General features: G+C 46.4%; 3 protein-coding genes and 1 non-coding gene across 7 annotated transcripts in view; 3 read left to right on the forward strand and 1 right to left on the reverse strand.

The window, feature by feature from the left end:
• Positions 1-13,044: 13,044 nt before the first annotated feature.
• LOC119052522 (small nucleolar RNA U13) lies at positions 13,045-13,148 on the forward strand. Its single transcript, XR_005083123.2, has one exon. It is a non-coding gene; the product is annotated as a small nucleolar RNA U13 (small nucleolar RNA).
• Positions 13,149-29,592: 16,444 nt separating this feature from the next.
• DLGAP3 (DLG associated protein 3) lies at positions 29,593-84,758 on the forward strand. The gene is made up of 12 exons (XM_037149847.2): positions 29,593-29,651; positions 49,374-49,456; positions 50,919-52,076; positions 56,196-56,401; positions 56,705-56,777; positions 67,263-67,476; positions 67,741-68,054; positions 68,418-68,503; positions 81,284-81,768; positions 82,717-82,808; positions 83,072-83,215; positions 83,905-84,758. Exons 3-12 carry the CDS (start codon positions 50,970-50,972, stop codon positions 84,118-84,120), a joined length of 2,937 nt encoding a protein of 978 aa, XP_037005742.1. The 5' UTR covers positions 29,593-29,651; positions 49,374-49,456; positions 50,919-50,969; the 3' UTR covers positions 84,121-84,758.
• A 6,333-nt stretch (positions 84,759-91,091) lies between these two features.
• On the forward strand, positions 91,092-94,352 carry SMIM12 (small integral membrane protein 12). 4 transcript variants are annotated; one of them, XM_037149766.2, is made up of 2 exons: positions 91,092-91,136; positions 93,406-94,352. In XM_037149766.2, the coding sequence occupies exon 2, from the start codon at positions 93,411-93,413 to the stop codon at positions 93,687-93,689; it is 279 nt and encodes a 92-aa protein (XP_037005661.1). In that variant the 5' UTR covers positions 91,092-91,136; positions 93,406-93,410; the 3' UTR covers positions 93,690-94,352. The 4 variants fall into 4 exon arrangements, with proteins under 4 accessions (XP_037005661.1, XP_037005660.1, XP_037005659.2 ...); XM_037149765.2 differs by having other exon boundaries at positions 91,093-91,196; XM_037149764.2 differs by lacking the exon at positions 91,092-91,136 and adding an exon at positions 91,216-91,556.
• Positions 94,353-141,050: 46,698 nt separating this feature from the next.
• The window catches only part of GJA4 (gap junction protein alpha 4), a 2,690-nt gene continuing 872 nt past the window's right edge, over positions 141,051-142,868 (reverse strand). Inside the window, exon 2 of the mRNA XM_037149775.2 lies at positions 141,051-142,591. Coding sequence (XP_037005670.1) covers positions 141,579-142,574 — 996 coding nt within the window. The 5' untranslated portion in view covers positions 142,575-142,591 and the 3' untranslated portion in view covers positions 141,051-141,578. The remainder of the gene's footprint in view (positions 142,592-142,868) is intronic.

Genomic DNA, 142,868 nt, shown 5'->3' on the forward strand with positions numbered 1-142,868 from the left:
GACTCCCTGTGGCCTCATCCATCCCTGCGGTCTTGTACTATCTTGCTTTAGATGTGACTTTTCCCTTAGTAAAGTAGTCAGTTTCCTTTGGGAAATGTGTAACTTAGCCTTCTGTGTCTGACCTGGAGAAAAAAGAACTTGAGAGGCGATTGCCTCTGGGAGGTCAGACACTGCAGAAGGAAAGCCTCTGTCTAGAGTTGTAATGCTATAGTGTTTGAGAACAACCCCCCCACACACACCCATCACTCAGGAGATCAGGGGTGAGGACCCAGAGGCAAAGACCCTGAGGGATGAGAGAGGGCAGGAAGCATTTACTGTTACTCTTCTTGGATTCTTGGTCCCCTTACTTATTAAAAACCTTCAATAATTTGACATAAGACCCTGCCTAATCCACAATGGAGAAAAGGGAGCCCAAGTTGGTCCTTGATTAACTGTTAGACACCCCTTTTTTTCATTCAGGAAAAACTCATCTGCCAACTATTTTTGGCAATCATTTAATATGCCTAGACTCCCTCTACTCATTCAGGGCCAGGAATGCCCAATCCCTGGCCCAACCCACCTAGGCCACACCCTATGGCAACTGGGTCCAATTGTGGTGCAGGTAAGCTGCTCCTGATGCAGAAAGAACAAAGCTCTCCTTCTGGACTGCACTCTACTTTTTCTTCAACTCAATCCCAGTCCAGATCTCTGAACCCAGTCCAATCCTGTTCCTGCCCTTGGGCAGGACCGGTCCAGATCCTGGGCTCTGCAGAATGTTGCCTGGGGTTCCTCATTCTTTGTTTTCCTGTCTGCTCCAGCTGAGTCTTCACCTCCAGACCAGGCCCCACTTGCTCCCACAGCCTCAATTGAGCAGCCTGTCGGACTTCAGTTTGATTCTCTTTCTGTCTTCAGGCCTCTCTCTCTGCAGCTGATTATTTGCCTTGATGTCTTTTTCTCTCTCTTCCAGCCCTAGGAGAATCGTGTTTCCCCCTGTTGTTGCAGCTATACGACACTGACCCTGAAACCACTTTCTTGGACTACATTCCAGCTACAGAAACTGTGACCCAGAACAATCACTTTGAGGACTCCCCCAGGCCTGTCCTTTTTACTCATGCCACTACCCAGCCCTCATAGAGAGATATTGCCATCAGATCATTCTTCCTCACCCCTAATTCTCAGCTCCAGTCTAGTTTGGAAATATACTCATGGCTGGGGTGCTGGGCGCAGGCTGGCCCCTAGCATTTGTGGGATCCTGGGCAAGAGTCACATGGAGGCCTACACATTATATTTCTAAATATTTAAATGTTTTAAATCAAGCAAATACATTGTTAAATAAAATATATTCCATCCCCCATTCCATTCCATTGTTAAATAAAATATATTTCATTCCATCCATACCCTGACAGAATAGAAACATATGTATAAAGTTGTGGTTTTCAAGGACTGACAGTCAGCAAATTATCAAAGATGACTGAATTTAACTTTACATATTATGTTTATACATTGCATTTGGGTCATGTGTAATAAATTATTATCACAAAAATATAAAATATTTTTGTTTAACCAAACAAATCACCATCATTTATAATGTGATTTTTTAAAAACGATTTGTTCAAGACATTTCTATATTTATATAGGATTTCACAAGTTCTTTTTTTCAGAATTTTCAGTGATGGACTATTATTTTAAAAAACAAAATGACAACTTGTTGCTAAATTTGTTCACGTGTCTCTTCAATCAAGAGTATACCTCAATCACATCAAAGTTATAACTAAACTACAGAACAGTCACTATTGAGAACTGCCTGGAATCTGGTTGAATAGAAATCCTACAACCAGGGAATTAAAGAAGAAGCCACACTGAGACTGGTAGGAGAGGCAAAGATGTGGAATGGGATGGTGCCATACCCATGTGTGGCAGATAAAAATTGGGAGGAATATCTTGGCTTCAGATGTTCCCTGTGAGGAGTGAGGGGTCCCAGGTCCACATCAGGCCCCCAGCCTAGGGTTCCAGTGCCAGGAAGAGAAGTCCCATGACTTTGACTGTAAAAACCAGTGGAGATTAAGGCTGAGGAAGAAAGAGGGCATGCAGGGGCTTTCTGAGGCTCACTTTTTCTGAACTATAGCACTGGACCACCAGCTTGAAAGGCACCAGAGACATATAGGGAAGAATTATGTTGTCTGGCATCAGGGTGAGAGCTGGGAGGGGAGGAGACAGCTTTTTCCCAGACAGAAGTGCTGGTAGAGACCATTGTTCTTTTGATGAGCCTTCCCCACCAAAGAGCTGGCAGATCTTAGACTATCAACCCCAGACTATCAATGCTCACATTGTTTGCCTGCTCAGGTGATTCTCTGAAGCCCTATTTCACCTAATTTTTAGGCCCATCTGAGCTGTTTCCTTGGCTTTTTCATATGAATGGCTTGTCTTAGCTCACACTTCAAGATTACCCTAAAATCTTTCAAACAAGCAGCCTCTGCAAACCCCATACTTCTTGCTAAGTGACATCAGGTCTAGCACTAGCAGCAGCCTACCCTGGTTCACAGCTTGGCCTTGCCTGGGCACCTCCACGCCCATCACAAGAAGCAGCCATCCACAGATTGCACTGTAGCTCATGTCAGTTGACCCACTGAAGGACAGAGGCAGTGGATGACCTTTACCTGCAGCTCCTGGGAGGCCCCAGAACCAATGTACCCAAATGGACAGCTTTAGACTACATTGAAGCATCACCACCCAACCACCTCCACAAGTGACACACTCAAATGGTGGACTCAGCTGGTATCAGAGCCCCATGGAAGTAAGTTCTGCTCTGTGGGGTGAGTCCCTGCACAGCTGATCCTCCATGATGGTTGGAGGTGAGTGGTTACAGCCATTCCTTATAGCCAATGGGTCTAGGGGTAAATCCCTCCCATTGACAAGTCAAGAGAAATCAAGGCTCAGGTACAAGAGGAAGGTGTACACAGTGCACATGGGGGTTGCAGTTCAAGTGTCCAGCTTTGGTGAGCAGGGAGGCTGTGCCACTGGACCTTACAGGACACCTACTGCATAAAGCCACTCTACCACGCTCAGGAGAGCATCTCTACCTAATACATATAAACAAACACAGGGAGGCTGCCAAAACAAGGAGACAAAAAGCATTTCCCAAATGAAAGGACAGAACAAAACTCTAGAAAAAGAACTAAGCAAAATGGAGACAAGCAATCTACTAGATGCAGTATTTAAAACACTGGTTATAGGATGCTTGATGAACTTAGTGAGTACTTCAAAGCATAATAAAAAGACTAGTAAGAAATGAAGAATACACAAACTGAAATGAAGAATAATTTATGGGAATCAGCAGTAGAGTAGATGAAGTCAAGAATCAGATCAGTGATTTGGAATATAAGGAAGCAAAAAACATTCAATCAGAGCAGCAAAAGGAAAAAAGAATTCACACAATGAGGATAGTATAAGGAGCTTCTGGGACAACTCTGAGTGTACCAACATTCATATCATGGGGGAGTTGGAAGGAGAATAGAGACAGCAAGAAATTGAAAACCTATCTGAAAAATGACTGAAAAGTCCCCTAACTTGGTAAAGGAAAGAGACATACAAGTTCAGGAAGCACAAAGAGTCCCAAAGAAGATGAACCCAAAGAAGCCCATACCAAGACACATCATAATTAAAATGCAAAATGGTAAAGACAAAAAACAGAATCATAAAAGCAGCAAGAGAAAAGCTGCTAACTAGTTACCTATAAGGGAGCTCCCATAAGATTGTCAGCTAATATCTTAACAGAAACTTTGTGGGCCAGAAGGAATCGGTAAGAAATATTTCAGGTGATGAAAAGCAAGGACTTCTAACTATGATTACTTTATTAAGATGTTTAGGACACAAAGTCCAGCTAGAGAAATGCAGCTTTATGCAAAACACAGCTGATATTTCCCTCAATAAAATTTCCAGATCTTGAAGCTGGGCGGGGATAAAGAGGAACCAGTAAAAAAGATTAAAATGTCAAGTGCAGAACATCCAGAGGGTGGAACTGAATCTCCTCCAGATCTTTCAAGACTAGCCAGAAAACAGAAATGAATGGGAGGAAGACTGGATCAAAGTAACACTTTGTCTCCAGCTTTGTCTCACTTCACCCCTGATTGAATTGAGGTCACTAGTCCCTTACCCTATCTGCCTAACAGAAGAAAGGTGGACCTTCCTCTAGTAGGAGATATCATACAGAGCCTCCAAATGTTCTTTAAATACAATGTCTGGCATACATCAAAATGCTACTACACATGCAAAAAGGCAGGAAAATGTCACTGATCAGTAATAGAATAAACAGACAATAGAAATGGACTTATAAATGACCCAGATGTTGGAATAATAAGACAAAGACTCATATAATTTTAATGAATTAAAATGATCCAGAAAATAGAGGAAAATATGAACAAAATAAATAAAAATATTCTATTTTCAATATAGAAATCACAAAAAGACATGAAATGATTGATTTGAGAATTACAGAGAAGGCAACCCTGACAGGACTTGGGATGCTTGTATAGCAGAATAAGCCAATAAGCAGCATTCACACATATAAGTCCCCCTTGTCAAACACCTACATATAAAAGTAAAACAAATTAATTGACCTCTTGCTAGAAGCAAAACTATCAATAAACATGAGTAATTAATGCCACAGGGTAAATTTTTAGCGTGGAAATTTTTCTGGGAAGAAAGAATCATTAGCATTTCAATACTAATGGAAACAAAATAAGAAAAGTCTGTTATCAAATAGTTTATTGGCCTCAGGCACTCAGGAGGATGAGCGGTCAAATAACCTTCTCAGTGGCAGCCTGCCAGGCTTCTGTCCTGAGGCCTTAGAGGGGAGCAGAGGTGGGGGTGGTTACACTTGCAGATTCAAAGAACAGCAGCAGTTTTCATAGAGAAGGAAATAAGCCAGAGGAGCAAACTATTTTTGTAAAAATGTCAGCTGAGAAAAAACTTTATATCAGTATGTTTTTACTGAAAACGCACAGTGTAATATTCAAATTTTTCAAATTCTTTTGCTTGGATTGTTAAATTCTGCTTGGAAATTAAGGCATGACAGAAACTTGGAATTCAGAAGGGCAAAAACATGGAGCCTGGGTGAGAGATATCTAGGATGAAATCCCGTTTTCACCGAGTTCCAGACACAGGACCTTGGCAGAGTACAGCCCCTGCACATACTCAGCTTTACCCAGCTGTAAAGGATGAGACAAGTGTTTTTACAGTGGCCATTTCTAGCACTTTCTCCCTCTTCGTGTAAAGTCAGGTTTCCCTCTAGTATCCTTTTTCTTGTTCCTTAAAAATTCCTTTATCTCTTTAAGTGCAAGTCTGGTGATTATGAATTGCCTTAGCTTTTTTTTTGGTCTAAAAAAATCTGTAGTTTCTTTTTATTTTCATAACAGATTTATTGAAGTATAATTTACCTACCATAAAATCCAGCCAATTGCCTTAATTTTTAGAGAATATTTTTCTGCTTGTAATATTCTAGGTTGGCAGGGTATTTTTTTCCCTTTAGAGCTTTCAAGATGTTTTGCCATTACATTCTGACTTGCATGGTTTCTGACAAGAAATTTGCTTCCCTTTTAATTTTTGCTTCTCTGATTGTACTGTGTGTTTTTCATTTGCTGCTTATAACATTTTTCTTATATTGTTGTTTTCAGAAATTGCATTGAATGTGCCATTGTGTGCCTTTTTGTTTTTCTTTTCTACTGCTGGGAGTTCTTTCAGCCTTTTGGTTCAATGACTTTATAGTTGTCATCAAGTTTTGGTCATTGTTTCTTAAAATAGTTTTCTATTCTCCTATTTTTCTGAGATTTCAATTACAAGCATATTCAACTACTTGAAATTGTTCCATCGAGTGTGTTCATTTTCTGTGTCTTTTCCCTTCTCTGTGTCCTTCACTTTATATCATTTTTATTATGTTTCCAACTTCACTGATTATTTTCTAGTGTCTAATTTGCTATTAATCACATCCAGTGACTTTCATGTTGTATTTTTCATGTCTAGAAATTCCATTTAATTATTTTTATATCTCATATTTCTCTTATGTTTATAGTTTTCTTCAAAATCTTGAATATATTCAACATATACCTAATTCCATCATTTTTCTCATTCTTGATTTTTGTTTTTATTTATTAATTTTTCTTTTGATTATGTGTCACACTTTTCTTCTTTTTTTCATGTCTAGTATTTTTGGATTGGATGGTGGGCATTGTAAAAGTTATGTTATTGAGTTTTGGTGCCTTCCCTCTTGGAACTTCGGGCTTTGTCCTATGAGGCAGCTAAGTTACCTTCAGCTTATATTTAACCTTTTGAGGACTGGTTTTAAGTTCTGTTGGGGCTGGTAGGAGTAATTTAGCCCTACTGCTAATGCATGGTCCTCCTGAGGTCTTCAGAAAATGTCATGGGTGTTCATGAGTACTCTTTACTCTGGTTGGCCAAAGCTCTTTTGTCTCCTATCTTGTATGAGGTCTGATAATTTTTCAGTTTACAACCCCTTACATGATTTTATTGCCCTGTCTTGTGGTATTCACCCTTTTTATATGTGGCTTAGATGTCAGAATGCACTAATGGAGACCCATATTTATAGGATGTTTTTATTTTCTACAAAGTTCTTCTTATTTGTAACTTGGCCCTGCTACTTGAAGCTACCTCAGGCTCATTGACTCCAGCTTCTTTTCTCCTCAACTAAACAAGATGTCCTACTCCGCTTGGGATCTTCTACTCTGCACAATGGCCCATACTATATCTCCAGACAGATCGCTGAGGAATTCATAGGGCTCATTGTCTTTGTTTTCCTTCTCTTGGGTTCATAGTTCTGCATTATTTGTCTACTGTATGAAAATACTTTTTTCATGTTTTTTAAATTTCCTAGTTATTTTGGTGGAAAGTTAAGCATTGGCCTAGTACACCATTATTTCCACAGGCAGAAGTCAAGACAGATGCTGCCTTAAGATGGTATGTAATTGGTCCAAGAATAGACAAACAGACCAATAGAACAAATTAGAGGAGAAGAAACAGGTCCATACATGTGCAGTTTTCGGACTTATAACTTAAGTTCTACTGAAATTCAGTGGGGGTAAAGAAAGATCTTTGAAATATTGGATATAGAAAAAAATTAACCTTGGCCCCTACCTCACACTGTACCTAAACATTATCTGGAAATGGAGCATAGACATACATGTGAAAGGTAAAATGATAAAGCTCCTAAAAGAAATCAAGGGTGAAAATATCATTATAATTTTCAGGTACAAAAAATTTCTTAAACAAGACATAAGAAAAAGAAACCATGAAAGAAAGGCTGGTAATTTTTCATGAAAATTATAATAAATGATAAAATTAAGAGAGTGTAAAGGTGAACCACAGACTTATAGATGAGTTTGCCATATATATTTAAAAAAACAATTCACAACTGGAATATGTAATGGACCCCTTGAAATCAATAATAAAAAAGTAACCAATAACCCAAGTCTTAAAAAGAAAAGTATTGAGCCCTGGCTGTTGTAGCTCAGTGGACTGAATGCAGGCCTGTGGACAAAACAACCACAATTTGATTCCCAGTCAGGACACATGCCTGGGTTGCAGGCCAGTTCCCAGCAGGGGACACACAAGAGGCAACAATACATTGATGTTTCTCTCCTTCTCTCCTTCCCTTCCCCTCTAAAGATAAATAAATAAAATCTTTAAAAAAATAAAAAATAATTTAAAAAAAAGTGAAAAGTATTGAATAGGCTATTTACAAAAGAAGATACCCAAGTGGCTAATACACATTTGTAAAAGAGTTCAATGTCACTTTCAGGTAAAGTCAAATTAAGATCAGAAAGAATGAGATACCACCTCATACACATCTAGTTTTAGAATGGCTAGAACTTGAAAAAGTAACAAGTTCAAGAGTTGGTGAAGATATAGAGAAACTAAAAGTCTTGTACATTGCTTATGGGAGTATAAATTTACACAAATATTTAGAAAATAATTTTTCAGCATATGCTAAAGCTAAATAAACATATGCTGTATGATTGGGCAGCTTAGCTCCTGGGATATGCCCAAGAGAAACAAATGCATATGTCCAGTAAAAGACACGCATGAGCATAGCTATAACAGCATTTTCCATAATAGTTCCACACTGGAGGCAAACCAAATGTTATCAACAGTAGAGTGGATAACAAATTATAGTATGGTCATATCTGGAATACTAAACAAAAGTTAAAAGTAATTTACTGCATGCAATAACATGGGTGAATCTATAGTTCTGAAATTGAGCAAAAGACCCAGACACAAAACATTACACTATGTATGACTGTGTTTTTATATAAAGTGCAGGCAAAACTACTCTATGGCGATAGACTTCAGAATATCTCTCGGGAGGTATTAGGTGGAATAGTGCATCAGGGAGCCTTTATGGGGTATTGTAAATGTCTATGTCTTCATCTCAATGGCAATTACACATGTAACAATCCATGGATCTATACACTTTGGATTTGTGCAACTTGCTGTATATAAATTATATCCAAATAAAAAAGAAAATCTTGTACTTATAACAATATGTATAAAACTAACGACGTGATCATTATTTTTGACTTCCATATTTTCTGCTGGTAATTCACAATATATAAATAAAATTTGTTGTTTGGAGGGACTGTTAGGAAGGTGGCAGAGGAGAAAGCACCAGGAATCAGTCTCCCCACCTAGACAATTACAGTGGCAGAGTCTGTCCGCTGCAACTGTTTTGGAACTCTGAAGTCTGTTGAAAGTTTGCAACTTCCAGGAAAAGCTTGGACAGTAAATTGCTGTTAATTTTGGTGTATTTCAGCTCTTAGGACAATAGCAGTGACCTAATTCCCACCTCTCCACCATGTGGCAGACAGCTGTGCATGTGCTCCTGGAGCGGCTTATACACTGTGTTGTGGGAGACGGGGTGGGCAACAGTGATCCCGTCCTCCAAATAGAGGGGGTCTTGATATGGTTGCTGCTTCTGATCACAGAGGTGCAGACAAAAAGATGAGAATACATTGTCATTCCACTGCCTCAATTGTTGAAAGATGTACCCCTTCTGGCTAATGTGACTTGCAGGGGATTAAAGGGCCAGCACCATTTCCACTCATCATTTGTATGCTTTTATCTTTTGGGGAACCAAATATTAAAAACTAGGACACTTCAAAACAACTGTGTATATGGAGAAAATTAGAAAGTGGCCATCATTGCCCTGGGAAAGTCTCAGAAAACACCTAAGAAGACATTAAATTTGCACTTCATTCTGATCCTTGTCACAAATACAGCCTAAAACAAACACAACACTCCCGTGATGAACAAAACAATAACAAAAATGAGGAAACCCTAGGGAAGGGGAATAATCTGATTTCCACAGTAATCACATTATTAGATTTAAATGTCCACTGTTTAACAAAACACCCAAAAGCATAGAAAGAAACAGGAAAGGCGTGTCTCAGTCAAAGACAAAAAAAATAAGCCACCAGAAACTGTCCCTGAGAAAGACCTAGTAACAGACATATTAGACAAAGACTTTAAAACAACTGTCTTAACTATGCTCAAAGAACTAAAGAAATATGTGGCGGAAATCATGAAAATAATATATGAACAAATTGAAAACATGCATAAAGAGATAGAAAACCCAAAAGAAACTAAAAATATATTCTGGAGATAAAAAGTGCGATACCTGAAATTAAAAATTCACTAGAAAAATTTAAAGGCAAATGTGAGCAGATAGAAGAATCAAGATAGGACAATAGAACTTCAAGATAGGACAATAGAAAATATTGCAGTTGAGGAACAGAAAAAAAGATGAAAGAAATGTGAACAGAGTCTCAGAGATTTGTGGAACCCCATCAAGCGAACCAACATATGCATTATAGGGAACTGTTCCGTATGGCGTGGGGAATGTAGCCCAGCTCCTGACTCGGAACACCTACAGGGAGTGAGGTCAGCACACAGGAGCCATGCCCACAGATATGTTCTCATGTGGGCAATCAGGCTTGCATTGTACCTAGGCTGCTTTGAGGCTTGCTTTTGCTAAACTCCCTCACCCCAAATTGAGTCAGAAAATGTTTACTGCATATCTCTAGAGTAACTTCCTAAAGTCTGTGCTAAGCCTCCTAAGTATGGAGTATAACTAGTTCAACCACTTTTCCCCTTGATATGCAACATCCTTCTCTTTGAAGTAATCCTTCTATTTGGCAACATTCTTTCCTTTGTTATCTGTAAAAGATAATCACCTACATAGAACCTGTGCATAGTAAATGAGGACCATCCTCTATGTAATGTACCCAGAAAAGCAATAAAAGCCTGTCTAGGCAGGGGTCAGGGCCCTCTCTCTCACTTAGAGGCCATGCCATCCTTTTTCTCCACAGGACTTCTGTAGTTCGTGCAAATTTGTCTGTTGCAGCCACAACACATGGACCCCAAGGGCCAGGGCCCGCATCATGCATTATGGGAGTCCCAGAAGGAGCAGAGAGAGAAAGGAAAAGAGAGAATATAGGAAGAAATACTGACTTAAAACTTTTCAAACTTTATGAAAGAAAGAAACAAACATCCAAGAACCTCAAAAATCTAAGTAAGATGAACTTAAAGAGACCCATACTGAGAAACATTATGATCATTCAAAAAACAAAGATAGTATCTTGAAAGCAGCAAGAGAGAAGCACATCATTCCGTACAAGGATTGTCAATATGATTTTCAACAGATTTCTCATCAGAAGATTTGGAGGCCAGATAAGGGTACATTCAAAGAGCTAAAAGAAAATACTGTCAACCAAGAACTCTATATTGAAAAAATTGTCCACAAAAGTAAGAAAAAGGTTAAGACATTGTCAGATAAACAAAAGCTAAGGGTGCTGGTAACCACTATACCTGCCCTACAAGAAATGCTTAAGGGAGCGCTGCAAAGAGAAATGAAAGAACACTGAACAGAAACCTCAAGTTGAATGGAGAACTAGATACCAGTAAAGGTAGATACATGGATAATTATAAGAGCCAGTATTATTGTAATAATGGTTTGTAACTGGACTTTTTGTTTTTTTTATATCATTTAAGAGACTCATGCATTTAAAGATGAAAAAAGAAAAACCAATTGTCAGTGTAAATGCTGGGATTACTGTACCTTTGGTTTGTGATTCCAAATCTTATTTTGTACATAATTTACAATAAAAATGCATTTGTCATTTATATTTTTGGACACACAGTTTCTAAAAATGTAGTTTGATGACATCAGCAACTGAAAGGGATGGGGACAAAGCTGTAAAGGAACAGATTTTTTGTGTGTTATTGAAGTTCTGTTGGTATAAATACAAATTAGCATGTTATAACTTTAGGATGTTAAATGTAAACCCCATGGTAACCACAAAAAAATAGCTCCAGAATACACAGAAAAGGAAATAAAAAAGAAATCTAAGCATTTGCTTAAAAAATCAACTAGATACGAAACAAGACAGAAAAGTCCCTTGTTAGCAGTAATTGTTTTAATTGTTCGTAGATTAACCTTTCCAGTCACAACACCAAGCCTGGTAGAATGGTTAAAAACACGTGCCCAACTGCATGCTGTCTCGAAGAGACTCACCAGAGATCCCCACACAAACAGGTAGGAAGAGAAAGGATGGACAAGATTTTCCATGCAAGGGGGGCCAAAGGAGCAGGAGTGGTTCTATGAATATCAGACAGAACAGACTTTAAATAAAAAAGTTTGCAAGAGACAAAGAAGGACATAGATTAATAAATGGTTTAAAGGTTTTATTTAATAATTGCTTTAATATAACAGTAAGATATACCATTATATATTTTATGTACCTAATAACAATCAAAATATATGAAGCAAAAGCTGACAGAATTGAAGGGAGAAATAGTCCCACAATAATATCTAAAGACTTCAATACCCCTCTCTCAATAATGGATAGAACAACCAGATAAAAAATAGTTAAGGACATAGAAGACAACACAATAAACCGATAAACCACCTAGAATAAAAGACATGTACATAGCACTCCCCAACAACAACATACACATTCTTCTCAAGTGAACACGGGACATTTTCCAGGATAGACCATATATTAGGCCACAAATGAAGTCTCAGTAGATTTAAATGACTATATAGCAACCAAGTATCTCTGACCCCAGCTGGGTAAGGTTACAAAGGTAGAGGTGGAAAATTAACAAAATTGTGAAAATTGAATGACACACTTTTAAGCAACCAATGGATCAAAGAAGAAATCACAAGAGAAATTAGAAAATATTTAGAGATGACTGAAAATAAAATATAACAAAACTTATGAGACTTAGTAAAAGCAGTGTAAAGGGGAAAATTTATAGCTACAAATGTTTACGTTAAAAAACAAGAAAGATCTCAAAGCAACAACCTAACTTTACAACTCAAGGAACTAAGAAAGGAAGGACAAACTAAGCCCAAAGCAAAAAGAAAGAAGAAAATAATAAAGATTTGGGAAAAGACAAATAAAATAGAGAATAGAAAACAGTAGAGGAAAAATGAACAAAACTAAAAATTCTTCAAAAAAACTTAACAAAATCCACAATCTCTAGCTACATACACTAAGAGAAAAGGAAACTTATATTACTAAAATCAGAAATGATGCTCATCATCACTAATCATTAGAAAAACACAAATGAAAATTATAGTGAGATACCACCTCACACCCATTAAGACAGCTACTATTAAAAAAAAGACAAATGTTGACAAGGATATGGTAAAATTGGAATCCTTGTCTGTCACACCTTGGTGCTCATTGGCGTCAGAACTCATCAAACCCTGTACTGGTCACATTCCGATGATAAAAAATGTTTCAGCACTGGGCACTTGCTTGGGACTCCTTGGTTTTGGCACTCATCATGAGTTCTGGAATGAATTAATGACGAATACTGAGGTACCACTATACACTGTTGGTGGGAATATAAAATGGTACAGCTGGTGTGAAAAATACTATGTTGTTCCTTAAAAATTAAAAATAGAAGTTCCATATTATTCAGTGATTCATCTGCTGTGTATATACTCAAAAGAATTGAACCAGAGTCTTGAAAAGATATCCATACATGATCCTTTTGTAGCTCATAAGCGTGATGATCGGGTGTTCACACTTTTGTGTGACATGTGCCTCCCACAAACCTTGTTACGACATCAGCACATTACCCGTCTGACATGAAAAAAAAGATACCCATACACTTGTGTTCATAGAAGTATTATTCATTATCACCAAAACATGGAAGTAACTCATGTGTCCATTTACCAAATGAATAGCTAAGCAAAATGTGGTATATACATATAACAGAATATTATTCACCTTTTTTAAAAAAGAAAATTCTGCAATGTGTTACAGTACGAATTAAACTCAAGGATATTTTGCTAAGTGAAGTAAGTCACAAAAAGGCAATGCAGTTCTACTTGTGTGAGGTACCTAGAGCAGTCGAAATGACAGGGACAAAAGTATGGTGGTGGCCGCCAGGCTCTGGGCGAGGGGAAACGAGGAGCTACTGTTTAGCAGGTGTAGAGTTTAAGCTTTACAAGATGACAGGAATTATGGGGACAGAAGGTGGTGGCACAGTAAGGTGACTATGTGTAATAGCACTGAAGTGTACACTTAAAAGTGGTTAAGATGGTAAATTTTATGTTCTGTATATTTTACTACAATAAAATAGGGAAATAAAAGCTTTTGGTTCAAAACAACTCTTGTTCCTGAATGGAGTAATATTTCCTTTTTGAAATTTTATCAATATATATAATTTCTTGTTACTATATTGCCCATTAAATTACTAGTCTTACTTTAAACTCTCCATCTCAGACAGTGATTACTTATTTTATCATTATTTTTAAATCCATCTTACATGTTTGCCCATTCTATCATCAAATTTCAAAATCAGTTCTACAGAAAATACTTATTTCTTTCTGGAAATATTGTGGTTTTGTTGGTTAAATATCAAAAGATAATATTCTTTTAAGAATATCATGCTGATGTTCTATATCAAACTTTACATTTATTTAGTACAATCAATGGTACTATTGTTTTTTAGCCCTTTTAAAAAACAATTTTATTTATTTATTGTTAGAAAGAGGGGAGAGGAGGGAGAAAGAGGAACATAAATATGTGGTTGCCTCTCATGTGGCCCCACTGGAGACCACATGAGAGGACCTGGCCCACAACCTAGGCGTGTGACCTGACTGGGAATTGAACAAGCAACTCTTTGGTTTGCAGGCTGGCTACTCAATCCACTGAGTCACACCAGCCAGGGCACTAAAAATGTCTTTTAAAAGCTGTTTTCAAAGGCCATAAATGTTGGGTACAAACTAGGGCTCAGGTATTTTCGAGAGAAATTGGGCAAATCCTCCTCCATTCGTTTCTGTTGAGACATTTTCATCTATACTGATTTACTTAAGGTTTGAGGAAGCTCTGAAGAGAAGCCCTGAATTTTTCCTGACATATACAAACACAGCCGATGGACAGGGGTGACTACAACAGAAGCCTAATGATAAGTAAGTAGAGCAGAAGCCATTGAGGAAGAACTCCCAATAATTGGAAACGTTTTTGAGTATATGATCCAGCTGTAACAATAGATCCTAAGTAATGGAGAAGAGCGCTGGTTCCACGTACAAAACAGTGGCTGATACTAGGGGAAATTCCAACCCCGCCCCCTGGTGGCAGATGTGCACCCTGGCAGACATGGGTTATGAATGAGAAGTGGGAGAGGCGGAGATTACTGCTCTCTAAAACACCATGGGGCTGTATCATTTCCGCTAAACGTTCTTCAGGAGAGTCTCTTTTCTTACTTCCAAGAGGTGAAGACATGGACTTTCTGCCTTGAGTGCAATGTAGTGTCCCTTTCGTGGCCTTCAGTTTACAGCTGAATTTCAGCTCCACCAGAACGTGGCATGGCTGAGCCCTACTTCACTGGTTCCTAGGGGTGGTGGTAGTGATAACATCAATAGGAATGGAGTCTCAGCAGGAGGATGACTCTTGTGGAGTCATGAGGGCCTGAGGTTATGGAGTCCCTGCCTGGATGTCCATGGTAATGAGAAAAAGAATGATATAACTAACAGTTCAAGCAATTTCACTTCAGGACCTCTCCAACTGAGCATGCCATAGAAAAAGCATTTGCTCTATTTCACAAGAGATAACTTTAATCTCAAGCATCAAGCCAAAGCAGCAGCATTTCAATTTCACTAACAATGGTACATGGCAGTGATGGGAATCAGCTGCCAGTGTGGAGTGGCGCTTCCTCGAGCTGTTGGGTCCTGTGCCTGCCGATTCCTGGCTTGGCTGGCCGTGGCCTGCAGCCTCCGCATTTTGCTTGCTTGCAAAAATTCTGGGTTTTAAGTTACCAAGATTTAGTTGTGAATGGTAGTAGATGACACATGTATTCACATGCTGGCAAAGTTTGAGATTGCTGATGATCTTTCTGAGGTTGTGAGTGTGTAATCTAGTTTATATCCGTCCTATTGTCAGGGTGCTGTTTCTCAAAACAAATCTGATCATGTCAGTCACGCTTAAATTGAAACTCTTCCCTGACTCCACATCGCTTGGGGATCCACCTCCTCCACCAGGCTCACCAGACCCTGTGTCATTGATGTCATCATCTCCTGCCCCTCCCCCCACCGTCTAATTATCCTGAAATGGGACTTGGATTCTCACTTGCAGTGAGTGTCTCTTATTTCAGTGTTTCTACAGCTATATGTTTTATGCTCTATTTTTATTCTTTTATTGATTACTCTAGAAATTTTAACATATATCCCTAACTTATCAAAGTTTGAAGTTAATTAATCATTTATCCTCCTTCCACTCTCCCCAATACAAGGATCTTAGTTTAATTCTGTTCTTTCCTTTCCTTTCCTTTCCAGAGGTATATGCTACTGTGGTCATGTTTTAATTCTGTCTTTGAAAAACCCAGCAGACCTTATTACTGTTTTATTCAGTCAAGGTTTGTTTGTAAGTACCCATGTACTTAGCATTTTGTTTGTCCTTCATTACTTCTTGCATGCTAAACCTTCCACCTAAGATCATTTCTTACATGAGATCCTATTTTTCTAAAGAACTTCCTTTATAATTTAATTTAGTGATGGTCCGCTAATGGCAATCTTTCCATTTTTTTCTTTCTGGAAGATCTTGATTTCATCATGACCCTTGGAAAGTCTTTTTTAACTGGGTGTAGATTTCTAGGCTGGCCATTCTGTTTCCTCAGCACACTGAGCAGGCCGCCCCCGTCCCCTGGGCATCTGTGGTTGCTCTGTGTAGTCAGTTGTCAGTGTATCTCTTGGTCTTTGACAGCAACCTGCCTTTCCTCTGGCTGCTGGCTCCTTTTAAATTCTTTTTATCTTTGATTTTGCAGTTTTAATATGATGTTGTAGGTGTGGATTTCTTTCTACTTATCCCACTTAAAGTTTGTTGATAATCTGTAGCTTGATATCTTTACCAGGTCTGGAATATCATTAGCCACTATCTCTCCACATACTGCCTCTGTCCCATTTTCCCTTTTTTTTGGGGGGGTGGGGGTGGGGGTGCTTCTGATTGGATGTGTGTTAGGCTATCCCGTGTCACCCCCCTTCATGTTTCTTATCCTCTCGGAGCTTTAACTCTCTATGATGCTTTTCACATATATTTTTCCAGCTGTATCTTTCTGTTCACTGAAGCTATTAGTACCTGCATCCATTTGACTCCTAAACCCATTTACTGAGTTTCTAATTATAGTTACTATATTTTTCATTTCTAGAAGTTATATTTAGTTCCTTTCCTTATTGGCTTGGTCATTCTTTAAAATCTCTTATTCTTTGCTCATATTTCAAAATTGTCTTTTATTTTTTAATGAATCTGAGATAGAACTGGATGAATCATAATCCTTGCTTCATGGTCATTGTCATCATGAGACTAGACCTCTCTCTTATTTGTGTATAAACATATGTATGTATGTATGTACATACGTATGTATTTATAAAAGAATCTGCCCTGGCTGGTGTGGCTCAGTGGATTGAATGCCAGTCTGTGAACCAAAGGGTCACCAGATTGATCCCCAGTCAGGGCACATACTTGGGTTGTGGGCCAGGTCCCCAACAAGTGGCACACGAGAGGCAACCACACACTTATCTTTCTCTCCCTCTCTCTCCCTCACCCTCTCTAAATAAATAAATACATTTTAAAAATAAAAGAGAATCTAATGAATACCTATAATCCCACCACCTAACCCAAAAGCTAGAAGGGCTGTGCGGCCCTCCCACTCTGCTTCCGCTTGCCAGATTTGTATCATTCCCTTTCTTTTTTGTTTTTATAGTTTTATCAAATACATATGGGACCTAAATATAATGTTCAGTTTTAGTTATTTTTGAACTTTCTGAAAAGAGTTTTATGGTGCATATAATCTTCTGCGACTTTAAGAAAATCTGATTTCCTATTAATAAAGATTTAGACACATTTTTGCATGCTCTATACAATATTCCATTGCATGACTATTCCATGATTATTTACCCATTCTTCTGTTAATGGGCATTTTGGTTGTTTCTAGTTATTTTTCCCCTCAACTGCAAACAGTCTTCCTATGCCTATTATTGTATCTGTCTCTTGATTCCATTGGATACATAACTAGGGGTGAACTGCTGGGTTGTAGGGTGTGTAGGGTCGGCCAATACACACCAGTAGAGCTGCTGGCATCCAGTCTGGTTGGTCAGGCATCTGACTGGTTGGTACTCATGTGGTATTGGTTGTTATTACTTTGAATATTATCCTTCAGAGCCTATGAATAACAAACTTTGTAAACTAATGCCAAATTATTAAAAATGGCTATTCTAATTTATATCTGTGCCAGAAATATATGAGATCTTGTTGATACACATTTTCTACAACATTGGGAATTGTCAGATATCTTAATTTTTGCCAATCAAATGGGTGTTAAATTTATGTCTCATTCTGGTCTTGATTTGCATTTTTAGTTTGCTAATGAGTGTGAGCATCTCTTTAAGTGTATTTTACTTCTGGGTACGTCTGTGAAGATGTTTCTGGATCAGATTAACATTTGAGTAAAGCAAATTACCCTCCCTAACGTGAGTGGGCATCATCAAATGCTTTGAGGCCTAAATAATGAAAAGGCTGAGTAAGAAAGAATTCTCTCTCTCTTCGTCTTTGAGCTGGGATATGCGTCTTTTGCCTTTGGACTCGGACTCTGACTGGAACTTATACCATGTGTTCCCCTGGTTCTCAAGCCTTTGGACTTGGACTACAACTACATGTAGTTGGGCCTTTAGCTTGCCTACTGCAGATCTTGGGACTTCTCAGCTTCCATAATTACATGAGCCAATTCCTTATAGTAAATCCATACATATATTTAATAAATATATAAAGTACGTTATTATAATTGTATATCTTCACAGTTATAGAATTACATTTATTAAAATGCGTAATTTATTAATCATAAAATTTACATGCATTTATGTATTTAAACTATGTATTCATATATTTTGTAAAGAGTTTTTAAAAAATATTTTATTTATTTATTTTAAACATAGAGGAAGGGAGGGGGAAAGAGTGGGAAAGAAACATCAATATGTGGTTGCCTCTCTCGCATCCTCTGATGGGGACCTGACCTGGCCCACAACCTAGGCACGTGCTCCAACTGGGAATTGAACCAGTGACCCTTTGGTTTTCAGGCCGGCACTCAAGCCACAGAGCCACACCAGCCAGGGTAATAGTCACATATTTAAATCTATATATTTATGTATATTCAATAAATATAAGTTGTACAAAATAAATGTGCGTGTACATAGATATAGATATATATTTACACACATAAATATATTTCCTGTTGGTTCTGTTTCTTTGACGGGCCCTAACACAACTTCTATTAGGAGTTTTAGATTAGATATTTAAGTTTTAAAAATAATTAGAGTTGAATTTTGTGTATTATGTGAAGTAGGCATTTAATGAATAATTTTTTTTAATGAATAATTTTTATAAATAAATAATTTCCCCTCCTTTTCTACTTATCTGCCATGCCGCCTGTGTTATACGTCTAAGTTCCACGTGTAACTGTTTTTGAGCTCTAGAGTCCGTTGTACTGATCACTTTGTCTCCGAATCAGCATCACATGGTCTCGATGCTATCTCTAACTTCTTAATAACTCCTGATATCTGATTGGGCAGGTCACAACTCTCTATCCTTTACTTCAGAAGTGTTGAGGTAATTAATGAGATCTCTTAGTTCCCAGTTTGGAATTTTTACCATTTCAAATTAAATGGTTTCTGGATCCTTGGGAAAATGACTATTTTTCAGATTTGGACAGAAAATATACAAAATGAGTTGAAACATTTTCTTCTGATCTGTAGTCACACACATCATCCATTGAACCAGTGGCCTGCATCTTTGAAACATTTTTTTATATTAGAAACTGAGGACATTACTGGTATTTCTGGGGTTGCAAAAGACCCAGCAGATGATTTATGAGGCTCCCTTTAGTCAAAGATGGGAAAAATACAGCATAGATAGAATAATAATGTCAATAAATTAAAATACATAAAATATGTATAAATCCATGTGTTTGTACTTATATTAACCCCCCTCCAAAAAAAAAAGCCCTCACTGGTTGCCTTTGGGATACACTAGTAAACAAAATCATTGCATTTGATCATCTTAATTTTGTATTGAATCAAAAAGACATAACGAAGTACATCTTAAATGTATAGATCTTAATATGTATAATCTAAAGTATAATCTTAAATGTACAGATTGATGAGAATTTACATTTTTATACATGTAACTATTGATCAAAATAAGATATAGAATAGTGCTTCTCAAATCTTACTATGCATATGCATCAATTGGTAAATTTGTTAAAATTCATATTCTGATTCAGTGAGGCTGTTGTGGGACCTCAGATCCTGCATTTTTAACAAGTTCCCAGGTGATGCTGATACTGCTGGTCTGTGGGCCACATTCTGAGAGGCAAAAATATAAGTTTTATGTTGTAGCATGTAGCATGAGTTTGTTCTTTCTTTTAAAAATATTTTAGATTATTTATTTATTTATTTATTATTAGATAGAGGGGGAAGAAAAGAGAGAGGGAGAGAAATCAATGTGTGGTTACCTTTTGCACACCCCCTACTGGGGACCTGGCCCACAACCCTGACTGGGAACCAAACTGGCGACTCTACTTTACAGGCCCTTGCTCAATCCACTGAGCTACACCAGCCAGGGCAGTTTGCTCTTTCTTATTGATGCACAATTGCATTGTATTAATGTTCCAACATTTATTCATTTATTTTATAATTGATGGACATTTTTGTTGTTTCCATTTTGGGGTCATCATGAATTAAGTTGCTATGAACATTCTTGTACATGTTTTTGGGTGGACATATGCAGTCATTTGGGGGGAGTGTGTATCTATGTTGGGAACTGCCAGGCCTGATGTCAGAAGCTGTAACCCTCCCATGGCTGAGGCTGAGTGAGAGACCTTGGGACCATAAGCCACTAAGGAGACAAAGCTTATCTTCCTGGCATGGATGCCTCCTCTGCTCCCTTTTACTTCACCCTGCTTGGCCCCAAGTGGATGACTGGTTAGCCAATGATGGGTAAGATTCCTTAAGGGAGGGATGACCTAAGACAGGAATGGTCATGAAGGGGCCCTCAGGGAAGGACTTCAAGGGCTATAGAAAAAGAGGGTGATGGACCCTTGCCCCTCAGCTTTGACATAGCCTGAGTCCTCATTTTGTCTGCAGGAAGTCTCCTAATTTCTTGGCTGCCTTACTTCCCTGCCTGACTTAAGCCTGAAACAATAACAGAGGACAGTGCAGCCCTGTGCTGGAAAGGGTGGGTTCCCTGGGCAATCAGGCCTAAGAAAGAATACAAAAAATCCTGTGAAACCTGCTTTGCTAAGAATGTCCTCAAATTTTTGATAAAGGTCCAAGCATGAAATGAATTTGTTTTCCAAAGTTTCACAGCCCTTTAGCTAATTGACCCTGACTCAGAATAAGCCCTCATAGTCCTTTGTATGTTATCTATGGTCTGATCCTTACTGTCTGACAATGATTGATGAGCTTTACCTGTATTCCTGTGCAAATTGAACCCCATAAAAGGCCATTGAAGAACAGGCTCCTCGCCCTTCTCCTTTGAGAGATCGGCCACCTTTCCTCCCCAAGATCATGTCTTGGTAGACTTATTTTCATCCGTGGCAGATGAGGAGGGCCTCTGCAGGTGGAGCCCCACCCCGCCACATATCTAGTAGTAAAATTGTTGGGTAATTAGGGTAGGTATAGATTTAGCTTTTGGAGATATTGTCAAACAGCTTATCAAAATGGTTGTGACATTACACTCTTACCAGCACTGTATCAGGATTCTAGTTGCTCCACATTTCACCAATACTTGGTATTGTTCTTTTTAAAATATAGCTATTCTGTTGGTGTGTGGCAGTATTCAATTGAGGTTTTTTGGCCACTCGGAGATCCTCTTTTGAGAAATGATTACTCAAGTTTTTTCTTGGCTTTTTTTTTTGCTTCACATTGGTTTGTAGGGATTCCTCATGTGTTCTGAATATGAGTTCTTAACTGTATACATTATTGCAAATATTTTCCCCAGACTGTGATTTTCATTTTTACTCTTTTAATAGTGTCTTTTCATGAACATAAGTTTAATATTAAGAACATTCAATTTGACAGTAGTTTTCTTCAATGTTTAAAAATTGTGTTAAAATACACCTTACGTAAAATTTCTATTTTAAATGTATAATTCATTGGTATTAAATACACTCTTATTCTTGACCATCATTACCATATCCAGAACTTTTTTCCTTTTGCAAAACTGAAGCTCTATACCCATTTAAAAATTACTTCCTATTCCTTTCCTCCCCACAGTCACTGGCTATCACCATTCTACTTTCTGTTTTTATGATTTTGACTACTCTAAGTTCCTCGAATAAGTGGAATGATACATTATTTGTATTCTTATGGCTAGCTTTTCACTTATCATAATTTTCCCCTCATCTCTAGTATTGTTTTTCAATCTAAAATTTATTTTGTCTGAAATTACACACTGGCCAATGTGGCTCAGTGGATTGGGTACCAGTCTGTGAAGTGAAAGGTCACAGGTTGATCCCCAGTCAGGGCATGTGCCTGTTTTGCAGGCCAGATGCTTAACTAGGGGCATGCAAGAGGCAGCCAATTGATGTATCTCTCACACATCGATGTTTCTCTTCCTCTTTTTCCCTCTCTTCCCCTCTTTCTAAAAATAAATAAATATAATCTTAAAATAAAAAATAAAATTTATTTTTTCTGATATCAGTATAACCACTCTTGCTCTTGCACTGCTGTCTTCTCTTGTGTTTGGTTGTTTTTCTGTGAAGCATTTAAATTCTTTTCTCATTTCCTTTTATGTATATTCTAGAGATATTTTTTTGTGGTTACCATGGGGATTTAATTTAAAATCCTATATTTATGGCACTCTGTTTTGAATTTATACCAGCTTAACTTCAATAACATAAGAAAACCTCTGTCCCTACCCCTTTTTGTTATTGATATCACAAAATTACATCTTTACCCACAGCGTGTCCTAAAACATAAACTAATAATTCTTTTAAATGCATTAGTATACTAAATTATGTAGAAAACAAGATCTTGAGTTATAAACCAAAATTATAGTAAGACTACCTTTTACATGAATTGTTTTTTTTCTTTTAATGTGTTAAGTCTGTTAAATCATGCAGAAAACAAATAAAAAACACAGTTACAAATCATTGTTATAATAATACTAGCTTTTGTAACTGCTCTTGTATTTGTCTGATTTGATAGCTTTATTTCTCTGTACAGCTTTAAGTTACTATCTAGTGTCCTTTTACTTCAGCCTGTAGGGCTCCCTTGAGCATTTCTTGTGCATATATATGCCAATCTTTTGGCCTCTAAAGTTTCTGTTAAGAAATATGCTTATGATCTTATTGATGATTCCTTGTATGTGACAATCTCTAGCTGCTTTCAAAATTCTCTCTTTGTTTTTGAAAGTTTGATTATAATATATCTTAGTGTGAGTCTTTTTGAGTTCATCCTATTTGGAGTTTGTTGAGCTTCTTGGATGTTTACATTCTTGTCTATCATCAAATTTGGGAAAATTCCAGGCAGTATTTCTTCAAATATTTTCTCTGCCTCTTTCTCTTTCTTGTCTCCTTCTGGGACTCCCACAATACACTGGAGTCCTTGGTGGCATTCTATGAGATGTACATAAAATAGCTCATCAAGAATAATTTATATTAAAAAAGAAGAAAATTTAAAAATTAAAAAAACTAAGTTTCCAATGTAAGCAGTAAGTTAAAGAATGAGTAAACCCAAAGAAATTAGAAGAAAATAGATAATAAAAATAAGAGCAAAAATCAAGAGATTAGACAAGATACTATAGGGAATTTCAACAAAGCTAAGAAATCAACTCTTAAAATGATTAAAATATGGACAAATTTCTGGTAGTGATAATCAAGAAAAAGAAAGAAAGCACAAATCAATATAGCAAAGAAGGACACAATTACAAAGGAAGCAAAGATGCAAATGATAATAAGAAAATTTTATCAACAACTTTATGGCAATACCTTTGAAAGCTTAGAAAAAATAAACATATTCTTAGAAAAATATAACTTATTAGAACTGACTCAGAGGACTTCCGCCAAGATGGAGGCATAGGTGGATATGCCGTGCCTTCTCACACAACCAAGTTTAGAGACAACTAAATATTAGCAACAGAAAACACAGCCAGAACACGGAAAATTGAGCTTTTCGGAAGTCCGTTAACAACAAATTCTTCAGCCTGACCGGTAAGGGGTGAAACCAGCAGCTGGTGAAGCCGGGTTGCACAGGAAAACTCGGTCGGACGGACTCGGGCGCAGGGAATCCAGACGCGCGGAATCCAGGCGCAGGGTTGGACCTAGTGAGCGACCGAGCGAGCCACCAGTCGAGCGACCGCGGGGGACAGCGGGGGAGCGGTGCTGTGTGTTGACTGTGGTCGCGCATTTGTGCACGGGGGGGGGACAGGCGAGGGAGTGGGCAGTTGGACCAGGCCGGGCGGGCGAGCGGCAGTGGAGGGCGCTTCCATTTCCCTGCTCTGACCCCACCTCCACATACAGCGTCATAACCCAGCGACTCTGAGTGGCCCAGCCCAGGTGAACCACCTAAGGCGCTGATCCTCACCCAGCTGTGAGAAACAGCAGAGGGGGTCGCCATTTCCCGCTCTGACCACGCCCCCACATACAGAGTCACAACCCAGCGACCTGGGAGTCCAAGGCGCCACTTCTCACACTTAAAGGGCGCGAACAGACCAAAAATGTCGCAAGAAGATCTCAAAGCCCCAGAGCCCATAGATCTAAGCGATGAAGAAATAGCAAAACTCTCAGACGCACAGTTTAAAACACTGGTCATCAGGATCCTCACAGAACTGGTTGATTATACCGACAAATTAGACAAATATAGAACTGACTCAAAAGAAATAGAAAGCCTAAAATAGTCCTGTTAAAGAAACAAAAGCAGTAGTAAAACAAAACATAAAAACTTCCCAAAAGGAAAACACCAGTTCCAGATGTTTCACCAAACTTATAAGTATCAAATTATTCCAACCTTATACTAACTTTTACAGATAAAGGAAAAAGATAATATTTTCCTAACTTATTCTATGAAGTAGAATAACTTAGATACCAAATCCAGGAAAATACCAGGCTTGTTTTATTTATTAATATAGATGAAAAATGTAAAACTAAATATTAGCAGATTAAATCCAATGGTATCTGTAAAATAAATCATAAACCTTCTTGAGTGAGTTGGGTTTATCTCAGGAAAGTAAAATTTAATATTAGGAAACTCTCTCAATGTAATTGATCAAAACATTAAAAGAGAAGATCATATGATCATGTCAAAAGATGCATAAAAAGTCATTGATAAAACTCAACATACATTTGATTAAAACTTTTAGTGAAATATAAAATATAACTCTCTATAGCTGATCAACAGAGGTCTACAAAAATCCTATAAGTATCATTCTAGAGAGGGAATGTCAAGAGCATTAAAGTTATAAACAAGACAAACATATCCCCCCTCACCACTTCTATCTAACGTTGTTCTCTTGGCCTGGCCAGAGACCAGGAAAATGAGCCAAAGGATACAGGATTATTTTATTTCTCTAAATGTGTGTGTGTGTGTGTGTGTGTGTGTGTGTATTTATATACACAGTTACATTATAGTACTTCATAATTCTAACATTTGAATTCTTGCAGGTGTGTTTCTGCTATTTATTGTTTTTGCTGGTTCTTTTTCTTGGTGACAGGTTTCCTTGTGTGTTTGATAATATTTGACTGTGTGCTGTTCATTTTCTCTGGAGCTTTATCTGTGGAAATTATTTGAGGTGTGAGATGAAGGTGAATTGTTCTAACAAAGATTTACATTTCCTTCTGCCAGGCATGTGAGGCACTATCAGTCTGGGGCCATTTTATATTAAATTCTTAATTTGAGGTTTTTCATATCACGTAGGTAGAGTGAATTTGATTGCATGCAGTGCGATGTCTATCTGGTAGTTATGGATTCTCAGGGGGAGATTCTTCCTCCCTACACTCATTGCTATTGTCAAAGTTTAAAACAGGTAATTTTCCTTGCAACTTCCTAGGTATGGGGATGGGGTGAGTTTTGTTTTTTTTTTTAGTTTACCTGTACATTAGAGTAGAGAGGTCCTCTTTGGCTTCTAAATTTTTGCAGGGAGTATTTCCTCAACTTGTGCAGACCCAGTGCTTTATCTTCTTTTCCACATGCCCTGAGAGATCATGAAAACCAAAGTTCAATTTCATCGGTTAGCAAATATACTTGTGTCATTTACTTATATTGTGACACAACACACCACTAAAAAATTCAGTAGTTTAAATTAATAAGCATTTATTATTGCTCAAGGGTCCTCAAATTGGCTGGATGGTTCTCATTCAGCTGGTCTCACTTAAGTGTCTGCAGTCAGCCATAGTCAGGTAGACAAGGTCTGTCCAGAAAAAGCCCAGTCATTGTTAATATAAGAGACTGGTTTGCACGACATTGATGTAACCTGGCAGCCAAAGAGAGTGGACTGGAAAGCACATGTATGAACAATGATGACTTCACTGTACTAGTCAGTGAGGATGGTAGGCACCATGGAATTAGCATGTGTACTGTATGGCTGTCTTATTTAAAATGACTGAGTGAGTAGAGCAACAAATCTGCACCAAATTTTGTATTAAGCTTGAACATTCCTCTATGGACACTATTTGGATGATTCAGAAGGCTGCACCTATGGGCAACTGGTGATTGGCAGCTTCATCACAACAACTTGCCTGCTCAAGTATCACATCTCATGCTGAGTTTTTTGGCAAAACATCAAATCATCCAGGTGACAACCCTGCTACAGCCCAGATTTGGTGCACTGCAACTTTTGGCTTTTCCTAAAACTAAAGTCTCCTTTGAAAGGGAAGAGATTTCAGACTGTCAATGAGATTCAGGAAAATACGAGAGGGCAGCTGATGGCGACTGGGAGAACTGTGCGAGGTCCCAAGGTGCCTACTTTGAAGGGGACTGTGACGTCATTATCCTATGTACAATGTCTCTTGTATCTTTAGTAAATGTTTCTATTTTTTATATTACATAGCTGGATACCTACTGGACAGACCTGCTGTATCTCTGTTGCTCTTGGCTGGGCTCTATCTCATATTTGGGGATCAGATATAAGGTGGTCTAAGATGGTCTTGGCTGGAATAGCACGGCTCTCTTGCACCTTGTCTCTCATCCTCCAGCAAGCTCTTCCAGGCTTGTTCTCACAGTGGAAGCAAAAGACCAAGAGAAGGAATGGAAGTATACAAGCCCCTTACAGTTTAGGCTTAGAACTGGCACACCATGGCTTCTTTCATATTCTATTGGCCAAAGCTAGTCACAGTTCATGCAGAGTCAAGGGGGGGAGGTGGCATGGATATAGAGTCCACCCCTTGATAAAAGGAGTTGCAAAGTCATGTGGTAAAGGACATGGGTTCAAGGAGAAGTGAATTGGTGCCATTTTTGCAATCAATGTATCACAGCCCCCAGGCTAAATAAAGTTGGCTTCAGTGCTCTGCTTACCTTTCTGGTTCTGCCTTCACTTAAATTTTGGCTGGAATAATTTTTTTCCAGCTCATTGATGCATTTAAGAAGATTTTAAAATGTATTTTATCTATCATTTAAAAAATTATTTATCATGTATTCAGTGAGAGGATCAACCAAGCACCTTGTCTGCTGTAGTGCTTGATTGACATTTTGATGAGTTTCTGTATCTGCACATGTGTGGCTCTCCACTCTAATTCTCTCTCCGATCTTTGAGGCTCTATTCAAATGTCTCTTTAATGCTTCTTTACCTCTTTGATTGCCCCTCTTCATCTAGACAGCACTGTTGTTGACTGTAGACTCTAAAAGTATTTTGTGCTCATCTCTATTAAGTCATGGAATTCCTAATATAGCTATCAGTTTGTGGAGAGTAGGGATCTTTGCTAAAAAATTATTAGGTATTTCAAGACAGTGACAGCAGAGCATTAAACCAAGAGTGGGGACCTTTTAAAGTGCGGGCTCTGTGTGACTGCACAGCACACACCCCCATGAAGCTGGCTCTGATAGTTATTACTGTTTTGCATCTCCATCTCCTGTACACATCCTGGATGGGTGTGAGAGAACACTCTCCCAAGTAAACCTGTCTGCTTAATGGTTATGCCCCAGCACAGTAGCAGAGTGCCAGGTACAACCAGTAAATGATTGTTGAATGAACAAATAAAAACTACATTATGATCTCAAACACATCAACTCTTTGATAACAGCTTTATGAAAAAAAGTAGAAAAATCATATTAAATGTCCCTCTCCAGTTTAAGATGCTCCCCAATTTCAGTTAACAAAATTTACATCCTAGAACGGAGAAAGTATGGGGGTGCCTTTTAGCACCCTTCATGATAGCTGTTCTTACGCTTCATGGAAAGTGAGATGCTTCTTTCAGTTCTAAAGTGGGTTTCTAGGACCAACTTTCTGTCTTATTTTCTCCTATTTCTTCTCTCGGCTGATCCCTGGGTTGGGAATGATCTGTGACCTGAGCTCATGATTGAAAAGTCTTGGTTGAACTGGTCTGGTAGGCAGCAAGATAGGTGGATGACCAGTTTGCCAGTCACCCACCAGACTGCTAGGTTTCCCTGGGTAAGGGCTCTGTAAACTCCATTATGTCATTGATGGCATGTGTGATCTTTAAACATCTCCTTGGGGAAAAGGAGAGAGGGCTTGGCTCCCAGTTTTACTTTTTGGGGCCTGTGACTTCTACTTTTGGTGCCTCGTTTTCCCCCTTTATACCAGTGACCACGAAGTGGTACTCCTTTCTCCCTGGGTGAATGTTAAATCAGAACTACTTCAAGGTCTGTTTCTGGAGAGTCAGACAGTCTCCCAAACCCACACTTCACCACCCCAAAGCTTTCAAGATCAGAAAAGGTGAAGGAAGGGAGAGAGGAACGGGGCTTCAAGGACGCACGCTATTCCCCACCCCAACTTCGGGTGCATGAGGTAGTGTTCCCTCACACCCACCGTGGGAAATCAGAATCCGGAACGAAACCCTTCCCCACATCTTCAGCCCCTCCCCCTGCGGCTTCCCCAGTGCGGCCCCCTCCCCCCCATTACAGCATCGCTCTGGGCGCCAAGACGGATTCCAGCCAGGGACTGCTGCAGTCAGCTTTCCTCCTCCTCTCCTGGCTCCCGCAGCCTGTGTCCAGGCTCTGCAGCCTCCGCCTGTGCTCCGGACAGTCCCCTTTCCCTCCTCCACCCTGCCCCTGCCTTGACACAACCCCTGGCTCAGGGCCTAGAGGTGGGCGGACACCGTGGGCACAGGTGGGGGCCCCAGCAAACTCGGCAGGTATAGCGGGTTCTCCCTGCACACGGGGATGCCTCGGGTGCGGGCTGTGGGTGGGGGGACGCCCGTCAGCGGCGCGGAGGCCAGGCCCAGGCACAGCGCCCCACACTGGCAGAGGCTGGGGCAGAGGACGGGGCTCCTTGAACCGAGGCCAGCAACTGGAGTCGGGCATCTGACCGGGAAAAGCTGAGGGAGAGACTCCAAGGGGATGTGCGTGGGGGGCTGTGGGTGACATTCTGGGTGTGACTGCCTCCATGGGGCGCAAGACCGCGTCTGTGAGACTGGGCGACCGTCTCCCCAAGAGCCCCGCCACTGGGCTTCAGTCCCTGAGCCTAGGTCGACAGTGCATGGCCGTGGCACTGTGCACCTGGTCCTGGGCCCCCGGCAGACACAAACCCGGTGGCGCCCCAGCTGGGCCTCCCCAGTGCTGTCGCTGAGCGAGGCGTGCACTCCTCGGAGACCCCGCGGCCGCGGCCGCCGGCTGCGACCTCGTCCCTCCTGGGTCCGGTGCGGGGGCGGGGAGCTCCGCACCCCTCCTTCTCCCGGCTCTGCTGCCCTGCGTGGGGGCGGGGGCGGGGGCGGAGCGCGCGGGCGGGATCCCCCCGCCTCCCCTTCCTGGTCCCCGGGAAATCCAGCCTCCGTGGCTTGGCCGCCTCCCGATCCCGCTCCCGCTGCCGCTCGGCGCTCGCTCGGGGCTCCGCAGTGCCGGGCCCCGTCCCTGCCCGCCTGCCCGCCGCAGCGCCCCCAGCCCGGGCTGCCGGCACCATGTAACCCGGCCAGAGCCCGAGCCGGGCCAGGTAAGCGGAGGGGAGGGGTGGGGACTGGCCGCACTCGCCGCGCCCTCTGCAGCGCCCCCCATTCTCGGCCTGGCTGTCGCCCCGGCACCGCCCACGCCCCGGGCTCTGGCGGCCTCGGCTCGCAGCCCTGAGAGGGGCCAGGGCTGGGCCTCCTCCGTGGCCCCTGCCCCCGCCCTCTCCACGGCCTGTCTGCCCGTGGGCCTGGCCTGAGGGTCGGGCGGAGGGACCACGCGGAGCGAGGACCGGCTCTCCCAGGTAGCGCCGTGGGGGTTGGCCAGACCCGGCCCGGCCCAGCCGGCCGGGCAAGAGGCTTGGGTCTGGGAGCAAGTAGCCAGCTGGGTTGTGGGGGGAAGTGGTGGTGTTGGGGAGATCCGGAGAGAAGTTTCCTCTGCAGGTGTGTGAGTGTGAGTGCGTGTCACTATGTGTCTGTGGTGAGTGTGTGTTTCACCGTGCGGGTCTGTGGGTGCTTGTGTGTGCCAGTGAGTGTATGCAGTGAGTGTGTGTCATCGTGGGCGAGTGTGTGTGCATGTCAGTGGGTGTATGCAGTGTAAGTGTGGAGGGTGTTACTGTGTATGTCTGTGGACATGTGTGTGAGTATGTGAAGGTGTGTTTGTATGTGTGTGCCTGTGTGACTGTGTCTCTGAGTGGATACAGGTATCTGGGGCCTGTATGAGTGTGTGTGTGTGTGTGTGTGTGTGTGTGTGTGTGTTGGGTGTATAAGAACATATCTGAGCAGGGTTCACTCTGAGTCACCCACATCTGGCCTTCATTCCCTCCCCACTCCCCCAGGGGGTTCATGGTCGTTGGGGCCCATGGGACAGGGAGATCAGACTCTTCAGAGGTCAGATCACCCCCTCTCACCAAGGACTCTCCCCCTCCCCACTGCACCATCCCCCTCAGGCAAGAGTGGCATTGCACTCCCCATCTCGGTCCCCACCTTCACCTACCTCAGGGGGCACTTTCTGCGAAGCTCTGGTTGTGCCCTTGCTGCATGCTGGGCCCCTGATGGAGGTGCAGCTTCAGGTGAGCTGTAGAGCGTGTGCTTCTTCTTCGGGCCTGAGAACTTGTGTCATCTCAGCAGTGTTTCACTGAGGGCCCTTCAGAGCCCGGCACTGAGGAGGCCAGGCGAAGCTTCTGCCCTGTTCTCAGTCATCAGAGCAGGTGGATGTTCCCCAGACTTTCAAGCCCTAAATTTCCAAGTTGTGGGTCATTGGTTCAGCCTACTGGCTCTAGGTGGATCTGTACTGAAGCTCTTTGAAATAATAATAATAATAATAATAATAATAATAATAATAATAGTGCTTTTTTATTTAATCAGTCCAGGGCTTTTGAAAAATGCCCCCCCTCCATTTCAACTCTTTCTTCTAATTTCTGAACAGCTCTGGGAAGCAGGTGGGCCAGGTTAAGCCCTAGGAAATTGCCAATATTCAACTGTTTCTGGGTTTGATTTTTTTTTTTACCTGCAAAAAGAGCAATTTCATGTGGTTCAGCCTATTATAATGCCAGTTTACAGATGAGGATGTTGAGGCTCAGAGTTGAATTGCAATTGCCACAATTCCACACTGCTAGTCAGTGGAACAGAAGGGGTCCAGCTGAGGTCTTTTGGTGACTCAAGGAGCCGTTTTGGGCCACAGTTAGTGGTTGGTACTCCCTGCTGTGCTCTCTCTGACCATGGGGGCATTGCTGAGGGCATTGCACCTCTGCCCAGCATTCCCTGAGTGCTGGGGCTACTTCTGCACCCAGCTACCAAGGCCTAAAAGGAAGAGAGGGGGAGAAGAGGGGAGGGAGGGAAGGGAGAGGCTTCGTGAGTTGGCAGTGAATCAGGGTCTAAAAAGGGAGCTGGGAGGGCTAGGGTGGCAGGTGTTTCTAAAAGGAACATGAGCATAGGATGAACATCCTCAGATACCCTCCCCACAAGCCCGGCCCCTATAGCCCCACTGATCTGACAGGCAGTGCCCACTGCATTTTATGCCAGGAGGCTCATGTCCAAGTGAGCTTGTATGTGGTTGTAAAATGATTGTTAGGGGAGGAATCTTAGGATTAACTTGGTCCAACCTCTTAATTATAAAGTGAAGACACTGAAGCCCAGAGAAGGGTGGGGACTTGTGCAAGGTCACAGAGCAAGTTCGTGGGTTCCTGATTAGTCCTAGCCCAGGAACTTTATAAACTGCCATGTTGCTTTCTATTCCTGGAAACCCCTTCCCCCTCCCTATGCCCATCAGATCCAAGCAGAGATTTGGGGAGAAAAGTTAAAGACTCAATAAACCCAAGACTATAGATCCTGCAAGTTGGGACCCCTTTCCAAAGAGAGGGAGCTGCAGGTGTTTCTGGATGTAGGGATTCCTAGTCATGTCCACCACCAATGCAGGCTGTGGGCTTGTCTTGATTTCTGCTGGCGAGGTGCTAGGGCTGCTGCAAGCCAGACTCCCAGACTTTCTTCCATGGCAGTGCCTGCTTTCTGCTGCTTTCATCTCCCCAGCTGATGTTAGGGCTCGAGCTGGCTGGGTTCCATTTTCTTTCATCCCACCAGTTTCTGATACATTTTGCCTCTAGCTGGCCTGACAATTCCTTACTTTATGCGTTCTTGTTGGATAAAGAAACTTCTGGGGCTTGTCTTATTTTGGAAAGGTCTATAGTTACCTTTAAACCCTTTCTAACTAAACCTTCCAGGAGTCTAGAGTGAGTAATAATGATAATTGTTCCCATTTTGCAGATGGGAAGACTGGAATTTAGAGAGGGGCCTCTTGTTTGGTTGGTTTTCTCTTAATCCACTAAGATCAGTTAGAAGAGGTTCTTGGAGTGAGGGGACAAAAGGAGCGAGTGACAACAGAGCTTTTGTCTAGAGGAGTTTGCGCAGACCCCTTCTAGTTCCTTTCCCTCTCCATGATCAGGAAACCTTTCCAGAGTCTGATTTCATTCCCACCTGGTGGGTTCAAAGGTTTGTTTTTCAGTGGGGTTTGGAAGAACAGCTGTGTACCCTCCACTACACAAGCATTTATCTTGATTCCCTCTTTACTCACCCTCCTTCCAGTCTGAAGGCTGCTGGCTCAGCGAGCCTCCTGCTGTCTGGGGAGTCTGGGTTTGAGCTGGGGTGAGGCAGTGGCACCATTGTTATGGTAACGGGTTGCCAGCTCATTGTTGCTAATAACTTGTCAAGTCCCTGGGCTCAAATGCTGCATGCCTTCCCACCAGCCCCTCTCCCCAAGTCACAGAAAGGAAAAGTGAGGCTGTGTGGGAGGGGCTTGTGAATAAGGGAGTCTGGGGAGGTGGGTGGCCTTACCCTTGGGTCATAGCTGAAGATCCAGGGGAGATCACTTGGGGGCTGGTTTACACATTTGATTACATAATTTGTGTATGATTGTCTGGGCCGTTCCATGTCAATACACTCAGAACATGCTTGATTAAACCTGTACATGATAGATGACACCTGCATGTGTTTTACACAGCAGCCCACATGCACACGTGCTTTCAAGAATCAGAACATGCTTGTGTGTGAATATTGCCTCTACCATCTGCACATAAGGCACTCAAGAAATCTGGGTTTGTGGGGGTGTCCAGGTATGTGGGTTGGGATCTGATCTTTTTCTGATGCAGCTTCAAAGTGTCTTGTTAACAAAGGGACAGAATAGTCCCAGGGTTCCTTCTTCCTTCCTTCCAGTCAAGAGCTCATAATGGGAGTGGGCTGGGGCTGGTGTGGGGTCCCCAAGCTCCCAAATCCCAAAGGCCCCAGCATTTATGCCCTTTGAGCTCAGGTATCTTCTGCCACCCCCCCCCACTTTATTCTTTCTCATCCTCTCTTCCTGTGTGTAAATATTAAAGAGCTGAGCCTGTAGGGCTGATGTAGGCATGGGAAGAGAATGAAATTAAAAAGGATTCCCTCACCCCCATCCCAACACCCCCACCCTTTGGTCCCCTGCTCCTGCCTCCTTCCCTCTCCTTTCTCCCCTCCCCATCACTCATTGCTTCCACATGTCTCCCCCCGCCCCAGTTCAGATGGGAGCTGGTTCCTTTAGAAAAGGGGCTCGCAACAGGGTGTGGGGAGTCACCTCTCTCTGCCTCCCCTCACTACATCTGCCTACAGGGCTGGGAGCCCCCACGTGAGTATTTCTTTTATTTTGGGGGTGGTGGTTAGGAAGGCAAGTGGTGTTTAGAACCAGCTGTGAGTGGCGTTGAGAGGCTCAGGGTTGAAAGGAGGTGGGTGGGGTCCTGTCTCTAGGCTCCCTCCGGGAAGCCTCCTGTCTGTGTTTCTTTTCTCTCTTTGGGCAGAGACTGAAGGGAGGGGTACCAGATGCCTCCGGTGGGTGGGAGCGAGTATGGGAGGAGCAGGGGAGAGGGGCTTCTGTCATAAAGAGGGCCGTGGTAGGGTAAACCTGCTCCTTTCTGGCAGGCTGGGTTTCTGGCGACGCAGCCCGCAATCCCTGAGAGCTGTCCCGAGTGCTGAAAGGGACTCGGAGCGGATTTGGTTCTTTGGAACTGTCCTGGGTCCTGAACGGGGCTGCCTTGGGGCCGATGGTGGAAAGGCAGTTGGACAGTGCTGAGGGCTCACTAGAAAAATTCTCCCCGATAACCCACTTTCCAAGGACAGAGTCCCTGGATGAAAACATAGATTTGGGAGTCCTCCCTCTGGCTTTAGGCCTCGCAGTTATTCGTGGTATTTGAAAAGGGACTTCTCTTTCCCTGTTTTAGTCCCCCCCTCCTTTCCAAAACCACCCTTCATGTGGAGGTAGGGATGGAGGGTGATGTGACTGTGAGCTCTCTTCTCACATAGTCTTTAGTACAACGAGCTTGGGGGCACTAGCACCAGCCTTTTTCCTACTGGGTCCTGGAAGTTCAGCCTCCAGGCAGTTCTGGGTTTGGAGAGCTTAGGTTTTGCTGGCTAGGCCTTGGTGGTTAGAGCTCAAAAGTTCAAGGTAATTCATTGACTGTATGGTATCCCCCTACCTATCATACTTTGGAATTTTTGACAGGGTACAGTGAAATAGGCTGCAAGCCTGTCTTATGCTCTGCTCACCCCAAGCACAGTTCAGAGCAGCATTTGGGAGAGGCTTTTATTGGGAAGGAAGTTTTCCAAGCAAAGGATTTGAGGAGTGGGTGGGGTTGTTCAATGCCACAGAGCAGAGAAGGAGGAGGCTACTGGAGATGGGGCAATGGGAAAAGACAAAGAGCTGGCAGAGGAAAAAATTCAAATTGGGGGATGGGGTCTGGGTTTTGATTCTCAGTTCTCTTGGAAATCTACCTCACCAACCTAGGGTCAGGGTCATCTCATTTTCCTGGGTTTATACCGTTTTTGTAACTCTGAAGGGAACAGAGCAAAGAGTTATTTCTCTAGGCCCCTTCCCTTGTCATCCCAGGGGGACAAGAGCCAAATGTCAGGACATGCAGATGAGACTGTGGGGGAACAACGGGCAGGAAGGGTTGATGGCAGCTTTGCCTCCCATCCTCAAGAGCACAATCAAATATTCAAATGGGATCCTTCTTCAGGGGAGAGGAAGGAGAGGGTTTCCAGAGGATGCTGGGCAAAATTAGGTGTGGCAGAAGTTCAGAAAAAAAGAGTGGGTATCTAGGGACCCCAAACTGTACCAGTTCATGCCTTCCCAGGTGTGACTTCTAGTTAATAAGGAACCCCTCACCCCTCATGTTTTTGATGTAACTCAAGTTGATTCCTCCCATTCCCTAGCAGCTTGGGAGGAGCCGAGTTTTCCTGTGCTGTGGGTGCTGGGTGTGGGTGTAGGTGCCTGTTTGGGGAGGGGAGGTGTTTGTGCTCCACTCAGCTCCCTTGGTTACATAACAGCTTTGATAAGACTTTACTTTGGAGCTACTGCCACTGCCTGAAGCAGTCACCCCTCCACCTCCACGTGCAATGCTTGGTGTCCACCCTCTTCTCCCTGGCCTCTTGGAGAGCCCTGCTATTCATGATCCAGTGTTCCAGCAGCAGCTTTCCTGCTGGGAGGTGTCTTCAGCTTGCCTCCCTGCTTCCTACCCAGCTCATGTGTTTTAAATACTTGCTTCTTTTTTTATATTGAGCCCAGGCCAGCCCCTTTACATTTTTAAGCATCCAGATCTACCATCTCCTTGTCAGGGCCTTTGGGCTAAAATAGGAGGGGTTCACTGGACATCATGAAGCTGCTCTCTAGGGAAGAAAAAAAAATCATCTTAAGAGGTTTTAGGACCTAGAGATAATTTTCTTATTGTTTCTTCCTTTGCTCCAATAACTGTTTTGGAGCCTGTGAACAATGGACAATACCCAGAGGTATTGGGAGGAAGAACCCCGGCCTTGATATTTTCTCTTTGTTTTCCCTTTTAGAATTAAAAAGTTGTATATATAGGGGGTGGGGACTGTCTCTTTGGCATATTGTATTGATATTAGAAACAACTTTCTAAATGGAGAAGTGGGAGATTGGGAGGTGTAGAGAGCAAATGCAAACTTGTGATGCCCCTTGGAGAGAATATGGGCTTCTGACTTTGTGCACAGGATAGAAGCCAGAGGCAGGGTTGGATGTTTCTGCTATTCCAGTGCATGTGCATGTGTATTTCTGTCTGTCTGTGAGGATGCTCCGTGAATATGTACAAACATATTTGTGTATTTGTGTATCACTGTGGGCACATATACATCTACAGATGTATGCATCCATGTATATATGTGACTGTGAAGGTAATTAACTAAACCTATGTGTGTGTATGTGTGTGGTGCTCACCCAGTGATGCATATGTGTGAGTATAAGTGTGCCTGTGAACATATATGTAGGAGTACATATATGGGAGTACCAATTTCACAATAGCATATGAATATCTATACATAACTTTTGTCTTACATATGAATAAATGTGGCAGAGACAAAGAACGAGAGAGAGAGAAATTGATTGATTCTGCCTGAACATTGAGGTTGTCCAAAAGTTGGTTCCCCAGAAGCTTACACTTGATCCACTCTGATGCCTGTGGTTCTTCTTTCGAAAGCAGGTTTCTTGAGGTCTCTCAAATTCTCATGTCACAGAGACCCAGTTGTTCCCCACCACCATTCCTGTGAAGGGAGTTTGCTGAGGAGGAACTTACCACCTTGGGGACAGTTGGGTAAGGGAGCCGAGACTAAGGCTGATTAGATGCTATGGAGCTCAGGGGTGTATGTAGGAAAAGAATTTGAGAGCTTGAGCAGTCACATTACTACAGAGTCAAGACTCAAGCAGAACTAGTTGGGTTTAGTGGATGAAAGGGGCAGGGACAGTACGTAGACCCCAGTGTATGCATAATCCTCACATGTATGGGGCATTGGCAATATGTGTGTAGATGTGTATGTGTATATTACTTTTCTATGCCTTAATATACAAATCTCAAGATAAATGCACTTTCTAACATGCACACACATGAAAAATCTGTGGGAATGCTATCAATACAGGGATTTGCCAATATGAACATACATGCTAAAGCACATATATTACATATATGAACAGAGTATGCAGAAATATGTGGGCATGTGCTAACACTGGCCTGATTGCAACCCATGACTGTGTCCATGAGCATCTCACTCACCTGGGTTAATAATGGCTGTAAATACTGCTGTTTTCATCACATGTGACTCACCCAGTGCATCCATTCATCCAGCCAATGTTTACTTTATGCCTGTGATGTGCCACGTTCTGTGCTGGACACTGGGGATGGTTCTTGACCTCAGGTAACTTATAATCTAGAGAGGGTCAAAAACCTGAAACCAAGTTAAGGAAGGTAGGAGAACATAAGTGTTCATTAGAGGGTGTGGGGACCAAAGAGGGGTTGGTCAGTTCTGGAGTAGGGAATGGAGGAGTTTGGCAAAGGATCTAGAGGAGAGGAGGCCTTCAAGCTAAGGCTTGATTGAACAGGCCTTGTGTTAAACAGGTGAGCAACTGGAGGAAAAGGTATTCCAGTGACAGGAAACATTCCAACTGGTCTCTCTACTTCTACCTTTGTCAGCCCCTTCTCCAGAGATTCTGCCCCAAAAACCAGCCAGAGAAAGATGAGGTCGTGCCTTTCCAATGGGTTTCCATCTCACTCGTAGTGAAATGTGAAGTGCCTCGTGGGGCCTGCGTGACTTAAGTGCTGTGTGTAAAAGCCCCCAGAGACCTCCCTTGTCCCAGGCACCATCCTTACACAGGTTTCCTTTGGGTTCCACAAAGATGCTGAGCACAGTCCCACCTTGAGGCCCTTGTACTGGCTTTCCCCTCAGCCTGAAGTGCTCTTCCCCCAGATAGCCACATGATTTGCTCCCTTGCCTCACTCAAGTTTTTGCTCAAAAGCCACTTTTTTGGAGAGGGCAAAATCTATCTTAAATAGTCCCTTGCCATTCTACTCCCTCACCCTACTTTTTTTTTTTTAGTTTTAGCACCTACCACCTCCATTATTTCACATATACGTTTATCATTTCTTTTTCCACCAGAACATAAACTTGAGAATGGAAGCTTCATTTGTTTTGTGTACTGCTGTATCCACTGTGTCCAGAGGAGTTCCTGGCTTAGAGAAGGCACTCAATACATAATTCTTAAATAAATACTTTTTAGGTGGATCACACTGGTAGCCAGTGAGGAGACTGCATGGAGCTGGGCCAAGATGTGAAGCAGGGGGGGACCAGTTAGGGACAAGTTGTAGTAGCTTTGGCAAGACCTTAGGATGAGAGTGGCATGGTGTCGAACACTGGCAGTGGAGGTGGACAAAAGCAGGTGCAATGTACAAGCACACACATGCATGCACACACATGTACACACAACCAGATCTGTCTTAGTAGGAGAAGGGTTAGGAAGAAAGCAGAAGTGTCTTTATGCATACATGTAGTATATATGTCACGTATGACACCCTCCAGCTGGCCCTGGCCGCGGTCCTCCCTTTCTTTTAGATCTTGTCACCACCACCCCACATATACTTCCTTCCCTCTGTCAGCCAGGTTCAGAAAGCTGCCACAGACAGGTCCTTCTGGTTCCGTTCAGTTAATGATACAGGTTTCCCACTTAGGGAACAGGGAAAGGTAGGGAGCAGGGTCCTGAACAGTGGGAAGGCTCTTGGGAAGTCAGAGCCACAGAGGCTTACAGACATGTGGAAAGAGGCATGTGGACCCGGAGAAGAGTGCTCAGAGTTCGGGGAGCTCAGGCCTGGCCCTGGCTTCCTGCAGCCAGACAGGGTGGGAGGCAGGACAGCACCCTCAGACAGCGTCTGCAGCTGAGCCTGCACCTCCTTCTCTCCTCTCTTCCTCTCCCTGCCCTACTCCTGCTCCTCTCTCCTCAAGGGGTGGGTGCCTTGACTCAGTATGGGTTTAGTAGGGAGCGAGTGTTCCCCCAATCTGTGATCTGAATTCAAGGATGGGCGACGCTCAGGGAAAGGGGACCCAGTTTCTAGAGGACAGGCTGGGGGTTTGGTGATAGGGCAGGAAGCTCTCTAAGTCTCAACTTCGGCTGTTTTCCTTTCTCCCAAGAGAGCTTGGAGAATTGAGCTTATGTTTCAGAAATGAGGAACTGAGTTTAGAATCAGCTGCTAGCATGAAGGGACTGAGATTTAGACCGTGGGGAAAGCTGGGAGGAAGGTTGATAAGACATGAAGGTAGAAATGGGAGTTGAGGGTCTGCCCCTCCCCTCCGTTTGCTGACCTCTGGGAGGAAAGAGGGGCGTCAAAACGCAAGACCCTTTTTGAGAGTTCCTTTCCCAGACCTCCAGCACCTGGGTTGCCTCATTCCCGAGAGGCTGGTGCTAGAGCCCCTCGCTGGTTCCGGGGTGTATGGGGGCCTTGTGCCAATCTCCTCTCTCATCTGGACTAGGGGCGGGGGCGCTGCAGCCGCTCCCCTCCCACCTGGGCTCTGAGCGTGGGGGTTGGGACTAAACAGCCGCCAGAGCCGCCCACCTGCCCGCAGTGTCATGGCAACGACTCTGCTCACGTGGACGATGAGGAAAGGGAGGAGAAGAGAGGAGAGAAGACATCACGACAGACGTGAGGATGGGAGGGGGCTCCTCAGGGTCCTGTGTGCCGGAGCCCCCACCCCTCCAGCTTGGCCTGGCCCCAGCTGCTTTTACTCCAGGCCCCCGAGCGCATGGTGCGGCTCGTGCTCCAGTCCTAGCCTCTGAGTGTGCATGTCCTTGGGTGTCCTGAGTGTGATGACCTTGGCCTCCTGTGCCGGTGGCCCGCAGGGTTCTGGGGGAGATGGGGCTTTGGCATGTGAAGAACTCTCCTTCTCTCCCCACCCTGCAAGTCCGGGACGGTGCCTGGGGCTGAGGGGATGAGAGCCCGACCTACTTCTCCATTTTCTCACTATTTTCAAAAGGAAAATGACCCACTTTTCAGCCAATCGGACTGGAGCCTGTTCCCAGGCTGATTGCCTTAGCCCCCCTGCCCAGGCCTGTACCCCATCCTCAGCCTATTAGCCACGTGCTGGACCCACTTCCTAAAGGAGCAGGTGCACTTGTGTGGAGGGGTCCTTTTCTGCCATCTGTGCCAGGCTGGGGAGAGGTCTGTTCTGATTGGGACAGGGTGGGCCAGGACCTGACTGATTCTGCCCTCAGCTCCACTTTGGGCAGACCCTTTGATGGCCACAGTCCTGGGCACTTTGAGTGTGACGCCCACCATCTCCATACTCCCACAGGACTCACCTGGTGGAGGGGCAGATTGGGCTCTGGGTGGGGTGGGAGAACGGTACCCCTTCTCTCACTCTGTATTAGTGGATAGTGGTGGGCTGTCATCTCAAGCTGCTCTGTTGCCACGTGGAAAAGGAGAGCCTAGGGTATTGGAGACCCATGTCTGTCTGTCTGTGCCAAGGAACCCTCTTAGAGGTTTCTGTCTGTGCCTCTCCTTCCAAGCCCCTCCCCTGTCTCTAGGATATTGGTCTGGGCCTCAGACCCCCCCCTCAGCTATATTGGCCTGGCTGGCTTGGGGGGTGATTAGGGATTTAATTATTTAGCTTCTCCAGCTCAGTAGATTAATTCCATCCATCACAGGCAGGCTGAGTCTTCTACCCCTCTCAGAGCTGCCTGGCCAATCCCAGAGGGAGGGAGAATCATTGCTCACCTAGGCCTAGTATTGGATCGGGGAACAATGGATAAAGTTCTTGTTGGGGGAGGGTTTGGTGTATGCTGTTGAGATGTGAGTGCCTGAGTGATGTGAAGTGAAAATGTCCACCTGTTACATGGGTGGACATGCATGTAAGGTTCTATGTATGTGGACATGTATGCAAGGTTCTATGTGCAGCTTCTGTGTGCACAAATATTAGTGTCCGTTGGATAAAAGTGCACATGCATGTGAAACCTGTAGAAACATCTGTGCACATTATGTGACAATGACTATGTATGTGGGAACAAATGCCATGTGAGTCGTGTTGGGTGACTCTGCATGGCTGGGTAATCTGCCTCTGAATGAACACGTATGTTCAATTGTGAATAAGAAGTCTTGGGAGTATGTATGCCCAAGGGTGAGGAAGGGATGGAAGAGGAGGAGGTTTCCAGAGGCTGAGTGATAAATCAGGGAGGCCACTTGGTCTCATCACACCAGTTTGGTCCGAGACACAGATTACTTTAGACTTGCTAGCACTTGGTCTCTTAGTGGTTGGGAGTGTCAGGACTGGACTGAGACCCACATTCAAATCTCTCTTGGGAAACTTTCTTTACATTTTTAAGCCTCAATTTTCTCATCTATAAAGTGGGAGTAATAGTGGTATCTAGTGATGGTTGCAAGGACTACAGGGAAGAAGTATATCTAAAGCATTGAGTATAATGTCTGCTCAGTTGTAGCCATTCTGAGCCTTAGATGTCAGAGGCTGTCTGGTCTGAGATGTGTTCAGTGCCTGAATCTATCCTTCACCAGCTTCCAAAGTGGCCCTCCCATCTCTGCTTGCATGTCTCCCTGGACAGGACGCTTCCAGCTCCTCAGGGAACCCACATCACCCTGGACTAGCTCTGCCTGCTGAGGAGTTCTGGTTCAGCTGCATCAAGTCATTCTCCACCTGCCTTCCCCTGTTTCTCCCCTTCTCCCTATGCCCCAGCTGGGGGGTACTACTTCTTCATAGCTCAGTCCTGATCCTGGATCCATGGCTGATCCTGAACTTACTGAGCACATACTGTATGCTAGATCTTATCCATATGGAGATAGATCAAATAAAAACTACTTTCAAAGAGCTCACAGACTGCTAGTATTTACCCTACTGTGTTGAAGTATGAGACCCCAGGTGAGGTAGCAATGGCTGTGCCCTGGGGTTGATGGGGACAGCACCCTTAGGGAAGCTTTCTTAGAACACAGGCTTCCTGAGCTGCATCAGAAGGCAAAGTTGGGAAGACAGGCCTACCATATGGAAGGATCTCTCAGTGTGTGCTGCCTCTTCTCCCCATGCTCTCTCCCACTGTGGTCCTGACTACTGCTAAGCCCAGAATCCAGAGATGAGAACAGCGACTAAGATACTCCGGGAGGCTGGGGCAGGATCAGGCAGAGCTGAGAGGTGGAAGGTGCCACCATGTGAACCTGGCAGTCAGCCAACTAACTAGCTGTGAGGGGCTCAGTCCTGTGCTTATCTCCTCTATGAGAGAGGCCCAGAGTAGGAGACAGGCTCTGGTGTAGGCAGCCCCTTTCCCTGCTCACAGAGAGAGGGCTTATAGGACAGTGTGGTAACCCAGGAGGCAATTCCTAAGCTCTGGACTCCATAGGGAAACCAGACACTTGGGCCAGAAGCTAGGAAAGGCCATGGGCCTAGTCTACATGAGAAGCTGCTGCCCAGTGGACCTTGACATTGGCTTGGGATCCCAACTGTTACTCCTTGGCTCAGGTGTGACAGCATTCTGGAGGCAGGGGCAACACCAGCCCAAATCTCATCAAATACCGTACATGCAAATAAAAGGCACTAGGGCACTCAAGTCAGGAGAAGTCAATATATGGAGATACGTGTGCCAGTGGCCTTGGGTAGATCAGTTTCTTTACCTATTGCCACAACGTTAGGAGGTAGGTGTTGTTATCTCTATTTTACAGATATGAAAATTGAGGTTAGGACAGGTTAAACAAATTGTTCATGGTCATGCAGGTAAGCTGCAATATAATGGTTGGAGGCAGATGATTGTCTTTCCAACACCCAGCAATAAGGTCACTGGGCCTTCTGTTCCAGATCCCTGGAGTTGCAAGAGGGACCCCCAGCCCTGGATGAAAGGGTCTACAAATCAAGGGCCTCTCGTTCTCACAGATGCCACTGTCTTTGGCCGCCAGAGCTGCTGGGCCGTGGCTTGGCCATGCTTGATGTGTATGTGTGTGTGTGTAGGGGGTTCTTCAAAAGGAGTCCAGGCAAACAGAAATTCAGGTTGGATTTCTAATACTGAATCCTCCAGGGACTCCCTGAAGCCTCTGGAGGAAAAGGAGTGGAGGTGCTTTCTATGGGCTGCTGGGCACTGGAGTAGGGTGGATGAGGACAGCAAGTGAAGACTTACCTTCAGGCAATAGATATTTTTTGAGCATCTGTTAGTGCCAGGCATTGTTTTGGATTCTGAGAACCCTTCAGCACACAAGGCAGACACAGTCCCTCCCCTCCTGGGGCTTATATTCTGCTATAGGGAGACATACTATAAACCTGTAATAGATAATCAAAATAATTGCAAAGAGCAGAAAGTGTTACGAAGGCAATGAAATAGGTGATGTAGAGCATATGTGGAGGATAGGGCTCGACTTTAGTGAGTGGTCAGGGAAGGCCTCTCTGAGCTGAGACCCAGAAGATGAGACAGACAAAGCCATGGGAATATCTGGGGCAGAGCGTTCCAGCAGAGAGAACATCAAGTGCAAAGCCCCCTGAAGTGGGATTTTCAAAGAGATTGCCGGTACAGTGGGTTAGTCACAGGCTGAGCACTGTCCAATGGGTTCAGGAGATGGATTTAAATTGGGGTCTGCCTAAATGTCTTGAGTGTTTTGGAGCAGTAAGTCGATTTTCTGTGAAATTCTTACCTTAGCCCCCAGGAAGAATTGATCAAATAAGGTAATAAAGATGTATGAAAAAGACTCTCAACCTCCCTCCTTCTATTTTGTTTCTCCTTCCTTCTCCATTTTCTGGGGCAGTAAGAGTAGGAGAAGGAGGTTCCCCCCCAAGGTCCTAAGGGGCTGGGTACAAGGCATATTAAGTCTTCAATGACAGGGCTGGGTAAGGGGGTTGAGAGAGGCCAGGGGCAAGGTCACCAGCCCAGCGACAGAGATCGTGCCAAAGGCAGCTGGGCAAAGCCTGTGTTGAAATGGTCCAGGGGGCTCAGGCAAAGCCAGATGCAGGAGGAAGTGGGGGACTAGGGGCGGAGTGCTTCTCCGTGGATTCGGGAGTGTGGGCTACAGGTCAGAGGCTCTGTGTTGAGGTCCCCCAGTGCTACCTCTTTCACAGTGGGCACACAGTCCCAGCCACCCAAAGTGCTGTCAGGATGGGGGTCGAGGGGGAATGGAGAGCTGAGCAGAGAAACTCAGAATCTTGGCCATTTTGATTAAGTCAACACGGGAAAAGGGGATGGCTAGGCAAAGCCTGAAACTTTGGGGTCCCAAGAGCACACACGGTGCATCCACAGGCGTGGAATAGCCCAGGCCTGCCGCAACCAAGTGAGTTCCTGGCCTCACCTGCTGTAAATTCTGCTGTGTTGGAACTGGTATGGGGATGACCTCATAAGCTCCAGTGTGAAGGGACTAGATGGGCTGATCCCCAGCAAGGGAGCAACTGTACCCCTTTGCAGCCATCTGGACCATCATGTCCAGCTTAAAGCTCTCTCTCCCAGACAGCTTTGTGAGGAAGGAGTGAACCAGTTAATACATGATGTTTGAAATCTTTCTCTCTGCCCAAGGCATTGCTTTGTGTCACCCTCTGAAACACTGTCAAACATTCCTGGATCCCTGGTACCTGGGTGTGGATAATCTTGAGTTAGAACTGTTTTTTCTCAGCAGAATACCTTTGGTCTCAGATGGTTGCCCCACAGAGGTTAAGTGACCTACCCAAGGACACACTATAAACCAACGGAAGTCATGAGAATGAAAGCACATGTAATGAGCCCTACCTTTCTTGTGTATTCAGCCTGATACAGTGCTAAGGGATTTATATGCTTTACCTCATTAAGCATCATATCATTAATACCTTTTTGATGGTTCTATTATCATCCCCATTTTACAGATGAGAAAATAAGCTAAGGTAGTGAATCACCTGCCCAAGTAGACAGAGCTAGTAAGGGAGGGGAAAGGGATATGAATCCAGAGAGTCTTCACTGATACCTGCTTTGATCCAGGGAATTTGAGAGATGCCTAGGTTGCAAGAATGGAAAGTCAACCGATTTGGCTGGACAGGACCCTGAGGGAGAGAAAAATGCCTTGACTCCTTCTTTGCAGTCCTTTCCTTCCCTATTTTCCATTCTTTTTCTGGAAGGTAATTGCTTGGGGCAGTGACAACCTCCTGGTGAATTACACAGCTGGTTTCCCAGCGAAATTTGTAACAACAACCCCGCCAGCCTGGCAGCCCCCAGCAAGTTCCGGTTTAAGAAACTAATTGCTGGATTGTGTAGCTGGTGCTAAATTGGGTAATTTCTTGGTGACGGCATGTGTGCCACTGCTTCCATTCCCAGAAAGATTTGAGCTGCATCAGAGAATTCGTCATACATGCCACTCTCCCAGATTCCTTCACTCCCCCCTTGTCAGCCAGCCACAGGCATTTGCAAAAGTAACTGCTTCCCTGGGTCCACAGGTTCACCAGGTGGGCAGCTCTCTGTGTCCTGGGATTGCAGAAAGATGGCTTGGAGCAGGAAAATGGAGAACATAACACCAGCACCCAGAGTTGTTGCAGGGCTGCAGGGAGCTTCCTTTATTCTCTACTTGTCTGACCTTGGACTTGGAACAAACTCGGTACTCAGCACACAGGGGAAAAGGCTAAACCACACTCTAGTTAGCTACAGAGTATGTGGTATGCGTGAGGCTGTTTTATTTGTTTCCTTTTAAAAAAATTCATTGTCATTACTGTGTTTACTTCAGAATGGTGTTGAATAAGTTTGGCTTCTCCAGACTGGCATCGCAGGTAGGAGAAAAGCTAAGGCATCGGAGTGAGGCCACGCGGGGTTTGACTTCTGGCTCTGCCACCAACTCGTGGCCTTAGGCAGGTCAGTTAGCTCCTTCAAGCCTCAGTTTCTTCTTCTGTACCTTGGGAAAGGGGATAATATCTATCTTTGGAATAGTCATGGGAATTAAATAAAATGTCATAAGTGAAAGGATCATGTTCTTTGTAGGCTCACATTCACTCAGCAAACACCTGTCATTTGCCAAGCATTGTTCTGAAGGCTGGGGATAATGCAGCAGGTAAGATGGATGAAATTCCTGCACTTACATGGAGTTTGCATCCTAGTGGGAGAGAGAGCCAGTCTCTGAGTCACTCAAATTGAGAATGGTAATGATTTAAGAGCTATCCAGGTCCACAGTGCCTTGAGAGCAAACAGCAGGGGGATCTGACCTAGTCAGGGAGGCCAGAGAAAGCTTCCCCCAGAAAGCAACAACTGGGCTGAGATCTGAAGGGTGTGTAGGAGTTAGCAAGGCAGGGGTGGGCGGGCTAAGCTTTCTGGACAGGGGCGTTAGGCCCCGTGATGGGAGGGATCCTGGGACTGCAAAAAGACTGGCCTGGCTGGAGCAGAGGAAGTAAGGGGAGCATGTTGTGAGAGGAGGTGGAAAACTAGGGAGGGCCAGACCCTGCAGGCCTTGTTGGACAGGTTAAGGTGTTTTATCTTAAGGACATCAGTAAGCCAATGAAGAGTTTTAAGCAGACAAGCGACATGATCAGATTTGTGTTTTCAGATGACCATTTGGATTGCATTAGGGTGAGAACAGAAGCAGGGGGAGCAGTTCAGAGCTTTTGCAGATGTCTAGGCAGGAGGTGATGTTTTTGAGGTAGTTGGATTAGTTAGCAGTGCTTTCTGCTGCAAATACAGAAAATCTGGCCAACGGTGATTTAAATACAGAGTCTATTTCTTACCACATTTCAGCCTGGAGGAAGGCGACTGCTTGTGCTAGTTCCATGGCTCACTGGCTCCAAGACTAGCATTTCTGCAATTCTCTAGGCTTTTCCCTCATGGTGGCAAGACAGCTGCCCTAGCTCCAGCATCATGGTTGTATTCAAGCTGAGAATAAAGGTGGGGGTGGGGTGGGGAGAAGGATGGTATTAGCAAGCCTAAGTCCTTTTTATCACAAAGATTAAAGCCTTCCCTAAAAACCGTTGCCCAATTTTTATGTATATGTCACTAGCCAAAAGTGAATGATGTGTCTTCTAGTTCCAAGAGAGGCTGGGAAAGGGGAAAGGAGGGTGACAATGAGTTTCAACTAGTGTGCTAACAGTGATTTGGTGGATATGGAAATAAGTGGGCAGATCAGTTGTTAGGAAGCAAAATCCAGAGGACTTGGTGATGAATCAAATTGTTAGTCTCCTCTTGTTTTTCCTTCTTATTAATTATGTTTAGTACTGAGATGGCATCAGGAGGAATGTGATCGTAAAACATAATACAAAGGAGAAAGCCTATATAATTAAGTCAATATCAATTAAATCTTTTCTTTAGTAAATCCATAAGTTGGATATTTTCTTCCTCCACTAATTGGGATTTGATTGTCTTGCTCACTATTTGGACATTGGAAACTTTGGAAATCCAAAATAAAGGCTTTCACATAGGGATTACACTGTATAATCCTTTAGAGTTTATAAAGTGGTTTCACATACATAGTATAATTTCAGATTTAAAATGCTGGGAGATAGATGAACAGGTATCATCAGGCTTAAGAGGGTAGGTCACTTGGCTAGTATCACACATCTTCTAGTCTCAGAGCTGGTGACTTTTCCACTAGACAGTGCTGCCCTATCAGACATGGATAAGGGAGTTCGGGGGTGGAATTTCTGGAGAGGGGAAATTGCAGGGACTCATCTCCCCTGAGGCTAGAGCTGGGAGAATGTGGATTGATGCTAAAGAGCCTGACCTTTGATGAGATGTTGATGGGGGCTCAGGGCCTTGACAGCAGCACCTGTGAGGGGTAGGAGTGGGGTGAGGGGGATTCTGGGAATGTCCGCCACTGGGAAGCTCAGCACGAGGCTCCAGCTCAATGAGACCACAAGCAAAGCAAGTAAGATAAACTTGGTTTTTGCCAAAGTGGCCTTTCATGCTGTGAGTCTCAGACATGGGTCCTGCCTGGGGCAGGAAGGGGGGGACCATGCCATGGATGAAGGATCAGGTTCACCAAGCTTCTTTCTGAAGCAGAGAGGTGCTGCCAGGTGCTTTTTGGATACTGGCTTGGTCTAAAGTCACCTTTGCTTTCCCAGAGTTGAGCAATGGAGGAGAATCGTCACCTAGAGCCAGGCAGTTGATATCTTTGAAGTCACTCAATTTCCCTCCAGGCAAGAAAAACAATGGCTTCTCCAGCTCAGGCCACAGGGTGGACTGGGGGTTGGGTGTGTCTCACCCTCTCCATCATGGAAGATTCACTGGAGACTCCACAATCTTCTCCACTGTCTCATCCCTCGGGGTCAGGAAGTTCTTCCTGATGTCTGACTGTGCCTTTTCCACTACTATTAATCATGCCTGCAAAGCTAGCTCTTCTTCCTGATATCCCTGTGTCTAATAATGGCATCATTAGTCTTCCAGTCACGGCTGTTGCAAATATTAGAGTTGTCTTCCTTTCTGACTCTCTCTCTCCCACATCTTGACAGCCTTTGCCAAACCCTAAACGTCCACTGGAACTCTCCTACCCCACCCCTCAGAATTCCTTCTTTGCCCACCTTTCCTGCCTTTGTGCCTTCTGTCTCCACCACTGTGACTTCTGTCTCTCCCACCTCCTTTGCCCGTGGAACACACAGCCATCTTGTGCCCATCGCAAACATACTCTTCTTTGGTAAGACTTCCTCGGTTTCCCTGTATTGCATCTGGTTTTGCTCTCATCTGCACTAGCCTAATGTCTTGGTACCTCTTTCCAGCACAATCACTTAATCATCTACTTAGTGAACATTTGTGAAGGACCCGCTCTGGGCAGATCCCTGAGTTAGGTGCTGGAGATCCAGGGATAAATAGGATTTGGTTCCTACCCTGCAAAAGACCACATTCTAGTTGGGGAGACAGAAATTGAAGCAGACAATTTCAATGCAGTATGATAGCTACTTTCATGGGGAACCCAGGGTGTTATAAAAGCCCAATAGAGAGGCATAACCCAGAATAAGAGTACAGAAAGTCTTTGAGGGAAGGTGGGGCTTAATATGAGCAAGTGGGAAAGGGAAAAGGTTGGGGGAGGGAGGTGGATGAAAGGAGATTCTAGGAGGAGGGACCAGTTTGTGTAAAAATACAGGGACCAAAAATAACCCTGTTATGTAAGAGGTTGTTCCCTGTTAGACTATAAGCCCCTCAATGACGGGGATCACACTTATAGCACCTCTATACACTTCTCATGCAGAGTCTTGTTTATGGTAGCTGCTGAACAAATTTTTGTGGGGTGGAATCATATTTGAGGGCAATGAAAATACAGTGGCTCAGCACCATGGACAGATCTCTAAGACACCTGCAGTTGGAGGTAGTCCAACCTGTAAGCTCATTTCCATGTATTTGCATAATGAAAGCCCAAACTCATTTCCCTGGTGGACCAAAGGCTCTGCATCAGGGGGGATACAGTCAATCCTGGTTTAGGGGGTTGGGAAGGGAACTGGTCAAGGCCAGGGGCCCGTTCTCTGAGGACTCTGGGAGGATCTTTCCCCTTTGCTCTCTTCGCCATCCTTTTCTTTTCCATCAGGAGCCAGTGGTCCTGAGCCTTCTGAAGTTTGGATTCTGCCTGGTGGTGGCGATCCTGATAGCAAGGATGGGACGCCCAGGATGGTGAGTGGTAGGAGAGTCTGGGAAATGGGATTAGATTGAGGTTCTAAAATCAGAGTAGCTTGGGTTTGAATCTCGATTTAAAGTGACTCATCCACTTATTGGCTTTGCGACTGCGCTTTCTGAGCTCATTTTTCTCATGGGTAAATGGGAATAATATCTACACACAGGATTTCAGTGGGATTAGAGAATATTAGTTATGCGCAGTACCTGGTACACATAGCAAGTGCTTGAGAAACAGGAGATGGGCTGTGAGTAGGATCTGGAGGAAGCCTAAAACATGGTGGGTATTGGGAGATGGTGGTGGGGAGCAAGGGAGGATGAGTCTTGAAGGCGCTGCTGTCTGGAGTCTTTGAGGCTGTTATCCCCTCCTAGTCAGCAGATGGCCCAGGAGTCTGGTCTGGGATGAGGGAGGGCGCCGTCTGCCAGCATCTCAGTCCCTGTTCCTCCTGCTGTCACCCCCTCCTGCCACAGCTCCTGTCCTGGCAGCTCTGGAGTCCTGATTGGAGGCAGTTCTTGCTGAGAGCTGACCTCTCTGTCCTGTAGCCTTGGCAAGCCTGGGATGGGGGCCAGGGGCATTGCTTCCAGCGTTTTCTCTCCATCACCTCTCTGTCCTGCAAGCCCATTGTTCCTGGGAGGGGGGTCTCCTGGGTTCTAGTCCCAGTTTAGGATTCAGATGCTGCCTTGTACATTCCTCCCATTTATGATTCCCCCTCCCTTCATGATTCCCCCTCCCTTCATGATTCCCCTCTAGTGGAATGGAGATGGCAGGTGGGGGTGAAAGGCAAAAGGGGACATTTCCTTGGAGAATAATTGAAACCTGGAAGAGGAAAGGAATGATAGCAGGTTATTGCCTCCTACCTCAGTCCTGGTGGGGGGCGGGGGAGAATGAACTTTCAGCTAGATGGAAGGGACAGGGTGTGGAGGGAAGGGGAGGGTTTTTCCTGCATAATCAAGTTGGATATATAGACTTGGGTCAGTGTTCCTTTGGTTATTGCTGCTGGGAGCTGTGACCCCGAGGCCTGGCTCTTCACTGCAGTGCAAGAGGGTAGGGATGGGTCAGAGGTGTGGCTCTGGATCAATTTGCCTAAAGTCAGCTTGTTAAAAGCCAGTTCACCTAATGACTGGTTTCTCTGAATAGGTTGTACATCACTTTGGGTATGCATTTATTTTTGATAACCCTGGGATTTAAAAAACTCATTTGGCTGAGGGCATTTCCTCTTGTGAATCAGTATCAGATTTGCAGCACTTGATGAATGATGGTATTATTTTGTGCCCTTGTGAGTGTCTTTGTCTAGTATGACTCTTTTAAGGACTTCAAGCCCATTGGTGGAAAGACAGTACAATTAATCACCATAAATTGATAGGCGTTACCCAAAAGGATACCAGAATACCTAATAAAAGGTAGTTTTAAGTAAAGTGGCCTGTTGTTCAATCTGAATCCCTTTTCTCCCTGTTTCCCCAGGAGGTTCCTGGGGCCTGGCCCCCAACACTATGAAGAGCCCTTGCTGAGGCCATGAGGGGTTACCATGGCGACCGAGGCAGCCATCCCCGCCCAGCCCGCTTTGCTGACCAGCAGCATATGGACGTGGGCCCAGCTGCCAGGGCCCCGTACCTGCTGGGCTCCGGGGAGGCCTTCTCCACCGAGCCCCGCTTCTGTGCCCCGAGAGGTGGCCTGGGACACCTTTCTCCCGAAGGGCCCCTGAGCCTGAGTGAGGGGCCATCGGTGGGCCCCGAGGGAGGGCCAGGGGGGACTGGAGTTGGGGGGGGTAGCAGCACCTTCCCCAGGATGTACCCCGGCCAGGGCCCTTTCGACACCTGTGAAGACTGTGTGGGCCACCCGCAGGGCAAGGGTGCCCCCCGCCTGCCTCCCACACTCCTGGACCAGTTTGAAAAGCAGTTGCCAGTTCAGCAGGACGGCTTCCACACACTACCATACCAGCGAGGTCCAGCAGGCCCCGGGCCTGGGCCTGGGCAGGGGTCGGGCTCTGCCCCCGAGGCCCGCAGCGAGAGCCCCAGCCGCATCCGGCATCTGGTTCACTCCGTGCAGAAGCTCTTTGCCAAGTCCCACTCTCTGGAGGCCCCGGGAAAGCGGGACTATAATGGGCCCAAGGCTGATGGAAGAGGTGGTTCTGGGGGAGACAGCTACCCTGGCCCAGGCTCTGGAGGCCCCCACACTTCCCACCACCACCATCACCATCACCACCACCACCACCACCAGTCCCGGCATGGCAAGAGGAGCAAGAGCAAGGACCGCAAGGGGGATGGGCGGCACCCTGCCAAGGCTGCAGGCTGGTGGAGCTCAGATGACAACTTGGACAGTGATAGTGGCTTCCTGGCGGGTGGGCGGCCTCCTGGGGAGCCAGGTGGCCCCTTCTGCTTGGAGGCTCCAGATGGGTCCTACCGGGACTTGAGCTTCAAGGGGCGCTCGGGTGGGTCAGAAGGCCGCTGTCTTGCTTGCACTGGAATGTCCATGTCTCTGGATGGACAATCGGTCAAGAGAAGTGCCTGGCATACCATGATGGTCGGCCAGGGCCGGGATGGATACCCAGGGCCAGGGCCAGGCAAGGGGCTCCTGGGTCCAGAGGCCAAGGCCAAAACCAGGACTTATCACTATCTGCAGGTGAGGCTTTGGTGGGGGTGGGGAACAGGGTTGTCAGCCCCCATGGTGTGGTCACCGGCAAGCCATGGGAAGGGTCAGATGGGATTCAGCTGCCGCCATGATAGAGGGTGTGGATGCAGGGCAGCTGTGCCCTGCTTTGTTCTGTAAGACCTTGAGCCCCCTATGGGGCCTCAGTTTCCCCACTTGTGCAGTGAAAGTGCTCTCCTATTCTGATGCTGGGTTTCAGTGCCAGGAAAATGTCCCCTTAACTGGCTTTTTTGGACAAGCTGTGCTGGCCTCTGCCCTGTGAGGGTGGAGGCAGAATGGTGTTGAAGGTGGGCTGTGGACAGGACAGCGTGGTACTCACTGGCTGTAGCTTCCCTTGAGACTGGGGCTCAGCAGTTGGAAAGCAGCTCTCCTGCCCCGCCCCTGCCCCCAGGCCTTCTTCAGACCTCTCTTCTTCTTAAATCTGGGTGGTCCATCTATTGTTTGAATATGAGGGTCAGTTCCAGAGCGTGCCTCTGCTGAGGTTTGTCATCCTGGGTGCCTGTGGTAGGACACCTATGGGGTTGTGGAAGAGCCCTGGAGCCTGCCCCCTGGGTTTTCCTAGGCTGGGGGGGTCACGCTGAAGTCTGAGCAAGGCCTCCTGGGATTGGATGGTGCAGCTGATACCTGGCATGCTCTCCCCATCCTGCCTCACAATGTCCATGGTCTCTGCAGAAGAGGCTAGAAGCTCTGACTCCTTCGGGAGCCTTCCTTCATCCATCCCACCTGTGCACGCTTCACCTTCTTACTGAGATGGGCTCAGGGGCTCACTCACCATTAATCTTCCTCTTCTCTGCCTCAGGCACCCCCCCCATACCCCCTGAGATGTTTTCTTGGGCCCTCTCATTGTTTTAGGAGGACAACTCAATACAAATTCTAGAAGTCCAGGAGACTTAGGGTTATTCCCCAAACTCATATTCTGCATAGTTAATCCACAGTTGTTCATTCAGTGAATATTTCCTGGGTGCTGTGGACCCAAAGATGCAGACACAGATGCTGCTTCTGAGGAGCTCAACTTAGAGGTGGGACAGGTAAAGAAGCAGATAGAATTCAGCGTGATAAGGCTGGGACAGGAGAGAGTGGTGGGCACCATGGCTCTCAGGGGGCAGACAGGAGGCATCTCACCTACCCTGGAGTTGCCAGAGCAACTTCTGGGAAGAATGTCCCGTGAATGGGATCTTAGCGCAGACGTGGATTAAGTATTAAGAGCACCAGGAAGTGGATTAAGGATTAGAGCACCAGGAAGGAGCCACAGTTTGTTCAAATGAGTGGGGATTGAGTTTGCGTGTGTTTCTTGGGTGTCACTGGTTTTACTGGCAAGTCATTCACACATGAGGGCTGTCCTGGTGGGGAACTCAGGAAAGCTCAAGGGAACAGGTGGGTGACAGTGGAAGCAGGGAGGGGTAGGAGGCAGAAGGGGAGGTTAGGGACCGCTAGGATTCAGGACTTCTGGGTTGGCCTTGGATTGTCCCCTCCCTGGATACAGAGGTTGTCTAAGCTGGCAATTGAAGGGTCCAACAGAAATGGCTGAGGCCGGAATACTGACCCTTCTCCCATAACTGAGCCCTCGTCATTTCTGGAGCCTCACTGCCACTCCGCTGCTTCCTGCTGCTACTCCAGGGCTGCCCTGACCTCCCTGGGGGCTTCTTTGTTAATATGCATCTCACAGTGTCCTGCAGAGCAGCCAGGAGCTCCGCAGTGGCTACGGAGCGGGAAGCCTGCAGTGTGGTAGAGCATGCTCTGGCTGTCCCATCTGCTAGCCTGCCTCTCTCCACCTGCCTGTGGCTCCTCTTTGTGCAGTTCTGGAAAGGGGACTCATCCATCAGAATCTGGGGTTCTAGGGCATGTTAAGCCTGGGAGGTCTGAACCCATTTGGGGGAGAACAAGGGGCTGTAGGGACCTTCCAGACAGCCTGGTGCCCCCTGGCACAAAAGCAAGGGAAGCTGACCCCATCAGACGAGGTGTCGTTGGTCCCCAAACCTTTTATGGAGACTGCACCTCTCACTGGACCCCAGCTCTCCCTCCCTGTGGGTTCCTTCAGGGCACCGCATCCCATCCCTGGGTCCCTGTGTACACACTCATCTCTGTCCCCTCATCTAGTCTCATCCCCAGGGTCTCTTTCTCCTGACCCCTGACCCTCTCAGACCTCCAGTTCCAGCCCAATTTAACTTTTTTAAAAAAAATAACATGTTTTAAATTTTAAATCTTCCCTCCCTACCCCAGCCCCCTCTCCTGCCACCTTCATTTACAGTGTAAAGTGACCATCCTGGGCTCCCTCACTTTTCCCTCAGCCCACTGATAGACTCATGTAGAGCCCCGGCCACCCCCATCCCCCTCCTTCTTGGCTCAGGAGATGCTGGGACCACCAACCTCAGGCTGATGCCTCTAGCAGGGCTTCAACCCACCTCTCCAGGTCCTCTCTACCCCAGAACTGTCTGTACTTCTCCCCCCCATCTGAAGACTATTTTTACTGGCTCTCTTCCTCACCCTGCAAACATGCTCCAGTCTCTCATCCTGGAAAAAAAAAACTTTTCTCAAACCCATTCTCCCTTCCATGTTCTATCTTCCCTTCATAATCAAGTTCTTAGATGAGAGACCCCACTTCTTCCCTTCCTTTCTCTCTCCCCTTTACTACAGTCTGACTTCTACACCCTGTCCTCTAAAATGTCCTGGCAGTGGCCTCTTGAGAGCCTGCCTTGAAAGGTACCCTTCAAAGCCAATACTAATAATAGCATTTATTGAGCACTTACTATGTGCTGGCACTCTATATTGGCACATTTGTCCTTCCCACCAACCCTGGGGTGTAGGCATAATTATCATTACCAATTCACAGATGAGGAAACTGAAGCTTGGGGATTAATCAGTTTTGCTCAAGTTCACCTCGTTAGCAAATGATGGAGCCAGAATTTGAACATAGATCTGTCTAACTCCTGAGCTTGAATTACTAAACTCTGAATGCACTTGACATTTGACATTATCAACTCCTTTTATTCTTGAAATGTCTCCTGTTTCCATGACATGTCATTCTCCCGACTTCCCTCCTACCCCTCGGCCCACTCCTTCTCAGGTGACCTTATAGGCTCCTCTTCCTTTCTTTGCAGTCCCTTTTTAAATGTCAGTAGATCCCTCCCCATCTCTTTCTTTTTTCCCCCCTGGGCTTTCATTCAGTCCTATGGATTCAGCTGCCACCCATGACTCCCACATGTCTGCCTCCAGCCCAGATCTCTCCACTGAACTGCAGAACCAGGCATCTAACCACCTGCTCGACAGTCCTCTGCCAAACTGAAGATGCTCAACCCTGAGCTCACCACCACCCCCCAAACCTGTTTCCTTGGAATCTTGTAGCTCAGAGAGCGACAGCACCATCCCCCAGGTCCTCAGCCAGCAGCTTCCCAGTCATCCTCCACTCTCCCCGCCCCCTCAACCCCCACATCTAATCAGGCTCACTGATGCTCCTTAACACCTCGCATTTCCATCTTCTCTTCCTCCTCATTGTCAGTGTCTTAATTTAGGCCTCATCATCTTTTGCCTGGATAACAGCATCAGCCTCCTAATTGGTTTCTCTCCTGCCACTTGAGCCTTGCCTTCCTCCTGGTCCTCCACAATCCATCCACTGTTCGGACTGTTGGGATGCTCTTTCTGAGACACCAACCTGCTTAAAACCCTCTGTGGCTCCTCACAGCAGAAAGGCAGGAGAGATGGAGGTTTGGGGATAGAAGCAGGTTATGAGGATGAAGGATAAAGAAAAGTGACAGGTGACTGAGGTTGGGTGATTATACTTCACTGCTGGGGGTGGGTTGACAGGTCACTTTGGCCTCTGATCTTCAACCTTTTGGCACCTAGCATGTCACTGCCCACCCAGACTCTCTAGGCGGCCCTGAACTGAGTGGCAAAAGGTTCCTGCAGGATGGTGAGGCATCTCCCATAAGGGAGGGGGTGGCCCCAGACGTGCCTCCTGCTCTGAGCCTGTAGGCAACTGAGTGTGGCCAGCCCAGGTTGGGGTAGAGCACCTCTTACTGGCAGTGGGCGAAGTGGGTCCTGGCCTGTAGATTCAGCAGGGATGTGTCTAAGAGACAGAGGCCCCTGTCCCTGCAGGTGCCGCAAGATGATTGGGGGGGTTACCCAACTGGGGGCAAGGATGGGGAGATCCCCTGCCGCAGGATGCGGAGCGGCAGCTACATCAAAGCCATGGGGGATGAGGAGAGTGGAGACTCGGATGGCAGCCCCAAGACATCTCCCAAAGCGGTGGCTCGGCGCTTCACTTCCCGCCGCTCCTCCAGTGTGGACCAGGCCCGGATCAAGTAAGGACTGGGAAGGCCTGGTGGGGTCGGGGTGCAGAGGGAGTGGGAAGCAGATACTGGGTCGCTACAGAAGATGTGTGTAGAGTGAGTACCAGTCTGCTCCCTGCTTAAGGTTTAACTGGGGAGTTGGGATGGCCTCTGAGTGCCTCTTCGGGAGAGTCCCTTTACCCAGGAGTCCCCTGTGGCATCTCTGTCTGGGGGTTCCTGAGCAATAGGACCTGCTCAGGGGCCCTGGTGCTCTCATTCCCATCCCCTGGCTCCTCACTGACCCCCATTCTGAATCTGCATTTTGACCTTTCCCAGCTGCTGTGTGCCACCCCGGATCCATCCCCGGAGCTCCATCCCTGGCTACAGCCGGTCCCTCACCACCGGACAGGTAGGGAGAGGCCCAGCATGCCTGAAGGAAAGGGCGGGAAGGGGATTCCGTCTGGTGCTTGGCCTAGGCCTTAAAATCAGAGGTCTGGCCAGGCAGGGAGCGCAGGTCCGATTCTGGGGAGCTGGAAAGCCTGCCTTGGGACTCCTGGGCCTGATTTGGATTGGGATCTCAGAGTTGCATCCTTAAAAACCAAGTGTCCTTGAAGTGATGAGTCTATAAGGGCAACCTTAGGTTCCCCAGCCTGTCCTGGCCTGATTGCTCCTGGCCCTCCCGATACAAAAGGCAGGACTGGCTGCACAGATGGGGCAGGCAGAGCTTCAGTCTCAGATGATCCGTGCCTGAGTTCTTTCCCCACCACCTGCACCTGTGGGACCACCAGCAAGACATCTCTCAATGCCTCTTTTTTCCCATCTTCAAAATGGCAATGGTAGTGGCGTTTATCTCACGGGGGTTTTTGATCGTTCAGTGAGAAAAGGTATGCAAACACAAGGTACCTGGTCCCAAATTTGTACTTTACCATTGTGAGTTTCATGTCTAAGTGTAGACTTTCCCTTAACCAAAGGGAAGCAGGCAGTTTAGTAATTAAATGCATGAGATGGGTTTGAATTCCAGCTCAGCTACTTACCAGCTGAGTGACCAGGGGCAAGTTACTTGACTTTTTGAGCCCCACTTTTCCTATTTAAAAATAGGCTTCATAATAGTGTTCTTGGCACATAGCCAGCAGTCCATAAAGGTTGGCTATTTTTACTGTTTGCGGGCAGGGGAGGAGGTGGGGGGAAACGATGCAAAAACCCATGCAAAAGGCTGTCTGCATTGGCTCCTACTGTTTGCTGCCGCAGCCTCTCAGCATTTCTCTGTTACATTTCCTGAGTCAGGGAATTTGATCGGCAGAGCTGACTTTCACATCAGATAAGCCTACTAGTTCATACACGGTTCTTGTTTTACCTGACCCATCGGCAACACCTAACACAGGTGGTGAAACTTTCCTTCCTGAAACACCTTGCTCAGTTGGCTTTGAGGGCCATCCCTTTTAGGTTCTTCCAGATTCTGTCTCTGGCTATTGTCTGTCTGTGCCTGCAACTCTCCAGGATCTGAGCATTGGCATCTTTCAGGGCCTGGTTCCCTGGACTTCTGTCCACACTTACTTCTTTGGTGAGCTCATTTCATCCAGGCTCATGACTTTGATAATTTTGAGAGCCTGATGAATCCCAAATGTATATTTCTGGCCCAAACTCTCCCATAAATGCCAGGCATACTTATGTAATGGTGAATGTCACTTAGATGTTTAGTAGACACCTCAAACTTAGGATGTCTAAAACTAAACTGCTGATACCCTTTCCCCGCAAATTCCCTGCTCCATCAATGTCTCTCCATATCAGGTAATGGCAACTTTATCCTTCAAGGAGCTCTGGTCTAAGAGCTTGTGTCAGTCTTGGCTTCCTTGTCTCTCTCCCATCCCACATCCAATACTTCAGCAAGTCCTGTTTGGTCTCCAGCACTTGCCCTTGTTCACTTCATTCTCTCTGTATAGTCAGAGTGACTATTTAAAAGTAGAATTATATTTGCTCAAAGCCCTCTGCTTACTTAGAGGAAAAGTCAAGGGCTTTACTGTGACATATAAGACCCTGCATAGTCTGGCTCTTGCTGCCCGAGTTCCTCTCCTCACACTGTTCCCTCCCATCACCCACGCCAGCCATGCTGGCCCCCTTGCTGCCCCAGGGACACCACAGCTGTGCTCCAGCCTTGGGCCTTTGCATTTGTGGCTCCTCTGCCTGGACCGCTCCTTCCCAGACACTCCCATGGATCGCTCCTTCAGTTCTTTCCAATCTTTCCCCCAATATTGTAAAATGTAAATTTTAGTCCTCCCCTGTCCAAGCATTCCCTATTCCTCTTCTCTGTTTTCTTCTTCTTAGCACGTTGTGAACACATTACATATTTCTCCTCAGAGGTGTAGCTTGTCACCTTTGCTTTACAGAAGAGGAAGCAGGTGTAACACACTGGAGATGTCATTCTGTTATCTACAGTGATATTTTGTGCTCCCAAGTCTATGCTCTGGTTTAGTATTTCCCCAGAACATCTTTTTCCATCTTTCAAAAGAATTTTGTCTCCTTAGGTTTTATGTATATCTTTTGTAAATAGTTTATAGCTAGATTTTTAAATATGCATTCCAACAATTGTTTGAGAGTTTAGTACATTTATAGTTATTGTGATGTACAGATATACTTAGATTTCTTTCTGTCATCGTATCTTGTGCCTTTCATATGTCCCACCTTTTGCATGATGCTTCTTTACTTCTTTGCTGCCTTCTTTTGGGTCAGTTGAGTTTTTTTCATTTTTTTCTCCCCACCAAATGGCATGCTGGCTTGGCAGTTATTATTCTGTTTTCATTCTTTGTGGTTACTCTTATAATTTTAATGTGCATATTTGAGTTAACAAAGTCTAAAGTGGACAATTTCTTCTACCCTTCTCCTGAACAATGGAAAAACCTTAGTACACTTTAATTTTGATCTCCTCAAAATTCCCCTATGCTGCTTACTTGCTCAGCCTTTTAGATCCGCCTTATTTTCACCACTCGAAATGAGTCTTTATTGTCATTGTTATACTAGCTGCTTGACTATATATACTTACCTCTTTACCTCCCACCACTGTATCTTCTCACACTTCACTCCTTCCTTTATAATTTGTGAGTGAATATTAAGTACTAAACTAAACATATTCTAGTTTGATATATTCTAGATCTACATTAATTTTTCTCTCAGTGTTTTGAGGGTATTTTTTTGTCAACTGTCTTCCATTGTTGCTGTTGAGAAGTCTGCTATTCATAAAATTACCTTTGTAGGTAATGTTTATTTTTCTCTGATTGCTGTTGAAATCTTGTCTTTGATTTTGGTATTCTGAAGTTCCTTATGATGTGTGTATGTATGTTCCCTGAGTCTGAGGATTCACATCTTTCATCAAATCTGGAAAATTTTCTCATGGTTACTGTTTGCTGGTATATCTTTCTCCATGCTTTTACTTGCAGCCTACTTGCTGTTATATTCAGTGTCACAGTCCCTGCCTTTTCAATAGGCAAATCTTGTCCATTCACATTTAATGTGCTTATGGATGTAAGTGAATTGCGTAGTGTAATTGCATTCTTTGGCATTAAATAAAAAATACTTTTAGTGTAACATTTTAATTTCTTTATTGTTAATTCCTTTTACAATATTAATCAGGTTGTTAGGTAGTTGTGCTGGGGATTACAATGTGTATCTTAACTCATTAAAATCTAATTAATTCTGGTAAAATATAGAAACACTGTTCCAACATATCTTCTTCTTCTCTCTTTGTGTTGTTATTATTACATACATTATTTTATATATATTAGAAACCCAGCAATTGTTGTAAACCAATACTTGCAATTATTGCAAACAAATATTTGCATTATTACTTGCAAATATTGTTTGCACCAATGATGACATTGTAAATTGTAAATTGCCTTCTACAACCTTATTTCTTTTAAAGAAGTGAGAAAAATATATTTATGGAGTCTTTCATGTTTATTCACATATATACCATTTCTGGTGCTTTTCATTTCTTCCTGGGATTTTGAGTTGCCCATTGGGTGTAGCTTCCATTTAGTCTGGAAGAACTTCCACTGGTATTTCTTTTAATGTAGATCTGCCAATAAATTCTTGAGTCTATATTTATTTGAAAAATGTGTTTATACTTCATTTTTTAATTATTTAAACAATTTTAAAATATTTTTTTTAGAGAGAAGGGAAGGGATGGAGAAAGAGAGAGAGAAAAACACTGAATGGTTGCCTCTCATATGCCCCCAACTGGGGACCTGGCTCACAACCCATGTGCCCTGACTGGGAATTGAACCCATGACCTTTTAGTTCACAGGCCCAGGCTCAATCCACTGAGCCACACCAGCCAGGGCTATTGTTATTTCATTTTTGAAAGACAGTCTGCTGGATATAGAATTTCTGGTTGACACTTTTTTGTCAGCCCTTTGTATGATTCCAGTGCCTTTAGAGGTCATTGTTTCTGATAAAAAGCCAGTTGTTAATTGTATTGTTGTTTTTCTGTATGTGATGGATTGTTTATTCTCTTGCTTTAACTTGAGACATTTTGACTGTAATGTGTCTGGATGTAGATCTCTTTATGTTTAATCCGCTTGGGTTCATTGAGCCTCTTTATTTGTAGATTAGTGTTTTTCATCAAATTTGGAAAGTTTTGGGCCATTATTTCTTCAAATATTTTTCCTTCCCCTTTCTCTCACCTGAAATTCCCATTACACATATACTGGTATACTCGATGTTGTCCCATAGGTTCTGAGGTTCTGTTCATTTCTAGTCTTTTTCCTTCCATTCTTCAGATTGGATAATTTGTACTGATCTAGCTTCAAGTTTACTAGTCATTTCTTTTTCTGAGCCCTTCTAGTGAATTGTTTTATTTCAGTTATTGTACTTTTCAGTATCTGAATTTTCATTTGGTTCTTTTTTAAAAACTATAATTTATATCTTTTTGTTATGATTTTCTATTCAGCAAGTCATTGTTGCAATGCTTGTCTTTAAATCTTCAAACATGATTTTCTTTACTTTTTTGAACATGTTTATATTAACTGCTTTGTAGTCTTTGGTAAATCAGACATTTGGGAATATTTGCATTTTCTTATTTATTTGACTATATCATAATTTTTTGTTGAATACTGAATATTTTTAGCTAATATATTGTAGCAACTCTGGATTTTTACTTTATCTCTTGAGGGTTGCTATTGTTTTGTTTATTTGTTACACTCAGGGCTATATCTGTAAAATTCAATTTTCCTGCCAAATGCAAACTCTCATTTTTATTTTTAAGCCTGGTTTTCTAGGGGTTGCTGTTATGTTTGCATGGCTTACTGTTCAGCCAAAGATTGGTGAGAGGTCATGTTCAAAATCCACAAGTCAGTAGGACTTTTTCCTCTGTGTTTATGCTTCTATATGTGGGCTAGGGAGTACAGCCTTCGGGTGTTTTCAGGTCTGCTCTAGCTTTTACTTTTCACCAGGCTCCCTTGTGTTTCCTCTATACATGTACACAGACTTCATTGGCTCAGGGCCTCTCTGGCTTCTCTTGTGCATGCACCCAGCCTCTAGTTAACTCAGGATATGTGGAGCGCTTAAAAAACTGCCTATGGCTATCTCACTCCCCAGGAACTCCCCCATTCAATCCTTGTTTAGTTTGCCAATCCATAGCTTTCCCCCAAACAGTGCCAAAATCTCAGCCTCTGAGTGCTGCAGGCTCTTCCTGTTCTTGACACTCTAACTAATGATACTCTAAATAAGTGAGCCCCCCCTTTTTAAAGATTATATTTATTTATTTTTAGATAGAGGGGGATGGAGGGAGAAAGAGAGGGAGAGAAACATCACTGTGTGGTTGCCTCTCATGTGTTCCTACTGGGGATCTGGCCTACAGTCCAGGCATGTGCCCTGACTAGGAATTGAACCGGTGGCCTTTTGGTTCTCAGGCCAGCACTCAATCCACTGAGCCACACCAGCCATGGCATAAGTGAGGCCCTTTACCATCGGCAGTGAAGCAGCTGGTTTTCACAGCCTGCCTTACCTGTTTTGAACTATTGGGAGCTCAGGTAATGAGAGCAGCCCCAGGCAAAAATACCACAGACTCATGTTGTTCTTACCCAAAGTCCAGTAGTTTTCATTAATCAATGTTTTTGGTTGATTTTCAGAGTGATGATATGGTTGCTTTTGACAGTTTTGTCCAGTTTCATAGTTGTCTTGGTGAAATAGGATTTCGTGTCCTCCTTTGTCATGCCTGAAGTTGGCAGTATAGAAATTTCCCATCATAATGTTTTCAAGTATTGCCCCTTCCACACTCTATCTAGTCTCCCCTCTGAAGCTCCTATTAGTTGTATGTAGGACCTTCTTATTCTTTTGTGCATGTGTCTTAACCTCTCCTCCATGTTTTCCATCGCTTTGTCTCACTGCTCCCTTCTGGTTAGTTTCTCAGACATGCCTACTGGTTCACCAATTTTTTTCTTCAACTGTGTCTCATCTACAATTTAACTGATTGTGTTTTTAACTTCACTGACCTTTTTTCTTTTCATTTCTAGAAATCTGATTTTGTGCCTTTTCAAATCTTTGTAGTCTTTTAAAAAGCTTTTATTCTCTCCTTATACTTTCAGTTTTATCTTTAAAATTTTAGAAATTTTAAACACACTTGTTTGAAAGCTAATCTGTTTTAGCTAAGGTAACACTAGCTGCTGTTACAGGTGAACCTTAAATTCTCAGTGGCTTAACTCCATAACAGTTTAGTTCTGGTTTATGTCATAGTTTGTATTGGTTATATATTGCTACAGAATAAATTACCCCAAACAGAGTGTCTTAGAATGACAAATAGTTATTATCGCACAGTTTCTGTGGGTCAGAAATCTGAGCACAACATAGCTGGGCGCCACCTGGACCAGAGTCTCACAAGACTTCAGTCAAGGTGTCAGCCAGGGCTGCAGTCCTCTCCGGGCTTGCCTGGAGGAAGCTCTGCTTCCCTGCTCACTCACAGGGCCGCCCACAGGCCTCAGATCCTTGCTGGCTGTTGGCCAGAGGCATCAGTTTCTTGACATGTGAGACTTCCCATAGGGCTCCTCAAACATAACAGCCTACTTCCCTCAGAGCAAAGGCTCTGAGAGAGAGTAAAAGTGGATATACAACATGAAAGCCACAGCCTCTTGGTCACCAAATATCAGAAGTGACAGTCCATTGTATCGGCCATATTCCATTAATTGGGAGTGGACCGATAAGTCCACACTCAGTGGGAGTGGATTGCACAAAGGTGTGAATGCCAGGAGTTTGAAATCATTAGGGGCCATGTCAGAGATTGTCTATCTGTCATTTTAAAATGAGCTGCTCTTCGATGGAGCTTTATCTGTGAGAATCGTGGGCAGCCTGGGTTAGGAGTACGTTTGCAGGAAATATTTTGCAGTCACTACTATTAGACTATGCTTGGTCTGGGACCATGCAGGCCCATGCAGACACAGAATCCTGTGTCTGTGTGAAGATTCGCTTGTAGGTACAAATTCCTAGAGGATTTGTTCTCTTTTTATTCCCCACAGTGCCTAGCCTATAGCTTTCTTATCATCAATCTGTCAAATAACATTTTTTTCCCTAGTCTACGTTTTCACCAAAGGTTTCCCCTTTCCTACTTTTATACAAGTTCTCATTCCAATACTATGTTTTGTGTGGGCACAAAACCTTACAGCCCCCCAAGTGAGTGTTAAAACCTAAGCCCTTTGGTTACTGAGTCCAGGAGCCCCTCCCCTCACCTTGTGCCCCCACTGGGCTGTTGGAAGCATTGGCTCACACAGTTAATATTCTGATTTCCCAGCTCTTCTTTGCTTTTGTCCTCTGGGGACTTATCTTGCTTTCTTGTGAGCTCAGCTATGCATATAAAATAACGTTTGCTATATTTCATCCAGTGTTTTGAAATGGAAGGGTTTTTTAAGGTTATCTAAACTGAATGACATACATAAGGTATATGGCCTGATGCCTGGCCCCAAATGGGCCCACCAACTCTACCATGGACAATCTTCAGTTAGCCCCAAACAAAGTATTTTCTTCTAAATATCCCACACCCTGGGAAATATTATGGGTTCTGAGTCTGGTTTGGAAAAGGGCTAAGGTTTTTATTTCCCAAGAGGATTCTTTTGACTTTGTCTCTCCTGAAGGTGGGAGCTGGGGGAGCAGTGTGGAAGGCAGTCCAGGAATAATAGAAGAATCCTCAGTATAATGTTACTGTGTCATAATCATAATCCAGTAAAGATCAACTCAAGGGCAATGTTCTGCTGAGAGACTGTATGATTCTGTATTTCCCTTGAGTCCTTGTCTCTTGTTGGAACTCCAGAAGCTTCTCTTGGCCTGTAGAGGTGGGAGGTGTGCGGCCCCAGGGAACTTGCACCCACTTCTACCCCATACCCACTTCATGCGGAGTTAGTTGTGGGAATAGCATATGGTTGGGAATCCAAGAGCTCCCTGAGAAAGAGAGGTCTCCTGGAGGCATTCTCACTGGGACTTAAGAACCTCCTGCTACTAATAATAGCAGCTGATGTTCACTGAGCATCTGCTACATGCCAGATAGTCTGCCTCATGCTTTACACACAGAAGAGGGATGGAGGTACAGAGATAGGCAGCAGAGCGAGAGTCCTTCCATCCCTGGTATCCTGTCTCAAGCCAGAATGCTGCTGCTAGGGCTAGGTCAGCTCTTCTGTGTTCCACAAGGGGCCCTCTGGGTCAGACTGGTTCCAGTGGGGGAGCACCCTAAGCCCAGCCTAGAAGTAGTAGGAGTTAGATCAGCTCCTCAGCTTCAGCAAATACCCTGCCACTGCAGGTCCTTGGTGCCCCAGGGGTCCACAGGTAGGAGACTGAGAGGGAGACCTGCAAGAGCCATGGTGAAGCCGCAGCTGCCACAGGAATGTAGCTTATGCTAGTCAAATGCGGGTGAACTTAACTTTCACAGGATCTTGGATTGATTTTTCCATGGCCTATGACTTCTGTACACCTGTAATAAAGTTCCTTTAGAAAAAGCTGCCAAAAGAAATCCAGACAGTCCTTTTTTAAATTACTGGCTCCGTATTGGAAGCACTGAGTCTGATTCTCCAGCAAATTTGGCTCTGAGCTTCAAAGGAGCCAAAGCAGAGAGAGGCATATAGTTAAGTAGCCCTGGGTTCAGATCCTTGAGGTGGGGTTTTAGTTAATGTCATTTTAACAAGCTCCCTGGGAGATTCTGATGGTCAGTCAGCCTGGCATGAGAGCCAGGAAACCTGCCTTTGACTGGTTTTACCACTTACAAGCTGGACATCCTTAGATAATTTATCTGCCCTCTCTGGGCCTTAGTTTGCCCACTGGTAGAATGGGATGGAGATTCCTTCTCAAACTGATGCAAAATCTCATGATACCATATTATGCTTTGGAGGCTCAGGTATGGAGACATTGAACTGCATTTCACACAGGAATCAAGCTGCTCCCTTAGGCCTCTGTGGGCTACACATAAATATGATGCCATGAGTCTCTCCTGGAAGATGACATGGGATGCAGCCATGGCAGACTTGCTGTCACATTCACCATGTGGATGCTACTGAGGCTCTTGTCCATGCCTTCATTCCGTGGCTGCTATAAATCACTCATGGGGCATTTTCTCCTGGGCTCAGTGATGGGAGTGCTGGCCTGTGCTTCCCAGGTAGGCCCTGAGACCCTCCAATGACACTGACTGAGCAATCACTACGTGCCAGTGTCTGTACCAAGTGTCTCATGGATTTCTTTTTTTTTTTTTTTGAGTCCTTCAAATAGACCAGGAAGATGGCACTATTATCATTCCCATTTGGCAGGTGATTAAACTGAGGCCCCCAAACCTTAAGTGACTTTCTCAGGCCCCACTCTGAGGAAGTAGCGGAGCCAGCACTTGAATTTGGGTCAGCCTCACTTCATAACCGTGCAGGCAACCCAGAGGCTCTGCTCCTCGATGCTTTGGCTGCTCTGAATCTCAGGGTCAAATGCGCACCCATCTTGTGCTCTGGGTGTAGAGCTCACCACTGGACCAAGCACCTTCCTTTCCTACCTTTATTTTTTTTCTTTGCACAGTTTTCTCCTACAACACAAAATGAAGCTGCGGCTCCTGTGGTATATTTGGTCTCAGGGCAGCGTTGTGTGACACGGTTCTGTGAATAAAATTTTTGGTTGTTTTTTTTTTAGTTGCTTTAATTTTTTAAAACACAATGGATTCTGCACCATAAAATATCAGAAACAAAAATGAGAAGCTCATCCAACAATGGCTGGGCTTTCCTTGGAGGTGGAGGGCAGGGAAGGAGCCAGTGTGGGCAGCAGGTGGGGGTGGGCAGCAGTTGGGGGCAGTGGCTGGAATACTTGAAGGTGAATAATTTTTGCTCCATCACTTGCCTGTTTATGTCTGTCTTGTTGATTATATGTGTGTGTGTGTGTATATATATATATATATATATATATATATATATATATATTGCTTTCAATCAGCAATGTAGTGGATTATGAATAATAAAAGGTGGCATTCTCTGCAGCCCCCCACCACCATACTGTGCAGGAGGGTGGCTCTCGGGTCCCTGGTTCTGTCCCTCAGGATCAGGTTAGAGAAATGTGAGGGGCTAGGACTAGGGGGAGAGGAAGATGAGGTGGTCCGAAGGCTAAGGGACAGCCACACACCTGGGATAAGCATAGATGGAGTGGAGGGAGGAGTAATTGGAGGAAAGACTGGACCCCTAAGTCTGGCTTCAAGGCATTTTGGGGAGCAGCACGGGGCAAAGATGCCTCTATCTTTCTTTGCAGAGAGCGAGGGTTTCTTATAGTCCAAGGCAAAAGAGTCAGCCTAGAGACACAGCTTCTGTAGATCTAGACGTACTCTTGTGGTAGAGTGCCTTAGAGACATCCTCCACCCCACCCTAGCACCCCAATAACTATCCTCTTGGCCCTTGTCCCCCAGCTCAGCGAAGAGCTGAACCAGCAACTGGAGGCTGTGTGCGGGTCTGTATTTGGGGAGCTTGAATCCCAAGCCGTGGACGCCCTGGACCTGCCCGGCTGTTTCCGCATGCGGAGCCACAGCTACCTCCGGGCCATCCAGGCCGGCTGCTCTCAAGATGACGACTGCCTGCCCCTCCTTGCTGCCCCTGCCTCTGTCTCAGGGAGGCCCGGCTCCTGTGAGTAGGCTGAGTTTGCCCCCAGCCAGGCCCAAGGTTGGAGAGGGCCTTGGGTTCTGGTTCAGACCCCTGCCACAGCTGTGCTGTGTGACCTTGGGCAGATCGATTGCCCTTCTGGAGTGGATGATGGGGAGAACAACCCCTCCACTTTGTATGTGGCAGCACGTGGAGACCTGGGCACTGGGTGGGTGTGGGGGTGGTCGGACCCAGACGCTGGCCAGAAAGCATTTCTCATCCTCTACCTCTCTGTTTTCCTGGCTGCAGCCTTCAACTTCCGAAAGGCCCCGCCCCCCATCCCTACGGGAAGCCAGGCCCCGCCCCGCATCTCCATCACCGCCCAGAGCAGCACTGACTCCGCCCACGAGAGCTTCACTGTGGCCGAGGGCCCCGCCCGGCGCTGCAGCTCCGCGGATGGGCTGGACGGCCCCGCCATGGGTGCGCGCACTCTGGACTTGGCGCCGGTGCCACCTCGGGCTAGCCCCAAGCCCCCCACGCTCATCATCAAGACCATTCCTGGCAGGGAGGAGCTGCGGAGCCTGGCTCGGCAGCGGAAGTGGCGGCCGTCCATTGGGGTGCAGGTGAGGAAGGAGGCGGGCGGACGAAAACTCGGGCCCTGGCCTGTTGGGGACCTGTTGAGTGGGTCATTGGGAACTTCTGGGTATATAGACCTTCATCTGAGCTATGCCTGGTCATCAACAAGGCTGCTTCAACTAGCCCTAACCCTCTTCCAGGCACTGTTATCCCTTCTGGCGAGTGGTGGTGCCCAGAGGTTGCCACCTGGATGCCACTAACTTGGCTGGGTCTCTCATCTTGTTCAGGCCGATTGTCTTTACAGGATCTGCCAGCTGGCCTGGGGCTCAAACACTGCTGGCCTTTCTCCCTGGGAAGGGCTTGCATCCCTGGTCTAGCCCCCACCACTGACTCCCCAAACTTGCCACCAGGTGGAGACTATCTCAGACTCAGACACGGAGAACAGGAGTCGAAGAGAGTTCCACTCCATAGGCGTACAGGTGGAAGAGGACAAGAGGTAGGTCTGAGTGGCGCCATGTCAAATTCCTTGGGGGAGAAGAGGAGAGAGGGCTGCATGTCGACTTTGGTGGCCTGGTCTCCTTGGGCACCCTCTCCTCCTGGATGAGACCAAGCCCTTTTAACTGGGAGGAGTCAGAACAGCCACAGGAGTTATCCACAGAGATGGGCAGGCACCAAATCTAAAGTGAGTTCTCCTTGTACCCCTGCCTGTCCCAGGTGCTCTGAGGTGATCAGAGATATACAGTGGTTCAGGGAAGGGAGGGGTAACAGGTAGGTGTTGAGTAGGCCTCCAGCAATTGTCCTTTAAAGGAGATGACAGGATTTTGCCAATGACTTGTTACTGTGGTGTACAAAGAATGTGGGCTTGAAGAGAAATAAACAAAAATGAAGAGTGCCTCTCAGGGGCCCTTGGCAGATATTAACACTCCTCCTCACTTGGCTCACACAGTGTTTAACCAGTTGGGGGTATTATATGCTTGAGTCTGTGGTGTGCCCACGATGGTCGAATTACCAGCAGCCAGCATTCTGGCATTAGGTGGCCTCACAAACGTTGCTTCCTTAATTTCCAATGGAAGCATTAGCCTTGTGAGCTCTGGAGGTCATACTGGGAGAAGTCCCTGTGTTGTTGAGTTCCTGTGGGAAGATGCCTTCTCTGATGACCATGTGGCAGCTGCTGTGGCCCACCTGCCCTTTGGGCTGCAGTGCCACCAGGCCAGTGGCCCTAAGTGTGGTGTCTGGGAACCTGCCTGTAGGACTTACTTGGTGATCTGCGTCGCCCAAGCTGTACCCACTGGAGGAATAGAACCAGAGTCCCAGTGGCAGTCTCTTGCAACTCTGTTCCCAGTTGCCATTGTTGGGCCTCCTCTGAAGTCCCCCCAACTATTCCTGGGAACCCCTAGGGTGTCTTGTGTGTGTGTGTGTGTGTGTGTGTGTGTGTGTGTGCCTGATCAGATCTTCTTGGGGTTGCTGTAGGAGTTACCATTTTCTCCAGCCTTACTCCAGCTTTCTGCAGTTCCGCATACTCCTGAGCCTATAAATGCCCCCATTAAGGGTGGCAAAAGTTTGCTCTTGTTTGTTGCTCCTACCACTCCTGAAAGCTACTGTCCTGCAAACTCTTATTATTCCACAGAAATCCCAGCAAAGCAGCATTTTATGGCCAACCCAATTCCTCCAGTCTATGACTTGAGTTTCTTGAGAGGTGGGTTAAGAGTTATGGATGGATGCAGCTCTGCGTTCAGAACCTGCAGCCCTCCCCATCCCCCAACACACACATACTCTCATGCTGCCCCGTAGACCATAAACCAAGCCCATGTGCTCCCACTCACTCCTACATGAGGCTGCGTGGTCCCTCATCCAGATACATCTCCGGCATTCCCCCATGCCTGAGTCCTGGAAAGAATGCAGTAGGCACTCAATTGAGACTGGCTAAATCAGCAAACTTGGTCCTTCATTCATTGAGTTATTCATTCATAAAATAGTTATTAAGCATCTTTTATACAACAGTTCCTGTTAAGTGCTCAGGGAAACATCAAAGACATGACTCTTGCCCTCACAGAAGTTGTGGTCTAGAGGTGAATCAAGGCAATGAATAAATCATCCATGAATAAAAATGTGATTACTCATTATAGTATATCATATAATGGGGATATTATTACACATTATAGTGGGAATATGAAAGGAAAAAGCAGGAGCTAAGAGAGAAGGGACCTTATTTAGGTTAAGCAGGTGACATTTAAGCTGAGACTTGAGGATTGACTAGGAACACTCAGGTGATGATTGCAGTACGGGGTGGGAGGTGTAATCTTTCCAGGAAGAGGAAAGAGCATATGGAAGGTGCTGAGGCAGGAAAACGTTTGACTTGCATGGGGAACTGAAGGAAGGTTCCTGCGTCTGGTGTGGAATGGGATGGAGTGGTGGCAGGGGCCAGGTCATGCTGAGCACGGGTGTGATGAAGTAGAATTTAGCTATAACTAATGAGTAGCCATTAAAAGGTTAAAGCAGTGTGACATGATCTAATTTAAGTTTACAAAAAATCACTAGCTGCTGAGTGGAGAATGAATTTGAGGGAAGCAAGAGGGGATATGGGGCAGAAAGGTGATGGTCTTTTGCATTTTGGAAGATTTTGTGTGGGGGATCTTTTTTTGTCTATTGTATTTTATAACTGGGCACTGCTGGTGTATGGGGACACTTGTTTTACGTGTTGGTTTTATATTCAGCGACTTTGCTGCTCTCTCTTATTAGGGCTCCTAGTTTATCTGAAAATCATAATGGGCATTCTATATAGTCAGTTACTGTTTTCTACAAATGAGGATATTTTCTTTGAATCTGTTTTCTTTTAATTTTTCTTCTTCTTTTTTATTTTTTTGGTAACAATGCATTGAATAGGACTTCGAGTTTGCTGTCGAGTGTACCATGCTGTTCAGTCCTGATGTTAGTGGATATCTTCTCAGTTCCCACTCATAAGTATGATGATACTTGCTACAGATTTTGATGAGTACTATTTATTGGGTTGAGGAAATTCCCTTTTATTTCTAGTTGGCTAAGAATTTTTATTTTTATTTTTTTTTAAATAGAAAACCAGAGTGGAATTTCATTGAACTTTTTTCAGAATCTACTTGGATGATGATAGATTTTTCTCCTTTCATTTGTAATGTGGTGAATTATATAATATTAATAGATTTCCCACATTGACCCATTCTTTTATTCCTGGGATAAACCATGATTGATACTATTATCAACTGGGATTAAGTTTTACTGTGAATAGTAGGGCCTCAATAGTGTTTTGCTGTTTCCCCCTCTCATTAAAAATCAAAACGAAAATGAAAAAAAGCCTGGTTACAGAAGTGAAGTGTCAGGAACCGAGGCTCCTTCTGTCTTGCTGCATTTCTACCCTTTGTGTATTATTTTATATCCAAGGAGCTGAGGGTCAAGCTATAGGCATTCTGTGCATTCTGAGCAGTAGAAGGGAAGAAGAGAGAAGGAGAGATGCAGCCCTTCTTTTGGAAAAAGACTTTCACCTACATCACATTGGCTGAAACCTCCTCACCTGGTGGTACCTAGCTGCAAGGGAGGCTGTAAAACAGACAAAAGAAGAATGGATATATTGAACTCTAGCAGTTTTAGTCATCAACTTGCTATATAATTTTTATATACCTTGCTGGATTTTTGAATAGCTATTACTTTATTTAAGATTTTTATATCTATGTTCATAGGTGATATTGGCCTAGTATTTTGTTTTTATTGTTGTTATTCAGTTCAGATGTTAAGGTTATGCAAGACTCCCAAGATGAGTTTGATACATTCTCTGTGTTTTGTTCTCTGGAACAATTTGTGTAAAGTAAGAATTATCTATTTCTTAAAGGTTCAGTAAAGGTTGCCTATAAAACTGTCTCAGCCTGATGCCTTTTGGGGATAGGAGAAACTTTCTGAACTACAGCTTCAGTGTTTTTTAGTGGTTATTGATCTATTCTGGTTTTATTTTTCTTCTTGAGTTAATTTTGGTGATATGTATTCTAAAAAATAGACCAGTTCATAAAAATTGACGATTTAAAAAAATTTTGGCACAAGTATTGTTACAGTATTATAATTTTATAAAGTTTTATGATACCTATTGGTTATGTCTCTTTTCATTCCTTCCTCCTTTTGTTGATCAGTCTTGCCTGAGGTTTGTATATTTTATCATTAAAATATATTTTTAAATTAGATTTTATCAGTCTTAAAAAACTAGCTTTTGGTTTCAGTGAGTATCTCTATTATTTATTTCTCTTTTATCGTTAGTATTTCCTTCTATCTACTACTATTGTGTTATCATAGTCTTTTTCTCTATCATATTTGCCCTTTTTTCAACATGTGCATTTTCTAACATGTGCTTTTAAGGCTGTAAATTTCCTTCTAACTATTTGTTATAGCTGCATCTCATTTTGAGATGCTCTGTTTTATTGTTTAGTTTAAAATGATTTTTAACTTTCATCATAATTTCCTTTTTAACTCATGAATTATTAAAAAAATTTTAAGTTTTCAAATGTATTTTGTGGGTCTGCCTTTTCCCTATTGAATCTAAATTTGCTACCTTGTGGTCGTAGTATGCCTTCTGAATGATATTCATCCCTTAGAGTTTGTCAGGCTTCCTTCCTCATATGTAAGACACATGTATGGTCAGGCATACCAATTATATTTTCCAAATGGTTATTTTTGATTTTTTAGATGTTTGATCTACCATTTTTGAGCAAGGTGTGTTAAAATATCTCACCATGTTTGTGGATGTGTCATTTTTCCTGGTAATTTTATTATTATTATTAGTTTTAGTTTGAGAAGGTGCTATTTAGAAGGATTCAGGCTTATGACTGTTGTTATCTTCTTGGTAGATTGGCCACTTTATCATTAAAGAGGCTGCTTTTAGTCTTTACTAATGGTTTTTGCTCGGTAGTCTGTTTTGTCTGATTTTATTACTATGGCTGCTTTCTTTTGGTTAATTTTCCAATTTATGTTTTTCCATTTTTTATTTTCAATCTTCCTATGTCCTCCTGTTTAGATGTTTTGCTCATAAGAGGTATGGGACTACAGTTTAGTAGACGTATTTCATCCACTAATCATGTATTTCAATTACTGACTTGTTTGGATTTATTTCTGTCATCTCTTTAAACATTTTCCATTCGATATGCTTTTCTTTGCTGTACTCCTCCCCTACTTTTCTGCTCTCTATTGAGCTGATCAAATTTACTTTGTATCTCTTTTTCTCCTCCCCTGGTTTGGAAGTTTACACTTTAGTAGTGCTTTTTCTCAAGTTTTTTAACAAATACACTTAGTTTTATATATATATTTTTAATTTATTTATTGACTCGAGAGAGAGAGAGAGACAGACAGACAGACAGTGGTGTGTTGTTCCACTCACTTATGCAATCACTGGTTGATTCTTGTATGTGCCTCTGACTGGGGATTGGACCCACAACCTTAGTGTATCAGGATGATGCTCTGACTGAGCTACCAGGCCAGGGCTTAGTTTTGTATTTTTCTAATGAGTCTAAAATTAGTTCTTTTTAGGCACAAAACAAGTACCTTGGAACACTTTAATTTCCTTCTTAACTCCCCCCTCCCATCTTCCATGTTATATTTATCTAATAGTATTTTGATTGTACCTCTGTAAAATACTCTTCTGAATCAGTTGTTGTTATATCTTTTATGGTTTCACAGTTCAGTTTTACAAACAGTTTGAACAATTTATGTGTTCACTATTGTTTGTTACTGCCCACACCTTCCTCATGGGTTCAATTTCCTTTATGCCGAAGTACTTCTTGAGCTTGGGACCAGTTTTAGAGTTAATATCTTAGCTTGAGATTTCTGTATTTCACTGGTAGTACTCATGTGAACCCCACACCCACACAGAGAGCAGCCTTAATGTTTTGTTTTCTCAGCATCTTGCTTCCTGGCCACTTTCCTGGAGCATGACGTGAATTTTCTAGTCCAAGGTTGTAATTGAAATGACCCTTCTTGGCTGCTGGCTTTATGCATGGGCTCTCCTTCCAGCTCCCCAGTAGGCACAGGTTTGGGTCTCCTCTCATTCTCTCTGGCTGCTATCATTTAGCTTCTAGCACATGTCTAGCCTGATATTCCTCTGGTTCATTTGGCTTAGGTTCCCTCTCACTACTCGTGCTTCGAGCTTCTTTTTTGTCTCTGGTTACCTAAAGATTTCTCTTTTTTATTGCAAGCTTGGCATTGTAGCCCATCCATCTTTTCCACTTCATTTTAGCCAGTATTTCTATATGTTTAAAGGGGTGGGTGGGAGCTTCCTAAGTTGGGTGAGTCTACCGTATTGATCAGTTGTCTGGACTAGGCTGATAGCAGAAGAATCAGAGAGAAGAGGACCAATTTGGGAAGCTTTTGGAGTGAGGTCAGGAAGGGCGGGGACAGGCAGACAGTGAGGTCTTCCTTGCTCTTGTGTAGGTAGGTGCTCAGGGAGGTCCTGGTGGGCTGGGCCGGTGAGATACTGTTGAGTTAATGCCTAAAGAACTGGATTACTTGGGACAGGTGATCACACTGCAAATCCAGAGGGGGTGACAGGTGGGGAGAGAAGAAATCTGGCGCATGTTTTTGGCCGAGCTCCCTTGCTTGTCTGCTGAAGGCATCCTTAGTGATACACCTGCACTGTCCTTTCTGTCCCTTATGTCCCTGGCACTTTCAGTCTGACTGGCCACACACCATGCCCCAACTGGTACATAAATGCAAGCCATGAATACCAGCAGCCTTTCCAGGCAAATGTCCAGGACTGGCCCCCCCACCCCAGTCACCCCATTTTCTTGGACTCTCTTGTCCTTGTTCCTGTCTCACTGGTCCCAGTATCTGTCTTTTTCTCTATACTTTGGTTTTGAAACTTGCCATGGAGGAAGGGTCTCTCTTTTCTGCCTTTCGGGGTGTTCCTTGCTAACCTACTAGGTAAGGAATTCACATGTATTGCCTCTGATACCTGGGAGTCATCTCTGGCTCCTTCCAGTTGTTCATCTCTAGTGGCGACTTGGCTTAGAAATACACAGGGGTGGGAGCTGGTGCCCCTTCAGTTCCATCTCCATTGCACCCCCACCCAAGTTCTGTTGGTCCACAGATATGTATTGCATCCCTAAGCCTTGTCAGTTGCTCTGCTGGGCACTGAGGATACAAAGGTGAGCAGAACCAGATGTAGCCTCTGCCCTGTGAAGCTCATGGCCACGTTCATCTAAGAACTCCATGTATGTGAAGTAGAAGTTACAGTGGTGAAAGATACCGCAAAGGAGAGGTATGTAGATGAGAGTGTACACTAGGGGGCTTAGCCAGAGGGGTCCGGCATGGCTGCCCCAAGGAAGTGACATTTAAGTGGAGATCTGAAAGATGAACAAAAATTAACTGTGAAAATGGGGGATAAGAGTGTTCTGGGCAGAAGGACCAGCATGCACTGAGGCCCTGTGGTGAGAGGGAGCATTATTAAGAAACAGTTTCCAGCCCTGTATCAGGGCGCCCTCCCTTCTTCCCAGACCCAGCACACTTGGGCCGCGGTAAAAGAATGCGTCAAATGTCCTTGCTGAATGTCAGTAGGATGTTCCTGAGGCCCTTTGAGAACGCAGAAACCATGTGAGTTTTGCCTCTAACTCTCCTAACTGGGGGACCCCCTATATCTTCCATTTCTAGATCTCTCCTCACCAAGACCTTATCTTAAATTCCAGGTTCAGCAAAAAGAAAACAGAACAAAGTAAACAAAAAACCCCAGAACATCTAATTAAATGCGATTATCTGATAAATTATGAATCATGTTTAGTATGTTTCCCAAACAGTACATGAGATATACTTACACTTAAAATTTCTGTTATTTATTTGAAGTTAGAATTTAACTGGAGTCCCGTATTTTATCCGACAACTGTACTTTTGCCCACTTGTGCCCAGTGAGGGCCACCTGGAGAACCCCGTGGAGGAAGGCCACCCTATTCCCAGTACCCCTTCCTTAGCATCATCATTTCTGGCTTTGGGACCTTGGGAAGGGAGTGTGCTGAGAACAGAGCCCCCAAGCCCTGGAGAAGGAGGGCGCTTCCATCCTCGTGAAGTTATATGCCAAGAACAGTCCTGCAAATGCAATGAGTTGCTGGCTGACCACAAGCCCTGGGCATGGACACTGCCTCCATTCGTCAGCCATCGACTCCAAGATGGCTCCTGACCTACCATCACTTCTCTGCTTACATCTCCCACCTCACCCCCACCTCGGCATCACTGCCATAGCCCCCAGGCTGGGATGCTAGACTTGGGGGCTCTGATTGGTTACATATATAAGCTCTTAGGTGCTTTCTTAAGGTGGGAGCCAGCACAATGGGAGTGTCCCTGCCCTTACTCCTCCCTGCCCGCTCCCCCTCACACCCCTGGCCAGCTGGCTGCCAGGTGTTCCCAGCACAATCTCTTGACAGCTCCTGGATGGCGGACATTCCTTGGACATTGTGTCTCTTGGGATAAGCCAGTTTTTTACTTCCCAGAGCCTCTTGTGTTATCCCGTAGAGGATCACGGTAGAAATGTCTCTGTAAAGAGACCATGATAACAACTTCCAGAATCATTAGAAATGTTGTCATTGTCACCCTACAGACCTCGAGGGGAAGAGGCCTCTTCAACCTCATCAAAAGGCTCAGGGAGAAAATATTGTAAAATGCACTGTAATGAGTTAGTGACAGTTTGTAACTGAAGCCAGTTTCCATTCTGTGTTTATAGCTATGGGTGAAGACCACAGCAAATACTGCCAAATGCATAACTAAATAGGAACATAAGCCCTGGACTTCAGTGCCCTGAAAATGCGTCTGTTATAGTGAGGATTAGATTTGGCTGTGCATTACAGAAAACCGCCAAGTGACAGTGGCTTAAGTATGATAGAAGTTTATTTCTCTCTTGCTTGGAAGTCCAGAGAGAGTCAGCTGAGGGCTGGTAGGTACTCTAAAGTGTCAGGACCCAGGTCCTGATATCTTATTGCTCCTTTATCCTTAGCATTTGGTTTCTATCTCATGTCCCAAGGTGGCTGCTTGAGGTCCAGCCATCATGTGCATTCTGGCCAGCAGGGAGGAGGAAGGAACAAAGAAGGGCATCTCTCCTTTTAAGAACATTTCCTGGAAGTTGCATATACCACTTCTGCTTATATCCTGTGAGCTAGAACTTAGCCACATGGCTACATCTAGCTGCAAGGGAGATTGGGAAATGAATTTTTATTTGAAGTGGACACGTGTCCAGCTCAGAAATGTGGAATCCTGTTACAAAGGAAGAATGGATGTTGGGGATGATTAGTAGTCTCTACCATCCTTTCTTCCAGCCAACTATTCAACTAACATTTAAAGATAAGCAACTGCCCTATTTAGTAAGAGAGATAGATAACATGCAAATAACTAACCACAGAACAATGTGATATGGAGTAGAAAAGAGGTTTTATTCAGAGTGCTATGGGGGAACAGATGGAAACAATCAACCGCAATCACAATAATTAATAACTACAATGCCCTAGCTGGGTCCTCAGTACTACATTCCCATCCTTTTATTTGTCCAGCTTCCTTTCTTTTCAGCAAGAGCTACAGTCCTTCCTGCCTCTCCCTCTAACAGCTAACATTTACAACGAGCAGACCAGGTGCTGTGCTAAGTTTCTTACATTTATTATCTTATCACAATCCTGTGAGCAGGTACTATTACTATTCTCCTTTATAGATGAGGAAACCGAGGCACAAGCTGTAGTGCTGGGTGTTGGACCCAGGAAGTCTGGCTCCAGAGTACATGTGCTTAACCACTCTGCGAGGCCGCCCCTCCAGAGCTGCTCATTTTCATTTCTTCTCCTCAAATATCCACCCCCCAAATATTCAGCAGACAACCTCCATTCTACTTCATTCTAATGGCTGAGGTTATCTGCTGGGTCCTCTCTAAGGAGAGTGGACCAAGCCCTAAGTTAACTTGCATCTCTCCCCTTGCCTCCCCAGCAGTCCTGCCTTAGGGGTGAGGCATCTGTTCCTGATTAAAACCGCTCCTCTCCAGCGATCCTAGGGGGCCAGTGGACTGTAGAGAGTTTTAAGAGCTGGCCTCTGCAACCAGACTGTACTGATTTATAACTGTCTGATTTTAGGAAGTCACTTAACCTCTCTAAGCCTCAGTTTTCTCATCTTTAAGTGGGACTGTTTGTAGGGATGAGCATGCTTATTCTTGTACAGTGTTTGACACATGCTAGTGCTCAGAGGGTGTTAGTCATTATTGATCTCCCTATCTCCCTTATTTCTGGTTCTTTGGACTACTGGTTCTCTCTTTTCTTTCTTCAATTGACTTCTCTTTACAGGTTGTATTGATTTCCTATTGCTGCTCTAATAAATTGCCACAAACTTAGTGACATCCAATGGAACATATTTATTACTTTATGTTTCTAAAGATCAGAAGTCTGAACTGGGTTTCATGGGGCTAAAATCAAGGACTGATCCCTTCTGAGGGTGCAGGGAAGAATCCATGGTGTCACTTTTTCCAGTTTATACACTGTTTGCCTTCTCTGGCCTGTAGTCCACTCCTGTCTTCCAAGCCAGCAGTGGCAGGTTGAGTCCTCACATGGCACCACTCCAGTCTGGAGCCCGTCGTCCCAACTTTTTCTGTGGCTTTCCTCCCCTTCCCCTTTCACGTATAAAGACCTTCGTGATTAACTGAGACACACCTGATCCTTAAAGTAATCATATGTGCAAAGTCCTTTTTGCCATGGAACGTAACATTCACCAGGGAATTAGGACATGGACCTCCTTGGGCAGTCATTATTCTGCTTACCCCCTCAGACTCTCCCCCCACCTTGGGATATGGCTTGTGAGAACCATCCTAAACAAAATACCCCTCCATTTCCCCCCAGATTTATTGAGATGTAATTGACAAATCATCAAAATATCTCTCCCTTGAAAATACACTGTCTTCTCTCTCCTTCCCTTCTCAACAAGCTCTTTTCAAGAGTTGTCTTACCTAGTTTGATCCGCCTCCTGACGACTCTTCCATATTGCCAGATCAGTGGACACCTTTCCTTATCTGGCTGCATTGTCCATGTTGGCTGCTCATCCCTTCTTGAGACCATATGTCCTCTATCTGCCTTTAGGTGTCTTGTCCTGGTTTTCTTCCTCATCCTCTCTGGCTTAGGCACCTTGGGGGCTACACTATCTCCACCCCCTGAGATGTCCATGTTCCCTGGGACTTTGGATTTTTGTTCCATTGCTCTTTGCTTGGGTGATCTTGTCCCACACTTCTGGTTGTAAATGCCATTTGCACAAGGATGACTGACTCCAGCTTGTGTTGGGCAAATCTCTGGCCGGCGAGTGGGAGTGCTGGTGAAGACTGTGCTTTCAGTAATTCCGTAAACTCAACTTCTTTGGTCTTCCTTGAAGCAGGCCTAGTGAGAGAGCTCCTTGAGGTACTGGCTTGTTCCGCCACTATAATCTACTTGGGGAACAAGGAGAATGCACTGACTGGGTAGATGCTAGCAGAGGAAGCTTGACTTATATCTGGTTGGCAATGGGAAGCTATGGAAGAGGTTTGAGCAGGGGAGTGAATTGAGCAGAGGTCAGCTTGAGGAAGACTACTCCGGTCCTGGGTGGATTAGTGAGGGAGTGTTGGGTCCCAGATCTGTGCCAGGTATAATTTTAGAGAAAGGAGGGACCCAGGCAATTCCTGGTACATTTGTATTATTTTATAGATAATGTGTAATAATATGTTTTATACACAGGCACACAAATACATATAATTAGATGGCTTAGCTGGAGAGTGTGACTTCCTTAAAGTACATGGCAACAAGATCAGCCTTTGTACTCAGGTCAGACTCCTAATCCAGTGCTCTTCTGTGCTCTACTGAGAGATGTCTGAAAAGCAGTTGATCCAATGGTCAAGACAGAGGGTGATGCAAGTCTGGACCAGGGCAGGACAGGGCAGACACCAAGGTGAAAACCATGTTGAAGGCAATATGATATATTCTCGCTTTCTCTTTCTCTGGGTGGGGGTTGGGACATAGGGCTTGTTGGAGACTGCACATGAGTGCATCTCTTTTTCCTGGGTCCTGCAGCATCCTTCTGGGCCTGGTTTCTATGGCAACAGGCTCCCAGCAGGCAGCCTGCCAGCTGGAGGGAACCAGGCAGGCAAGACCGGCAGGCAGGCAGGGAGGGAGGGAGAGAAGGCCTGGGCAGCAAGAGGAAGGCTGGAGTTGTGGGGGTTGGGGGATCTTCCTGGGAATCTGAAGGGGCCCCTAGAGCTGGTCCCCATGTCCCTTTCTCCTGATCATACGAGGGTTCAGCTTGCTTAGGACACATGAGACTTTCTCTTATGATCCTTGAATCTCCAGACTTCAAACTTCTGTTCACCTCTCCACTCACCCCTGCATCTCCTGACTCCCACTTCAAATACTGTCTGACACCCCCAGCCTTATGCACCTCAGGGGACCACTGACTTCTTCACAGGACCCAGGGGTGGGGGGAAGAACAAGGCCAGTTGACTTTCTGTTTTGCATATGATTTGCATATCAACTCAAAGACAAGAAATTTCCAGGCCTTGTGTCATTCCTGCCAACAACTTAATTCAACTCCACTGGCACCAGCTGACTGTGTCTGGCCAGGCTCTGCACTGAGCCTGGGGGTCCCTAGAGAAGTCCTCCCAGCTGCTGCCACGTCCCTCCCCCCCCTGCTATTCCAAGGCAGTTCTTCCTGATGTCCTAGCAGCTGGTGCCTTGGGAAGTGCTTGGGCTGTGGACTGAGCAGCAGCCCTGGGTCCAAATCCTGGCTCTGCTATTAATACTTTGTATGCAGGGGCCCATGGGCCTCTCTGGGCCTTAATTTATTCATTTCTCTGCAGGGCCAAGGACATACCTGTACAGCTGATGTAAATTAGCAAAGACATAGCATTTGTTAAAATGCTGAAATCCTCAGTATTCATTGGTAAAAAGTCACAACCCTGGCCCCTTCCTAGCCCCTTTCTTACCACTTCCACCCCACCCCCCACCCCACAGAATTCAGATTCTAAGGGCATTGCTCTAGCACTTGAGCTGTGTCTGTTCTCATTGGTGTATGCCAGCAGCTTGTTCTGTACAGGTTAAATATTTTATGTATCACCCTGTCTGGAGGCGGTACAACAGGTAAGTATAATATATACCCACCTGTTGCAAGGATTAATATAGCTAAAGGTCGTGGATCAGTTTGCAGGCTTCTTTTCTCATGCCTCTTCCTTTTAGTCTGGGTGGGGGGTGAAGGCTGGGATGATACTCTGCAAGGGCAGAGATGACAGCCACCTCTTTTTCACCAGGCGGGCGAGGTTCAAGCGCTCCAACAGTGTGACAGCTGGCGTGCAGGCAGACCTGGAGCTGGAGGGCCTGGCCGGCCTGGCCACAGTGGCCACAGAAGACAAGGCCCTACAGTTTGGACGCTCCTTCCAGAGGCACGCCTCTGAACCCCAGCCCGGGCCCCGGGCCCCCACCTACTCAGTCTTCCGCACGGTCCACACGCAGGGTCAGTGGGCCTACCGTGAGGGCTACCCACTGCCGTATGAGCCCCCGGCCACCGATGGGTCGCCAGGCCCTGCCCCTGCCCCCACCCCCGGCCCCGGGGCCGGCCGCCGTGACTCCTGGATGGAGCGTGGCTCACGTAGCCTCCCTGACTCAGGCCGCACGTCCCCCTGCCCGAGGGACGGCGAGTGGTTCATCAAGATGCTGAGGGCAGAAGTGGAGAAGCTGGAGCATTGGTGCCAACAGATGGAGCGCGAGGCGGAGGACTACGAGCTGCCCGAGGAGAGTGAGTGAGAGGACTCTGCGCAGAGGGATCATGGCTGGGGATGGAGGGGCGGCGGCACAGTAGGAGAGCTGTCGGTTGGATGCGAGGTTGCCATCCTACCGGTTGATTCTCTGGCACCAGACCCTGATGGGTCCCTGTTAGCAGCAGAGCATTCTGGAAGCTCTTGGAAGGAAACAGGGAGCAGCCTCAAAGTTTAGGTCTTGGACTAGGGAAAGTGACTTGGCTGAGCTGCCAGAGCTGCAGGGTGGTGGCAGCCACCTTGACCTTAGGCTAACTGCAGTTTGAGGGAACAGGCCTTCTAGGAGATGGCTCCCAGTCCCAAGTCACCGAGTCCATGGGGACCAAGGAAACTTCCGATCTGCCCTGCTGTGGGCATCTGGGCCAGATCCAGGTGGTGGGACCAGGACTTGACGCAGAGGAGCGGGCAGTGCACAGTGTCAGATTATGTTTGAGGCACAGGTGAAGATTAAGCCAGGAAGACGGGCCCTTTCCTTGCAAGTTCAATTGGAGGGGAGACAGTCTTACTCGTCTCCAATTGATGGGACAGTGACTTGGAAGACAGCAGTCATAAACATGAAATTATTTAGTAATTCTTAACAAGTTGAGGAGCTCTACACTGGTGAGTGACACAGCTGTGTCACTATGGAGGTAGTGCCCGCATAGCCATAGGGCCAGGCTGGGGCTGGTGTCTTCTGTTCGCTGATGTGAGGGGATAGAACTCAAGAAATGTAGTCGTATGAAGCAAGAAACATCAGCGTCTGCAGGTACAGTCTCCTTGGTGAAGTGGGATGGGAGCTGCTTGTTAGGAAGCTGAGGATGGGATGGGGCGGGGGCAGGAGGAGACACAGAAAGTGTCAGGTAATGGAAGGGTAAGAGTCAGTCGGGGCAGACTTCCTGGAGGCTAGGGAAGGAAATGCACCCCCCCCCCAATTTCCTTCTGCTTCCCAGTCCTGGAGAAGATCCGCAGTGCCGTGGGCAGCACACAACTTCTCCTGTCCCAGAAGGTTCAGCAGTTCTTCCGGCTGTGTCAGCAAAGCATGGTGAGTGCCTCTCGGTGAGAAGCCTGTCGGATGTGTGTGCCTGCTGTGACCCAGTGTGTGTGTGTGTGTGTGTGTGTGTGTTAGAGGGGAGACCAGGCGTGTGTACCCAAGAGGGAGAAGCCTGGGCTTTCCTGATTCCCGTTCTCTAGTCCCCACCCCATTTTCCCCGCTGGAGCTTCCTGACAGTGAGGGCTTGCTCTGGTCCTGGCTGGGGCTCGGACTTCCCTGACTGGCTGCCTCTCCTCTGTTTCCTTTCTCTGCAGGACCCCACTGCGTTCCCTGTGCCCACCTTCCAGGACCTGGCGGGTTTCTGGGACCTCCTGCAGCTCTCTATCGAGGATGTGACCCTCAAGTTCCTGGAGCTACAGCAACTCAAGGCCAACAGCTGGAAACTCCTGGAGCCTAAGGTAGGGGGCGGTCCCTTCAAGCCCAGAGTCCAGAGGTGAAAAATGCCCTTCCCCCCGGAGGCATGTGTGGGTGGGGTGGGGGAGATAGGAGAAAAGATCCATGGGCAGCAAGGGCAGCCCATGCCCTTAGAAGAAGATGGTGACCATCTTCTTCCAAAATGACCACACTCTTGGTCACGGCTGTCTGCTTGGCCCCGGTGCTTATCACTGCCAAGCTGCCAGAACCCCAAGGTGGCAGCAGCCTCCTTTGACCTTGGGCTGGCTGCAGTTTGAGGGAGTCGACCTAGAGCTTCTCAAAGGGCAAACTGCCCTCAGCTCGGACCTTGAGGGTCCCCTAAGTCGTTATCTCACTAGACCTTGCCTGTGATGGAGCCCAGAAGCCTGGGATATGACCCCATTCCTTGCCTAGTCTCGACCTGTAGTGAAAACATTCACTTCCCCAGGGAGCGAACCCTCCGATTTTAGTTGTCAAGAACAGCGCCACCCTGGGGCATTCCAATCAATCAATTTTTCAAAGAAAAATGTGGGTTTTGACCTTGTGGGAGCAGGTACACCTGGGGCTTCAGGTCCTGGCACAATGAGCAGCTTCTAACTGCTCTCCCGTGGCGGAGCCGCAGGAGGTGTGAATTATGGGGGGGGGTCAGGTGGGACCCCGCTCCCTAGCTGAGTCACCACCCCTCTCCTGGCAGGAGGAGAAGGTCCCTCCGCCGATACCAAAGAAGCCCTCGCGGGGCCGGGGTGTGCCGGTGAAGGAGCGCTCCCTGGACTCCGTGGACCGGCAGCGGCAGGAAGCGCGCAAGCGGCTCCTGGCGGCCAAGCGCGCCGCCTCCTTCCGCCACAGCTCAGCAACCGAGAGCGCCGACAGCATCGAGATCTACATCCCTGAGGCCCAGACCAGGCTGTGACCCGCCCGGCCCGCCCAGCCCGGGCCCGGGCCCGCGGTTTTCTACCCGTACTGTACACCCAGCGTCGAGGTCACTGTGAACGCGGGCCGCCCTGTGCGCCCGCCCCGCCGGCACCGCACGCCCCGGCCCCTCCTGCCCGTCACACTCTCGTGGGTTTTTTACCTTCCTGACCCCACGCGAAGGCGCCTGGGCTGGGCTGGGGGCCGTGCCTCTCCACCCCGCACCCCCAGCTGGACCCCCTCCCTCCTGGTCCGACGCTTCGTTCCCACCTCCTACCCATGGGCACCATCTCTGCCATTACACGCCCCACGGGCCAGGCCGGGCCGGGTCCCCCATCTGGGCTCTGCGTCACCCTCCACCACCCCGCGGGGCTGGGCTTCGTGGGGATCAGCTTCGTGGCTTTTTATGAAGAATCCCGAACCCCGCCTACGAGCCCGCCCCACCCTTCCAGAGGCTCCACCCTCAGCCCTCAGCCCACCGGGCCCAGGGACCACAGTGGCTGGACCAACCCAGGACCAGGGCGCCTGGGCCTCTCTCCTTTCCCAGCTGCTGGGCAGGAGAGATGGGGGCTTCCCTTCACCACACCTGTGGCTGTTCCCACATCCCCTTGAGTATCCCAGGAAAAATAAAACGGCAGAACTGCACTCAAGCCAGCTGCTCTCTCCTGAAGAAGCCATCTCTGCACTGTGCATGGGGGCGGGGGGGGGGGGGGGGGGAGAGCCAGGGAGCCCAAGCTCTTGTTTCGGGGAGAGTCGGGATTGTGTGAGCGATCTGGGGGAAGATTCAGCCCTCTGGGTGGCCACGGAAGGACCTGAGCCCCCCTGGAGGGGTTCCACTTCCCCACTCCTTTCCCTTTCTGCCTCCTAGCCCTCCAGGGTTCTCCTGGAGAGGGGAGCCCAGAGCCAGCCCAATGCCTTGCACACAGCATGTGCTCAATAAACAGGGAGTGTGGTTGTTATTCACTATGGACAGATATTGGTTTCCCTTCCCCTGAAGGCCCAGTGTTCTCTCTGCTCCAGTCATTCCTGGTCATCAGCAGAAACATTCTGTTCACTTTGGTGCTACTATATTTTCTGATGCCTCCTATGGCGGGGCACTTTGGTGGGGCCAGAGAATGGAACTTTCCTGGGAAGCTAAATGGCAATCCAAACATAGTGGTGATGGCTGATACTTTTCTTGACACTTACTGTGGGCCAGGCAAAGGGGGACTGCATTATGTGAGTGTGGCTCATCTTTATGACATAAGAAAGCAGAAGCTCAGTGACCTGTCCAAAGTCACAGGGCTAAGGGTGGTGGACTCAGGTGGACAAACCATGAATTTTTAGCTCTATGGCCTTGTGAGCCCATAAAGGGTTTGATGTCAGGTCTACCCAGAAAGCCACCTTTCCTTAAATAGTCCCTGGGGTTGAGTTGTCACTCTGAGTCAAGAGGAAATGCTTTCGAGGGGGTTGGCTGCTCTTCTGAGCCACATTGGACTAGTCAGTTCTCATTCATTTATCCTGCAAACATCAAGAATCACTGTTGGCAACCAACACCAGGGAGATGGCCCCGAACAAGTGTAGTTTCTACCTTTATGGAGCTTGCAGACTTATGGGAAAAATTTGTGAACAACCTGGTAGAATATAAGGCTGAGTGCAGGGAAGATGTTAAGGTATTAGTCACTGAAGGAAGGCTGGGGCTAGGAAGAATGTTCCAAGATCAGACAACAGCTGTCCGAGGGCCTGGAGGAGAAAGAGGCATCGGGAATGCAGAGCTTGGTCATACTTGGCAATTGGAGGAGGGTAGGCCTGGGTCCTGAAGGCCCAGGGACCACAGTGGCTAGACCAACGCATGGAAGGGTTTTGAACCAAAGAGTGGCGTGAACAGATATTTTACAGACTGGTTTGGGAGATGCCCTGAAAAGCAAGTGTTTGTACACACTTGTATGGGGCCACTGGAAGGTGGAGAGGGCCCCCATGTGAACCCAATTTTCCAAAATGAATCAGCTTCAGGCTCTCAAACAGATTCCTGGACCCTATTCCAAGACTTAGTGAGTAGTCTCTGCCCTCAAATGAGTTTTTAACAAGTGCTCCAGGTGACTGAGCTGGGCCTCTAGGTCTGGGAACACTTTGGTTGGATCACTGTCTGAAAGTTTCCACTAGAAGGTTCGTCTATTTCCTGTAGGCTTGCCAAGCAAGGCTTTGAATGGGTCACTTTACTTCTCCGAGATTGTTTCTCATCTCTAATATTGGGCCATGGGTGAGTTCTTTTAATATATATTACTGATTATGGTATTACAGTTGTCCCATTTCCCCCCTTTAGTGTATATCCATGGGTCATATCCATGTAAGTTCTTTGGCTTCTACATTTCCTATACTATTCTTACCCTCCCCCTGTCTATTTTCTACCTACCATTTATGCTATTTATTCTCTGTACCTTTCTCTCGTCTCTCCCCCTCCCCTGTTGATGACCCTCCATGTAATCTCCATTTCTGTGATTCTGTTCCTGTTTTAGTTGTTTGCTTAGTTTTTTTTAAAAGTTTGGTTGTTAATAGCTGTGAGTTTGTTGTGATTTTAGTGTTTGTATTTTTGATCCTCTTTTTTTAGATAAGTCCCTTTAACATTTCATGTAATAAGGGCTAGGTAATGATGTACTCCTTTAACTTGACCTTATCTGGAGAGCACTTGATCTGTCCTTCCATTCTAAATGAAAGCTGTGCTGGATAGATCAATCTTAGATGTAGGTCCTTGCTTTTCATGACTTGGAATACTTCTTTCCAGCCCCTTTTTGCCTATAAGATCTCTTTTGAGAAATCAGCTGACAGTCTTATGGGCACTCCTTTGCAGGTAACTGTCTCCTCTTCTCTTAATGCTTTTAAGATTCTTTCCTTATCTTTAATCTTGGCTAATGTAATTGTGATGTGTCTTGCTGTGTTCCTCCTTGGGTCCAACTTCTTTGGGACTCTCTGAGCTTCCTGGACTTCCTGGAAGTTTTTTCTTTGCCAGATTGGGGAAGTTCTCCTTCATTATTTGTTCAAATAAGTTTTCAATTTCTTGCTCTTCCTCTTCTCCTTCTGGTACCCCTATGATTTGGATGTTGGAACATTTATAGATGTCCTGGAGGTTCCTAAGCCTCTCCTCATTTTTTTGTTTTTTGAATTCTTGTTTCTTCATTCTGTTCTGGTTGAATGTTTCTTTCTTCCTTCTGGTCCACTCCATTGATTTGAGTCCTGGTTTCCTTCCCATCACTGCTGGTTCCCTGTACATTTTCCTTTATTTCACTTAGCATAGCCTTCATTTTTTCATCTAATGTGCGACCATATTCAATCAATTCTGTGAGCATCCTGATTACCAGTGTTTTGAACTGTGCATCTGATAGGTTGGCTCTCTCTTCATCGCTTAGCTGTATTTTTTCTGGAGCTTTGATCTGTTCATTTGGGCCTTTTTTTTTTTTAATGTCTCAGTGCACCTTTTACGTAGCGAGGGGTAGAGCCTTAGATGTTCACCAGGGCGGGGCAACCCACGTTGCTGCGTTTTGACGCTGTGCTTTGGGGGGAGGGGTCTGAGAGGGAATAATGGCACTTGCTCCTCTCTCTGCTTGTTTTCAATCACTTCTCCTGCTTCCCACAGTCAAGTTGGGCCCCTCTGGTGCTAATTCTCAGGTGGGTAGGTTTGTGTATGTTCTAGGACCCTGTGGGACTGGGAGTTTCTCCTGCTGCCGCCTCCACCCCCACAGGTGTTTTCAATCAGAGTTTTGAGGCTTTATTTCACCAAGCTGGAACCCTGGGTTGTGTGGTTTGTCTCACTCCCCAGTTGTTCCTCCCAGTTTATCTGCGAGCAAAGGTGGGAATTCCCAGGTGGCAATCTGCTGCCTTGCTGGGTCCATCAGCCGCTGCCTTGCCGGGAGTCTGCTCTGCCAGGCTGCCCATCTCCACCCTTCCTACTGGTCTGGATGAATGTTTCTCCTTTAACTCCTTGGTTGTTGGAATTCTATACAGTTTGATTTTCTGTCAGTCTGGTTGTTTTTGTTTTTAAATTTGTTATCTTTTTTTTTTTTTTTTGTTGTGGGAGGAGGCAGTGTGTCTACCTATGCCTCCATCTTGGCCAGAAGTCCCATGGTTGAGTTTTGAACTAGATAATCCTTATATAAATCTTATGAGGCAGGTATTGTTATCACTACCATTTTACAGATGAGAAAACTGAGGCTTGGAGAGGCTAAACAACTTACCCCATATCACAAAACTGGGAAGTGGCTGAGTCTGAGTTTAACCTTATACATTATATGGTTATTTTTATGCTCTGGTTTCTCTTCAGATTGTGTAAATCTTTTGCTTTTTACATTATATGGTTATTTTATGGTCCTATGTCTTTTCCCAGAAACTGGCCAGCTTTCCCGGGATCTTGAAATATATATGTATGGAAGTGGACAGGGTGCCACAGGTCAGGATTTGCAATGGTGTGGACAACCTTCTACAGATATGCTTTCTAAAATCTCCACATGTGGAGCTGATGGGGGGTAGTCTCCTTTGGGTACTGTGGCTTGGGTAGTTGTGCTGGATTAATGAACAATTAGATCCATTTTCTGTGCTTGAGTTCCTCCTAGTCTGCCTGTAGCCAGGCACATAAACAGAAAGGTACAGTATAAAGGGAGGCCTGTTCTCTCAGAGGGGCTGAAGAGCCTGGGGAGCATCCAGGAAATCTGGGACAACTTTCTGTAAGAGGGGCCTCTTGAACTGAGACTTAGAGTTTTGTAATGAAGAAAGAGAAGGGAGGACCTTTACTGAAGGCAAAAGGACCAGCTTGGGCAAATGATGGGGAGAGTACAGCCTGAAGAGAACAGGGGAGGAGATGTGACTGAAAAGGACCCATGGTTGGGAGGAGGGTTAAGCTGGAGATGTCATTTAAATTTTAAGTTTTTGAAAGGCCCTTTGGCCGACAGAATGGAAATACACTAAAAGGGGAAATGGAAGGCAGGGAGGCCACTGAGGGAGTTGCTAAGATGGTTCAGATAAGACATAATGATGATTAATTTGAGGGACATTCAGGAGGCATAGGTGCTATGCGTAAACTGGATCATGGGAATAATGCAAAGATGAAGAGACATTGAAGATGTCACTTAGGTTTTTGGCTTAGCGATTAAGTAATGTTGTAAATGGACATAGGGTATTACAGAAGAAGTAGTAAATTTGGAGTATACGGAACATACCAGTGATTATTTACTGAGCACTTAGGAGATGCTGAGTACGATGCCAAGTACTTTATACACGTTAGGTGATTTAATACTCAGAACAACCCCAGAGAGTGGGTGCTATTATTGTCTTTTTATTTTTTGAAGATTTTATTTATTTATTTTTAGAGAGAGGGGAAGAAAGAGAGAGAGGGAGAGAAACATCAATGTGTGGCTGCCTCTCATGTGCCCCCTACTGGGGATATGGCTTGCAATCCAGGCATGTGTCCTGACTGGGAATCCAACCAGCGACCCTTTGGTTGGTAGGTCGGTGCTCAATCCACTGAGCCAGACCAGCCAGGGCTATTGTTGTCTTTTAAAAAACATAGATTCTCAGGCAGCAGAGCCAGGATTTGAACCCACATCTATCTGATTCCCAAGTCTTGAGCCCCACTCTTTTCTGCCTGATGGGACTGCTAGCCATCACTAGGGACTCAACTCAAGGGCAGGTTCCTCTGTGGAGCCTTCTCTAATCCTTTCTGGACTCCTCCTCTGTGCCACACGTGCATGCTTCTGTGGACACATTTCTCACACTGTATCGACATTTTGAAGACCAGTCTGCTTGCCTGTCAGTCATAGAATTGAGGGCAGGGATGGTCCCAGTCATTTTTTGCATCCCTGTGATGCCTAACGCATGTTAATTGGTTGACTGAATACTGGTTATTCTAGGTAATTCTGTTCTCTTCTCTTCTCTACCTACTCAGTTGGTGAACAAGTTCTGCTAATGACAGTTTCCTGCATATTTTAGACCATTCCTTTCTCTCCATTTCCACTGCCAGAGCTTAGCATTGAGCTCTTTGAGATGACAGAGAAAGGGTAATAATGCAGTTCAGGAGACTTCTACAGTGGTATTCCTAAAGCTTGAAAAATGAGCCAGAGGTACTTGGTAAAAAAGTGTGGGAAGGGCACTCCAGGTAGATGAAAAAGCATAAATAAAGGTACAGAGGTGTGAACAATTTGGTCTGCATGGAGGAATAGGAGGATTTAGTGTGTGTGACGAATGATAGATAAATATTCCTGGTTGAGACTAATTAATGGAATAAGAGTGGAAAGGCAGAGCTAGGTGAGACCATTATAGAACCTGAGCTTTGGCATTTTTTTTCTATATGCAATAAAATAGATGTCTAAAGAGGGAGCTTAGTGGACACAGAAGGAGGGAATACTTGTACCTGAAGGGTCAGGTAAAGCTTAGGTTTCACTATACTATTTCTATTGTTTGTAGACTAACAATAGTGCCATTTATTTCTCTTCTTGCTCTGTATCTGGTATAGCACTTTACATACTTTAATCTGATCTAACTCTCACAACATCCTGTGAAATAGGTGTTATTACCTTTACATATAAGAGGGAAAGGAGGCTAAAACAGATTAATACTGTTCCCAAGGTCACAGTTAGAGAGCTAGCCCAGATCCGAAGAGTTCTTAAGCACTAGACTATATTCTGCTACGGAGAGCTCCTTGCAGAGTTCATGCGTGTGAGAGTGAGTGTGAGTGTGTGTGTGTGTGTGTGTGTGTGTGTGTGCGCGCGCGCGCGCTCAGACCTAGGTCTTAGAAGACACCTAGTAAAAACATCAGTTGAATAAATGAATGGATGACCTTTTACTTCACTGAAAAGAACGTGATTACATCACTGGTAAACCTCCTAACCCCCAGGGGGCGTGTGTCCAACTCAGCGCAGCAGGAGTTTGTTGCTGAGGCCTAGCTTATTCCAGTCCGCCACTGGAGCTCAGCCAATCCCTGTGCTCGGATAGAGCGTTCGGTGGGCGGGGTCCCGGGCGAGGCCCCGTGGGCCACTGGGAAGGGCGACAAAGGTATTCCTGGCCAGCGGGCAGCGGGTGGGGGCTGACCGGAAGAGTGCGGCTGCGGCTCAGGTGAGCACGCGGTCTCAGCTGATAGTTCCTTTCTCCCGGGCGGGTGCCGTGGCCGCCCGTTGTCCCGGCTGCAGTGGCCGCCGTTGTCCTGGCGATGGCTGCTGGCTTTGACCTCTGAGTTACTGGCCTGACGGCTCCCACTCTTCCCGAGTCTGGGGGGTCGAGTCTGGCCGCCCAGACGGTCCTCTGCAGCCAGGGCTTCTAGGCCTCAGGCACATGGTTGAGGAAGGACACCGCCGACACGCCCATGACCGTGGTGGGATAGGGGCAGGGGACAGGGAGTCCAGCGGAGGGAGGTGAATAGACACTTGGACCCTAACCTCACTTGCGCTTGCGTCTCTGGACTGGGCTCGAGTGACGGTCAGTATTAACCTTCTGCCCTCTTAGGTCACCTCTGCCTTGGTTGGCAATTCTCAAATCTCAGACTGCGGATTTGAGTCTCACTGGGCCTCCGGGAAACCGAAACAGGGGCAGGTTTGCCGGCAGCCCAGTTGACCTTTACCGGGCATTCAGGCTCCCTTCAAGTTCGGCTGGAAGTAGGCGTCACAGTATTTACGAGACACTTTTGCGTTTTTAATATAACTACCCTGGAGATGACTTGTAAGAACATCGAGCTTCTTGTAATCAGCAAAGGCCCCTGCTGTGTCCCTGCTACCTTTTGAAGGCAGGTGGGTGGATGACTGCTGTGGTTTTACATTAGTGTGTTGCTTGAGCTGTCATTCTTTTCATTCAACACATTTTTTTTGGAGCATTTTATGCCAGGCCAGGAGGGAGGCATTGGGAAGCGGATGGGGCACAATGGGCCACAGACATCATCCTTGCCCTCTTGGAGCTTAACGTGTTTTGAGGAATGCAGACAAGTAGGGTGGACCAGCACATTACATGACACGAGGAAGTTGTGTTAAATGAATTAATTTACTTATTTGTAAATGATTAGAATGTGAGTAGGAGAACAGAGAGACCTTGTGCTGCGTGTGATAGGTAATAGTTGTGGACTTGGATAGTGTTTTAAGGAAAATTGGAAATCTGAATGGAGAGTTGCTTTTTAGGGAAAGTGTTTACTTAGAGAACTCTCAAAAGGTGGGGAAGAGGATGGAGAAGTACTAGGTTTGAGATTCTTCAGTGGTACCTCTTTTAACAACTTCTAACTTTTATAACTGCACAGATCTCTGAGTATAACGTTAAAGTGTGCAGAAAAAGGAGCTCTCCTAGGAAGCGAAATGCCAAGCTAATGGGGAAAAACCCATAGAGGCTCTCCCCAAATTCAGGATTTGCTCAGAAACCATACACCTTTTGGCAGTGCATTCTTTCCACTAGAAAGAGCACAGGATTTGAAGTTGGAGGGCCTGGGTTCAAAATCAGTGGCTATGCCATTTCTAGTGATTTTGGGCACATTACCATCATGTCCCAGAGCCTTTGTGGCCTTAGACAGAAGTCTGGCTCATACCTCATAGAGGTGTTGTGAGGATCAGCTGGTGACTGGGGTGTGAATTGCCTGGCCAAGTGCTTGGTGCCAAGACAGAGGACCCAGAGGGGAATCTTGGAGCTGCTGCAGTTTTTTCCCTGCTGATGGCCCATTTATGGGCTTAGGTCCACAGAATGCTGGGATTCCTCCAAAGAGAATTAAACCCAAAGAGAAAAAGGGAGTCATCCTAACTTCGGTGAGATTTTGATTGTTCACTGTAGACCAGAGGTAGCCACACTGCAGAAATATCTATAGGAGCACAAATGGGATGGTCTTTTAGTTGAGACTTCGGCAAGTTACATAATCCTCTGAGAATGCCATCCACCTCAGGAGGTTGATGTCAGAGAAAGACTTCTTTCCCATTCTTTAAAAGGTGGCAAACTGTAGAGGGACGTGTGGGGTCAAGAACAGGCTTGAAGCTTTATTAGGTGAGGCTTAGAGGTCCCCTCGTGGGGACCTCTCAGCCATACATGGTTGCGTAATTGTCAGAAAGTATCGTACATACAAGTAAAATGGAGAGTCTTCTCCCCTTCTCTAACAATTGAATCTTTTGAAATTTTCTAGATTGTTTTAGGGATCTAACTCTTGTATAAAGCAAGGTACCCTCTTGCATTACTCTGCATGGGATGTATGGTCAGTAAATTGTGCCAGGCTGCCTGGTAAGTGAGGAGCCCTGGCAGGTGGTCCATGTGGTGGGGAGGGGGTGCTGGTGTCTGCCTAATGCTGCCTTGTGCTCTTCTGCAGATGTCATGTGGCCTGTGCTTTGGACCGTGGTGCGTACTTATGCTCCCTATGTCACATTTCCTGTGGCCTTCGTGGTTGGGGCTGTGGGCTACCACCTGGAATGGTTCATCAGGGGAAAGGATCCCCAGCCTGTGGAGGAGGAGAAGAGCATCTCAGAGCGTCGGGAGGAGCGCAAATTGGACGAGCTGCTAGGCAAGGACCACACCCAGGTGGTGAGCCTTAAGGACAAACTTGAATTTGCCCCTAAAGCTGTCCTAAACAGAAACCGCCCGGAGAAGAATTAACAGAAGACACGGGGCCATATAGGTCCTTCTGTAGGCTGTGACTGGTCCTGCCACCATGTTGACTCAGCTCCAGAACCCACATCTGATTTGCTTTGTTGCTTATTCTGGCCCCTTTGGCACCACCCAGCCACACACAAACTGGCTGCTGTTCTGTGGTCAGGAAGACACACTAGCAGCTGAAGGGCCAGGTGAAGAGGAAGGCCCCAGAGCGGTCTGGCCTGCAGGCTGCATCTGTTGTATGCTGGCCACAACTGCCTGGGCTTCTGGACTTCTGGGCCCACTGCTGGAAGTAGTGTTACAGAATGAATATTGGCTGTCCATCTCTGCAGGGAGGCAGTTTGGCTTCAAGCAGAAGTGCATGGGATTGGGGTGTTGCCTTAGAGATACCACATGTGTAGTTCCCGTTTGCATGGGAATTCAGATATCTACCTGGCTCCCTTCATTCATTTGCCCTGTCCATTTGTGCTCGCTCTTTCTGAAACCCTGTCCTACCAGCTCAGAAAGGGGGTTCCCTTGGGAAGGAGCGCTTGTTTCTGTTTTTGGCGGCCCAGGCTCTTCATCTCCGGGCAGGTGAATTTGCCCAGATGTCACCTTCGTTCACCTCCCATCACTGTGTAGCACAAAACGTGATTAAAGTGGCATCTGAGAACCATAATAATCTAATCTGATCTCCCAGATGGTGTTTGGGGTCCTTATGCAAGTGCAGGAATTTCAGGGTAGGATAATCTGGCCCTTAACTAAGGACCCCAGGGGCCTGGGAGCCTAGTTTTATTAGAGTGGTTGCTTTGGGTCCTGGGGGCGGTGAGTTCAGGTTGTGCAGGTTCTCAGGTGCTTTTCTGTCATGTTCAGGAGGCTTATTGGACTTTTCAGAGTCTAAGAGAAGATCGGGGAGCTGAACAGCTGCTGTCAAATTTTCCAATTTCACAGACACAGACACATGTTCCTGCAAAAGTGATGTATGTGCCTTAGAGCATTTGCTAGGGATTTTTTTTAAAGGGCTCTAATACAACACCCAGAACTCTTTGTTTTTTAACATATATTTTATTGATTATGCTATTACAGTTGTTCTATTTTCCCCTGTTTATTCTCCTCCGCCCTGCATACCCTCTCCCACCCACATTCCCCCCTTTAGTGTATGTCTATGGGTCATATACATGTAAGTTCTTTGGCTTCTACATTTCCTATACTATTCTTACCCTCCCCCCGTCTATTTTCTACCTACCATCTATGCTGCTTATTCTCTGTACCTTTCCCCCATCTCTCCTTCTCCCACTCCCTTGTTGATAACCCTCCATGTGATCTCCATTTCTGTGGGTCTGTTCCTGCTCTAGTTGCGTGGTTTGTTTTTGTTTTTGTTTTAGGTGTGGTTGTTCATAACTGAGTTTGTTGTCATTTTACTGTTCATATTTTTCATCTTTTTCTTAGATAAGTCTCTTCAACATTTCATATAATAAGGGCTTGGTGGTGATGAGCTCCTTTAACTTGACCTTATCTGGGAAGCACTTTATCTGTCCTTCCATTCTAAATGAAAGCTGTGCTGGATAGAGCAATCTTGGATGTAGGTCCTTGCCTTTCATGACTTACAATACTTCTTTCCAGCCCCTTCTTGCCTGTAAGGTCTCTTTTGAGAAATCCACTGATAGTCTGATGGGCACTCCTTTGCAGGTAACCGTCTCCTTTTCTCTTGCTGCTTTTAAGATTCTCTCCTTATCTTTAATCTTGGTTAATGTAGTTGTGATGTGTCTTGGTCCAACTTCCTTGGGACTCTGAGCTTCCTTGGGACTTCCTGGAAGTCTGTTTCTTTTGCCAGATTGGGGAAGTTCTTTTTCATTATTTGTTCAAATAAGTTTTCAATTTCTTGCTCTTCCTCTTCTCCTTCTGGTACCCCTATGATTTGGATGTTGGAACGTTTATAGATGTCCTGGAAGTTCCTAAGCCTCTCCTCATTTTTTTTGTTTTTTGAATTCTTGTTTCTTCATTCTGTTCTGGTTGAATGTTTCTTTCTTCCTTCTGGTCCACTCCTTTGATTTGAGTCCTGGTTTCCTTCCCATCACTGCTGGTTCCCTGTACATTTTCCTTTATTTCACTTAGCATAGCCTTCATTTTTTCATCTAATGTGCGACCATATTCAATCAATTCTGTGAGCATCCTGATTACCAGTGTTTTGAACTGTGCATCTGATAGTTTGGCTCTCTTCATCACTTAGCTGTATTTTTTCTGGAGCTTTGATCTATTCTTTCATTTGGGCCAATTTTTTTTTTTTTTTTTTGGTCTGGTGGGTGCTCCTGTTACATAGTAAGGGGTGGAGCCTTAGGTGTTCACCAGGGTGGGGCAACCCATGTGGTTGCCTTGTGACACCGTTTGTGGGGGAGGGATTCAGAAGAGAACAGTGCTGCTTGCATCTCTCTCTGTCAGATTTCAGTCATTTCCCCTGTTACCCACAAGCAGATTGGGCCCTTTTGGTGCTGATTCCTGGATGAGTGGGCATGTGTACATTCTGGGACCCTGTGGGTCTCTCCACTGAACTCCTGTGAGGCTGGGAGTTTCTCCTGCTGCCGCCTCCACCCCCACAGGTGTTTTCAATCAGTGGTTTGAGGCTTTATTTCCCAGAGCTGGAACCCTGGGTTTCGTGCTCTGTCTTGCTCCTCAGATGTTCCTCCCATTTATCTACACTTGAATGTAGGACCGCAGAATCCACAATCCACTGCCTTGCTGGGTCTGCCAGCCACCTCCTTGCCCGCTAGTTGCAGCCTTGCCCACCCTGGTCCTCGGTCCTCTAGCCGCCTTGCTGCCAGTCCTCTCCACCCGGCTGCCTGACTCCCCCCCTCCTGTTGGTCTGGATGAATGTTTCTCCTTTAACTCCGTGGTTGTCGGACTTCCATACAGTTCGATTTTCTGTCCGTTCTGGTGTTTTTTTGTTTTTAAATGTGTTGTCCTTTTGTACGAGGAGGCACAGTGTGTTTACCTACGCCTTCATCTTGGCCCGAAGTCCCTCCAGTGCTCTTAACACAACGAAAAAGCTACCATTCTGTTAAGCTTTTAACAATTTCCCTATTGCTGGTGGACATTCGGTTATTTCTGGTTGCTCACTAGCATAAATAGTGCAATGAGTATCTTACACGGGTGTAAGGCTTTTCCTGCAATTTGGACTAAGTGGTAGGAGCAGAAAGTGGCATTTTGGGTGAAATGGTATGAGCAGTTTTAAGGGTCTCAACACGTTGTACCAAATGCCTTTCCTAAAGGGCGGTAGAAGTTCATACTAGAAGCTACCACTTAAGATTCCGCCAGTGAGATTGAAGTGGGGAGTGAGAGCAGAGGGCAGGTAGAGGCAGAAGAACCCATTGCCTCATGAAGTCAACTGACTTTAACCTAAGTGAGCTGTCAAAGGCAAGTCATGCGCATTTGATGAAGGACTAACTGCTTTTGAAAAGGGAGAGGGTGCTTGCCTGCTCGTGTTTCTGAGGCCTGATGGTATTAACAGGTGATAAAGGTAGGATTCCTGAACGTGTTGATACCAGCTGTGGAGTGAGGGGCTGGGAGGATGTGGGCCGTGGTGGGCAGAGTGGAGGAGGAGCAAGTCAGGTTGCCCAGGCCTGGTGGGAATGTTGACATGAGCTGCTGTTGCTTCTCAGGGAACAAATCTGATGGGGAGTGTCGGGGAGGAGTGTCTGCTACTGAGGCAAGGATGGGGTTTTTGGTTCTGAAAGGATGTGGCACGCTGAGCTCGGTTACAGGCTCCAGCTGGTGGGCAGGCATTGGCAGGCCAGTGCTGCCCTCCCGTGGCCGTCCTGAGCATGACCAAGACTGGGATCCCTTCATTGGGCTTAACTGGTGTGCTTACAGGGGTCAGTCATGTGGCTTAAAGGATTGTACCAGGCCAGGAACTGGAAAGCACAGGTCTGCCTAAAGGGGGCAGTCACTACTCAGCATCCTCCAACTTCTGCTGCTGATTCCAGATTTTTTCAGATATTTTTGCATGTGTTTGTGTGTGTGTATGTAATCTTCTCATTTTTAAAAGTTGACAATTCCTTTAATTTTTTTAATCCTCACCCAAGGATATGTTTTTATTATTTTGTTATTGATTTTTTGAAAGAGAGGAAGTGGGGGAGAGAGAGAGGAAAAGAAACATCAATGTGAGAAACATCGTTTGGTTGCCGCCCATACAGACCCTGACTGGGGATTGAACCCACAACCTTTTGCTGCACGGGACAGTGCTCCAACCAACTGAGCCACCCAGCCATGGCGACAGTTCATTTTTTAAAAGAAAGTTCTAAGCATGCTAGCATACCCATGTGGTTAATTTGACCTAATGGCTGACCGTTTGCAACCTCTCACCTGTCCCTCTCCTTTTAATCGATTAATTAGTTATTTGGCAACCTAACAATTTGTGGCAGACATTAGATCCCAGTAGTGGTTTCCCTTGAAACGGTTTTGAGTATACTGCACACACGTAGGGTAATGTCAGCCTTAGCAAAACATTAGTGTACAGAAAAGCTACAGAAACAAACACTAAACCATTTTTTCTGTAGACAGACTAAGACGTTCTGGGTTTTCAGATGTTTCAGAATAATCGCGCCACCGCTGGCATACCTCTTCCCAGTGCCTGACCCAGGAAGCCCTCTCCTGGGAAATCCAAGTTGCTCCCTTCTCCCAGGCTCACTTTAATTGTGCCTTCTTCTAAATAATTTCATTTCCTAGGGCTCGCCCTCACTGAATTTCTGCCTCTAGCAAGTCTATTAATATTCTCGGTGGGTTTTCTTTCCCACGGCTCTCTGGGAGCTGGGAGCTGCCGCGGGGCTGCCGTGAAGTCGCGCATGCTCTTGCATGCTAGGTGACTCTAAGTAGCAGGGTGGAAGTGGATGTGAGCAGAGGCAGGCCAGGGTTGCTGGGGTGCACCAGGGCACGAGCTGGCTTCTTCCATGCCTGCTGACTCACTTTGGAGGCAGGTGACTGTCTCTTGGGCTGGCCCAACAGCCACTTTCACTGAAACACTAGTAAGTGGATGTGCTTGGGGCTTTCTCCTTGCCCCACCTTGGGTCTCTTCCCGACCCACAGATGGTGGTGGCTTCAGAGCAGGGTCACCCTGCTTGAGCACAGCAGGAATCACTCTTGCCAGTGGCCCAGCATCTGGTGCTTTTCCATTCTCTCTGGAGCCTTTCCTGTGCCTGTGGCTGTGTTAGCACAAGTCCGCTGGGCAGCTGCCAGGACAGGCCTGCCAGGGAGCCCTTGGACTCCCGTTGGCTTCCCAGGGGCTGCCGATGGGGTGGAACTCTGTGGGATTAGGCCCCCTTGAATCTCTCGGGAGCTAGGCAGCGGCCATGAAGAAGCTCACTTTTCCACTTGGGTGTGCATCTCTAGGCGCCTGTGCAGGGGGGAACCGGGGCAATGTGGTAGACTCAAAATAAAGTGGGACCTGGAGTCTGACAGACTGGGGTTGTGAGTGCTGCCGCAACAACCCGCCAATGGACTGTGGGCAAGTCCCTTGGCCTTTCTGAACCTTGATGGCCTCATCTGTGAAGTGGGGATAAGAAGGCCTAGTCTTGCTGCGTGGTTTGAGGAGAAGGTAACATGTAAAGTTCCTCACAGAGTCCATGGCCACCAGTAGGTGCTCTGTGGGCAAGGGAGGAAGACCCCCCAAAACCAGCAACTTACTAAAAATTGTGTATTCTTACATGTTTAAACTTCAGTTACTTTTAAAGTCTCCACTGCTCAAAATGGTTTTTTTAAAAAAATATTTATTTTTAGAGAGGAGAAGGGAAGAAGAAAGAGGGAGAGAAACATCAGTGTGTGGTTGCCTCTCCCGTGTCCCTTACTGGGGACCTGGCCTGCAACCCAGGCATGTGCCCTGACTGGGAATCGAACCGGTGACCCTTTGTTTCACAGGCCTGTGCTCAATCCACTGAGCTACACCAGCCAGGACTATGATGTTGATGCCTTTTAGTGCTTCTGCCTTTTTTTGTTTCACCTCCTCCACATCGGCAAAATGCTTCCCTTTGGGGACTTTCTTCATCTAGGGAAACAAAAAAAAAAAGTCACTTGGGGTGAGATGGGATGACTATGGAGGGTGGGGCACAGGGGTCATGCTATTTTTTGTCAAAAACTGAACACTCAGCACGGTGTGGGCAGGTGTGTTCATAAACTGCCCATCATGAAATGGGCAAACATGTTGAAAGAGCCTTCAAAAAAATCCACTGAAGCCAAATACCACCTCTCACAACAACACCAGCTGGTACACTGATACAGATGGCCTCCTAGAACACACAGTGGGGGAAACCTGTACTACAAGGTACTCCCCCTCCAGAAGATAAGTCTGTTTTTTTGCACCCCCCTCCCTGTGTATTAGCTGCTTTATTTTTTTTGCAATAGTTGTACATGTCCTTGTGATCTTGGTGAGGCAGGGAGGTGGAGATGAGAGTGGCCTTGACTGGGAGAGTGGTCACAGGGGTCCTTGCAGCTCAGGCCTGATGGTCGAGGGCTTCATAAGGATATTTACAGAAAGGACTGCCTCACATAAGGACTGAACTGGCTGGGGGATTGCCAGCTCCAGACCTGTGTTGCTGAGGAGAGTTCCACTGCTGCAAGGCCAGAGGTGAGAAGTGGGGAGGAAGGCGTTGTGGGGTGCCCAGCGTGGTTGCATATCAGGAGAATGGGTGGAGGGCCTTGGACTTGGAGGCAAGACAACCGGGTGGCCAGGGACATGTGCCTTTACCTCTCCTGGCCTTGATGTCCTCATGACACAATGGGGACACTACCATGTTCTCTGCTGCTAGTGTAAAAGAGAAACCAGTTTAGAAAGTGCTTTGAAAAACATGCAAGCACTATGTTACATCCCAGTAAAACCTCGCTTCACGGACTTGGAATGGCAGCCAGTCTGACTAATAGAAATAAATGCTCATTCAGTCCTTTTCTGTACAATCTCTCAAAGTGTTTGCTAAATAGAAGTCTTTGGGACTTCAGCTTTTAGAGTAGAGAGGACTAATCAGTCATTAGTATCTCAGTTCCAGGGGTGCCTGCGATACACCTAAAAAGTTCATTTTGAATTAAATTTGTTAACATTAGTTTTCTGTTACATCCTTTTTACATGATGCAAAGGTAAACCCTGGCTTTATTTTCGTTTAAAAATGTCAAATGGGTCTTCCAGCTATTGGAGACTTTCATAGTTTTACTGGCATTCCAGCAGGGGCAGCTCTTCTGTCCGGAAGGGTCCAGAGTCCTCTGCGCCCTCGTTGCCCCGGCACTGCCCCTGTTCCCTCACTGCCAGCCTGGGTCGTTCCGTCCATTTCTGTTTGCTTCCAGGCCTGCGCTGCCAAGTGCAGCTAGAAATATTTGCATAACCCCGTTGCCTGGGGCGCTCCATTTATAGCTTGTGGATGCAGTCTTCAAGATGTTTTTTTTTTTTAACCATGCTCCTCAAGTCCACCACCCTATTCCTGGACTCCTCGCCCTTTGCTGCTTGCTCTCCAGCTCTCCAGCAGCAAAGCCATTTTGGCTAAAAGCCTTGGTAGTCTCAAATCTCATATCCTCACTTTGGGCCTCGTCATTCTTGGACCTCGTCATTCGGTGACTGCTTGCCGTATTCAGTCCTCTGTGGGATTCCCTCGTGCCTCAGCTCCACTGGGGCAGTCTCCTGTCACAGCTCTCCCCTCTCCTCCAAGGGTGGGCCTTGGCTCTTTTCTCGCCGGACAGTTTTAGGCTCCTCTGTGGCTTCAGCCACTACCTGTATGTAACTCAGCGACTCCTAAATGTCTGTCTCCAGCTGTGAAGGTCCTAAACTCTGGCTCATTCTCTGAAACAGCTTACTGCTCATCTGTCTACATTTCCCCAATAGTCTGATGGGTAAAAGAGTTGGTCTGGATTTGAAGTTTAGCTCGGACCTAGTGTGGCTAGAAAGGTCACTCCACTCCTGTAAGCATCATCTGTAAATTAGGGGTAGTTCTCCCTGCCTCACAGAGTGATGAAGTTTGGGAGGATGTTTATAAACCACGGGGTGTGGCGTAGGGACTGTCTCCTCTGTCCTATTGCTCATGTGGTTTCTGGCTCTTCCCCGCCACCCCCTCTTGGGTTCTGTCACCAACCCATGGCAACCCACTTCTCTGTCCGAAATTCCTCATCTCTTCCTCTCACGTCCTGGATTCAGGCCCTTGTCATGTCTTGCCTGAAGATTTGATCTCCTCCTGAAAATTCTCCCCATTTCTGCCAGCATTTTCTTTCTCAAACAATCTTCGATAATGTCACTCCTTAAAGACCCCTGTGGCTCCTCTCACCAAAGCGCCTCATGAGCCCTGAAAGATCCTTCACTGCCTTCCAGCCTCATCCATCATCTCCAGGATGAAACCTAGTTTTTGCCAATTCCTGAGTGCATCCTGCTTGTTCAAACCCTGACTTACCTGTGTGCACTGTGCTTCTCGCCTCCTTGGCTACCTCGTGAACTCCTGGTCCACCACCAGGTTGAGCATGCGTGGGTCCATACACACTCCCCTAAGCAGAGCTTGTTGTACCCTCCCCGCCTGTCCTGCCCTGAGTTCGTTCTCCTGCAGTGCTGACTACAAGGCACTGTGATGGGTGTGTGTGTGTGTTCCCCCAAGACTGTGTGCTCCTTGAGGGCAGGGACCAGGTCTCATTCATCTGTCTGCTCCTCCCAGAGGGTTGCACAGTCATTTTCCAATAAGTATAGAATGAATGAAGAGGCCCCTGAGGGTGATTCTGGGATGGAGCTGGGACTGGGGCTGGGTGCGGAGACCAGCCCCATTGGAAGACAGGGACCACCAGGTGTGGACTTGGAGAGCCCAGCAGCCTCGTGCTCGGGGCAGCAGTGTTTTGCTACAGCTTTGCCTTCCCCGGGCTGGTAAAGAGCTAAATCCAGAGAAGTGGCTGCCTCACTTTTCCCAGGGGAGGCAGGGCTTGGGCAGAGGGCTGGCTTTCCCCACTGGGTGGGACCTGGACCAGCATAGCCCATGATGAATTTGACCCTGATGACTCTGTGGTGGGGAACAATGTCCTCAGGAAAGCATTCAGGAAACCCTTCGTGTAGTAGTGATCAAAGCCCCGCTGCAGCTCAGCGGGGTGGGTGGGAGCACTCCAAGGAGTCCGGCAAGGCCCTGGGTCGGAGCCCAGGGGGCCACTTGAAGCCCTTACCAGGTGGGGCTCCCCCAAGCCTCAACACACCCCTGCTGACCCTGTGGGATGTGGAAATCCTGAGAAGGTGCCGGAATACCCGGGGGCCTGAGGGACCACTGCTGCTCCTTGAGTGTCTCCTTTCCCCCATAGCGCCTTCCCTCTGACTGAGGCCTGGGAGGGGAGAGTAGGCCGGTAGGGTGAAGCAGAAGGCATCCTTGCAAACGTGGCAGGGTTTGCTTTCCTCATTTCATCAAGAAGCTGATGTAAACGTCTTGCATTTACACGAAGTCCTTTTTCCATGTGCCCCTCATCCCCATGGAGTTCAAACAGAAGGTAGAAGGGCGCTGGTTCTCCTTAGGCTAACAATGGGGATCTGAGGCCGAGAGCAGGAAATGGCTCACCCAAGATAACGGAATTCTTGGCGGAGCTGGGCTTGCAGCCACCCTGTGCCCTGCTCCCCTTTCCAGTTTACATCTTGTCATCACAGCAAACAAAGGTCGGCTGGCCTGCAGACAAGCTGACTTGATGAGGGGAAACACTGTCGAGTGCCAGCTTGCCCTTGGGCACAGAGTGGGCATAGCTGCAGCCCCTCCGCTGGCAGCTCGCACAACCTGAACCTCCGACAGAGGTGGCAGCTTGCTCTTCCTGCCTTCTTCCCAGTTTCACTTTCCCGGTGCACAGACCAAAGATAAACCTGTGGGGCAGCTCTGCCCCTTTGATGCCCTCCAAGCTCTTTTCCCCACGTGTGGGAGGGTAGGAGTCACAGTCTTTCCCACAGATGGCATCCTGTGCGTTTATGATCTTGTCAGTTGATGACAAGGTGAATTATTGTTCAGCTGCTGGCGTCCCTAAAGGCCCGTCCTCAGCTGGCTTTTGCCTTGCTGACACATGCTGGGGCCTTACTGGCCTCAGACTGAAGCGCCGCGCCGCACCCCCCCCCCCCCCAGCCCCTCTAAGAAACCCGGTTCTGCAGTTACACTGCTCGGGGTCATAGCCCAGCACTGCCACTTGCAGCTGTGTGGCCTTTGCCAAGCTGCTTAGCTTCTCATTGTCAATCTCATGTGCCAGGTGGGGCTAATGTATTACTTGCCTCATAGATTTTGAGGATAAAAGAAAACATGCAAGGCATTTGGAACAGAGACAAATACAATCAGCACGTAGGAAGAACTGGTTATTTTGATTAGTAGTATTTTTCCATCCCATGGATTTACCCACACTTCAAGACTCTGGCCTCTGTCTGGGTACTGTAAGGGGTTGCTGGAGTGTGGAGGGGGAGCCGAGGCCCTCAGTGACGCTGTGGCAGGGGCTGGGGAGAGGTGAGGTGCACCAATGCTTGGCCCAGAGGCCCTTTGGCTCTGCCATTTGATGTGTCTCTGCCTCTTGCTGGCCCCCCACCACCCAGGCCCTCCTGCACCCGCCTTGGAACCTTGTGGCCTCCCCAGCCCCAGGTGGGTCCTGTACACCTGTGGATGCGAATAAAACCAACTCCATCTTTGTCTCTTGGAGTTTCCATGCTGGGACCTTCGACCGATTGTAACATCCTGAGCAAAGCATAGGTAATTATCTGTGCTCTTTAAGTATATAGCCATAAATATTTTTGTTAGGACTAGCTGGAATGGTACCACAGCTGAGCTGAATATCAAACTGCTAAGAGTATCTATTGGTTATGCGTAGTCATCTATCACAGACCACCAGGAGACATGGGCCCTGCATTCTTGGTCTTGTCATTCGTTCATGCCTGAGTCACACTCTACACTCGGAAAACAGTACTGTCACAGGGGCCTGTTAGCAGAAAACCATTTTCACAGAACTGGTCACCTGTCCACACCTGACCCCACAGCCTTGTAAGTAAATTGCCCTATAATACATTTGTGATATTCTGTGGAGTTGCCTGCTTTGCTCGTCAGTCTGAAGATACCTCTTGTTAGGGTGGCCCTTACACCTTTGTCCCACTGTTGGACAGGTCCCCAGCACCCACACAGCCCTGCCTTGGTTGGATCACTGATTGGCCTGCAGACCAATGGAGGTTTCGGAAGGAGGTTACACAAGCTGGGCTGAAGGGGTCCGGCCTGGTTATTGTGGCTCTCGGAGCGCCAACCCATTGTGAGGCTCAGCTGGGAGCCGGTGAGGAGGACATCCCCAGGTCCCTACTCATGGTCCCCCAGGTGAGGCAGAGGAGCTGCTGCGACAAAATACCCAGGCGGGGCTGCTTAAACAACAGACGTTTATTTTCTCCTGGTTCTGGGGAGTGGAAGTCTGAGAGCAAGGCCCAGCAGGGCGGGTTTCCTCTGCAGCCTCCGTCCTTGACTTGCAGTTGGCTGTCCTCTTGCTGTGTCCTTCCACGGTGTCCCTCTGTGCATAGGAGGTCCTGGTATCTCTCATGTGTCCAAATCTCCTTGTAAAGGCACCAGTAAGATTGGATTAGGGCCCACTCTGATGGCCTCGTTTTAACCTAATCACCTCATTAAAGGCCTTATCTCCAAATAGTCACATTCTGAGTGAGGTATAGGGGTGGGGGCTTCAACATATAAATTTGGGGGGATGGGGGGCAGAAATGATTCAACCTGTAACAGGAGACTAGACAGGACAGAGGCATGGAAGGGACTGCATTTGGGGAAGTCAGGGGAGAGTGGCAGCAGCCAGAGCCTTGGGCATGGGGTGCCCAGCCTCTCGAGACAAGTTCCCACTGGCTCCTGGCTGCTTGCCTGGCCCTGGACTGAGGTTGGGGCTGGCTCCTCCTCCTGTCCCCAAGAGACCTTAGGGTGGGACCTAAACTCCCGAGGCCGGAAGGCCCTGGGAGCTGATTGTCCCTGTGGTCTCTGGGGTGAAGGAACAGACGGGCCCCAGGCCTGGGTCCTGTTCTTCCCCTGCCTTATCACAGCCTGGATGCCCTTCCTCTAGACAACTGTTAATAGGCTGGCCGCGGCCCCAGGCTCTCCCAGTGGGGGCACACCGACTTGGAAGGGGCCGCCCTTGTTTTGGCTCCACTCGGTACCCTCTGTACCCTGCCTCTCTCTTTCTAGGTTGGGAGTGATAGAAACAACACTGAGGACCCAAACATCACTTTCATTATTTTTTCCAGAAGATTGACCTGCCCGGTTAGATTGGTTCAGGCTGATTCTAGTAAAGCCTTCCTCCACTGAGCTCACATAAGCAGAATGCAGGGTGGAGAGGTGGCTCAGAAGTAGTTTTCTAGGGCTCTTACACTTGTCACAGATAACAAGTGAACACTTGGACTTGACCTGGAACCTCCCCTCCCTGTCACTTTCATGCAGCCTCAGTAGGTGGGCTAGACAGCATTTCAGGGGCTTCTGATAGCACATTGATCTTCCCCAGCTCTCAGTGTCTCCCTCTGAGGTTAGCAGCCTGGGTCTCTTATGGCCACTGGCTCCTCAGGGTCCAGGAGCCAGCAGTGGAGGCAGGAAGATGGGTGCTTTCGGTTGGAGTGTCAAGGAGGAGGAGCCAGCAGGTCTATGAATCCCATGATTCCCTGCTGCTTGGAAAAGAGCCAGGGGCCAGCCACCCTCTTTCTCCCATGGACCTTGTTAGTCCTGGAAGACAGAGGCAGCCCAATCCCAGAAAAAAAGAGGAGAACCTGCTTGCTCACTGAACTTCAGCCTAAGTGTCGGACCAGGTGCTTCACAATATTTCATTTAATCCTCCCCAAATCCCTGCAAGGCAGGGAGTGATGTCTCTGTAACTGTAGATGAGGGAGACCTGGATGGGTGCTGCTACTCTCTTAGTTGCAGGGGAAAAAGTCAAGCCCAGCTCAGCTGTTTCTCCTGGTCTCTTCTTTTTTTATGGATTAAAATTTATTTTTATTTTTATTTTATTTTTAAGTATATTTTATTGATTATCCTATTACACTTGTCCCAATTTTCCCTTTGCCCTCCTCTGCCCAGTACTGTCCTTCCCTCCAGTAATCCCCCTTCTTAGTTCATGCCCATGGGTCATGCCCATAAGTTCTTCGGCTTCTCCATTTCCTATACTATTCTTAACATCCCCCTGTCTATTTTGTACCTATCATTTATGCTTCTCATTCCCTGTAACTTTTTCCCCTACTCTCCCCCTTTCTCCTGCCAGCTGATAACCTTCCAAATGATCTCCATATCTATGATTCTGTTCCTGTTCTGGTTGTTTGCTTAGTTTGTTTTTGTTTTTCAGATTTAGTTGTTGATAGTTGTGAGTGCGTTATCATTTTAATGTTCATAGTTTTGATCTTCTTTTTCTTAAATAAGTCCCTTTAATATTTCATGTAATAATGGCTTGGTGATGATGAACTCCTTTAGCTTTACCTTGTTTGGGAAGCACTTTATCTGCCCTTTCACTGTAAATGATAGCTTTGCTGGGTAATCTTAGTTGTAGGTCCTTGCTTTTCATCACTTTGAATACTTCATGCCATTCCCTTCTTGCCTGCAGAGTTTCCTTTGAGAAATCAGCTGACAGTCTTATGGGAGCCCCTTTGTAGGTAACTGTCAGCTTTTGATGCTTTTAAGATTCTCTATCTTTAACCTTTAGCATTTTAATTATAATGTGTCTTGGTGTGGTCCTCTTTGGGTCCAACTTGTTTGGGACTGTGTGTCTATTTCCTTCACCAAATTATGGAAGTTTTCTTTCATTATTTTGTCAAATAAACTTTAATTTCTTGTTCTTCCTTTTTTTTTTTTTTTTGGCACTCCTATGATTTGGATGTTGGTAAGTTTAAAGTTGTCCCAGAGGTTCATAAGCCTTTCCTCATTTTTTTGAATTCTTGTTTTTACTTTTTGTTCTTGTTGAATGTTTTTTCTTCTTTTCGTTTCAAATTGTTGATTTGAATGCCAGCTTCCTTCCCTTCACTGTTGATTTCCTGTGTATTTTTTCTTATTTCACTTAGTGTAGTCTTTATTTCTTCCTTTATTTTGTTGCTATAATCAGTGAGTTCTCTGAGCATCCTTATCATGAGTGATTTGAATTATGCATCTCTGTTTCATTTAGTTCTTTTTGGGGGGTTTTGTTCTGTTTTTTCATTTGGGCCATATTTCTTTGCTTCTTCAATTTGGCAGCCTCCCTGTGTTTGTTTCTGTGTATTAGGTTGAGCTACTTTTTTCCCCTGTCTTTAGTAGCATGGCCTGTGTAGGAAAGGCACCTGTCTGAATGAATGTGGCTTCTTTAAATCCTTGTTTGTTGGACTGTTATATAGCTCAATTTTCTGATGGTTTTGGGTGTTGTTTTGAGATCTGGTTGTAATTCTTTCTATGACTGTGCGAGGAGGTGACTTGTGTCTATCTACACTACCATCTTGACTGGAAGTCTCTTTCTGGAGGCTGATAAGCCCAGGACCAAGATGTCAACTGATCAGGCTTCTGGTGAGGTCATCTCCCTGGTTTGCAGAATGTGTCCTCCCAATTTCGCTGTGCTGTTTGCCTTTCTTCCCCTGTGACAGTGGTGGGAGGAGGGTGGGAAAGTCAGTGAGGGCTTCCTCCCCTTCCCCTTGCTCCCATCTCCAGAGACCTCTTTGTTCGATTCCTGGAAACTCAGGACTAGGGCTCTGAACTGGCTGAGCTGCAGCTCCAAGGTCTCCGCTGGCTAGGAGGGATGAATGGGTTGTCACCTCTTGACCCATCCCTGTCTTCCTCACCAGCCCCCACCTCCCCAACTGACCACAATGGCCTGAGGCTGATTCAGTGCCTGCTCTATTGAAAATGGAGAACAATACTCCCCTCCCCAGGCAGGCTGCTGGAAGGGTTGGGTGTAGCCCGTGCCCCACTGCAGGGTTGCAAGCACTAGGAAGTTGGGGGAGGACTTTCAATGTCTGGGATATGGAGTGGAGATCCTAAGGGGGATATGAGAGGAGGCTGCAAGTGCTACCCTCACCTTTCCCATATACCTAAACCTGTCTCCCAGTGCCAAGCAGCACTGGGGACAGTAGGGCTCTGCCTTTCATTAGCTGGGTGACCCTGGGCCAGTGAATTGACTTCTCTGTGTCCTTGTCTTTAATAAAGATTTACTACCTATGTCATCACCTATGTTACTGGGGAAGCCTCATGCCTGACTCCACAGAGTCACTCAGTACAGTAGCTCCTCTCTTGCTCCTGCCTCCCTGCTAGTTGGTAGGCAGTCTTGATCTCTTTGAGCAGCTTCTGCAGGCAGGCAAGGTGTGTAGGGAAGACTTTCCCGTGTCCAGCTGGAGCCCGGAGAGAGAGAAGGTTCCCGGTGTTAGAGAATGGAGAGAGCTCGTGCACCAGCTCTAGCAGAGATGAACACTAAACACCGGGAAACGCAGTGGGGGAATATTGTCTATTTTACTGTGAATGGCACCACCCAGGAGGACAGGAAGCTAATGCTCAAAGGCCCGAACTCCTGGATGGTGTGTAGGTTACAGATTACATAAGACACCATGGGTTAGGGGTTTGGGGTCATTCTGGGAGCTGATTGGTCGGAGGTGAGGTAACAACAATGGATCATTTCTTCCAGTCTTAAGGACAGCTCTGAGGTCTTTTCTCGTGGGAAAGTAGCCAGGGGGTCATTTCACCTTGGAGCTCAAGAACTGAAACATAACTCAGGTCAAGAGGTTAGGTGAGCCTGCCAGAGGTCCTGACCTTATTTTGCGACCACTAGTCAGGTCCAGGCTGCTGTCTTCTGCTGCCTCCAGGGTATGTACGGGGTGGGCAAAAGTAGGTTTATAGTTGTGAGTGTGTGAAACACAGAGTTTATTCCTGTATCATTAGTTATTAATTATTGCTTTATTTTCCACACTACCTACAGAGATGTGGTTTCTAGAGCTAGGCTTTACAGCTACGTTTAATCAGAGTCATAAGGCCCCTCGGTTCCACCTGCCTCCCTGCCGTCTCACTGTGCTTAGCTTTTTGTGACAGGGAGGAAGCTGAAGGATTTGTGATTGTTCGCCCTGCAAAGAAAAGGTGGAAGGGGCGACTCAGTAAGCATTTGTAAGCCTATCGAAGGTTATCATTCAGAGACCAGTGGGCAGCAGGCGCCAGGAAGTGTGTTTCATGTGCACTGGAGATCTGTGTGCGTGGACATGGGAAAGGCTTTCCCGGCAGAAAACCTCAGATCCTGGAATGGGCGGGGAAGGGGGTATTGAGGAAGGTGGTGGAACCTCTGCGAACAGGTTGCTCTGATCTCACTGGGCTTGGGGAGGGTTTGGCCAGGAGGTGGAGAGACTAGTCAGAGGCCAGCGGGGAATTCATTCTTGAATTAGAGGTGTGGCTTCCTTGGGGGTCATGGACATTGGAATACTGTAGGAGAGCCTGGCCTGGCGGTGTGGGGCAGACACGGAAGCCCTGCTCTGCCCCTGCCCCCAGTCTGCCTGGCTATATTTTCGGAGACAGCACAGGAAGTGGGCCTTTACAATGTCAGGATACAGGAAGCTATCGGACTATTGAAGGCCACTTCCCGTGAGCTCACATACGTTTGTCACCAGCTATCAGGGCTTTTGGGCTCTGCCATTGTCTGGAGGGGCTGCAAAAGGCTGGGGGCCGCCAGCAGAGGCTCTTGGACACAGCAGGCACTATTGTGCTGAGCTGGCAGCACCCCATGGGGCGGGAGGAAAGTGGTGGGTAAGAAGGGGAGGCTTGCCTCTCATTGTCGTTGACTGCACAATGGGGCTGGGGGCGGGGGTCCTCTCCAGCTCCTGGGAGCCTGAACTTGGAGAAGGGAAGGCTGTAGCAGGAGCCTGTCTGCAGGCATGATGCCAGATAGAGCTGGAAAGGAGTTCAGGACTTCTTTTCACATTGCTGGGATTTCTAGATCTCTGCCGAGAGACAGTGTGATAGAAAATGGGCTGGAAGTCAGGCAGGCCATATTCCGCCACTGTCAACTGTGTGTGTGACTTTAGGCAAGTTGCCTCCCCTCTCTGAGCCTCAGAGCCATGCAAACAATAGTCAGAGCTACCTCCTAGGGCTGGTCATCATTCGAGCTGATCTGTTGAACTCAGCTTGGCATGTAGCAGATATCGAAGCAATGTTAAGTTCCTTCTCCACCCTCATCTCCTTCCCTTCCAGCTCACTTCTGACCCCGCTGTCCGGTCCTCCAGTGAGTGACCAAATCAGCATGTGTGAGAGGCATTTTAATATGGGCCCAAACAAAGCAGAGCTCTGCCTTCCTTTATGCCAAGAATATCAAATCAACTGTTAATTATCCGTACTAATGGACAGCCTAGAAGCAGATAATTTTTCTTTGGCCATGTGCCTTTGACCTTATGTGTGAATCTGATTGTATCTGAGTTCTAGTAATAGAACTCACTTTAAGCCAAATAACGAAGTTGTGACGGGCAGACCCAGCTCAGGAAGGGGCAAGTTAGATAACTGTCTGAGAGCCTGTGGCTTGGCCCTGCGCAACCCTGGCCCGCTGGTACCCGGAAGGGGCGCTTTCTTCCCCGGCTGTGTGATCAGGTGGAAAACATGGGCTTTGGAGTCAGGTACTTGGGTTCAAGCCTTGACTCTGCCTCTAGCCGACTGTGTGACCCTCAGCACAGTGTGAGACTGTTCTGAGTCTCCGTCTCTTCTTTTGGAAGGTGGGGAGTATTGATTCACTTTGCAAGGGTTTCTGCGAGGGTGAAATAAGACAATGCATTTGCTTGCCACCTGCGTGTATTCTTTTCTTCCCTTTCCTTTCCCTTCCCTTCTCTTTTCTCCTTGGCTCTGTCCCTTCGGCCCTACCCTGAAGACAGAGCCCTCTCTGATCAAGGCTGGCATGTGCCTATGGTTAAGTGGTTGGACCCCAGAGGATTTTACTGCCCCGCCCACCATGTGGAAGAGCCATGACTGAACTGTGCAATATGGTAGCTACTAGCTGCATGTGATGATTAAAAGTAAAACTGAGCTAAAATTAAAAGTTCAGTGTCTAATAGCCACATGGGGCTGGTGGTTACTGTGTCAGACAGTGGGGAGGGAACATGTGCCTCATTGTAGAGTGTTTTACTGGGCAGCGCTGAGCTGGAGGATGTGCTCAGCCATGGAATCTGGTAAGTGTCAATTAATGGAAGCGAGGACTTGGGCAGCAGAGAGCTGAGAGAAGTAGTGGCGTTCTGCTGCTTGGAGTGTCTGTGGGGTTCGGACTCTTCATGGGGCACCCTTCCTCCATCAGTGGAATTAATCCAGAGGACACTTGGGCCAACACTCAAATGCCAGGGACTCTGAGGCTGGGCTGAGAAAGACGCCCAAGTAGACCCCGTGCCCCAGGGTTGAGTCACCTTCAGGACTTACAGATGAGTACCACTTGCCTGTGTTCCACGCCCCCATGCAGTCATGAATTGTAGCCGCGGGAGACAAAACTGCCAGAAAACTCTTTTATTCCCAAGGCTGCTGCTCTAGACTCTCTTTCCCCCTTGTCTCCCATCCGAAGCCTAGAAACTAGAGCCATTCACAGGGCCTTGCCCTGATGTAAATTGTACAAACTCCTCCCAAGTGTAGACTGTATGTAGTTCTTGCATGTGACTCTAAGTCTCTCCTTAATCCCCAAACTAAGCCACAGGGGCCGATCCCACTACTCGGCCTGGCCTGGTCCCTGAGCCTTGGCAGGTCACTGGACCCTGGAATTAGCTTTGTTGCTGACAGCCTGGTGTACATGAGACCTGGGTACCCCTGGACTTTAGCTATCTAACTGCAGCTGCGTTGCCCCTGTTTATACAGTTCGCAAGCTCTGCTTCACTTACGGATACCCTGACCAGCCTCATTAGTGTCCTCTCCTCTCCCTCTATCCTCCCAACCCCCCAGAGGGGCTGGCTAGGTTTCTGAGGTCCTAAGATGTGGACTGTGGTTTTACTCTGAATCTGCCCATCTCCTGAAACTCCAGTTCTGAAATCTGTTTGCTCTGAACATCAAACTGGCCTAAAGACATTTTATTAGTATTGGGCTGGATCTTGCCTTTGGATTGGCTAACCTTCCCTGCCTATTTAGAGAGTCTCAGCTTCCTGTCCTTGCCCATCAGTTAGCACAACAGTGAAGTTCCAGAACAACTGGCATCTGAGACCTGGCACCTGGCATCTGGGGCCACCACTGGCGTTGGCCCTATTGGCATGCCCACCGTGCTTTGGCAGGTACCCAGACAATCAAATCACAGCAGTGAGAGTGTTGAGGAGCTTGGAGGTACTAAGATTTGGAGCGGGTCTGAGATCTCACATGAGGCCAAGTTGTCCCCAAACTTGAGAGAGATCAGAGTTCTCTAGCTCACAACCTGTTGCTTCTTTCACAGGTGGGGACCCTGAAGGAAAGTAAAGGGAAATGGCTGACTCAAGGTCACCATGAAGGTCTGAGTAGGGTCAAGCATCCATCTTGCTTCTGTTGGCCAGAGGTCTCCCAGCCCCTTTCACCACCAGAGCCTGGGGTCACTCCCTTCTTCCTTAGCACAGAACAAGTTGTTTTCTTGTCTCCCGTCTGACCTCCTCCCTTTCCATTCCTGCCTGTGTGAGCTGTGGTCAGAGGGGTGGCCCCCAGGCATCGGAGGTTTCCGAAGGTACTACCAACTGCCCTGCCACCCATTCCTGTCGCCGCCTCACTTGACTGCCAGGTGAGGGGTGGGGGTATCCGGGGAGGTGTCTCCACCCAGAAATACACAATGTACTGCCCACACCATTGTTGGGTGAGACCCAAGGGACGCCTGACTGGTTCCCACCACCACCCCCCTCCTCCCCGCTCCAGCTTTTCTTTTCCCTGGAGCCACTGCTCTTTGTCCTGCCTATTCTGGGATGGAGGGAAAAGGGCACGTGGGGGCTGGACAGAGCCCGAGGCAAGTGGCCAAAACTCCAACTTATACTTTTCAGGCAGAAAGACCTTAGCCCACGGAGCAGCTGGGGTGGCAGACAGGAGGGTCTCCAGCACAGCAGGGCTCTGCCTCTCGCTGCTCTGCCTCTCTCTGTGGAGGCTCCAGCCTCTCACCGCAGACCTGGTTCTTCCACAGTGGTTCTGCCACAGGGCCAGTTTTGATCCTTGGTTTCCTAGTCCAAAAATAGAACACGGCTGCTTCTACAGAACACACTAATATAACACAGTGGCCGGTAGATAGGGCCCCGCTCCCAGAAAAGGCAGACAGTTGCTTAGATGACATTACAGGGGGCCAGTTGTGATGCCTCTTGGGCAGGGCAGGGATTTGCCATGTGAGTTCAGTCCTTTCTGCTGTGGTGGCTTCTTCCTGGAAGTACACTGGCTTTAGAAATAGAACTGAGCCCTGGCTGGTGAGGCTCAGTGGATTGAGTACCAGCCCTGGAACCAAAGGGTTGCTGGTTCGATTATCAGTCAGGGCGCTGACCTGGGTTGTGGGTCAGGTGTCCAGTAGGGAGTGCGCAAGACACAGCCATACATTGATTTTCTCTCTCTGTTTTTCTCCCTCCCTTCCCTTCTCTAAAAATAGAATCTTAAAAAAGAAGAAGAAATGGAAATGAGATGGGAGTCACCAAGAGGACTCCTGGGTCCTTGGCACTGGGCATTAGCGGTGGCCCTGGTGGACTAGTATTTTGGAAAGAGGATGGCTGTGGAGCCAGAGACCAAGAGCAGTAGTTCCACCACCTCCATCCCCGACTTGGCCTCTTTGAACTTGATCTCCCTCTAAAACTGCATGAGATGTGACTTTTTCTGGCCTCATCAACTGCCGTCTACAAATGAAATCCCATTGACTTAGTGCCCCACTTTCTCTGCCTTGTAGCCTCTGTCTCTAGGACCCAGATTTCTACCTACTCAGACAGTTCCCAGGCTATCTCGAAGGTGTTAGTAACCTGTTAATTCATGAATGGCCTTGGTATGCAAGCCAGAGGTCTTCAGAGCCCTGAAAGGGCCCTTCCTCCACGCCCATTGCCATCCCAGAGCCCCCAGGCCCGCAGACAGATGGGGTGCCAGGTCCCATCCTGTTTCCCTCAGTCCTCTCTAAACTGCGTCACTTCCAGTTCCGCGAAGAAGTGGGGAGAAGGAGCCTCTCACCATGTGCAGATCACACCTCATCCCTGTGCTTCAGAGTAGTGTGGCCCGTGAGCCTTCTCTCACATAATCCCCAGGAAGGAAATTTCACCGCCAGCAGCCTCCCTGCCCCCTTTCTCCCCGAGGTTCTCACCCAGTCCTGGGAGCTGGCCTGGGGAAATCTCACCTTGCTCTGGCCTCTCTTTCTCCAGGATCCCACATCCTGTATGCCTGTCCCTCGAGTCAAACCCTCCCCTTGTGAAGGAATGCTGGGAGGAAGGGGCACGGTCCTGTCCATGAGTCAGATACAACCTGACCCTGAATCTGACTTAGCATCATCCAGAACACTCTTCTTCACCAGGATAAGCAACGCCCTTTTAGAAGGGTTGGTGTGTCAGGTGGAGGAGACACATGATAGGTACTCAACAAATGTTACTTCCCTCTCCTTAATCAAGGAATGCACTGGTCTTCTTTTGGGAAGGTAGAAATGGTGACACTTCTGGTCCATGTGGTTGCTTGGGTGCCAGGGGATCGGGCCCAGTAAAGGCCAGGAGGGCCTGTTCCGGCCTGGCGAGATGAAACCAGTGGACTTTCAGCCTAGCAGCCTGTGTGTGGCCTCCTGGGGTGAGCTCCATGTGTCCCAATGTAGTGGGACCAACAGTCTTGGCTGGTGGTTAGGCATGTCATGGTTAGAGCAAAGAGGTCATGGAAAGGTAGCCTTGCTGAGATCTCAGACTATAGGGAACCTGTCCGTGTGGTATGGCAAATGTAGCCCAGCCCCTGATTTGGAAAACCTAGAGGGAGTGAGTCAGCACACAGGAGCCAAACCCATGGATCTGTTTCTCCATGCGGAGTCAGGCTGGCCTTGTACCTAGGCTGATATGAGGCTTGCTTTTTCTAAAACTCCCTCACCCTGAATTGAGGCAGCAAATGTTTACTGCATGTCTTTAAAGTAACTCCCTAAAGTCTGTGCTAAACCTCCCAAGTATGGAGTGTAATCAGTTCAACCACTTTTCCCCTTGATCTGCAACATCCTTCTCTTTGAAGTAGTTAGCAACATTCTTTCCATTGTTATCTGTAAAAGGTAATCACCTACAGTGAACCTGTACATAGTACATGAGGACCATCCTCGATGTAATGTACCCAAAAAGCAACAAAAGCTTGTCCAGGCTGGGGTCGGAGCCCTCTCTCTCCCTTAGAGAGTGGCCATGCTGTCCCCTTTTCTTCACAGGACTTCCTTCTGTAGTCCATGTGAATTTTTTCATTGCAGCCACAATACAGGGACTCCTTGGGGAACGGAGTCCGCATCATCAGACTTAGATGGAGGGTGGAGGGAACATAAATTCTGGGTGTCCTAAAAACCCATTTCAGCTGGAATACCTCCAGCAGTGTGCATGTCATCCACCTGGATGAAATGGAAGCCCAGCCTCCTTGCTGGGCAGGAATTCCCTGGGTATCGGCCCTTCTGTGGCAGCCCCATGGGGGTACACTCAGTCTCTGCTAGAATGTTGCTGGAAGAGCGTCCATCAAGTGGGAAGAAGGCATGCCCTAGATCCAAAGGTAAAAATCTCGTCGGGATAGAGGGATAAAGACAGGACGGGGAGAGCTGGTTTGATCTCAAGAACAATCTTGAAGATGGTAAGGACAGGAACTGGGTGGGAGGTTGGGGAAGGGGCTGGTGGAAGGCGTGGAGAAGTCACTGGGGACATTTGGGATCTCCTTGAGAGGAGGAGCTCTTCCCCAATTAGATGTTCGGGGTTCTGGAAGCCAGGCCTACCTGTCCCCAACCTCTCCCTGTTTTCCCTGAAACAGGTGCTCAGAGAAGGCTCTGGCTGGATCACTCAGTCCCCAGCAAAAGTTGGGACCAGGTCATTGGCCTGTGAAGAGAGCATGTCCAGGTGGTGCCCTGGAGGGCCAGTTGGGAGAGAGTCTATTGGAAGCTGCTCCACAACACTGAAGCTGGCAGCTTGCCAGAGCAGACAACTCACAACTCGTGCTCTTGGAAAGGCTCTCAGAGCTGGGGAGGTGGCCAGCTCTGCATCCACCCAGCCTTTAATTTTCACAAAAAGACACGGAATCCTAGGCTTAGCCACGTGCACATGTCGGAGGTGCGTCACCCCCACCCTAGACACCCTCATATACACACACACACCCATACACGTACCAGAACTCTGACGTGTGCGTGCCACTTCCTTCCCATCTTCAGTCACTCTAGTTCGGGAGAATTCATCCAGGCCCAGAGCTTCTTGACCCTCCTTTCCCGCCCTCACTGCCCGCAGCCAGCCCCACCCCTGAGAAAGTACAGCTCAGGGGTCCCCAGGGCTACACAGGAAATGCTTTGCACACCATGGGTCAGCCAGGCTATTTTCTGTCCCAGAGCGGGAGGAAGGTCAGGCCAGAAGCAGTAGTCACGACACAGTCAGCTGTGTTCTGCCTCTTTCTCTGTGTTTACAATTTGTAGTCAGTTTTTCTCTGCCTCTCAGTGTCTTGGCCCATCTCTGTATTTTTCATTCAGTCTTCAGGGACTTTTTGAACTTGATGTCCTTTGCTACCTTTTACTCCGTGACTGCCTGCCCACATACCCATCAAAACTTGGCTCAGTGCCATCTCTTTTAGAAAGCTTTCCCTGTCCCCTCCTGTCCCATCTGGACACTCTTCCCCTTGTGCCCAGAACTCCACACAGGATCTCTCGGAGCACCATCTGTGTGGACGCCTTGTGTCTCCGTTCTGATTGGACTGTGAAAAGCTTGAGCACAGGTACCCTGCCTTCCTTGTTTCTCAGCATCTGTAGCCACAGGCCCACATCCGCATATGCATTCCTGTACGAGTGCCTCACTTATTCACTTACTTGTGTTCTGGGAGACAGGACACTGCAGTGGTTAACAACCAAGACTCTGAGGTCGGGTTGACTGGATTGGAATCTCAGCTATGTGACCCTGGGCAAGTCACTTGGTCTTTATCTCAGTTCTCTTGGCTGTGAAATGGGCCCAAGACCAGCACCTGCCTCCAGGAGTTGTGGGGAGGATGAAAGGAGTTCATACCCATAACGTACAAGGAATACTGCTTGGCCCATGGTGAGAGCTCCCAGATGTTATCTATATTATTTTCTCTTGTGCTAGGGTTGAATGAACTCAAAAAGTAACTTAAGAGAAAAGGTTTCTTTACATATGTCTGGAAAACACGAGATTAAAGTAATATTTCAAAAAAAGTTATGAAAATTATAATTATCCTCATAAGTTTATTCAGTCCCATGTTATTAATTTTTATTGGTCTTAATCTTTTTTAAAAGTTTTATTTATTTTTAGGGATTGGGGAAGGGAGGGGGAAAGAAAGGGAAAGAAACTTTGATATACAAGAGGTGCATCCATCAGTTAGTTGCCTTTCACACACTCCCAACTGGAGCTGGCCCACAACCCAGGCAGGTGCCCTGACCAGGAGTCAAAGCAGCGACCTTTTGGTTCACAGGCCAGTGCTCAGTCCACTGAGCCACACCAGCCAGGGCTGATCTTAATCTTTTTTGTTAGCAGTTTTATGAACCCAATTTTTTCTAGAGTTCAGCAAACCTCACCCAGTTCAAGGAATAATCTGAAAGTTGATCAGAAACCTGTATTTTAGAGTGAGTATCAGGGACCTCACTCTGAATCTCTGTGAAGATAAAACATATTTGCAAAAAGTATCAAAATAATGACTCTGTTAATGACAAAGACTTAAAATGACAGGGTTAAATATCTGATTACAATGCAATTGACTAAAAAATTTACTTTTTTCTGTAATACACAGCATTTTAAGATTACAGCTAGAATTGCAAATAAAAACATTACATCAGGACGTTATAGATTCTTGGAAATTTTGTATAATTTCTAGAGCACTTATTTTTAACAACAATAATATATGCATACAAATAAACTGTGATTATTATTTCTTATTTGACAATGTTTCCCATTAATTTTAGCATATCAATAGGCCTAATTAGTTTAATTTTGCCCTTTCATAAAGAGAGAGTGCTGTCCTTTGAAATGTTTTAGGGGTCAGTCTTAAAACTTTTTAAGTTTTCAGGTTAAGAAAAATATTATTTAATTTTGGGGAAGTTTGTCAAACATACTAAAAGTTTTAAAGCACTTGGTCAAATAGGATCATAAGTCACTGAAACAATATTTAGTTATCTATTTAATCATAGTGACAAAGACTTCACAAGCAAATACAGAATGTTAAATAGTTACAAGCAACATTTAACTGTTTTAGTATTAAAAAGACTTGGTTTACCTAAACAATAAAAGACTAATGAAACAGCACAGGAAATAACTTTAATAAAACACAAAGTTTTTGCCTTCTTTTTATAATTCCTTCTTAAGAGCATACCAATAATACAGGAAACTTTGTCCTTTTAACAGAGAAAGAACCAAACTCTAATTTTGAAATGGCTTACTTTTAATTTTTCAATTCACTTATTTAATTAAATTCATTTTAATCTTATGTAGCTTGACCACACCTAAAATTCCTTTCTCAGCATTTCTTTTTCACAAAACTTCTATAATTTTTTGTCCTTTTTAGTTTGTCTCTTCTTATTCAGAAATAACCAACTTATTTTAGGATAAACAATTTAAAAAAATTCAGCAAAGCTGAATTTTCATTCCTTTATCTTCTTTTACTGAATCCTTCCTTCCATATTTTAATCCTTAAAACCTAATTTCTAAAGACAACTAAAAAATAAGCAATCAGCTTTCTTTAGGTTGGCAAATTTATGAGTATATTTCATAACTTTTGGGAACATAGGTTCTTTTACTGGTAAATGTATTTCATAATTTTTAGAAACATATATCTCCTCAACAGAGTATGAAACATACTTATCAATAGATCCCAATTTATCTCTCAGTTTCTCTGTAAGAAATCAAAAGTAGATAGACTCAATTACCTTTTAATGTTTTAGTATGTCATCTTATTTGGAAATAATCTAGATAGTTAATTTAACTGGACTCACAGTTAAACTTAGCAAAACACTCAGGTCTGTTGTTACCAAAAGTTTTCGGGAAACTATTTTTCGGTACATTTGCCACACACTTATTGCTAAAAAGTTTTACTTAAAAAAGCCCTTGTTTTCCTACTTAACATCTTTTTAGTTTATTAAAAAGTTCTTCCCCTATCCCAGGGACTTTACATGACTTTAGTGTAATAGTTTATTAGCTCTTAAAATTGTGTTTAGATTACTCATGAAAACTCTAAGAAATATCAGACAATAATGATAACTGAGTATTATCCCAAGGCATCTTTCCTGCTGATGAATTTTGTAACAGAGATGATATGAACTTATTTGTGTAATCCCAAGTAAAATAAAAAATACTATACTTAATGCTGATACTCTAAAGACATGCCTGTGTAACCAAACCAACCTCACACTAGTTTTAACATCAAGCATTTTCTCGGATTCCAAAAAAACATTTGGGTTAGTTTCTGTTACATTTTAAAGAATTTTTTATGTAAGTGCTTAATTTCTTTAAGCCAATTAAACAGAGTTCTTCACAAAACAGTTCTGGCAATACCCTCTGAAGGTGGACATGCACACACACGTACAGACAGACATAACCAGAGACCTAATAGTTTTGCTTTAAAATTTTGGCCTTGAGCCAGGTACAGTAAGGCAACCCTTCCCCTATGAATTTATAACAACTGCAGTAAGTTAAGCCTATTCATTCAGATGGCTAAGGCCTTTTCTCTTTAACACTTGTGGCAAATTGTGGAGAAGACAATTAAGATTTGTACTTGTCCTTGGCAAGGAGCCTTGGAACCAGAGCAGCAGTTTGTGTTTTTTAAATAAATCCTTATTTCCTATTTCTTCTCTTCAGCCCTGAGCAATGGAGGTTGTCAGTAAAAGCAGGTGACTTTGAACTTCTCCGAGGGTTGCACTTCTGGTTTTGCAAATGTTTCTTTTCTTCTTCTTTTTTCCCATATAATCTGTCTCAAACAGATGCTATTTTTAAAAATTATTTTATTGTTGTTCAATTACAGTTGTCTGCAAATGTTTCTAAGCTAAGGACAGTTGCTCTCCATCTCTGAAGAACTTCCGTGTCGCACAGGTGGGTCTACGCATCCACCTTCCTACTTGGTTTCTTTCTCTCTGGGTACACAGTTTCACTTTAGCTTGGGAGAGGAGGTTTTAAAAAATATTTCTACCAGACTCTGAACATTTACCTTCCAACTGGGCCAAATTTCTGATTAAAAATTATTAAATCCTTTCCTATATCTTGTCAGGTTTCAGGCAGGAGAAAACAGAAAGAAAAATTTAAATGCCTGCTCAGATGGGCGAAGTTTCTTTTAGGATCCTTTAAGAGGGTGTGTGTGTGTGTGTGTGTGTGTGTGTGTGTGTGTGTTTAAGTCACTTTATCTATTAGAAGCTTCTGCATGTCAATAAAAGAACGGATTCCATGGCCCAGGAGTGGTTTGAAATTCTCTCTTCAAGGGAGGGCCCTTGAGGTGGACTTCAAAGTTTTTCCTTAATGGCCATTAGAGTTTTAAATTATTCTGACTCAGTTGGTTCATTTTATTATAAAGACACGAGAGAAGGGACCACAATGTCTGTCTATATAAGCAGCTAGAGTTTCTGAGGAAGGAACTTTTTGGCAACTTGTAGAGGGTCCCACGGTAAAGGGAAGTTCCCATGAAAGCCGTCACAGCCAGACAGAAAGACAAGAGGCGCTAAGACCGTGTGCATCATTTAGTTGTTCAGAGACCTCTGAACACCAGTGGAACAGGGCCTTCTATTCAGCTTGTTTCACATTTCTAAGAGTCTCTAATTGTGCATGTGAGCACACTGATTTGAGAATCTCAGAAGACCCCCAGAACGGCCACTGTGACTCCAGACTGACCTCTTCAGAAGTCCAGTGAGACAAACACTCAGCAGGGGACACACTGTCCGTCCAGCTAGCATCCTGGACTGGGGTTGTTCCTCTACAAGCAGGAGAGAGAGAGGTCCCCGTGACAGAAGCTGGTACCAGAGGACCCAAGAGTGAAAGCTCTGACCCTCAATGGGAAGAGGAAGGTTCAGAAAGGAGAGAACTCACCACTGGAGTCCCAGAGGCGTCGGGGAGATGACGGAGTGCAAAGGGCTCTGTTTGGAAGGAATATTTTGACTCGTTGCTAGGCCGTGAGTCCTCTTATCAAGGGACACATCCTTGCATGACAACGAATGACTGCCAAACTGCCTTTTTAGGAGGGTGGGATTCGGCAACTGCAGGACTTGTGGGGAGTCTTGCAAGTTTGGGGCCACAGTGGAACTGCTTGAGTCGGGCGGGCCTGGGCATGGTAAGGGACAAGGGTAAGAGGAGGTGGTAGGTCCTATTGCTGCCGTAACAAATTCCCGCAAATGTGGTGGCTTAAAGCAACACAAGTGTGTTCTTACAGTTCTGGACGTCAGAAGTCTAGAATGGGTCTCAGCGGTCCAGATCAAGGGGTCCTTGGGCTGCATTCTTTTCCCAAGACTCCAAGGGAGAATCAGTTTCTTTGCCTGTTCCAGCTTCTAGAGGCCGCCTCTGTCCCTCAGCACATGGCCCCCCTTCTGCTTTCCTTCCTCCATCTGACGGCCAGCCCGAGTCCTCCCATCACACCGCTTTCTCCTCCACTTTTTATTAGCCCCTTGATAATCTAGGATAATATTCCTATCTTAATGTTGGGTGGCTAGCAATCTTTTTAAATTTTCTTTACCTTCACCTGAGGACAATTTTTTCATTGTTTTTTTTTTTTAGAAAGAGAGGAAGAGAGATAGAGATGGAAAATGAGGGAAACGTTGATGCGTGAGAGAAACATCCATGGGTTGCCTCTGATAGGCTTCCAACCTGGGGATCCCACTGCAGCCTAGGTGTGTGTCCTGATGGGGAATTGAACCCACCACCCTTCGGCTTGCGGGACGATGCCCAGCCAACTGAACCGCACCAGTCAGGGCTGACTAGCAACCTTAATTCCGTCTGCAACTTTAATTCCCCTTTGCCACGTAACCTGACACATTCCCAGCCCTGCGGATTAGGATGTGGACATCTTGCAGGGAGTGTCCGTCTGTCCATCAACAAGAACTGTTGGTGGCGAGAAGGAGACTGGGGACAGACGTGTCTGAGGAGGGGGCATTTGGGGGTTCTTGCTGCGGGGCGTGCATGTCCACTGTCTTCCTTACAGTGTCTCCAGCACAAAGGTGCTTTCTGGAATGCAATGTCTTTGGGGCAGGTGTGAATACATGTGGACTGTGGCTTCAAGGGTTGGTGTGAGGAAACCCCCCAGAGTTCCTATGACAGAAAGAACTGGAAGCTGGGTTGCACATTTATTCACTCAACTTGTATAGGCCCATAGCCTTCAAGTCACTGACAGTCTACGGGGCGAGACAGGCATACGAACGGGTGAGATTACTCCGAGGTAGGAAGATCGGGGACGAGGGTCTGTACAGACAGAGCACAGAGGAGGTGCCCCACTTATCCTGGAGGGAGGACAGGCCAGGAAGACCTGAGGGGGTGGTACCTCACCTGAGTTTGGGAGGATGAACAGAAATGTACAGGGTGAAGGTGAGAAAGCCCACAGTAGGCAGCTGGGCCATCAGATCAAGGGCATGGAGGTGAAGTGGGGTGTGTGTGTGACACCGAGTCTGGTCCCTGGCCCTCGGGGACACATTTGGAATGCGTGTGTCAGTGTTCATGCTCTCTTACGTCTGCCCGATAAAACCAAATAGGAGACACCACCTTTCGGGGAAGTCCCCCCAGTGTCTCATAGCTGATCTCCAATATAACAATAACTCTTCATACCTGCAGAACGCTTTACACTTCGCTGAATCATTTAGGTTTTTGATCTTTTTTTCAGCCTAAGAGATGGAAGCTCAGAGAATTAAGTAACCTTTCCCCAGGTCCCTCAGCCATGTGACAGAACTGGGGCTGGACGCAGGCATACCTGCTCTCTGCCAGGCCCTGAGCTCCTGCTCACAGCTGGGTGTGCTGCCCCCCTACCTCCAGTAAGGAGGTAAGAAGCCCCAGGCAGCTGGGGACTGGGCCTTCGTTGCCTAGTGCTGCCTGTGACTGGCCAGCTTCCGGGTTTCCGGAGGGTGGAAGTGGACCCTGGAGGCCTGGAGGCCTGCATTGTTCCGTTGCACCTGCGGGGTGAGCTCATGCCGGTGGTGCCAGACAGGAGGGCCTTGGCCATCCCCATGACCCAGGTTCCTGCCTTACGTTAGTCTTGTCTTCCTTGGAATGAGTCTGTCCCTCAAGTCCTGGGCTGACAGTCAGGAGGCCAGGGGTCCAGCGAGGCCAGGAAAGTCCCTCAGTTTCCCTGTCTGAAGCTGAGGGGTGAGTGAGGTCGGGGTTTCCCTAAGTGTGGTCTGTTGAACGTCAGTCCAACAAGAAGAGGGTTTCATGGTCAAATAAGGGCAGCGTCGATGACCTCTTCCAGTCCTGTACTTTGCCATGCATGCTGGTGTAGCACAGGCTCTGAGAAGTCCTGAGATAAAGGGATCTAAGTTAGCTGGTGTCGCTCCCTTAACCTTTCTCCTACTGCTGTCCCCATAGTGTCCCCTTGAGAACACTCTGGGACATGTTGCAATGATGATCTCTAAGGTCATTCCTTACTCTGCTTCCAAAATGTAAGCTCCTCCTGACAAGTACCCCACTCTGTCCCCTGGACTCCTGGTGGTTCTCCGAACACTGTTTCTAAATCTTCCTGTTGCTACTCTATATCCAAAATCACCCTCCAATAATTTTTCAGGCATATTAGCCAAGTGTTGTTACTACTACTCACAACCAAGAATCCTGACTGCGCATGCAGTAGGTGCTCAATAAATATTGATTGACTGAATCTACACGACCAATCTCTGTCCTGTGACTGAGCCCACCTCCTATATTCAGCAATCCAATCTAGTTCATTTTGTCTGGTTCCACAGCTGCTGAGCACAGACCATCAGTGGGAGGCAGCCAGGGGACCCAGAGAGGCGCCAGGCTCAGTCTTTGTGTGTGAGGACCCCTAAGTCTGCTGAGGAGACAGTGCTAGGGGAACACTGACAAGCGGAGCTACCTGAGGAGGAGACTTCCTGGAGAAGGTGCACCTAGGCCGGGGCTTGAGGAATGGGGCAGGGCGGGTCAGGATGTGAGGGAGAACAACCCGGGCTAAGGGAACAGCACAAGCCGAGGGAGTTCCAATGGAACGCTCTGCAGTGAGTCACATGTTTCCTCCCCACTGTCCACACAGTAACCACCAGCCCCATGTGGCTGTTAGACACTGAACTTTTCATTTTAGTTCAGTTTTACTTTTAATCATCACAGGCAGCTAGTAGCTACCTTATTGGACAGCTCAGTGTCCAGTGATGGCCACTGAGACCGTGACGGCCTGGACCGTGAGCATAGCAACAGGTGAGGCTCCAAAGTCCATGCTAAAGAGATGGGAGTTGCTAAACTTCTGAGAAGGGGGGCAACATGATAACAGCTTGGAAGGCAGTTTTGTGCCCTCGGAGGAGCTTGAGTTTCGGGACCAACAAACAGATGTTGCCACTTATTATGAGCTGTGGCTTGGGCGAGTCCCTTGAACTTCCTGAGCCTCAGCTTCCTCACCTGTAAAAATGGATATAATAAAATTCAGTAGAATTGTTGGACGGACTTGAGATATTTTATGATTTAAAGCACTTGGTATAGGCACTCTTTCTGCCAGGAGCTTGCTCTTGCCTTTCCCTTCCCGCTCTTCTTCCCCCACAGGTGTGCATCTCCTAAACTTTAAGGGACCCCACGAGACTTGCAACCAGGGGAGCAATGGGGAGTGGCAGCTTATCCTGGGTACCACCCTGACCCTGTCCCCAAGGCTCCCTTTTCTCTGACTCTCCAGTGATCTGACAGCAGCCCCACCTCGACTCACTTCTTCCCCACCACCCAGGCTTTCTCCTGTTGCTTCTTCTATCGTAAGCGCTTCCTTGTTTCACGTCTCCATATTTTTAAAAATGTACTTTCAAAATTAAAAAAAAAAGAAGTGCTCACTCTAGAATAGGCATCAATAAAAGATAATATTGTCATCATCAGATCCCTGTGCTAGAAAGGTGAGTCCCGTCACTAAATGAACCCCTTGGGAATAAAGCTCGTGACTTTGATGTTATTATCCTTAGCATAGTTCCTAGGGCAGAGTAGGTGCAAGGCAACATCCTTTGAATGAAAGATACATGCATGGAGTAGCGCAGCTGGTGTGTAGGAAGAAATGGGGGGTGAGACTCGCAGCTGGCAGGGAGGCGGCCGTTGGAGGGATCTGGGTCAGAGATGTGAGGCCAGCACTGGAGAGTGACGTGTGATCCCGAGGACACAGAATCTTCGTGACTTGGCAACCATGTCAGTGTAGCAGGTGAGGAAGAGCAATACTTCAGAGATTTTCCTGCAAAGCAGAGAGAGGAAAAAGAGGCTTTTCATTTTGGACATGCTGATTTTGAAGTGGTTGGACAACATCCGTAGGAGCATGCCGATGGGCCCAGGAGAGACTGGGCCACTTTCGTGTGGGTCTTAAGAATTTGTTTCAAGGGCTGAAGGGCATGGGGAGGAGGGATTTGAGCCCCAAGACATGCAAAGATTTCAGGAATAGGCTGCCTTTGAGGGTAATCAGACTGCTGTTGCTGGCGGTGTGTGAGCAGAAGCTGGTCAGCCCTTGGTAGAAGGGCTGGAGAGCAGGGATCCAGTACCTGGTTGGTTAGAAAATCAGCCAGCTTTTCCTGTGTAACAACCATAAAATCTCAGTGGGAGGCACAATTGGAATTCATGGCTTTCAGGTTGGAAGTAAACTCGGGGCTGGCTAGGCAGGCCTGCTAGTCTTGGATGGGCTCACACACACGTGCAGGGCTTGGCCAGCCATCCATCGGCTGCGCTGGGCTGCCTGGGATGGGGTGACTGGTGGCTCGGCTCTGCTCCGTTCCACACGGCTCCTCTTAGATTGTGCCAGTCCGGGAATGTTCTCTAGAAGTGGTGAGGATGCGGGAGAGCAGAGGCTCAGAATGGGCCCAATGTCACTGCTATTGCTTTTTTTTTTGGTTGAAGCAGGCCACAAAGCCAGCCCAAACTCAAGAAGTCGGACAGTAGACCCATGTGTGCAGTGAGAAAAACTACAAAACCCAGTGACAAAGGCTGTGGGTTTGGGGAGGGGTGAAGAATGCGGTCTTCAATGCCATGCAGAGTGGGTGGCGGCTAGACCAGTGTTGTTTAGCCTGAGTTCTGTGCGGACCTGTCTCGAACATTTTCCTCAGCGATCCCCGTCAGGTGTCTGGGAGGCTGAGTGGGCTGTACTTTTTCCTCTGGACTACTGTAAAGGTCTCTTAACTTTATCTTCACGATGTGTTATTAATGATGCGTTGTTAACCCAGGGGTGATGCTCACTGTTGTGCTAATTGCAGCAGGGTCGGTCAGCGCCCCACTCCTGTCCCCTTGGCGTCGGCCATTCCTGCGTTGGATGTTGTGTTGACTAGCGTTTTCCCGCTTGAGGACACCCTCTGGCTTCAGGAACACGCTCCGCCCCCTCAGAGCGCAGTCTGGATGCTTGAGAGTCAGGGAGCCGGGGTCAGTCCTTCACTAAGAAAGCGTGGGAGTGGCAGGTCAGTATTTCAGCTTCCTTGCATCTCGGGGTTCTGTTCTCTGTGGTGTCCCAGAGGTCCCCATGGGCCTGAGCTGCAGGTGCCACAGCGGTCCTGGCCCGTCGATGCGCCTTGTATTAGTTTCCTCCCTTTCTCTCTCTCTCCCTATGGGAGCTTTCTGGGATCAGCTGCCGAAGAAACCACTTTGCACTCAAACCCTTACTTCAGGGTCTACTTTGGGGGGATCCGAACTAAGACATTAATCTAATGGGCCTTTTTGGGCTTCCTATAAAAAAATGAGGGGTAGCTATGGCAGATTGCTACTGGCTCCCATAACAGCCCTAGGAAGTTAACACGGTGGCCTACGGCATGAAGGGCTGTGCGGCTGGCTGGGGCATGAGGAAGGCACATGGACTTTGTGGTCTGGCCGATGTGAATTTATATTCCAAATTGCAGACCCCTTGCTGTGTGGCCATGGACAGGTCACTTTGCCTATCTGAGCCTCAGGCTCCATATCTGACAAAGGTGAGGGCAGCAATCTTTACTCGTCACACTCTCTGTGGGCACTGACACTGGTGATGCTGGGAAGGAGACTGGCACAGACTGACCGGGAGGCAGGCATCTGTGGGCAGGTGCACTCCTGTCTCAAAGGTCAGCCCGCTGTGCTCCTGAGGTCAGTGATGCTACTCGTGGCCTGGGGACCCCTGCTGTCTTCTCTTTCCAGTGAAGGAAGACTTGGGGTCGGGCACTTTATCACCATGGTGTGCAGGACCTTACTCACTGTCCCCAATGTGACTTTGAACCTGGCTCTCTGGCCTGAGTGACCTCCAGGGTGGTCTTGGCTGAGTCGCTGCCCCAGCAGACCCAGCTGGCAGCCTGGCAGCCAGGCCCGTCCAGGCTTATCAGCTCCCGTGTTTGCTCAGGATGGGTACGGGTCCCCTCCTCCCCCTCAGAAAACAAGAAAACATGTTTTGCCAGCGGTGGGGTGGAGTAGGGTGGCCTTTCTGGCTGCACACTGGCCCCCCAGCAAGGCCTCCATCGGGCGGGCAGCCTGTTGTTGTTGGAGGGAGAGCTGGCTCTCCCCCTGCCTGTTTCCTCCAGCTGTCCAAGCACCGCCGGCTGGGGAGGAAGCCCTCAGTCTGCCCAGAGCAAGCCGAACCCCCTGTCACAACAAGGGAACAATGGCCTGGATGGGCTGGGGGTGGGGTGGGTGGAAGGGCAGCCCCCTCTGTTTGCAGGCTCCCACCGGCTACACGGACAGGTTACTGGGAGGTTTGCTCCCCCTCACCTCCCCCACCCTGTCTTGTTTTCCACCTTGCTGGGCACACTGTCTCCCACGGCAGGGCCAAGGAAAACAGAGGCCTCAGGAAATGTCTCTGGGCTGTTGCTGGGGTTCTACAGCTCTGGGAGGTAGGGAGCTGGGGGAGGGGACCAGAGAAGGCCCTGCACTGCACCGGCTGTATTCTTCCTGGGGCTGTCACTAATGAGTCCTGGGTCCGATTCCCCACCAGCACCTTGAGGACTTTGTCTCCCTGCATCTCAGTGTCTTCGGACCCAGCACAGGGCCTGCCACAGAGCAGATGGCAGAAATAATTTGTTGACTAAATCAATAAAAAATCAAACATATGGATAGGTTTAATTTCTAGCTCTGCTGCCTGGTGGCTGTGTGATTTTCAGCAGGTTACTTAACCTCTCTGAACCTTACTTCAGAATAGAAAGTTCTTAGTACTTCAGACTGTTCAGAGTAAGCAGGATAAGGATGGAGCAATCTTGTATATGGATCTACATATATATGAGTTTATATATATACAAGATGGGGCAAGAGTAAGCCTAGAGTTGTTTGTTTACAAGAATAAACTGTTTTGTGTAGTTACAACTGCACACCTACGTTTCCCTCACCCTGGATATGTATATTGGATCGATCACGTAGGCCAATGCTGTAACAACAATAAAAACTCACTCCATCCTTTGTGGCCTAATACAATAAAGATTTATCTCTTGCTTATTTCACAGTCCGACCAGGCTCCTTCCCTGTTGTGGTTCCATCCTCATCCAGGGTTTCAGAGACCTCCACTGGATCCTCTCCATCCTCCAGCACACAGAGAGAGCATGGAGCAGGTGACCTGCTCCTAACAGCCGTGTCCGCAGGTAACTCATCACTCTCATTCACATTCCACTTGAGAAGGAGCTGCGTGGTCCTACCCAGAGGCAGGGAGGCTTGAAGTGGGGTCTACAGTGTGTCCGAACAAAGAGGGCAACGTGATACCGGCGAGCCCTTGCAGGCTCTGCCACAAGCATCGCGATTATTTAGAAATACATAGTTAGCACTTATTGAACTCTTTCCATGTGCACGACGCTGTGCTAATAGCCCTGTAGAGGCTCATTGAATTCTTGCAGCACCCCAGTGAGGAAGGTGCTGAGGGGGATGGCCCCCCACTTTACAGCTCGGAGAACCGGCAGCCCTCAGTCTGCCTTCTGTCGCTGACATTTTATCTTTTCTAGAATTTCATGCAAATGGAATCATGCATAATACTATCTATTAGGTCTTTTTTTTTTTCATTTAGAATGTTTTTGTCATTCATCCATGCTGTTTGTATGATCGGTCTTTTTCCTTTTAGTCTTTCATGTGTTGTTTTTTTTGTCTGTGTGTGGAATTTTACTATGGTTTTAATTTGTACTTCCTTAATCACTAGTATTATTGAGTATTTCAGTTACTACTTTTGATAAAATCCCATTTATCAGTCCCCCCCCATGGCTTGTGCTTTTTGTGTTCTATCTAAACAAATCTTCACCATACCTAAGTTCACAAATCTTTACCCAACCCACGCATTTCTCTCTCTCTCTTTTTGTTACTTCTAGCAGTTTTATATTATTAATTCTCATGTTTAGGTTTTTGACCTATTTGGGTTAATTTTTGTGAATGGTGGTGTGAGTACAGGGCTCAGGCTCCTTTTTTCCCCTCCGTAGCCAATTGCTCCAGCACCATTTGAAGAAAAAAATACCCTTTCTCCACTTGTTTACCTTGGCATCTTTGTGAAAGATCATCTGACCACATATATGTGAGTCTATTCCCGGACTTTCTATTTTGTTCCATCTACCCCTGTGGAACAAAATAGAATATTAATGTGGAAGGAGCCTGGTTGGACAGTGAAATAAGCAAGAGATAAATCTTTATTTTATTAGGCCACAAAGGATGGAGCGAGTTTTTATGGTTGTTACAGCATTAGACTACCTGACTGATCCAATACTTATATCCAGAGTGAAGGAAAAGCAGGCTTACAGTTGTGAGCACACAAAACAGTTGATTCTTGTATACTAATACCATTACAGTATCATGCAAAATAGTCTAATTGCCCCCCAAATCATCTGTGCTCTGCCTCTTCATTCTTCTCTCTTCCCTAACCCCTGGCAACCACTGATTGTTTCTTACGATCTCTATATTCTGCCTTTTCTAGAATGTCATATAGTTGGAATCATACACTATGTAACCTTTTTATGTTGGTTTCTTTTACTAAATAATATGCATTTAAGATTCCTTCTTGTCTTTTCATGGCTGTATAGCTTTATTCTTTTTAGTGCTGATTAATATTCCATTGTCTGGATGTGCCACAGTTTATTTACCCATCCGTTTACTGAAGAATATCTCAGTTGTCCCCATGAGTAAAGCTGCTATAAACACTTGTGTGCATGTTTTTCTGTGGCCTTAATTTTCAACTCCTTTCAGTACAACAAAGGAGAAGTGAGAGGGGACATCCTTGCCTTGTTCCTAATCTCAGTGGGAAATCTACTTTCTCGCCATGAATTCTGGTGTTAGCTTTTTTTTTTGTAGATATTCTTTGTGAGGTTGAGGAAATTCCCCACTATTCTGAGTTTACTGTGAGTTTTTATTGTGCATGGGTGTTGGATTTTGCCAAATGCTTTTCTGCATCTATTGATAAGATTATGAGAGAAAATGGGCAAAATAAGTATACAGAAGAAAAACAAGTGCTGAGAAAATATATGCTAATATGCTAGCCTCACTTATAATCAACACTTATGCATTGGAAGGTGAGACTATATTTTTTGCCTGTGTAATACTTACTAAACAAAGGAATTCAAATTTCTTTTAAAGATTTTATTGATTTATTTTTAGAAGGAGGGGAAGAGGGGGAGAAAGAAAGGGAGAGAAGCATCAGTGTGTGGTTGCCTCTCGCATGCCCCCTACTGGGGACCTGGTCTGCAACCCAGGCATGTGTCCTGACTGGGAATCAAACCGGCAACCCTTTGCTTCTCAGTCTGACACTGAAACCACTGAGCCACACAAGCCAGGGCAGGGATTAAAACATTTTTAATAATGTTGTTATGGATAACTTGAAATGGGCACTTTCATACAATGCTATTGAATGCGCAAGTGATTTTTTTCTGGAAAGCATCTTGCAGTTCATATCAAAAATAATCCTGAGTGATGAATATATTGAGCCTCTTCCTTCTTCTTCAGAGCCTTAGAGAATGCTGTTCCCTCTGCCTGGGATGCTCTTCCCATGTCTTCCCTGGATTATTCCCCCTCACCTTTCAGGTGCTGAAGCTCACATCCTCCAGGCAGCCTCCCACAAACTACAGTCTAGATCAGATCCTCTTTTTATAGCCTTAGCTATCAACCTGCGTTCTAGGAGCCAGTTGTGGGGAGAAGGCTGAGGGTCTCACCATTCAGTATGTGAACTTCCACTTAATTACTCTATGTTCATCATGGTATCCCCACCCTCCACTGTGCACTGTGTTTCACAGAGAATAAACTTCCAGCCCCCTCGGAGTGGGGGAAGGGAGACTGCCTGGCTGCCAGGAGTGGAGGAGGGGAGCCCTGGGCTGCTGTCAGTCAACTTTTTGGTTCTCACTTCCACCTTCTCCCCCACAGGTCCACATAGTTGGTGCCTTCATTTCTTGTAATTTGCTTGTGCTTTTCCACATTTCTGAATCATCCACAATGAATTACTTTCACAGTCAGAAAAAAGCCCCTAACTTTTTAAATTTAAATTTCATACCTTTTGACCCAGAAATTTTACTTCTTGGAATGTCTTTCTTTTAAGCAAATAGCCAATTTGGAGAACACTGAAATATAAGCACAGTATAATTTATCATAGATAAAGGATAATTAGTTGCATACAATTGAGAAATCCAATATCAGGATCATGTTAAAGTAGATAATGATAAAGCCATATGATAAAGCCATTAAGTGTTAGTGGTATTTCCAAAGATACTTCATGACAGTATCTTTGAAAAGGGTTATAATTTAATGTAAAGTGAAAAGAGCAGAATATGAAATTATAGGTATACCTTTACTCGGATTTTGTTTTAAAATATGCATGGAGGAGGCTGGAAGGAGTTACTTCTTAATTTTAACAGTTGTTACCCCTGGATGCTGGGGTTTCATTGTCTACAATGATCATGCATTACCTTTATAATCCAAGTAAAAATTTGTATACATATGTAAAAAAGAAGAAAGTAGAAAAGTTGATGTAATTCTAGGTTGCATTAATAAAGGCAGAAGTTTTTAAATGTAAATGGATTAAATGCTCAAATCAAAAGTCATGGGTAGCCAAAGGGATAAGAAAACATGACCCATGCACATGCCATACAGGAGACCCACTTCTGAACAAAAGATACAGACTGAAAGTGAAAGGATGGAAAAAATATTCCACGCAGATAAAAATGGGAAAAAAGCTGAGTTAGCAATACTTACATCTGACAAAACAGACTTCAGAACAAAGGGCATGAGAAGAGACAAAGAAGGTCACTGCATAATACCAAAGGGAGCAACACAGGAAGGTATAACCCCGGTAAACACATAGGCACCCAACATAGGAGTGCCTGAATATGTAAGGAAAATCCTGGTGGGCATTAAGGGAGAAACCAACGGCATTACAGCCCTAGTAGGGGATTTTTAACACCCCACTGACATCCATGGGTAGATCTTCCAGACAAAATATCAACAGGACAACTGTTGGGTTGGATGAATTTAACAGACATTTAGAAAACATTTCATCTCAAAGTAGCAGAATATATATTTCTTTTTTAAGTGCAGGTGGAACATTCTCAAAGATAGACCACATGTTAGGACAGAAAATAAGACTTAAAAAATTCAAGAAGACTGAAATCATATCAAGCATTTTCTCTGACCGCAATGGTATGAAACTAGAAATCAACTACAATTAAAAAACTGAAAAAACATTCAAACACATGGAGGCTAAATAGCATGTTATTTAACAATGAATGGGTTAACAAGATATAGGAAGACATAAAAAATTACCTGAAAACAAATGAAAATGAACACGCAACAACCCAAAACCTATGGGACACAGTGAAAGCAGTTCAGAGAGGGAAGTTCATAGCATTATAGGCCTACTTCAGGAAGCAAGAAAAATCTCAAACATTCTAACCCTTCACCTAAAATAATTAGAAAAAAACCCACAACAAAGCCCAGACTAAGTTGAAGGAAGGAAATAATAAAGAGCAGAGTAGAAATAAATGACATAGAGACTAAAAAAATACAAAAAATTAATGAAACCAAAAGCTAGTTCTTTAAATAGGTAAACAAGATTGACAAAACTTGGAGCAGACTCATCAAGAAAAGAGAGGACCCAAATAAATCAAATCAGATATGAAAGAGAAGTGAACACTGCCATCACCAAAATGTGAAGGATTGTGAGAAAATACTGTGAACAACTATATGACAGCCAATTGGACAACCTGGGTGAAACAGATAAATTCCTAGAAACATACCACCTTCCAAAACAGAATCAGGAAGAATCAGAAAACCTAAGTAGACTGATTGCAACTAATAAAATTGAAGCAGTAGTCAAAGAACTCCAGCAAACCAAAGTCCTGGACTGGATGTCTTCACAGGCAAACTTTACCAAACATCCAAAGAACTAACACCTATCCTTCTCAAACTATTCCAAAAATTTCAAGAGATGGAAAGACTTCCGAGCTCTTTTTATGCGGCCAGCATTATCCTGACTCCCAAACCAAATAAAGACAATACGAAGAAAGAAATTTATAGGCCAAATATCCCTGATGAACATAGATGCTAAAATCTACAACAAAATGTTAGCAAACTGGATCCAGCAATACATTAAAATGATTATACATCATGATCAAGGGGGATTTATTCCAGGGACGCAAGTTTGGTACAGTATTTGCAAATCAATAAATGTGATACATCACATAAACAAAATGAAGGATAAAAACCACATGATCATATCAATAGATGCATAAAAATCATTTAATAAATTCCAGCACCCATTTATGATAAAAACTCCAAACAAAGTGGGAATAGAGGGATCATACCTCAATATAATAGAGGCCGTATGTGACAAACCTATAGCTAACATCATAGTCAATGGGCGAAAACTAAAAGCGTTTCCCTTAAGATCAGGAACAAGGCAGGAATGTCTGCTTTCACTGCTTTTGTCTTAGCCACAGCAATCAGACAAGAAGAAAAAAATAAAAGACAATCAAATTGGAAAGGGGGAAGTAAAACTCATTATTTGCAGATGACATGATATGGTACGTAGAAAACCCTAAAGACTCTACCAAAAAATGACTAGGTCTAATAAATGAATTTGGCAAAGTAGCAGGATACAAAATTAATATTCAGAAATCAGTGGCATATTTATATACCAATAATGAACTATCAGTAAGAGAAATGAAGAAAACAACCCCATGTACTATTACAACAAAAAATAAGGTACCTAGGAATAAATTGAACCAAGACCTGTACTCAGAAAATTATAGGATATTAAAGAAATCAAGTGAGGAAGATACAAATAAGTGGAAGCACATACCATGCTCATGAATTAGAAGAATTAACATCATTAAAATGTCCATATTACCCATGTGGCCAATAGAAACATGCTCATATTACCCATGTGACATATGAAAATATGCTCAACATCACTAATGATAGAGAGATGCAGGTTAAAACCACAATGAGATATTGCCTCACACCTGCCAGAATGGCTATCATCAATAAATCAACAAACAAGTGCTAGTGAGGATGTGGAGAAAAGGGAACCCTCGTATACTATTGGTGGGAATGAAGATTGGTACAGCCATTGTGGAAACAGTAAGGAAATTCCTCAGAAAGTTAAAAATGAAACTGCCTTTTGACCCAGTGATCCCACTCTGGGAATATATACTAAGAAATCTGAAACACTAATTTGAAAGAATATGAGGGGGAACCCCCCCCCCCCAAAAGCCTGGGATTTATTTATAAAAATTGTATATTTATTCTTACCTGGTTAAACCTCACTCATCTTCAAATTACTCTCCATGTGATGCCATACACCTATTGAGATGTTTTTCCACTGCTCAAAATAGTTTTTGAACTTGTTTATTCTGATGGCTTTTAGTGCTTCTGCCTTGTTTTGTTTCACCTCTTCTGCATCAGCAAAATGTTTCCCTTTAAGGACTTTCTTCATCCAAGGAAACAAAAAAAAAAGTCATTTGGGGCAATATTGGGTGAATAGGGAGGGTGGGACATGAAAGTCATGCTGTTTTTGGTCAAAAACTGCTGAACACAGTGCAGTGTGAGCAGGTGTGCTCATAAATCACCCATAATGAAATGGGCAAATGTGTTGAAAGAGCCTTCAAAAAAACCAAAACAAAACCAAAAACAACTCACTGAAGCTGAACACAGTCTCTTGTAACAATGCCAGTTGGTGCACTGATACAGATGGGTTCCTAGAACACCCACCTAGTGGGAGAAGCCTGTACTACAATGGGCCTGCCCGCTGGGTCCATGTGCCCAATGAGTCCATGTATTGTGGCTGTGATGAACAAATTCACATGGACTGCAGAAGTTCTGTGGAGAAAAAGGAACAGCATGGCCACTCTCTAAGTGACAGAGAGGGCTCCAACCCCAACCTGGACAGGTTTTGATTGCTTTTCTGGGTACATTACTTCGAAGTTGGTCCTCTTTACTATGCATAGGTTCACTGTAGGTGATTACCTTTTACAGATAACAATGGAAAGAATGTTGCTAACTACTTCAAAGAGAAGGATGTTGCAGATCAAGGGGAAAAGTGGTTGAACTGATTACACTCCATACTTGGGAGGTTTAGCACAGACTTTAGGGAGTTACCTTAAAGACATGCAGTAAACATTTCCTGCCTCAATTCAGGGTAAGGGAGTTTTAGCAAAAGCAAGCCTCATATCAGCCTAGGTACAAGGCCGGCCTGATTCCGCACGGAGAAACAGATCCATGGGTTTGGCTCCTGTGTGCTGACCTTGATCTGTATAGGTTTTCCGAATCAGGGGCTGGGCTATATTTGCCATACCAAGTGGATGGGTTCCCTATACCTGAAGATTATTATGCTAAGTGAAATAAGCCAGTCAGAGAAAGACAAATACCCTATGATTTCACTTATATGTGGAGTCTAATGAACAAAATAAATTGATGAACAAAATAAACTGTCAAACAAAGTAGAAACAGAGGCATGGATACATGGAACCAACTGACAGCTATGGGGGGAGGAGAGTTAGGGGACTGGATATAAGAAGGCGAAGGGATTAACCAAAAAATCATATATACCTAACACAAAGGCAGACAGCAGTGTGGTGATAGCCAGAGGGAATGGGGGCTGGGCAAAGGTGGGGGATGGGAACAGAAAGAGACTTTGCTTGGGGTGATGGGCACATGATGCTGTGTGCAGACAGTGTTTTATTGGGTTGTAAACTTAAAACCTGAATGGTTTTACAAACAAATGTCACCCCAATAAATTCAATGAAAAAATTATGATAGAAGTCTTGAGGCAAGAGAGGTGATGATCTGGATTCTGATTACTTGGAGTATTATGTCTAGCAGCACCCAGGGGAGGGTGACATGGATAGAGAGGAAAGCAGATAAACTGCAGGTTGGCCAGAGACTTCTGGAGATGGAGAGTCAGCTGGAGGAGCAGAAGAGCAGGCTGGGAATGGGCCTGGTGGCTGTGGGTTGCAGTGCTTATATGAAAAGAGCAGAATAGCTGAGTCTCGTGCGGCCTTTGAGGTCGGAGCCAGGGCTTGTGGGAAAAGCTGGAAGGAAGAGACAGAAGTTCCAACGGTTCTGCGATGGATTTCTCTTCCTGCGAATGCCAGTGGTCATGCGGAGGGTACTGTAAAAAGGAAATGGAGGACCCCCAGTTGAGGCTCTGGAGGTCACTGGGAGAATCATGAGGTCAGCACTCTAGTGGTTAATGAACCAGCATGTTCAGTTGGAAAAAAGCTTTTTTTTTTAGATTTTATTTACTTTTTAGAGAGAGGGGGAGGGAGTAATAAAGAAAGAAATATCAATCAGTTGCTTCTTGCACAGCCTCAACTGGGGACCTGGCCTGCAACCCAGGCATAAGCTCTGACGGGGTATCAGTGACCTCTTGGTTCACAGGCTGCTGCTCAATCTACTGAGCCACACTAGCCAGGGCTGGAAAGAAGTTTCCACGTCACTCAGCCCAGCCGCTCCCTGCTTTGTTTATGCGTGGCCCGTGGTGACGTTCTCATGCTCCCTTGGGTCCCAGATAAGATGGCCTGGGGTTATGCAGAATTCCCAGTGCACTCCACGTGACCCCACCCCCTTTTTTCTTACACTGGGAGGCAATGTGAATTGAAGTGACTGGGATTTATCCCATTATAGAAATAATCTTGAATCTGTTCTAAGTCAATCACCTATGACCTTCAGATGAATGATTAGTGAAGCAGTACTCCGTGCAGTGCTCCCCGTACCTCACTGCTGCATACCGGCTTTTCATCTGATCCTTTTATTTCACAATGGGGAAAACGAGGCCCAGAGAGGGAGAGGGACCATGGTCAGGTGGCTGTGAAGGATGGGAGCCCGGGGTTAAGCCTCCTATGGCACTTTCTGTGACTGAGAGTTGCCTGTCCCCAGCTTAGATTTTGGTGGTGTCAGGGATAGGCTGGTGGGAGGACAAAGGAGGTGAAGGAAGAAGTGAGGTGCAAATCCACCATGTTCCATCCAGGCCACATCACCAGGAGATGCCTGAGTTCAACACACATTTAAGGTTCTCCTTGGCCACCGCCGACGAGGCTCGGAGGTGAGCTGCGGCTGGTAGAGTGGTGGTATAGGTTGAACTGTGTACCTCCACAAAGGCATGCTGAAGTCCCAGCCACCAGTAGCTCAGAATGACCTTATTTAGAATAGAGTCTTTACAGAGGTGATCAAATTAAAATGAAGTCATTAGGGTGGCTCTAATCCAAAATGTTTGGTGACTTTATAAAAAGAAGTTTGGACACAGAGACAGACACGAGCACAGGGCCAAGGACATGCGAAGATGAAGGCAGGTGATGTTCTACAGGCCAAGGAACGTCAGAGGGACAGCGACCCACCAGAAGCTAGGGTTGAGGCATGGGACAGACTCTCCCTCCCAGCTCTCAGAAGGAACCAACCCTGCCCAGGCCTTGATCTTGAACTTCCAGCCTCCAGAACTGTGAGAAAATGTCTATCATTAAAGCCCCTAGTCTGTGGTACTTTGTTATAACAGCTCTAGGAAATAAACACAGATGGGATGAAGCTTACAGTCACTCTTCAAGGGATGTCTTTGCCCTACAACACTGCCCCCACCCCACTGTGTAGTCCTCTATCCCCAGCACACTGTCCCCACCCTTAACCCCCCAGCCCAGTTGCCATTGTGTTTGTGTTGCCCTCACTTTAGGACCCAACCCCCACCTTGCTGAAGGTCCAACTACCTGGGCCCTGGACTGAGTGCAGTCCCAACACCAAGGTCAGAGCTGACAAGCTTTGAGGGAGAGGAGGGAGGCCCTCCTCACCTAAACCTGTCTTCTTCTACCTTTATGAGCCGGAACAGGTAGGGCATACCAGAAACACAGGCTCCCAAGGCCCTCGGATGGGCTGGCTCTAACAGACAGGCTTTGACTGGCAGATCTGGCCTCTCACCCTGACTGGGGTGCATCCTGAGAAGAGAACAGCAGCCTCCTGGATCATGCCCTTCCAATGCACGAACAGCCTGCTTTCTGTCTACTCTAACTCAGTCCCTTCTCATAGTGCAAGTGAGTGCAGGGTAGGTGCATGGAGGATAGAACTGTCTCCCTGGCTATTCTTAGAGACTCACTGAGGAGCTGAAATAAACTCACACTAAGCAGTGGTCCAGATTCCTGAGAGGTACAGATCATCACTGGAGATGGGCTGGAGAAGTCAGGGAGGGTTGCCTGGAGAAAGGACTTATGATGTCCTTGCTGGAGAGCATGGGCTGAATCCTACTGCATGAGCTCTAGGAGCCAGGCATGCTCATATGCTTTCTCTTATTTTTATTTCTTGTCATTTGTGAGGCTGGTGATGTTATCTAAATTTTATAGATGAGAAAATAGAGACCCCAAGGAGTGAAATGATTGACCTGAGGCCACATGGCCTTGTACATGTCAGAGGCATCATTGAAATTGAGGACCCTCTGGTGTCACTGCTCATCACACTCCTCCTTCTGCACCCAGGCTCTGCCTGTTCCAGGGCAGAGTAGTGTTTAAAGGACTGATGGAGTTTGGGGGGTGTGTGGGCAGAGGTACTCCACATTGGCAAAGGAGCAGGGTGGAAACATACTGGGTGAGTTTGGGGAGCCAGGAGGATCTATTGGAATCTCAGGGATTCAGAGGAAACAAAGGGGACCGAAGCTGGAAGAATAAGAGGGCTGCTAATTTATCAGGCCGAGTATTCAGACTCGATGGGTAAGTAGTGAGGGAATGAGCTCTGGGGTGAGGGACACAGAGCTGGTGTTTTGGAGATCAGTCTGGATGAGAGAGGGGCCAGGTTGCCAACCTGCTGAAAAGGCTGTCAAGGAGAAGCATGTGGCCGTGTAAGATGGACCCCATCCCTTCTTCCAATCCCAGCCCCAGATCTCCTGGTGTAGGGGAGGATGGCCAGCTTGCCTCCAAGCGCCACCACCCGAGTCATCTTCACATACATGGAAGGTCAGCTCTACCAATACAGGGCTCATCCTCAGCATTCCTCCCATTTCCTAGAGGGCTCATCAGGCCCTAAGCACCTCCCACAACCTGGCCCTTCCCTCCTCCTGGCCTTTGCACAAACTTTTCTCTGTTAAATACTCAGTATCTTCTTACCCTCCCCAGTGAGCTCCTGTTCACCAGTCAAGATCCGGTTCAATCGTTCATTTTTTTTCCTGCAACTTTTGTGACTCAGAGGCAAAGATTCGGTTCTGCCACAGTCTCTTCTACCTCGCTATCCTGCCATTGTCTGTTCTTACTGAGTTGTAGGTGCATGGTGGGGATATGATGCAGGCCCTTGAGCTGCTCATTCTGATGGGCAGAAAGGGCCAAGGTAGGAGCGGGGCAAATGATCTAAAGCTGCCTCCCAATTACCAATGGGCCAGGATGAGGTGGGATGAGGTGCAGGGCCCACTGGAGTTGAACTGTGAAGGGCTCAGCTGGCGGGCTTGCTTCGGGAACAGTGTGTCCAGTAAGGGAGCACACTGCAGGGGCCAGAGTGGCTGGGGCACTGGATGGCCACGGGACAGAACGGGAACAGACATTGCTTTGGCCATGGACTAAGGGACAGCTTTTGAGGGGGCTGGGGCAGTGGGGATGAAGAGGGAATGGTGCCCAAGGCATTTCAAAAGACAGAACGTTTAGGACTCCAGACTGCTGAGGGGCAGGAGGTGTATGTTTGAAGGTTTAAGGTGCTAGCCAGAGTTGGGGTTGCAGAGGCCCAAGACAAATGATGCAGGATGGAAAAGAAAGCCTGGGGAAAGCAACTGCCCCCCTCCTCTCCCGCCCTGATGCACATCCCAGCAGCGTCAATATACACACCTCGCATGTGGTCAAGTCCTGTTTATTTTAGAAGCATAAACAGTGCAACTAGAAAGGAGTGATGAGAACAGGACACCAAGTCCCCTGACGGGCCAGATCCCGCGCAGGCTCCGTGTGTGTAATCAAGGCCGACCCAGCAGCCTCGACCCGCCTTTGCCTGTGAGGAGAGGGCGTGAGGACAACCTGGGTGGAGGAGAGTCTTCCATGACTCTGGGGGTGGAGCAACATGGCTCCAGGTTCCTCTGAACCAAGTGAAAGAGGCCAGAGGGCCCACACCTTCGCCCAGGAGCACCCCAAGCTGGCTCTGTCTGTGCCTGGGGCAAAGCCAGACAGAGTTTCTGGAGAGAAAACCATGGTTCCTCTGGTCACCAGGAAGGCCTCAGGCATTCAAGAACAGCCTACGATGAGGCCCTATGGCCAGCAAGTACCCGCTTCCCCCTGCCCTGGTCATCTCTGCAGTGCCTTCAAGAAGGAGGCATCCAAGGCAGTCAGACTTCCCAGGCCCCACTGCTGGCTGACTTAAGCCCCAGATTCCTACAAATATTGCTTCTTGGAAGCATTGCTGATGCAGCTATTAGGGGGGTTCTGGTTACTCTGGGGGTATGGGTCCACGAACGGGGGAGGCCTGGACGAAGCCAGCCTCTCCATAGACAGGTTGGCCCAATTCTGCTCACTGAATGGGGGCCCACTGTAGGTGGGGCATGGCTCGGATGAGGGCTCCTGGTCCATGGGGAGGTAGAAGATCTGGTCAGCATGAGGCCCCGAGGGGCTGTCCTGAGCTGGAGGGGCAGCCTGGCCCTGCCGGGCCCTCAGTTTCCGGATGAGGTAGCGGCACAGCAGGTGCGCCAGCTCCAGCAGGTTGAGGAACAGGGAGATGAATCCAACCACCTGCATGAAGATGATAAAGATAGTTTTCTCCGTGGGGCGAGAGACGAAGCAGTCCACACGGTGGGGGCACGGTGGGCGCTGGCACACAAACAGGGGCTTCATGGTCCAGCCATAGAGATGCCACTGCCCATACAGGAAGCCCGCCTCTAGCAAGCTCTTGCAGATCACGCTGACCACGTAGGTGCCCATCAGCGACCCTTGGATTCGCATGCGACCATCTTCTGCCACTGAAATCTTGGCCATCTGACGCTCCACGGTTGCCAGCGCCTGCTCCACGCCTGGGTCCTTGCCCAGCAGTAACCGCAGCTCCGACTCCTTCTGCCGCAGCCGCTCCTCACGCCGGGACAGGTAGATGACATGGCCCAGGTAGATGAGGGTGGGCGTGCTGACGAAGAGGAACTGCAGCACCCAGTAGCGGATGTGGGAGATGGGGAAGGCCTTGTCATAACAGACATTGGTGCAGCCCGGCTGGGCTGTATTACACTGGAAATCCGACTGCTCGTCACCCCACACCGACTCCCCGGCCAGGCCCAGGATGAGGATGCGGAAGATGAAGAGCACCGACAGCCAGATCTTGCCCACCACAGTGGAGTGCTCCTGGACTTGGTCCAGCAGCTTTTCGAGGAAGCCCCAGTCGCCCATGGCTCCTGGGCCTCCGTCTGCAGGGAGACAGAGGACACTTCAGCATGGCATCCTTCTCAGCTGCCCCCTAGCAACCAGCCTGCAGTGAGGTCTGCCTTGCCCCAGGCACCTAGAGGGAAACTGAAGCTCAAGGTGGAGAAGGGACTAGCCTGGGGGCTCACACCCAGCAGGGTGGTCAGGACTAAAGGCAGATCTTTGGATGATGGCTGCTAAGCTCCGCTCCGGCAAGGGTACAGCTAGGTTCGTGTCTAGTCACACATCTGTGTCCCTCTTGTTCCCAGCCCTGAGAGTCCC

The sequence above is a fragment of the Artibeus jamaicensis genome, unplaced genomic scaffold (assembly GCF_021234435.1).
Source record: "Artibeus jamaicensis isolate MK-2021 breed Jamaican fruit bat unplaced genomic scaffold, CSHL_Jam_final scaffold_847, whole genome shotgun sequence".
In the NCBI taxonomy this organism is placed as follows: Eukaryota; Metazoa; Chordata; class Mammalia; order Chiroptera; family Phyllostomidae; genus Artibeus; species Artibeus jamaicensis.

Coding starts and splice junctions, on each gene's coding strand:
- DLGAP3 (XM_037149847.2), top strand. CDS start 50,970: ATGAGGGGTTACCATGGCGACCGAGGCAGCCATCCCCGCCCAGCCCGC. Junction 56,778..67,262: donor GGTCCCTCACCACCGGACAG/GTAGGGAGAGGC, acceptor CTTGTCCCCCAG/CTCAGCGAAGAGCTGAACCA. Junction 83,216..83,904: donor GGAAACTCCTGGAGCCTAAG/GTAGGGGGCGGT, acceptor CTCTCCTGGCAG/GAGGAGAAGGTCCCTCCGCC.
- SMIM12 (XM_037149766.2), top strand. CDS start 93,411: ATGTGGCCTGTGCTTTGGACCGTGGTGCGTACTTATGCTCCCTATGTC.